Genomic DNA, 144,179 nt, shown 5'->3' with positions numbered 1-144,179 from the left:
TGCCCACATTACGATTTTCTGTCCCACATTACGATATTCTGGTGAACGCTGCCCACATTACGATTGTCTGGTGAATGCTGCCCACGTTACAATTTTCTGGTGACTGCTGCTCACGTTACTATTTTCTGGTGACTGGTGCCCACATTACGATTTTCTGGTGACTGCTGCCCACATTACAATTTTCTGGTGACTGCTGCTCAGGTTACAATTTTCTGGTAACTGCTGTCCACATTACGATTTTCTGGTGAACTCTGCCCACATTATGATTTTCTAAAGGCCCCCATTACGATTTTCTGGTGAACTCTGCCCACATTACGATTTTCTGGCCCACATTACGATTGTCTGGTAAAATGCTGCCCACTTTACAATTAATTTACAGTGAAACGCTGCCCCATTACGATTATTTGGCACCTATGGGGGGGGCCCCATCCAAATATTCGCAGGGGGGCCCAGTGATTTCTAGTTACGCCCCTGCACAACGCAATCAAGGTACCACTGGCAGTAACCCTCCTCCTCCCAAGTCTACGCAGGCAAGGACAGGACGCTCCAGCGATCTCAGGGTGATGTCGGACATGTGGATGTTCTTTAGTCCAACTCCTCGCCATAGTCCTTCCGGATCCACCCTCCACCAATGCCTGGACCGGCAGGTAGCCGACTACCTGGCCTTGAGTGTGGATGTAGACTCCGCGAAAAACGACGATGAACCCTTGGACTACTGGTTGCGCAGGCTTGACCTGTGGCCAGAGCTGTCCCAATTTGCCATACAACTTCTCTCTTGCCCTGCCGCAAGCGTCCTGTCAGAAAGGACCTTCAGTGCAGCTGGAGGCATAGTTACTGAGAAGAGAAGTCGCCTAAGTCACGACAGTGTTCAGTACCTGACCTTTATCAAAATGAATGAGAAATGGATCACGGAGGGCTACTGCACGACCGAAGACTAAGTCAGTCCCCACACACAGCATCTCTGCCTGCAGGCCGCTTGACTGCCTTCTCCGCCACCACCAACAGGGTCCAGGACTCTAGGCGGATTCCTGAATTTTTAAGGCCGCTGCTAGCAGCGGCTGCTACACAAATTTTTCTGGTGCGTGTACATGCCTTCCTAATTTTTCTGGCTGCACTGCGGGCGGCTGAAACAAAAAAACAAAAGGCATGTACATGTGCCCATCCCCCTTCGTGATCATTACCTTGCCGCGGTGAAGGGGCTTGCGCATCACAATGAAGCAATGACCGCCAGCTATTTGAGTGTGTCGGGTGGGGGTGGCACACAAAAGATAATAAGGTCGTTGCTTCATTGTGGTCAGATCAAATTTGATCAGCTGGACAGTCACTGTTGTTCTATCATTGAGCTACCACAGCCCGGCGACCATATGGGCTTGAAAACGTCACGGCCTACACTCTGGCCACGGTGCGAACCAGTCCAGCACGGCCGTCACTACGCAAACAGCTGTTTGCGGTGCGTTACACAGTAAGTTTGGTGTGTCAGTGTGCAGGGCCGGGCCGAGGCATAGGCTGGAGAGGCTCCAGCCTCAGGGCGCTGTGTATGAGGGGGCGCAAAATTCATTCAGCTGTCATTCCTAATTGTGTTTGAAGCAGAAAGAAATAAGAAAAGGGGATACATAGCAGTGCCTGCAAGCCAGATAACTAGAGATGAAGGTGTTTGGGAGGTTGTGGGCCCTGTGGCACCTCTTAGTCTAATAGCAATCCGTGTGTGACGGCTGGGGTGGGAGGGATGGAGGGGCGCACTTTGGTGTCTCAGCCTTGGGTGCTGGAGGACCTTGTCCCGGCTCTGTCAGTGTGAAGCAGAATTCTAATTACACTCCCTAATTGATGTATACCCATGCAAGATGTTTGAAAGCACTTTAGGCCTGCAATTTAGCATTCAATGTGATTTCTGCCCTTAAAACGCTGCTTTGCGTCAAATCCAGATTTTTCCCCGGGACTTTGGGCATGTATCCCACTCCGCTATGCCCCCCTCCAGGTGTTAGACCCCTTGAAACATCTTTTCCATCACTTTTGTGGCCAGCATAATTTTTTCTATTTTTCAAACTTCGCCTTCCCATTGAAGTCTATTGCGGTTTGCGAACTTTTACGCGAACCAAACATTCCGCGGAAGTTCGCGAACCCGGTTTAGAACTAATTTAGACCCAATACTGAATCAACAGGTAGCTCCCATTTATTATTATATGCCACTTGATCCCATTAAGGAACACATTAATTTACATGCATTTATTCACCTGATCAAATGTACCTCTATTTATAACTGTTGCATGAAAAGCAAAAGGAATACAGTGGCCAGTAGAGCTAATAGGCTAAATCCCGAGTTTTCTACATGAAAATGTTCTGCACAAAATCACTTTGCATAGAATTGCATGATTTAAGAGTGTTGCATAATAATTACCTCTGAATATGTTTTGATGTTCATATAGTTATGTTTTGACATTGAATTGTTTGTGAACATGACTGATACTCACAAAACCTGCCTTACACTATGTCCTCTGACACTTTGTTTTCAGCTGTATGCTCCTTTTTGATTGGCCTGATGAAGCGGTATTGAGTCCGTGAAACGCGTTGCCTATTTTTTACTGTGGAGTATAAATAAATTGTTGTTTGACTGTTGATGCCACAGTCCTTCCTTTGTTTGCTTTGTCTGCATGGATGGGATAGGCCCACCACTGCCCCATCGGTTTTAAGCTCGTTTAAGTGACTTTTATTCTATTGGCGCCTCTGGAAAGCTTCTACAGATTTTAATTGCTCTTTTTCAGATGAGCAGTGGAGGAAAATAATAGAGTTATCATATAGAACTTCAATCTCAGCAAGGATACAGGAGTCTGGTTATAAGGTACTCTCTAGATGGTGTATGACGCCGGGTAAATTAAATAAAATATATGTGGATGTGGATGGGACCTGTTGGAGATGTGGGGAGGAGGAGGGTACCTTCTTCCATATCTTTTGGGACTGTTCAAGGATAAGAGGCTTCTGGACGGCCGTTAAAGAGTATATAATTAAGAGAACAGATACAATAATAATAGACCAACCAGCCACTTTTTTAATACATTATAATGATTGCAGTGTGAATAAATATAGGAAAACTCTAAGCTGCCATATGATTAATGCGGCGAGAATATTGATTCGTAGAAACTGGAAGTCACATCTAGCTCCCTCTTTAATTGAATGGTTCAGAGAGAGTCTCCATATACAACGCATGGAAGGATTGACATATGCGTTGAAAGGCAAAGAACAACAGTTTAAAGATATATGGGGAAAATGGGAAGAATTTACTAAACTAAATGAATATAAATGGATAATGGGATCCTTGTGACCACAGACGAGAAGGAGGGATAAAAACGTAGAAATATAACAGCATGTCTCGAGAAGGGGAATGGGAACCGGGTCGTGAAATGTGAGGGAATACATGATAATGGAGATGAAAATGATGTTCGTATGATTGGGTATGTGTGTTAGTTCGTTTTTTCTGGTCCATGCCAGCCCATCATCCCTTTCCCTTTATCTTTGTATGAGATGGGGAAATAGATGTACTGTATGAACTAAAATGTTAACGTAGGGGAGGAATGCTAAGTGAGGAGTAATTGTTAATTAGAGAGCTTATACTTATAAAACAGATTCTTCCTGCTTTATTGGAATTTAGATATTATTGGAATTTAGATATGAGATTTGATATGTCTTATAAGCAAATGTATAATGAATGAATATGGTTTGGAAGATTTATTATGTTTGTCGACTTAATTTAGAGATGATGGATGGATTTATTATTCACTATGGAGTTGTATGGACATTTTTTGTATATGAACTTTTTTCTATATATGAATAAATAAAGAATTTGGAAAAAAAGTTTCAAGATTCTATGCCTGGCCTATAAATCTGCCCACAAAACCTGCCCTACCTAAATCTCGGAGCTTCTTCACAAATATACACCAGGCTGCCTCTTGCATTTCCCACTCCCAAGCACGCCTGCAGGATTTCTCAAGAGCCTCCCCCACCCTCTGGAACTCCCTTCCACTGCCCATCAGACTTGTACCCTCCTTCAACCCATTCAAGCAAGCCCTTAAAAATCACCTCTTCTAGATGGCCTACCCACTCCCTACCACACAGTAAGGGCTGGTGCACACCGAGCGGCTTTTTCAGTGTTTCTGCAGCCGCTTGCGGCTGCGGATACGCTTGGTCAATGTATCTCAATGGGGTGGTTCACACCAGAGCGGGAGGCGTTTTGCAGAAACGCATACTCCCGGGGTGAGGCATTTTTTTGGATTGCGGATGCGTTTCTGCCTCAATGTTAAGTATAGGAAAAACGCAAACCGCTCTGAAAAACGCCTGTTCAGAGCGGTTTTGCCGGCGTTTTTGTTACAGAAGCTGTTCAGTAACAGCTTTACTGTAACAATATATGAAATCTACTACACCAAAACTGCTACACAAAACCGCAAAACGCTAGCTGAAACGCTACAGAAAAATAAGAAAAAGCGTTTCAAAATCTGCTAGCATTTTGCGGATCTGCTAGCGGGTTTTGGTGTGCACCAGGCCTTACTGTCTACTCATAGCTCCCAACCCTTCCTCTTTTGGAGGGACACTCACTCTTTGGAAACTTCATTTGTCCCACTTTCAGGACTCATAAACAGATCTGTGTAACTATATGTATTTTATTTACTGAAAAATGTGTTTAATTGAATCTCAACTTTATTTCCTTCTTTTAAATTGATATATTTCTTATTTTCAAATGTTAATACGAAGACCAGTATAGAAAGGACCAGTGTGGTTTAAATTATAAAACAACATTTTTTCTTATGAAATCTTTATGGTATGCGTGACTAGGATGTCTGTTGGGGGTGTGATTACGGGGTGTGGGTAAGCATGGTTTAAAGGGAACCAGAGGCCCCAGAAAAAAGATTTTATACATACCTGAGGCTTCCTCCAGCCCCATACGCACAGATCACTCCCACACCGCCGTCCTCCGCTTCGTGGATCCGGCGGTACCGAGTCCCGTAGTTTCGGCCAGTCGGCAGCAGCACGCGGCCAATTGTCCGCATCACAGGGGCTCCCGACATACCCTTACGCGTGCGGCTGCATACTGCGCAGCCGCACACGTAAGGGTATGGAGGGAGCCCCTGCTCATGCGGACAATTGGACACGTCCGCCGGAAGTGACGGGACCCGGTACCGGCGGATCCTGGAAGCGGAGGATGGCGGTGTGGGAGCAATGCAGGCTTATGGGGCTGGAAGAAGCCCCAGGTATGTATAAAATCTTTTTTCTTTTTATTAGTATGGCGTCTCTGGTTCCCTTTAAGTGCCTGTCTTTCTTATCCCAAAATATACTGCACTTCCTGGTGCTGGTGGTCAATCGCGTGCAAGTTTTACCATCGCACACGCGTGATTCTGGCGACCACCCACTTCGTCTGGGGGACTGAGGCATCCCATGTCTTTTTAGGGGGATCGCAGCCCCACTATACACTTGACAGTAAGTATATAATCAAGTTTTACAGGCAGCTAGAAATTGCCTAGATTAGCCCCTATAACTTATAATCAAAAGCATAGAATTCTAGTTGAACTCGATGGATGGATGTCTTTTTTCAACCCCAAAAACTATGTAACTAGGTAATGTATTTTTTATACTATCCACTTTTTTCTTCTCTAACAATTATATTTGATCCCATGCTGGGCATGAGCGCCCTTGTGAGCACTAAGCTGACTGATTCTTCTCCATCTTGTATCTTTCCTTGGTCAATTAAGATCTCCGTGCCGCCCCGCCTCCTGTCCAACCTCCTTTGGCCAGCGTCTCTGCTGTGTCAGGAAGAGACTGAGGGCTGCGTAGCATCAAATTGGTCCATGGGAGCTTTGAGAGATTAGTGTATGTGTGATGATGTGTGAGCTTAGCCATGCCCTCTGAAGTTGTACCGGTGAAACAGGTTGGGCTCTTTAGTCGTGCTTGCCGGACCTGTGGCTCTTGGCTCACACACCAGATCTCCTCCACTCTGATCCATTGTCAGCTGCCTCCCACATTGTGGCTTGTCTCATTTGACCAGCTTGGACTGCGGTATACACCCATGCTACGTGCAGTTACTGGCCTTGGACCTGCGTATGGAGGACATTCTAAGTTCTGAACATTGTCCCTTCACCACAAGATCCTCTTACTATCGGGATTACAGCAAGACACAGGCATCACACCTTAGGCCAGGGTCACATTTAGTAAATCACATGAGATTTCCAAAATGTTCTATGGGGAAAACGCATGCGATTTTGCTAAGTGTGACCCTGGCCTTACCGGTTCGACTGATTGAGTACAGTATGCCAGCATCACAATTGCCACTGTGATATTGCCTGCACCGTTCATGTGCTTTAGCTATGTGAGCTGTGACCTGCATGTCGCTGCTTTCCGTTCACAGTTTCTGCAATACACTAAGGCAGGGGACACGCTTGATTGTTTTTATGCGTTTTCTGCACAGAAAAACTGAGAACTCATGTTAATGAATGGGCTAGTTCACACTCAATGGGCTCGATTTACAAAACGGTGCTAACTTTAGCACTGGCCCTTAGCACGTCTAAACTCAGTTGAAATGTGAGATCTGATTGAGAAAACCGGTGCTAACCTACTTAGCACCCTGGTTAGCACGCCTAAAGACTTTAGACGTGCTAAGTAGGTTAGCACCGCTTAGTAAATCAAGCCCAATGTGTTTTTCGCACACAGGAAAAAAAAACTAGCATTCTGCATCATTATTTTGCACATTTATCAGTTTTCTGTATCAATTACATTAGCTGGTGTGAAAAAAATGTGCGCTGCATAGAAATACACATGGTGTGCCGAAAACGTATGCAGAAAACGCCTGCAGAAAACTGATTGACAAGTGTGTTCGCTGCCTGTTCAGTAACTGTTGACTGCGTTTCTTCTGGCTTTATAACTGCCCGTTTGCTACACCAGCATGTGATGTTTGCTTTGTATTTCAGTACGGAGCCATATTGAGGCACACCATCAATACGGTGCAGTTTGGACATCATACAGGCCTGGGTTTGATTATATGGTGATCACCATTACATCTGCATGACTTCTGCATGTCTGCGCTGTAGGAGTGGTTGGTCAGGTATGGGGGAGACGGTCAACCTGGAGGTCTTTCTTATAAAGTTTGTTTATTCAATAAAATTATATTTTATATTTAACTCTGACTCTATGCTTTTGATGGATGTGCACCCCTCTTCTATTATACCCTAGTTTGGTCTTATCTCAAAGAGTTGGGAGGTAGGTCTACTGAATACTTATTCTACAGCCCTACCTAGTGTGCCCATCTCCCCTTCCCTTAGATTGTAAGCCTTTAGCAGGGTCCTCCCTTCCCTAGTGTATCCCTCTGCTCCTTTCCTATGACTGCCTCGTACTTGTATTACTCGGCCTACCTAACTAACTAACCCAGAATCGCATGATCATGTATTTGGTACCAGGTTTGCCTTGTATAACTTTGTCCAATGTTATATAACCTTGTTATGTCTGTTATCCTTTGTACCATAGTATATATTTATTGTCCAGCGATGTGTAATATGTTGTCACTTTATAAATATAATAAATAATAATGGTAAATTATGGTGGGCACTTAAATATTGACACTTTGGGCATCATTTTTCCCTTAGGAATGGACTCACTTTTGCTGCCAGCGGTTCAGACACAAGAGTGTTGAGTTATTGATGGAACAGCATGTTATACAAGCTGTACAAGTGTAGTCATTTTTGTGAGATGCTATATTTTAAACTACACTGAACCATGTGCTGTATCCATATCCACATGTTGTACACAAAAGTTCAGTGAACTCATGCAGCGTTCACTTAGGGCCTGAGAACACGTCTGCATTATAACAAAAGTTCTCAAAAATGGATCATAAAAAGCGTGTATATTGAAGTGTGTTAATGAGCATTGCCATGTGTCTTTAAAATGCTTTCTATGTCCTTGCATATTGCACACTGACCCTGGAGACATCAGCAATGCACAAGTGTGCTCAGGCGTTACCTACACTTTGTACACACATGCGCTGCATACGTACTGAAGCTTTGTGTACACATGCACAGTACACTTAGGGCTCGTTTCCATATAGCGCGCTTTGTTGTGCTTATGGAAACGCAATCGCAGGGACATTAGAGAGGGACTGCACTCTCTGATGTTTCCATACATGTGCTGTGAGTCACAGCTGAACCGCAGCACATGGTTGCCTGCATTTTGGGGGAATTGCGCCCGCTATCCCATTCAGTATAATGCACAGGATCACAAGCACTGCCCGCCGGGGAGTCACGTGCTGTACACACACCTAGATTTATCAGCACACTGTACACATGTACTGAAGTTTTACCCATAATGTGCTGTAAACAGTTACACTGTTCTTCCACACACTGTAAAACAATATGCCACTTACACTTAAAGGATACCAGAGCCCAACACACTAGCAGAAATGGGGGGAGCAGGAATGTAGGGGGAGCAGTCCGGATGCCCACCGCTCCCCCATTTTCCTCTGCCCCCCTCCTTTCATACTTGAAGCCCCTTATGCAGCGTTTTTGGGGTCGCATCACTGCACCTGCGCTGACCTGGCTGCACGTCCTACAGTGTGCGACCGCAGCCGGGAGTGCTCTGCACATGATGTCACTATTTACGTCATGCGCAGAGCGGTCCCGGCCACGGTTGTACGCTTACCCAACTACTGTATTCTGACATACAGTGCACTCAACCACATGCTGTACACATCAGCTGTACACTTACTTGTGCACTGTAGGCAGATACGCTGTATACTTACTTACACCCTGTATACAAAGGCAGTGTACACTTACCCACATGCTATACACATAGGCACTGTACACTTACCCACACCCTGTATACAAAGGCAGTGTACACTTACCCACATGCTATACACATAGGCACTGTACACTTACCCACACCCTGTTTACAAAGGCAGTGTACACTTACCCACATGCTATACACATAGGCACTGTGCACTTACCCACACCCTGTATACAAAGGCAGTGTACACTTACCCACATGCTGTACACATAGCCTGTACACTTAACCACACACTGCACACATAGGTGCTGTACATTTACACACACACTATACACTGTACAAACAGGCTCCACGGCCACACTGAGTTTTCAAATAAAAAAAAAAAAACACCAGTTACAATCTTATTTTATTTTACCTATTTTATTGAGAATTTAAACTATCTACAAAAGGGATTGGCTTGGAAGACAGATGAAAGGCTTCGCTGGTCACTGGACTTGTTATGATGTCATCAAGGAGCCGGTGTCAGCAAGAAGGTGAGCATGAAGGATCAGCATGCAGCAGGCAGATGTAAAGTGGTAAGGTGAACAGGTGAAAGATCAGGGCAGTGCAGGGGAACTGCCACCAGGTCAGGTTTATTTTTTGGGAAAATTTCTGCCGGATCATGTTTATTATGTGGGGAAACTGCTGCCAGATCATATCTAATTTGTGGGGGGACTGCTGCCAGATCATGTTTATTTGTGGGGAAACTGCTGCCAGATCATGCTTATTTTTTTTTTTTTTTGGGGGGGGGGGGGGGGAGGGAGAAACTGCTGCCAGATTATGTTTATCATGTGGGGAAACTGCTGCCAGATCGTATCTATTTTGTGTGGAAACTGCTGCCAGATCATGTTTATTATGTGGGGAAACTGCTGCCAGATCATGTTTATTTTTATTTGGGGGGGGGGGGGGGACTGGTGCCAGAACATGTTTGTTATTTGGGGGGGAACTGCTGCCAGATATTTTTTTTTTGGGGGGGGGGGGGGACACTGCTGCCAGATATGTTCATGTATGTTTTTTTTTTGGGGGGGGGCTGCAGCCAGATCATGTTTATTTTTTTTGGGGGGGGGGGCTGCTGCTAGATCATGTTTATTATGTGGTGGAACTGTTGCCAGATCATGTTTATTTTTTTTGAGGGGGGGGGGGGGGCTGCCACCAGATCATGTTTATTTTGGGGGGGAACTGCTGCCAGATCATGTTTATGTTGGTATTTTGCAGATCATGTTTATTTATTTATTTTTTTGGGGGGGTACTGCTGCCAGATCATATTTATTTTTTTGGGGGGGGGAAACTGCTGCTAGATCATGTTTATTTTTTTTTTAATTGATTTTTTTTTTGGGGGGGGGGGAGGGAGGGGAGAACTGCTGCCAGATCTTTTTTTTTGGGGGGGGGGGGACTGCTGCCAGATCATATTTATTTTTTTGGGGGGGAGGGGGAAACTGCTGCCAGATCATGTTTATTTGGGGGGGGGGGGAACTGCTGCCAGATCATGTCTATTTTTTTTTGGGGGGGGGGGCAGACTACTGCCAGATCACGTTTATTTAGATTACATTTTTTTGGGGAACTGCTGCTAGATCATGTTTTTTTTTTGGGGGGGGGGGCTGCCACCAGATCACGTTTATTTTTGGGTGGGAACTGCTGCCAGATCATGTTTATTATTTGTATTTTGGGGGGGGCTGCCGCCAGATCATGTTTATTAGGTGGGAAACTGCTGCCAGATCATGTTTATTTTGGGGGAGAGCTGCTGCCAGATCATGTTTATTATGTGGGGGAACTGCTGCCAGATCATGTTTTTTTTTTGGGGGGGGGGGGGGGGGGCTGCCACCAGATCATGTTTATTTGAGGGGAAGACTGCTCCCAGATCATGTTTATATTTTTTTTGGGGGGGGGGGGCTGCAGTCGGATGCTTATTTTTCATTTGGGGAGGGAACTGCTGCCAGATCATGTCTTTTTAGGGGGGGGGGGGGCTGCCACCAGATCATGTTTCTTTGAGGGGGAGACTGCTGCCAGATCATGTTTATTATGTGGGGAACTGCTGCCAGATCATGTTTATTTTTGGGGGAGGGGGAAACTGCTGCCAGATCATGTTTATTTTGGGGAGGGGACTGCTGCCAGATCATGTTTATTATGTGAGGGAACTGTTGCCAGATCATGTTTATTTTTTTGGGAGGCAATAGCTGCCACCAGATCATGTTTAGTTTGGTGGGAACTGCTGCCAGATCGTGTTTATTTTTTTTTTGGGGGGGGGGGGGGGACTGCTGCCAGATGTTTATTTTGGGGTGGAACTGCTGCTAGATCATGTTTATTATGTGGGGAACTGCTGCCAGATCATGTTTATTTTTGGGGGAGGGGGAAACTGCTGCCAGATCATGTTTATTTTGGGGGGGAACTGCTGCCAGATCATGTCTATTTAAGGCGGATCTACTGCCAGATCACGTTTATGCTGTAAGATCATGTTTATTGGGGGGGGGGGGGAGAGACTGCTGCCAGATCATGTGTATTTCTTTTGGGGGGGGGCTGCCGCCAGATCATGTTTATTTTGTGGGAAACTGCTGCCAGATCATATCTATTTTGTGGGAAAACTGCCGTCAGATCATGTTTATTTTTTTTGGGGGGGAGGGGGGACTGCTGCCAGATAATGTTTATTTTTTTCGGGGGGGGGGGGGGGAGGGGGACTGCTGCCAGATCATGTTTATTTGGGGGGGAGCTGCTGCCAGACAATGTTTATTTTGGGGCGGAACTGCTGCTAGATCATGTTTATTATGTGGGGAACTGCTGCCAGATCATGTTTATTTTTATTTTTTTTTTTTTTTGGGGGGGGGGGACTGCTGCCAGATCATTATTATTTTTGGGGGGAGGGGGAAACTGCTGCCAGATCATGTTTATTATGTGGGGGACTGCTGAGAGATCATGTTTATTTTTTGGGGGGAGGGGGAAACTGCTGCCAAACCATATTTTTTTTTTTGGGGGGGGGGAGGGGAAACTACTGCCAGATCATATCTATTTTGTGGGAAAACTGCTGCCAGATCATGTTTATTTTGGGAGAGGGGACTGCTGCCAGATCATGTTTATTTTTTTATTTTTTTTTTGGGGGGGGGGGGGGGGACTGCTGCCAGATCATGTTTATTTTGGGGAGGTGAACTGCTGCCAGATCATGCTTATTTATTTTTTTGGGGGGTGGGGCTGCCGCCTGATCATATTTATTTTGGGGGGAGAATGCTGCCAGATCATCTACTTTGGGGGAACTACTGCCAGATCATGTTTTGTTTGTTTATTTTTTTTTGGGGGGGCGGTTGGTGTAAGATCATGTTTATTCTGTGGGGAAACTTCTAGCAGATTGTTTATTTTGTGGGAACTGATCCAGGGGAAGGCGAAAAACCTTTCAAGGCGTGGGCCAATAAGCCTTAAAAGGGAAAAATTCCTTCCCGACTCCAAATGGCAGTCAGACGAATCCCTGGATCAGCTCTCCTGTGAATTGCCTAGTAATTCTGATCCTCCACCCCTTCCTATAGCCATATATTATAGTATTTGTTCTCTTGTGGATGTTGTTTTACTTCTTTCCCTTTTGTAGAAACAAACAAAAACACACACACACACACGTCCACACACACACACACACACGTACGTACACACACACACAGGCACACACACACACGTCCACACACACACACACACGTACGTACACACACACACGCACACACACGTACGTACGCACACACGCACACACACACACACGCACACACACACACACACGCACGCACGCACGCACACACACACCCCAACTTAACAATAGTGATTTTTTTTTTGTATTTTTGTTTTTAAACTGCCTGTTTATTTTGTGGGCACTGATCCAGGGGAAGGCGAAAAACCTTTCAAGGCATGGGCCAATTAGCCTTAAAAGGGGAAAATTCCTTCCCGACTCCAGATGGCAAATGGCAATCAGACAAATCCCTGGATCAGCTCGCCCGGAAATTGCCTAGTAATTCTGAACCTCCCTCCCCCCCCACCCCCCAAAACACACACACACACACACACACACACACACACACACACACACACACAGACACAGACACACACACACACACACACACACACACACACACACACACACACACACACACACACACACACACACACACACACGGAACACACACACTTAATAATAGTAATTTTTTTGTGTTTTTCTTTTTTGTATTTTTTTTGTATTTTTGGTTTTAAACTAACCCCAACCTCCCCACCCCCCATTTTCCCCTAACTATAAAAGTATATGTTTTTTTTTTCTTCATTGGAGCAGGACGCCTTAATGATGGTCTGTCTGTAAATGAAAAAGAGGACAATAAAGTTAGTAAGAGTCCATGGATATTGTATATAATCAGAAGATGACTTACTTAGGCGGTCCTGGTGGCACTGCAGGTGAAGAAGCGTCTCACCCGTCTCCAAGCCCTGGCGCATCTGAAAAAGAAAGAATAAAGGTTGCGTCACATGAGGGAATAAGGACACATGGCAGGGATATGCCCCAGATACAAAGCTAACAACACCAATGACTTTCTGAAGCCTATAAAACGTGCATCAGTCCCCTCAGTGGGTACAGAGCGCAGGATGATGTGTGTACCTGAAGTCTCTGCTTTCTTTCTATTCTGCAGGCTGAGGCACTCCTCCATTATTCCCCTGCTGAGCCCTGTGAGGATGAGGAGGGGAACGCACAGAGCCACAGACTAATGGAGGAGAGGCAGCCCTGTGAGGATGAGGAGGGGAACACACAGAGCCGCAGTCTAATGGGGGAGAGGCAGCCCTGTGAGGATGAGGAGGGGAACACACAGAGACACAGACTAATGGAGGAGAGGCAGCCCTGTGAGGATGAGGAGGGGAACACACAGAGCCGCAGACTAATGGAGGAGAGGCAGCCCTGTGAGGATGAGGAGGGGAACACACAGAGCCGCAGTCTAATGGGGGAGAGGCAGCCCTGTGAGGATGAGGAGGGGAACACACAGAGACACAGACTAATGGAGGAGAGGCAGCCCTGTGAGGATGAGGAGGGGAACACACAGAGCCGCAGACTAATGGGGGGAGTGTGTCAGCCAGGACAGCCGAGTTGCTACACTGCCAATAACTCTGCAGGGGCCCCGGGACCACAATGCAGTTGGGTAATAAACATAAATATGGTGGCCTCCATATACCTCTCGCTTCCGATTCCCTTTAAAGGAGAATTTACCCGCATGGGAATTAAATAGGAAGAACTTTTTTTGTGGTTCAGGAATGATCAGCAACAATACCCCTCTAGTCATAATTCAGGCTAATACCTGCTAGAGAGCTCATTAGAGTGACAGATACCGTGACAGAGTTGCAGGGCTAATACAATCAGCCAGAGGAACAATAGACTCTGCCTGTGAGAACTTACAAGTAATATAAAGGTTCGTACACACGTCGAACTGTAACAAGCTACCAGTCATCAGACCCGTCCCGTTCTAATGAGAGTTTGCCGGTGTGTACAGTGTCATCAGGCTGATAAGGATAGCATATTGCAGCACATTTATATATTACACACACTTGTACACATTCCGGGAACAACGCCAGGGGTTTCCTCGCTTGTCCTGATATCGCTGCCGGTTACCACTGGGACCCGATAAAGCAAGTCGGCCCTACATCTTGCAGCATGTCCGATCGACTCATGTGACCAATTTCAACAAGAAATTGGTCGCATTGTCGGTTGAGCATGCAATTGGCGGCACCAATTTTCATCTGATTTCGATTATAATAATCAAATCGGATGGTTAATCGTCCGCCAAGTTGTCTGATGTATGGCCACCTTTAGACAGGATGCGCTTTGAGTCCTATGGGAGAAAAGCGCTTTACAAATGTTATTGTATTATTGTATTATAGCTTTTCAGGGACACAAAAAGCAGATTTCAGTGATCTTTGGAAGCAATTTAAATGCTAAGCAAAAAATATTTGAAAATTAACCACAGTAACTAAAGTTGAGGAACACTTTTATTGAATTCTTCACATAGTAGTTCTTTAAATTAGGATGAAAAACAAAACATATCTATTAAATGTGACTGGTCACCCTTCTGACAGGTTTCATGTAGACAGCTAAAAAACACCCCAGGGGAAGTATGTCCAGATCTGCCCTAATAGGAGGAATAACTACCCCACCACACAATCAGGGCCGGTTTCCACTACAAAGTGATGCGAATGCGGCTACCTCCCGATGCGGAAGTGTATTGGAGGAGATGGGAAGCGGCTGCGGACGTGCGAGAAGCATGCTGCAGATTCTCCGATCGCTCCGCACATCATGCACACAGCGGAAACTCTTCCATTGCTGTGCATGTGTTTCAGGACACCTGCGGTGCGATGTGGCTATGTAGCCGCATCGCACCACTCCTAGTGGAAACGGGCCCTCAGAGTCTTCCTGTACTGTCCCTGATCATTCCAGTCGGGAATAGCATGCAGGAGGAGGAGCTTATCACAACCCATTTGCATAGTGTTAGAGCCTTCAGCAGAGGTCACCCACTGTGGACCGACTCTCCACACTGATCAGTAGTGGTCAGTGTTGCTCTTTGACATGCACATTGCTATAGGAGCCCCACTGTGTACTGTACAGAATCAGACTGGGAAGGTAGAACTGAGGTGGGGGTGATATGATGGCTGGGCAGTCATAAGCCATAGATTTAATCCTGATCTATCAGGAAGTGACATCACAAGGAGGGAGCCTATAGGAAGCACTACAGATGGCCACACCTATAGACAGGTTACAGGACAACTTACCTTGCTCTCAGAGTCCTCCGCGGAGCTGGTGTTGGCTCTGCCGGTGGGGCCTCCGGTGGTGATCCCTCCGCTGGTCCTGGAGTGGGTGGCCTGGAAATGGAAAACAGAGGTAAGTGTAAGAAGGCTGTGGAAATCTTCAATGGATATAATACAATTCTTATCCTGTATAACCGGCTGGTGGGCAGATCCCATACATGGACACCAAATGGTCAATTAGATGCTAATTATTCTTGCATGCAAATTTAATATAAATTGTATGTAGCTTGGAATTGGGCCAATCAAAAATGACAGGAAGAACATTTGTTTTACCCAGTTTCAAGTTGCATGAAATTTGCATGCAAGCCGGAATTGTATGCATTTCACTAATATCTTGTGATTGGCTCCCATTGTTATCCTACACCTGCATCCATTTTATAAGCTAACCATCAAAGTCCATAATCATTAGTAGCAAGTATTGGAGAATTACTTACTGGTCCTCTGCAGCTGGTGGCTGGTTGTCCTCTGCAGCTGGTGGCAGGATGTCCTCTGCAGCTGGTGGCGGTGGCTCGATGTCCTCTGCAGCTGGTGGCGGTGGCTCGATGTCCTCTGCAGCTGGTGGCTCGATGTCCTCTGCAGCTGGTGGCGGTGGTGGCTGGACGCAACTGCAGAAAAAGTGAAAGAGAACTATCAGTCACACAGTAAATACTTTGTAGGGCTAAGGAAGGAAGAAATAGCTTGTAATCTGTTTATTCTCAAGAGACAGCAAGGAGATACATATATGTAAAGTACTTACGGTTCAGCGCTTCCATTCACTTGTTTGGCTAATAAAGTACTTACATTGGATCCTCGATGTAGTCGTCTCGGATCCTGCAAAAAATGATAAGAAATAGCAGGATTTAATATTTTTATTATTTATTGGATTTATATAGCGCCAACATATAACGCTGTGCTGATGCTAAATCACCTCCTTCCTCTAGTGCAAGGAGCTATAGACCCTCCGGACCACCCCCACCAGTCCTTTCCCCGATCCCCCATGTCCCCCTCCAGCACTCAGGAAATAATGAGCTGCTGGGGGGGGACAGGGATGATTGGGGGAAAGTATTGGAAAGGCTTAACAGAGGCACTTTTTTCTAATGCATTTCTGCAGTAAGGTAAAGACTGAATTTCTGTACTGTGAATACTAATGTTCACCACTAGAGGGGCCTGGGGAGACTGCGTTCAGTCATGGAAGACCCCAATATAACACCTAGGCAAGGGCGTAGGAATAGTCATAGCAGCTGCTATGGGGCCCTGGAGCAGAGGGGGCCCAGGTGGTACTTGATGTATTCAAGTGACCATGTACTATATGCATTTTAGATCACATGAGAATGCAAATCTCCCAGTTACCTCATATCCATAGGGGAGGGGTAGGTGGTCATATCCATAGGGGAGGGGTAGGTGGTCATATCCATAGGGGAGGGGTAGGTGGTCATATCCATAGGGGAGAGGTAGGTGGTCATATCCATTGGGGAGAGGTAGGTGGTCATATCCATAGGGGAGAGGTAGGTGGTCATATCCATAGGGGAGAGGTAGGTGGTCATATCCATAGGGGAGAGGTAGGTGGTCATATCCATAGGGTAGAGGTAGGTGGTCATATCCATAGGGGAGAGGTAGGTGGTCATATCCATAGGGGAGAGGTAGGTGGTCATATCCATAGGGGAGAGGTAGGTGGTCATATCCATAGGGGAGAGGTAGGTGGCCATACCCATAGGGGAGAGGTAGGTGGTCATATCCATAGGGGAGAGGTAGGTGGTCATATCCATAGGGGAGAGGTAGGTGGTCATATCCATAGGGGAGAGGTAAGTGGTCATATCCATAGGGGAGAGGTAGGTGGTCATATCCATAGGGGAGAGGTAGGTGGTCATATCCATAGGGGAGAGGTAGGTGGTCATATCCATAGGGGAGAGGTAGGTGGCCATACCCATAGGGTAGAGGTAGGTGGTCATATCCATAGGGGAGAGGTAGGTGGCATTTCCCAAGTATGCCTCCAATTCATGGTCCCATGAAAGTTTTGCTATGGGGCCCCATAATGTCTAGCTACACCACTGCACCTGGGCATTCCCTACCTAAATACCTCCTTGTATCACTGAGGGCCCAAACGAAAGAGGTGTGTCTGCCATCCCCAGTGCTAATGGGGGAAATAGTGGAGCTGCTTGTGTATTGCTGTGTATTGTGTATATGGTAATACTCACCTCTTCACCACTTTCCTCCAGGCATCTTCCTCGTCGTCTCTATAAAAGGAAACAAATATAAAATGAGGTTACAATCCTTGTACAGCAATCTATTGCAGGTCAGACTATAAGATTCAGGTAATACTTACGTGAGGGGGGGCACCGGGTGCATCTCCATGGCAAATATGAGGTCAGCAGCCACGGCGGTGATGATCCTAGGAAATAAGACAGAGGGCGAGGCGTAACTTTTTATGTTATTGATGAATAAACTCAAAGGTAATACTTACACAGCAACTCAAGAATGGAAAGGAGTCCGGATAAGCGGCTGGAGGCTGGAATGTAATACATGTAATGAAGACACGTGATCACAGGGCCAGCTTATAGCATGGCAGATGTTATAGAGCATTAGTAGTGGGTCTCTTTCACACCATCCCTGTATATCTCCATGGCTATACAATGTCATGTAGAACAGGTAGGTGATTGGACACGCTGTTGTCTATAAAATGTCCCAGAGAGCTGATTGGTCAGTGGTAATACTTACCCCCACAGGTTCTCGGGTGTTGGGGTCTGCATGTCTTCGTAAGATCTGCAGGGAATAAAGCAGACATAATCTCAGCATACAAGTAAAAGACAACCAACTGCATCTTACAAGTATTGCCTGTGTGTGTCCTGCCCATCTGACTGCACACGTATCTGACAACTAACTGCAACTTACAAGGATTGCCTGTGTGTGTCCCACCCATCTGACTGCACACGTATCTGACAACCAACTGCATCTTACAAGTATTGCCTGTGTGTGTCCCGCCCATCTAAATGCACACGTATCTGACAACTAACTGCATCTTACAAGTATTGCCTGTGTGTCCCCCGCCCATCTGACTGCACACGTATCTGACAACTAACTGCATCCCAGTCTACACAGACTATCATGGAATCTTGATGCAGCCCCCTCCTATCATGTCACCACCCCCTCCCATTAGATTGTAAGCCTTTGGCAGGGCCCTCCCTCCTTGTGTATCCTATCTGATTGTGCGTTCTGCTCATCGATTAACATGAACTTGCATTACTCAGACTACTACTCTAGTGCATGATCTGGCATTGTGTGTCTTATTGCTTATTCCCTGTATTGTGTTGTCTGTAACCCCTATTATCAATGTCTGCAACCTAATTTATTGTACAGCGCTGCGTAATGTTGGTGCTATATAAAAACAATAAATAACAATAATTAAATACTTACGGCATCGGTCCATGGTTTCTGGTCAGGCGGTTCTGCACGATGGCCAGGCCAATCCTAAGCAATACAGGAGACAGAATGATTACATGAGCCATCATATTATCATAGCACATCTGTATATAGTCAGGTCTGAGCAGTATTAGTGACCTCGGCCTCATCCTGTAATGAAGTGATGTGTGATGATTTCATATGTTCACCTTCCCACAATAACATTACACATACAGTAAAAACATTTTAGAAACAAAAAGTGAATAGTAGATGAGATACTCACTCGACACTTGGTTCGTCCAGGATGTCCCTGATGAAGAGGGCGGAAGCCAAACGAGTAGCAAGGTAGCTGAGGGATGAAAGAGAGAATAATGAGCTATCTTTGCTTGAAATGGGACTCTGACATGTTTTGAACATGTACAACAGCAATCTTTCCATCTTCTGAACAATACGGGAACGCAAGTCAGTGAAGGTGAGAAAACTGCTATCACTAGTCTATGATAATGGCCTCAATTCACTACGATCATACTGGAGCTAATAAGGCAAGAGAAAACTTGCTACAAACAGTGAGAGAGTTAGCTTATCTCTTCATTCCTTAAGTTACCTCCTCTGTAGTTAAAGAGGCACTATGGCGAAAAATTGTAAAATTTAAAATATGTGCAAACACAGACAAATTAGAAGTACGTTTTTTCCAGAGTAAAATGAGCCATAAATTACTTTTCTCCTATGTTGCTGTCACTTACAGTAGGCAGTAGAAATCTGACAGAAGTGACAGGTTTTGGACTAGTCCATCTCTCTCTCTCTCTCTCTATCGATATATATCCATCCCATGTTTTTACCCTCTAAACTCTAAAGGTGCGTCTTATATTCTGAAAAATATGGTATATCACACATAGAACGCATGTATATCACACATCTGTTTATACTATAAGTGAAAATAAACAGGTAAAACTAAAAAATTTTGAATATCGTGCAAAAATCCATTCATTTTAGTCATTCAAATTAAAAGGTGAAACGGATACATGAAATAAGAACCCATTGCAGGTGTTTCGGATTAATTAGCTGATTAGAGTCTGACACTTTGAGCCTAGAATATGGAACATTTTCACACTATTCTAATGGTCTGAGATTTTGATTTTGGGGTTTTCATAAACTGTAAGCCATAATCATCAAAATGATAACAAATTAAGGCTTGAAATATCTTGCTTTGCATATAATGGGTCTATTTCATATATTAGTTTAACTTTTTAAGTTGAATTACTGACATAAATTAACTTTTGAGCGATATTCTAATTTTTCGAGTTGCACCTGTAGGCTTTGTAGACAAAGAAAAATGACTTACAGCTCGTCTCTTTCAAGGCCTGAAAATAAAAGAGAGAACATGAGTGAGATTATTCAGAAATATCAGGCACAGAATAGAGTATTGTAGGCTTTGTGGGATAAGCTGGTCCTCCCCTATAGTAACAATAGTGTCCTGCACTGACTACACGATTGTCGTGCCCAGGGCCAGGACAAGGTCCCCCCATTCAATTGTGCTCACCCCAGTATAGGTAAGAAATGCACCTGCAGTAATAAAAAGCAACTACACCTTTCCCCCAGTATAGGTAGCCAGATGTGCCTCCAATATTATGTAGCCCCCCACCCAGCAAAGGTAGCCAGATGTGCCACCAGTAATACATAGCCTAACCCAGGCATGGGCAAACTCGGCCCTCCAGCTGTTACAGAACTACAAGTCCCACAATGCATTTGCCTTTATGAGTCATGACTGTGGCTGTCAGACTCCTGCAATGCATTGTGGGACTTGTAGTTCCTTAACAGCTGGAGGGCCGAATTTGTCCATGCCTGGCCTAACTCCACCCAGAATAGGTAGCCAAACTGCCTTCACACACCCAGTATAAGTTGTCAGATGTGTTTCCAGTATTAGATAATCACCCCACCCAGTGTAGTTAGCCAGGTGTGTCTACAGTATTAGGTACCCTTTCTCCTCAGTATAGATAGCAGATGTTCCCCCAGTATTAAGTAGCCTCCCTCCTCAGTATAGATAGCAGATGTGCCCCCAGTATTAAGTAGCCTCCCTCCTCAGTATAGATAGCAGATGTGCCCCCAGTATTCGGTAGTCCCCTTCCTTACTAAAGATATCAGATGTGCCCCCAGTATTAGGTAGCCCCCTCCTCAGTATAGATAGCAGATGTGCCCCCAGTATTAGGTAGCCCCCTCCTCAGTATAGATATCAGATGTGCCCCCAGTATTAGGTAGCCCCCTCCTCACTATAGATAGCAGATGTGCCCCCAGTATTAGAAAGTCTCCCTCCTCAGTATAGATAGCAGATGTGCCCCCAGTATTAGGTAGCCTCCCTTCTCAGTATAGATAGCAGATGTGCCCCCAGTATTAGGTAGCCCCCTCCTCACTATAGATAGCAGATGTGCCCCCAGTATTAGAAAGTCTCCCTCCTCAGTATAGATAGCAGATGTGCCCCCAGTATTAGGTAGCCTCCCTTCTCAGTATAGATAGCAGATGTGCCCCCAGTATTAGGTAGCCCCCTCCTCAGTATAGATAGCAGATGTGCCCCCAGTATTAGGTAGCCCCCTCCTCAGTATAGATAGCAGATGTGCCCCCAGTATTAGGTAGCCCCCTCCTCAGTATAAATAGCAGATGTGCCCCCAGTATTAGGTAGCCCCCTCCTCAGTATAGATAGCAGATGTGCCCCCAGTATTAGGTAGCTCCCTCCTCAGTATAGATATCAGATGTGCCCCCAGTATTAGGTAGCCCCCTCCTCAGTATAGATAGCAGATGTGCCCCCAGTATTAGGTAGCCCACCCTCCTCAGTATAGATAGCAGATGTGCCCCCAGTATTAGGCAGCCCCCTCCTCAGTATAGATAGCAGCTGTGCCCTCAGTATTAGGTAGCCCCCTCCTCGGTATAGATATCAGATGTGCCCCCAGTATTAGGTAGCCCCCTCCTCAGTATAGATAGCAGACGTGCCCCCAGTATTAGGTAGCCCCCTCCTCAGTATAGATAGCAGATGTTCCCCCAGTATTAGGTAACCTCCTCAGTATAGATAGCAGATGTGCCCCCAGTATTAGGTAGTCCCCTCCTTAGTATAGATAGCAGATGTGCCCCCAGTATTAGGTAGCCCCTCCTCAGTATAGATATCAGATGTGCCCCCAGTATTAGGTAGCCCCCTCCTCAGTATAGATAGCAGATGCGCCCCCAGTATTAGGTAACCTCCTCAGTATAGATAGCAGATGTGCCCCCAGTATTAGGTAACCTCCTCAGTATAGATATCAGATGTGCCCCCAGTATTAGGTAGCCCCCTCCTCAGTATAGATATCAGATGTGCCCCCAGTATTAGGTAGCCCCCTCCTTAGTATAGATAGCAGATGTGCCCCAGTATTAGGTAGCCCCCTTCTCAGTATAGATAGCAAATGTGCCCCCAGTATTAGGTAGCCCCTTCCTCAGTATAGATATCAGATGTGCCCCCAGTATTAGGTAGCCCCTCCTCAGTATAGATAGCAGATGTGCCCCCAGTATTAGGTAGCCCCCTCCTCAGTATAGATGGTAGATGTGAGTAAACTCTCGATCATACTCCAATTGTAGCTCTGCCATTACCGTTGCTGGTCCTGTGTGTGTACAAGACTCTCATACTTACAGTCCAGATATCCGCCATTTTCAAAATCAGACTGAAAAGAGAAAAGTGGAAAGACACAAGTTAGTATTTCATGTTTTTACATTATATTCAACAACAACAACAACAACAACTTTCATCCATTCCTCACATGCCATGTCGGGTGTACTTACTGAGTCACTGTCTGAAACCTCACGGTCTTCACTGTAATGAGAGAAACAAAAACTGTGTCAGATACAGGAAGAGTAAAGTAACACAAATAGCAATACTAGGGAGCCTCTGGGGCAATCCATCACCCCCCTCCCCAGACAGTATTAGGTAGGTTCTGTGGTCTCTTGTTACATCCCTCCTCCCAGGTAGCAGCATTAGGTAGCCTTTGTGGCCCCCTCCATCACCCCCACCCCATACAGTAGTATTAGGTAGCACTTGTGCCCCCTTATCATTCCCAAATTATAGTATTAGGAAGCTTTTGGGTCTGCCCACCCCGATAGTAGTAGTAAGTCATTTTTGGCCCACTCTTAATGCCCAGATAGTTGTATTAGGTAACCTTTTAAGCCCCCCTCCATAGTAGTATTCAGTAGCCTTTGTACATCCCCCTCCATACTAGTAATAGGTAGCCTTTCTGCTCCCCCATGGAAATATTATGTACACTTTGTACACCCTCAATAGTAGTATTAGGTACCCTTTGTACACTTCTTATAATAGTCTTAGGTGGTCTTTGTGCACCCCCATAGTAGTATTAGACAGACTTCATGCACCTCTCATAGTAGTATTAGGTAGCCTTCATGTACCCCCCATAGTAGTATTAGGTAGCCTTCGTGTACCCGCCATAGTAGTGTTAGGTAGTCTTTGCGCACCCCCATAGTAGTATTAGGCAGCCTTCATGCACCCCCCCCCCCATAGTAGTATTAGGTAGTCTTTGTGCACCCCCATAGTAGTATTAGGTAGCCTTCATGCCCCCCCCCCCCCCCCATAGTAGTATTAGGTAGCCTTTGTGCACCACCCATAGTAGTATTAGGTAGCCTTCATCCACCCCCCATAGTAGTATAAGGTAGTCTTTGTGCACTCCCCATAGTAGTATTAGGTAGTCTTTGTGCACCCCCATAGTAGTATTAGGTAGCCTTCATGCATCCCGCATAGTAGTATTAAGTAGCCTTTCTGCACCCCCATAGTAGTATTATGTAGTCTTCATGCACCCCCCATAGTAGTATTAAGTAGCATTTGTGCACCGCCCATAGTAGTATTAGGTAGTCTTTGTGCACCCTCCATAGTAGTATTGGGTAGTCTTTGTGCACCCCCCATAGTATTAGGTAGTCTTCATGCACCTCCCCATAGTAGTATTAGGCAGTCTTTGTGCACCGCCCATGGTTATACTCACATGTCTATATCAAGGTCTATAAGAGAGAAAAAAAACAGGAAAGTAAATTCACCGGCTACTGCCGCTCTATATGGACATCAATCTATTACCTCTATATAAAGACACTTGGTGAGATGCTGCACATGTATTGATATACTTACACAATTTGCAGGCTAGTGTCCGAATGATCCACTGTTCGGATTGGAAACTCCCTATATAAGAAAGAAAGCAAGATATTATTAGCTATTGCTAATGTTACAGGAGGGTTACTAAACAGCATATGGATATACTCACAACATGGATGGAGGGCTCAAAGTTTTCGGGTCCTCAAGGTCAGACATAATTCTGTAGAGAAAAGAACAAAAGAAACATTAAGATCACATGGTCTGTATGACGTCACATCAGCCATAGTGATGTAATAACATTTTCCAATGCACAATATTACATTATAAATTGAGAACCCCGAACTACACTCTGAGCCGCAGCCCGGAAGGATATATGCAAAGAGGGCATCAGGATCCGGCCACATGTAGCCCGTCTTCTTATACTGGGGGACCTCTCTGGCTACTTATAGTGGGGGGCCTCTCAGGCAAGCTATACTGGAAGGTCTCTCTGGCTAACTATACTGGGGAGAGCACTCTCTGGCTACCTATACTGGGGGGAGATTTCTCTGGCTACCTATACTGGGGGGAGATTTCTCTGGCTACCTATACTGGGGGGGAGCACTTTCTGTCTACCTATAGTAGGGGGCTCTCTGGCTACTTATAGTGGGGGCCTCTCAGGCTAGCTATACTGGGGAAGCACTCTCTGGCTACCTATAGTAGGGGGCTCTCTGGCTACTTATACTGGGCAAGCACTCTCTGGCTTCCTATAGTGGGGGGCCTCTCAGGCTAGCTATACTGGGCAAGCACTCTATGGCTACCTATAGTGGGGACCTATCTGGCTATCTAAAGTGTGGGGGAGGGGGGGTCTCTGGCTACCTATAGTGGGGACCTCTCTGGCTACTTATACTGGGGGAAAAACTCTCTGGCTACTGGCTACCTATAGTGTGGGGGAGGGGGGCTCTCTGGCTACCTATAGTGTGTGTGTGTGGGGGGGGGGGGGTGTCTCTGGCTACTTATACTGGGAGAAACACTCTCTGGCTACCTATAGTGGGGGGTGGGGCTCTCTGGCTACCTATAGTGGGGACCTCTCTGGCTACTTATACTGGGGGAAACACTCTCTGGCTACCTATAGTGTGGGGGGGGGGGCTCTCTGGCTACCTATAGTGGGGACCTCTCTGGCTACTTATACTGGGGGAAAAACACTCTCTGGCTACCTATAGTTGGGGGGGCTCTCTGGCTACCTATAGTGGGGAGCTCTCTGGCTACTTATACTGGGGGAAACACTCTCTGGCTACATATTGTGTGTGGGGGGGCCTCTCTGGCTACCTACACGAGGCCAGCAGGGTAGTGGCTCACCCTACTGCTGCTGAAATTGTGGGCAGCTTTAAATACTTTTCCCCCTTTGAGTCGGAGGAACCCGGAGAGACACATAATTCGGGGTTCCAAATTCCAATGAAAATCCCACTGCACCGCTATAGTGTAATAACATTACATCTACGGTGGAACTCAAATCAGGCACTATGCAATTGCGAGCATGCGATGAAACCATCTGGGCAGTGTGAGATCTCGGTTATTGGAGAACCTCGTTCCACCCTGCCAGGGGAGCATACAGGGATGCCACTAGACTTTCAGGGAAAACTTTTTAAGGGAGGGGGGACCACAGGTCGAATGGGAAAATGTTATAGAGTAAAACTACATAATGGGGATGCAGTGAGAACTATTACAATATACTGTTTAACCACGCCCACTTTTAGGATGACACTTTCTACATAATACAATTGTTAATTAACCTCCCCCTCTAAACTTTCTCCCTAATTTTTATCATTAAAAATACTCTGAATATTTTCTCATTTTAAAGTGAAAAGTATACACTGTAGCAAAAAACATCTTTATTTCAGAGTCAAATATCATCATCATAAACTGTGACAGGAAAATAATTTGTTTTATAGTAAATAGGAGAAAAAGCCCCCTCCCCCAATTGATAAAGTTATTACTAATTAAATAGGGACATAGCTGAAAAGTCAAAACTGCTCTGGTCCATAAGGGAAAACGAGGTCTGGATGCAAAGTGGTTAAAGCCCTGCCCACTTTTAACCTGTTGCCGACTGCTACACGCCAATTGGTGTGAGCAGTGCGGCAGCCCCAGGACCGCTCTATTGGCGTGAGCGGCTGTCTATGGGGCTAGCAGGAGATCACGTGCATGCTGCGCCCGCATCTCCTGCTCGGGGGGGCGGAGCTCCGTCCCGCCTTCAGTCTCCGAGCGGCTATTGCCGTCTAATTACTTTGTACAGCGCTGCGATCTATAGCAGCGCTGTACTGGGGACAGCCGTGTGACACAGCTGTCCCCCTAGGACACAGGGAAGCGATCCGCTGTGATAAGCCGATCACGCTGACAGGCTGGCGGGGGAAGGGAGGGTTATACAGTTGATATAAAAAAAAGCAAAATGTTATTGAAAAAATAACATAAATAAATATTTATAAAAAAAACAAAAACACTGGGGGGGGCGATCAGACCACACCAACAGAGCTCTGTTGGTGGGGAGAAAAGGGCGGGGATCACTTGTGTGCTGTGTTGTTTTTGCCTTAAAGATGCAGTGGCCTATTTAATTAAAAATGGCCTGGTCACTGGGGGGTGGGGGGGATGGGGGGGGGTTAACACTGCCGTCCTCAAGTGGTTAAACCATAACTAATAATACTTTCTAGGCACCTTTTATTTCCCTTGTTTACTTGTGGACGTGTTTTTACAATCATTGCAGTTCTACGGAAAAAGAAAATAAATAATGCACAAAAATATACCTTCATTACAAAATTGCCTTCCATCACCATACAGTGTAGCAGTAAGGTCTGGTTCACATTAGAGTTAAAAAACGGTCTGTTCCTGGATCGGAAGGGAACGGATCATAACGGATGGGATCAGATCCAATGTTAACCCGTTTACATCCGTCCGTTCAAACGGATCCGTTTCCGCATGATCCGCTGAAAGGACCGCACGTTTCCTGCTGCACCAATTTTTCAGGACCGCTGAGCCCAGCGGAACAGAAACGGAAGCTGAAGCACTGCAGTGGGGCAATGAGAAAACGGAAAGTTTCTTCACACTAGTGAAAAAACTGACCGTTCTAAACAGAAAAATACACTTTAGGGTTGGGGGTCTGGGGGGGGGGGGGGGGGATAATGGAACATAAGCAGCGGAAAGATAATGGAGTAGCAACGTAGTGAAAACAGATCCAATTGGCCGGTGATAAGATCTATTTTCACTGATCCGTTTGCCACTTCAATGCAAGTGTGAACCAGGCCTTACACAATTTAAGTTTTACAATAAATGGGATAACAGCCAGAGAGTTTATTATCTACTGTAGCACTTCTACAATAATAATGGGTGAAAACTGAGAAACTGTATTTTTTCATGTTTTTCTTCTTTCTCTCTTTTATATGCATATGAAATAAAAACTCCTGAGGGGAAAAAAACTCAAAGGATGTCTAGTTTGTACTGAAAAAAAATGCTTTATAGATCACTAAAGGTGCCCATACATCAACTGTATGGGCAGATCCACCAAGAGACAGATCTCTCTCTGATTGAATGTGATCGGAGAGAGATCTGTTGCCTGCCCATACACCACAGGCCAATTCCTGATCGATTTCACCATGAAATCTCTCGGGAATCAGTCTTGTGACACCACATCCTGGGTGCGTGTGATGTCACACATGCCTACGTTGGGCCGGCAATCACGTGGGGCAGGTAAAGTATACTGCAACAGGCATCAGGGGGGACATTTTACATTGGGGAGTGCCAGAGCTTCCGTTGCATTTGTCTCTCGTCCCGAAATCGCACGCCACTGCCGACGCGAACCCAATTGAGCAAATCGGCCTTACATCTACAGCCTGTCCTATTTATACATTCGACCCAAATTGGTTGCATCATAAATCAAACCTATTATAACGATTAAAACCGATGGTCAATCGGCCGCCCCGACACCTAATGTATGGCCACCTTCAGGTGTCATAAGTAGTGATAAAGTTACAGCTTATTAAATAAGGGCATAGCTAAAATGTCAACTGTCCATACAGGGGAAGCAGGAGTGTGAAGTGGTTAATATCACTGCAATACTCACAGCAGTCGCTGGTCACAAAGTAGTCTTCCGCAGGTCAAAGGATTAGTAGATACGTCTGTAAATGGAAAGGAGACAGTTAAAGGACAGTCCTCAGCAAGTCTATACGGACACACATATGACTACAGGCATGACATCAGTGTTTGTAGTGCCATAAAGCAGCTGCTGTGCCTGCTACTAATGCTACATCTCTATGTATCAGATAAAAATATCAGCACAAGACGCCCTCAGTATAAGCCCAGCAAATTCCAACTTCATATCTACAGGGTGAGCCATTTACAGTGGCTTGCAAAAGTATTCGACCCCCTTGAAGTTTTCCACATTTTGTCACATTACTGCCACAAACATGAATCAATTTGATTGGAATTCCACATGAAAGACCAATACAAAGTGATGTACACGTGAGAAGTGGAACGAAAATCATACATGATTCCAAACATTTTTTACAAATAAATAACTGCAAAGTGGGGTGTGCGTAATTATCTGGAGTCTGCCATGATCGAACCTGTTGGAATCGTTTGACCAACGGTCTGTTACTGTTGTATGTGTGTACATATAATTAACCGACGTACAATGATCATTTTTATTAAAGCACATGCGTGAAAGTATCGCCTGCGTAGTAGTGCGACCAAAGAACACAGGCGCGGGTTTTCCGCACATTTGTACTAAGAGCGGTCGTTCCTTAACCTCCTTGCCGGTTATCCCGAGCTCAGCTCGGGGTAACCTGCGCAGGAGGATTTCTCGGGCCCAGCTGGGCCGATTTCTATCAAATAAAAAGCAGCACACGCAGCCGGCACTTTGCCAGCCGCGTGTGCTACCTGAGTGCCGCCGCAGCGCGGCGATCCGCCGCGTGCAGCGGCGAAAGAGGGTCCCCCCAGCCGCCCGAGCCCAGCGCAGCCGGAACAAACAGTTCCGGCCAGCGCTAAGGGCTGGATCGGAGGCGGCAGACGTCGGCTGACGTCCATGACGTCACTCCGCTCGTCGCCATGGCGACGAGGAAAGCGAAACAAGGAAGGCCGCTCATTGCGGCCTTCCTTGTTACTTTTGATCGCCGGAGGTGATCGAAAGTGCGCATCCGGAGCACCCTCTAGTGGGCTTTCATGCAGCCAACTTTCAGTTGGCTGCATGAAATAGTTTTTTTTTAATTTAAAAAAAACCCTCCCGCAGCCTCCCTGGCGATTTTAATAGAACGCCAGGGAGGTTAATGTTACATTTTAAAAAGGTTTATATACGTTTAGAATACCTCTCATGCTATTGCACGGTGTTCCCTGTCTGCCCACCGGCCAAGCAGGAAGTGACACGCACTTGCCGTCACTTCCTGCTTCGGGTTTGCGGAAGTGTATGGTTAAAATATGCTTCCACGCATGTGCGCCGCAACGTCATGTTGCTGAATTTTTACAAATCCAGGCGTCGCCGGAGACTAACATGACTTCCAGGCCGATGCAGATCGCAGCAACTCGACACATCGCCACAGCGCTAACGTGGTTTTTGACCTGCGTCAGGGATTCGTCACTTCTGCCGCGTCGCGCCATAACGTCGCAGTATTAAAGTCTCCATAGCCTTTCATAGCACGGCGGTGGGATGCAGTAAGATTACCACACTACCTCGGTGTGAAAGGGCCCTGAGGGATAATAAAGCAGCCCATGTATTGGCCTTTAGTATTTCCACTGCACATTTATTACGTTTCTTCAGTCATTTTAGGGCATTTTTTAACATCACTACTTTAACATTAAAGGGGTTCTGTGGAGTTTTAAAAGAGCACAAACAGACACTTACCCGGGACTTCTATCGGTCCCCTGTGGCTGTCATGTCCTGGGCCATCCTCCTCCGATCACTCGTTCCCCGTCATCGGTCAATTATTCGTCTAACAAGACGAATAGTGCGTGCTTCCGCTGGCGTCTCAGGGACCTTACTGCGCAGGCACAGTACGCTCCAAGAGACGCGAGCAGGAAAGAGCTTATAGGCCCAGAAGACCTGACACAGACTCCGCCCCCCACTAACTGCCACTCTCCAGGCTACATGTGCATCATGCTGATAAACACATAAACACAAATTGCTGAAACCAATCAACTTCAGGAAATAATCCTAAAGGGGCCCATACACTTACACGATTTTTTCCCGCTGATATACAGCAGATTCGATCACTGTGAAATCATTGCGCAAACGCTGACCGAACGATCGATTTCCATCCAAAATCGATTGTTCCCGTCGATCTGTCCACGTGGAAGATTTCGCTCGATCGCCGGCGAGTCGGAAGTGTGTCAATAGCGGCGTTCGAATGTCCGACGACCGACGCTAGTGGCAATACATTACCTGTTCCGCCGGCGCGTGTCCCTTCTCCGCGCTGGGCTTCGGCTGGCTTCACTTCTTCCTGTGTCGACAGGAAGTTTAAACTGTAGAGCGCCCTCTACTGTTTAAACTTCCCTCGACAGGAAGTAAAGTGAAGCTGGAGCCCAGAGCGTAAAAGAGACAGCGTAGAACGGGGGACTTGCGCCGGCCGGATCAGGTAATGTATGCGGGGGCGGAAGCAGCGGCAGCTCCACAGACTGTGAATCGGTTTCATAGTGAAATTGATTCAAAATCTGTATGCAGTGTAGGCAGCCAATAGATCCCTCCTTGATCAGATTCGATCACAGAGGGATATATCTGCTGGTCGATCTGGTGGCAATCGACCAGTGTGTGGCAGCCTTAACCTGCAGAAGCCATTACAGAGGCCTCATATGACATGTGTAGCCATAGTGTAACCCTTCAAATTATTTTTTACTGACAAACTTCTCAAAATTTACTGGCAAATATATATATATTTTTTACTGACACCCATTCCTGCAGCATGGAAAGGGTTCAGCGCTGAAAAAATGGGCATAGCCATGCAACATAATGTGGGCGTAGATACCCACAATGCAATGTTCTGACAGATTTACTGTCAGATTGATTATTTCTAACATGTCCGATCTGATTTCTGATCGATTTTTTGTTCATTTTGTTCGGAAATCAGATTGAGAATGTTGGGATTAATCAATCTGACTGTAAATCTGTCAGAGAATTGCGCAGTAAAGTTGGGGATGACAGTGTTGTTGGACTGCAATAACAGCATATGTGACAACACACAGTGCCCAGCGACACACACACTGAGCTCCCATAGAAAAGTGACATGGCAGGCTTCCACTAACCTCTCAACTGGGCATAGCAACAGCTGCAGTTTAGGGCTCGTTCACACTAGGAAATCGCAAAACGCAAGTGATTACCGCTAGTGTTTTTGCAGGAGTGATTTTTCCCGCTATAAACGCAGAAAAATCACTGGGCGAAGTAGTTTTGGGAGCGATCGCGATTAGTGGTTCTATAGATGCTAATCGCGATTGCTCCAGAAACGCTGGCAAAACACTGCAGGTAATGCGTTTGCGATAATCGCAAAAACGCCCGCGGTCCAGGCAGTGAGAACATTGCCATAGGGTAGAATAGGAGTAGCCTTTTGTAAAAACGCTAGCAGTTTGCGCGAATCACACGATTCCCGCTTAGATGTGAACGAGGACTTACAGAAGACTGAGAAGAAACTGGCAAGCAAAACTGTGGTGTGGTTTGCCCCCCTTCATTGCTCCTCAGGTATGGTAATGCTGAGCCCAGTCCATAGCATGCCAGTGATGCAATCCTCACAATTATAAAATAAATCTAGCAATGAGCAGAATAAACAGCATAAAAAGCAGAAATTAATTTCTATTCAGGTCTAATGTATTATACTGCAACCCTATGTTGGAACCGAATATGTAGCAAAGCAGACACAGCACTGGTCCAGCTAATGTAAAACACACATTGATCATCACTGTGTCACTGGCTGCAGTAGTGTCTCTGCTGCCCAGAGCTGTCTCACTAACCCACATGACATGCTGCTCAGTGCCAATCACCGCCCAATATCTCAGCAGTTATTCCACCTGTACACCCCAAAGTTTGAGGGTAGGGAGGGGGCCCCCCGATTTGGCCATGCGCAGAATATCAGCCCCCCAGCCCTGCTGGTTCACAATATAGGTTCTTATACTCTTATCTCGGGAACCAGCAGGGCTCCTGGGCTGTCATTTGGCACAGATGTATATCGGGCTGTCCCCTCCTTACCCTCAACATTTGGGATGTGTGGGGGGGAATACCTGCAGAGATATCGCCCCCAGCATAACACAGAAGGGAAATCCACACTCATCAGGCTGGCTGCTCGGTAATCCCGACTCCTCATTCGCTGCAGTGCTAGACGGAGGGGCGGGAGCTACGGAGGAAGGCAAAGGCTGGGCTGCAGTAGGCTGGCTGAGCCATGGGGCGGGACTGATTCCTGTCTCTACTGATTCCTGTGTCTCTGTAAACACTCCCTCCAGCGGCCCCGCCTCCCCTAGAAAGATCCGAGCTGTACTACAAACCAAATGTGTTACCGACCGAGAGAGAGGGAGGGAGACTCGGAGAGGGAAAGAGAGAGAAACGCTCGAGCAGGCAAAACACAGCGGCGGGGAAGGGGGGGACACACGGAGCTAATTATGTAATCGAGGGGTAAATACACATATTTATCATTAAAAAGAAACATTCAGGTCCACTTTGAACCATAAATACCATCAATTTGCAGCCATAACCTCAGAGACCCCAAATCATCATCTACTCACCTCCAAGGCACAGCTAGAAGTGATCAGAGCATGCCACCTAACTGCCAGAGCATGCGACCTAACTGCCAGAGCATGCGACCTGGCATTATGACATACCAGAGCATGCGACCTGGCATGTGCAACAGGCGGCACATGCCAGGTGGCATGCTCTGGTATGTCATATTGCCAGGTCGCATGTCCTGGCAGTTAGGTCGCATGTCCTGGCAGTTAACCACTTCACAACTGAGGGGTTTTACCCCTGAAGCATCCGAGCAATTTTCTCCTTTCAGCTCTCCTTACATTCATTCGCCTATAACTTTATCATTACTTATCACAATGAAATGAACTATATCTTGTTTTTTTCGCCACCAATTAGGCTTTCTTTAGGTGGGACATTATGCTAAGAATTATTTTATTCTAAATGTGTTTTAATGGGAAAATAGGAAAACATTTGGAAAAAAAATCATTATTTTTCAGTTTTCGGCCATTATAGTTTTTAAATAATGCATGCTACTGTAATTAAAATCCATGTAACTTATTTGCCTGTTTGTCCTGGTTATTACACCGTTTAAATTATGTCCCTATCACAATGTTTGGCGCCAATATTTTATTTGCAAATAAAGGTGCATTTTTTTCAGTTTTGCGTCCATCCCTAATTACAAGCCCATAATTTATAAAGTAACAGTCTGATACCCTCTTGATATAAATATTTAAAGAGTTCAGTCCCTAAGGTAACTATGTTTTTTTTTATTATAATTTAAAAAAAAAAAATGTTATTACAAAAAAAAAAATTGGTAACAGTTGGGGAGTGTGGGAGTTAATGAGTTAATTTATTTTGTAAAAGAATGTATTTGTATATGAAAATTGTTTTTGGGTGTATTTTTACTTTTTGGCCACAGTAATGTCTTGTGAATGCATCCTGTAAGCGTAGGAAGTACGCTTACCGGAAGTTCAGGGGAGCTGGGAAACTTTTTTTTTTTCACAATGATCGCGCTGCTTCTCATAGAAGCAGCCGATCATTGCTGGGAGCTTAGATCAACGAACAGGAACGGGCGGCGGCGGCATGCACGAGTGCGGGAGTGCACGCACGTGTGAGCGGGAGGGCAGACAGCGGCGGTAGCGGCGGGGGTGCGTATATCTATGCTCCGGGTGGGGAAATGAAGTTCAAAGGAGCGTAGATATACTGTACCCGGGCGGCGAAGTGGTTAATCTCTGGCAGGCAGTACACTCACAAGCAGTACACACATGGCAGTACAACACACGCACACACAGGAGAGAGGGCAGGCAGTACACACACAGGAGAGAGGGCAGGCAGTACACTCATAAGCAGTACACACATGGCAGTACAACACACGCACACACAGGAGGGAGAGCAGGCAGTACACACATGGCAGTACAACACACGCACACACAGGAGAGAGGGCAGGCAGTACACACACAGGAGAGAGGGCAGGCAGTACACTCATAAGCAGCACACACAGGAGAGAGGGCAGGCAGTACACACACAGGAGAGAGAGCAGGCAGTACACACACAGGAGAGAGGGCAGGCAGTACACTCACAAGCAGTACACACAAGCAGTACAATACACGCACACACAGGAGAGAGGGCAATACACACACCAACTCGTTTGCTGCTGTGGGGCTGCTGCTCATGTACTGGCTGTGGCTGTCGGTGGGGTCACCCCGAGTTTGCTCAGACAGGTGCACTGGTGTCCCACAGAGGATTTGGGTGGGGAAAGCTGCAGGAGGGGCAGCTGTCCGGGCCGTGAGTGTAGCAGGCTGGAGAGGTAGGTGGATAGCGGCTCGTGCAGGACGGCCTCTTTCAGGCCTAGGGAGGGCACACACTACATGGCGGGCCCAGGCTTCCAGCAGCACATTGCAGCTGCCTTCATGTGGGACAGCTCAATACAGCCAGCGGGGTAAGACCTAACAGCAGCAGCAGAGCCGCACTTTGTGACACACTATACAGCTTCCCGCAGCATTAACCAGTGCAGTTCCGTGGCCTTCCAAGCAGACAACTGACATGTACTGCTGTGGCCATGGAGACTGGCTCTGGAAGGTGCCGGTGAGCCTGTCATCTAGGCTGAGTTTACACATGGGCGCTTTTTGCCCGCGATTCGCTCTTTGCTGACAGCTGGGGATCAGCAAAGCGCTGCTGCACCAGCAGGGCCGGCCTTAGGTTTCACAGCGCCCTGAGCGTAACCAGATTTTGGTGCCCCCCCCCCATTCATCCTCTTTGCGCGCGCACACACACACCCATGTGCAAGATTCACTTTAGTGTATCTAGGCAGATCCCCCCCCTTTAGTGTATATATTAGGCAGATCCCCCCTTAGTGTATATATAATATATACACTAAGGGCGGGATCTGCCTATATATACACTAAAGGGGGATCTGACTACTACATATACAAGACTAGTAACCTATATACACTAAGGGGGAAATCTGTATGTATATATATATATATATATATATATATATATATATATATATATATATATATATATATATATATATATATATATATATTAAAGGGGGGATCTGCCTACAAGACTAGTAGCCTATCCCCCACCTTGGTGTTTATTGTAGGCTACTAGTCTTGTAGGCAGATCCCCCCTTTAGTGCCTTTAGTGTGTTTGTGTGTGTATATATGTATATATATATATATGTATATATATATGTATATATATATATATATATATATATATATATATATATATATATATATATATATAAAAAAAAAAATATATATATATATATATATATATATATATATATATAAGCAAAGGGATGAGCAGCACAAACCGATTTTTATGCAATACTATGCAAAGCATGCACGCAGCACTGGAGAACCCCAATCTCCATAAGAAATATATAAATACAGAGGGTGCTGCAGCACACAACAGGAAAATAGTGACAGGGGCTCTTGGTTACGCTTTAACGCGTTTAAGCTCACCAACTGCGCCAAAGTGTCCCCGATCTGGTGAGTCCTACTCTAACCAGGCAAAAATGCTCGTTTTTATCAGCGTTCTAGTGGGAACCATGCCAAAAGCCCAGGGGTCAGCTAAATGGGAGAAATGAAATTAAAAACACCTCACCTTCTACTAGCTACTAACTGAACTATGAGCACCGCTCATTTATATGCTTAACTGTGCTAGAGATGGGTGTGGTTATGCACGCTCACAGGGGAAAATAATATAAGCAAAGGGATGAGCAGCACAAACCGATTTTTATGCAATACTATGCAAAGCATGCACGCAGCACTGGAGAACCCCAATCTCCATAAGAAATATATAAATACAGAGGGTGCTGCAGCACACAACAGGAAAATAGTGACAGGGGCTCTTGGTTACGCTTTAACGCGTTTAAGCTCACCAACTGCGCCAAAGTGTCCCCGATCTGGTGAGTCCTACTCTAACCAGGCAAAAATGCTCGTTTTTATCAGCGTTCTAGTGGGAACCATGCCAAAAGCCCAGGGGTCAGCTAAATGGGAGAAATGAAATTAAAAACACCTCACCTTCTACTAGCTACTAACTGAACTATGAGCACCGCTCATTTATATGCTTAACTGTGCTAGAGATGGGTGTGGTTATGCACGCTCACAGGGGAAAATAATATAAGCAAAGGGATGAGCAGCACAAACCGATTTTTATGCAATACTATGCAAAGCATGCACGCAGCACTGGAGAACCCCAATCTCCATAAGAAATATATAAATACAGAGGGTGCTGCAGCACACAACAGGAAAATAGTGACAGGGGCTCTTGGTTACGCTTTAACGCGTTTAAGCTCACCAACTGCGCCAAAGTGTCCCCGATCTGGTGAGTCCTACTCTAACCAGGCAAAAATGCTCGTTTTTATCAGCGTTCTAGTGGGAACCATGCCAAAAGCCCAGGGGTCAGCTAAATGGGAGAAATGAAATTAAAAACACCTCACCTTCTACTAGCTACTAACTGAACTATGAGCACCGCTCATTTATATGCTTAACTGTGCTAGAGATGGGTGTGGTTATGCACGCTCACAGGGGAAAATAATATAAGCAAAGGGATGAGCAGCACAAACCGATTTTTATGCAATACTATGCAAAGCATGCACGCAGCACTGGAGAACCCCAATCTCCATAAGAAATATATAAATACAGAGGGTGCTGCAGCACACAACAGGAAAATAGTGACAGGGGCTCTTGGTTACGCTTTAACGCGTTTAAGCTCACCAACTGCGCCAAAGTGTCCCCGATCTGGTGAGTCCTACTCTAACCAGGCAAAAATGCTCGTTTTTATCAGCGTTCTAGTGGGAACCATGCCAAAAGCCCAGGGGTCAGCTAAATGGGAGAAATGAAATTAAAAACACCTCACCTTCTACTAGCTACTAACTGAACTATGAGCACCGCTCATTTATATGCTTAACTGTGCTAGAGATCAGATCGGGGACACTTTGGCGCAGTTGGTGAGCTTAAACGCGTTAAAGCGTAACCAAGAGCCCCTGTCACTATTTTCCTGTTGTGTGCTGCAGCACCCTCTGTATTTATATATTTCTTATGGAGATTGGGGTTCTCCAGTGCTGCGTGCATGCTTTGCATAGTATTGCATAAAAATCGGTTTGTGCTGCTCATCCCTTTGCTTATATTATTTTCCCCTGTGAGCGTGCATAACCACACCCATCTCTAGCACAGTTAAGCATATAAATGAGCGGTGCTCATAGTTCAGTTAGTAGCTAGTAGAAGGTGAGGTGTTTTTAATTTCATTTCTCCCATTTAGCTGACCCCTGGGCTTTTGGCATGGTTCCCACTAGAACGCTGATAAAAACGAGCATTTTTGCCTGGTTAGAGTAGGACTCACCAGATCGGGGACACTTTGGCGCAGTTGGTGAGCTTAAACGCGTTAAAGCGTAACCAAGAGCCCCTGTCACTATTTTCCTGTTGTGTGCTGCAGCACCCTCTGTATTTATATATTTCTTATGGAGATTGGGGTTCTCCAGTGCTGCGTGCATGCTTTGCATAGTATTGCATAAAAATCGGTTTGTGCTGCTCATCCCTTTGCTTATATTATTTTCCCCTGTGAGCGTGCATAACCACACCCATCTCTAGCACAGTTAAGCATATAAATGAGCGGTGCTCATAGTTCAGTTAGTAGCTAGTAGAAGGTGAGGTGTTTTTAATTTCATTTCTCCCATTTAGCTGACCCCTGGGCTTTTGGCATGGTTCCCACTAGAACGCTGATAAAAACGAGCATTTTTGCCTGGTTAGAGTAGGACTCACCAGATCGGGGACACTTTGGCGCAGTTGGTGAGCTTAAACGCGTTAAAGCGTAACCAAGAGCCCCTGTCACTATTTTCCTGTTGTGTGCTGCAGCACCCTCTGTATTTATATATTTCTTATGGAGATTGGGGTTCTCCAGTGCTGCGTGCATGCTTTGCATAGTATTGCATAAAAATCGGTTTGTGCTGCTCATCCCTTTGCTTATATTATTTTCCCCTGTGAGCGTGCATAACCACACCCATCTCTAGCACAGTTAAGCATATAAATGAGCGGTGCTCATAGTTCAGTTAGTAGCTAGTAGAAGGTGAGGTGTTTTTAATTTCATTTCTCCCATTTAGCTGACCCCTGGGCTTTTGGCATGGTTCCCACTAGAACGCTGATAAAAACGAGCATTTTTGCCTGGTTAGAGTAGGACTCACCAGATCGGGGACACTTTGGCGCAGTTGGTGAGCTTAAACGCGTTAAAGCGTAACCAAGAGCCCCTGTCACTATTTTCCTGTTGTGTGCTGCAGCACCCTCTGTATTTATATATTTCTTATGGAGATTGGGGTTCTCCAGTGCTGCGTGCATGCTTTGCATAGTATTGCATAAAAATCGGTTTGTGCTGCTCATCCCTTTGCTTATATTATTTTCCCCTGTGAGCGTGCATAACCACACCCATCTCTAGCACAGTTAAGCATATAAATGAGCGGTGCTCATAGTTCAGTTAGTAGCTAGTAGAAGGTGAGGTGTTTTTAATTTCATTTCTCCCATTTAGCTGACCCCTGGGCTTTTGGCATGGTTCCCACTAGAACGCTGATAAAAACGAGCATTTTTGCCTGGTTAGAGTAGGACTCACCAGATCGGGGACACTTTGGCGCAGTTGGTGAGCTTAAACGCGTTAAAGCGTAACCAAGAGCCCCTGTCACTATTTTCCTGTTGTGTGCTGCAGCACCCTCTGTATTTATATATTTCTTATGGAGATTGGGGTTCTCCAGTGCTGCGTGCATGCTTTGCATAGTATTGCATAAAAATCGGTTTGTGCTGCTCATCCCTTTGCTTATATTATTTTCCCCTGTGAGCGTGCATAACCACACCCATCTCTAGCACAGTTAAGCATATAAATGAGCGGTGCTCATAGTTCAGTTAGTAGCTAGTAGAAGGTGAGGTGTTTTTAATTTCATTTCTCCCATTTAGCTGACCCCTGGGCTTTTGGCATGGTTCCCACTAGAACGCTGATAAAAACGAGCATTTTTGCCTGGTTAGAGTAGGACTCACCAGATCGGGGACACTTTGGCGCAGTTGGTGAGCTTAAACGCGTTAAAGCGTAACCAAGAGCCCCTGTCACTATTTTCCTGTTGTGTGCTGCAGCACCCTCTGTATTTATATATTTCTTATGGAGATTGGGGTTCTCCAGTGCTGCGTGCATGCTTTGCATAGTATTGCATAAAAATCGGTTTGTGCTGCTCATCCCTTTGCTTATATTATTTTCCCCTGTGAGCGTGCATAACCACACCCATCTCTAGCACAGTTAAGCATATAAATGAGCGGTGCTCATAGTTCAGTTAGTAGCTAGTAGAAGGTGAGGTGTTTTTAATTTCATTTCTCCCATTTAGCTGACCCCTGGGCTTTTGGCATGGTTCCCACTAGAACGCTGATAAAAACGAGCATTTTTGCCTGGTTAGAGTAGGACTCACCAGATCGGGGACACTTTGGCGCAGTTGGTGAGCTTAAACGCGTTAAAGCGTAACCAAGAGCCCCTGTCACTATTTTCCTGTTGTGTGCTGCAGCACCCTCTGTATTTATATATTTCTTATGGAGATTGGGGTTCTCCAGTGCTGCGTGCATGCTTTGCATAGTATTGCATAAAAATCGGTTTGTGCTGCTCATCCCTTTGCTTATATTATTTTCCCCTGTGAGCGTGCATAACCACACCCATCTCTAGCACAGTTAAGCATATAAATGAGCGGTGCTCATAGTTCAGTTAGTAGCTAGTAGAAGGTGAGGTGTTTTTAATTTCATTTCTCCCATTTAGCTGACCCCTGGGCTTTTGGCATGGTTCCCACTAGAACGCTGATAAAAACGAGCATTTTTGCCTGGTTAGAGTAGGACTCACCAGATCGGGGACACTTTGGCGCAGTTGGTGAGCTTAAACGCGTTAAAGCGTAACCAAGAGCCCCTGTCACTATTTTCCTGTTGTGTGCTGCAGCACCCTCTGTATTTATATATATATATATATATATATATATATGTATATATATACACAGATCCCTCCATAGTGTGTATATATAAGCTTAGGCTACTACTAGTTCCCCTCTTAGTTAGGCAGCAAATTCCCCCTTACCAAACCCCCCACCCCACCTTCTCCTTATACTAGTACAGTGTAGGTAGCCGGGTTAGGGATGGGATCAAGGAGAGCCTTACTTGGTGAGTGCACGAGAGAGTGCATGCTGAGAGGAGAAGATGGCCAGGTGGTCTCTCACAGAGGAGAGGACACAGTCACACGGCAGGGCAGGGCGGCTGGCATACATTCTGCTGCGCGCTTCAGCTCCCCTGGCTCCATCCATTCTATCACGGGGCCGGGAGCTGGGTGGAGTCTCACACTGACTCCAAGAGGCAGCGCCGCATGGTCTTCGCCCCCATCAACCCCAGCGCGGCACCAGGGGGCGGAGCCAGAGGGGAACATAATCGAAGAAGCCGGAGCCCGCAGCCGCCGCAGCACAAAACAAAAATATGCGGCAGGAGCGCGGCGCCCCCCTGGAAGCCAGCGGCCCGGCGCCCTGTGCGATCGCTCCGGTCGCACAGGCCAAAGGCCGGCCGTGTGCACCAGTAGTCGTATGGCTACATATAGCATTTTCCCAGCCATTGCGTCACGATTCTCATTCATTGGAATCAATATTACTAAACGCTATCGCCAAAGAAATGTGAAACACTGCAATGCAAAATCAGAAGGCGATTGCGTTGCTGAGTGTGAACGGTGTGCTCAGTCTGAAGGGATGGAGAGGAGACTGAGTCCAGCCCTGCATCTGCGGGCCGGATGAAAAAGAGAAACAGGCCGTAGTTTGCCCACCCCTGGTATAGTATAATACTACACTCACCTAAAGGATTATTAGGAACACCTGTTCAATTTCTCAATAATGCAATTATCTAATCAACCAATCACATGGCAGTTGCTTCAATGCATTTAGGGGTTTGGTCCTGGTCAAGACAAAATCCTGGACTCCAAACTGAATGTCAGAATGGGAAAGAAAGGTGATTTAAAGTGAACCTTAAGTGAGAAAAAAAAATTGAGTTTTACTCACCTGGGGCTTACCTCAGCCCCCTGCAGCTGATCGGTGCCCACGACGAGTCGCTCTGATGCTCCGGGTCCCGCTGGCGGCCACTTCCGGTTTCGCCGTCAGGACCCGTCAGGCTGGGGAACGCGGCTGATACTACGCGTTCCCAGCCTAAATAGCACCCCTATGCGGCCATATGTCCGCATACGGGTGCCTATGCGGACATGTGGCCGCATAGGGGTGCTATTTTGGCTGGGAACGCATAGTATCAGCCGCGTTCCCCAGCCTGACGGGTCCTGACGGCGAAACCGGAAGTGGCCGCCAGCGGGACCCGGAGCATCAGAGCGACTCGTCGTGGGCACCGATCAGCTGCAGGGGGCTGAGGTAAGCCCCAGGTGAGTAAAACTCAATTTTTTTTTCTCACTTAAGTGCCTCTTTAAGCAATTTTGAGTGTGGCATGGTTGTTGGTGCCAGACGGGCCGGTCTGAGTATTTCACAATCTGCTCAGTTACTGGGATTTTCACGCACAACCATTTCTAGGGTTTACAAAGAATGGTGTGAAAAGGGAACAACATCCAGTATGCGGCAGTCCTGTGGCCGAAAATGCCTTGTTGATGCTAGAGGTCAGAGGAAAATGGGCCGGCTGATTAAAGCTGATAGAAGAGCAACATTGACTGAAATAACCACTCGTTACAACCGAGGTATGCAGCAAAGCATTTGTGAAGCCACAACACGCACAACCTTGAGGCGGATGACTCCACTGGGTACCATTAATCTCCACTATAAATAGAAAAAAAGAGGCTACAATTTGCATGAGCTCACCAAAATTGGACAGTTAAATACTGGAAAAATGTTGCCTGGTCTGATGAGTCTCGATAGAGTCAGAATTTGGCGTAAACAGAATGAGAACATGGATCCATCATGCCTTGTTGGTGGTGGTGTAATGGAGTGGGGGATGTTTTCTTGGCACACTTTAGGCCCCTTATTGCCAATTGGGCATCGTTTAAATGCCACGGGCTACCTGAGCATTGTTTCTGACCATGTCCATCCCTTCATAACCACCATGTACCCATCCTCTGACGGCTACTTCCAGTAGGATAATGCACCATGTCATAAAGCTTGAATCATTTCAAATTGGTTTCTTGAACATGACAATTCAGTTCACTGTACTAAAATGGCCCCCACAGTCACCAGATCTCAACCCAATAGACTATCTTTGGGATGTGATGGAACGGGAGCTTTGTGCCCTGGATGTGTATCCCACAAATCTCCATGAACTGCAAGATGCTATCCTATCAATATGGGCCAATATTTCTAAAGAATGCTTTCAGCACCTTGTTGAATCAATGCCACGTAGAATTAAGGCAGTTCTGAAGGCGAAAGGGGGTCAAACATCGTATTAGTACGGTGTTCCTAATAATCCTTTAGTTGAGTGTATATTGGTTAGGCCTCTTTATAACATGAACTTGTTGTTAGTGCTAGATAACTGAGACTCTAGGCCTTGTGACACAGATGTCCCCCAAATGCTTTTTGTCCCCCCATCCCTGGTGCCTGTACAGTTATACTTTACCTGCCACTGTCTGTGCGTGTCCTCGTACTTCCGCATTTATGCTCCCACCTGGTTGCCGGTGTTATGGCATGTGGAGCATGTGTATGTTGTCACACATGCGTCCCACACGCTATGTGCCAGTAGTCACATTGGGCCTGAATGTGGAAATAGGGCACAGACACTCAGCGTGACAGATAAAGCATAACTGCACAGGCACCCAGGGGACATAAAACATTAGATGGAGACAACGGCCGTATGCTGTTACTGCCAGGCACCCAATCGAGCATGACAACCCGAGATTTTCCAAGGTGTTCGATCAATACATTCGTCCAATTTACACCCGAAATTGGTTGAATTGTCAATCGGGAATGCTTTTGGCGGTACTGATTTTCATCAGATTCCATAATTATCAAATTTGTTGGCCAAAAGTCTATAGATGTATACAGCGAGGCGAAAGATGTCGGCCCTTTATAAACACTAATACAGTAAGTCCCCTGTTATCCGGAAGTTTTAAGCAACCAGAAAAAAAATTGTTGTAATAATGACAGCTCTAGGAACTAGAGCAGTGATGGCTAACCTTGGCACTCCGGATTTGACAACACTACAAATCCCATCATGCCTCTACCTCCCCGAGTTATGCCTAGAGCTGTCAGAGTATTGCAATGCCTCATGGGACTTGTAGTTCCACCACAGCTGGAGTGCCAAGGTTAGCCATCACTGAACTAGAGCATCTGGAGCTCAGGCTGCATTGCCCCCTCTAGCCAGTAGGGGTCTCCTGTACCGCCCCTCTCCAGGAAGCAGATGTGTGAGTGGTAGAGGCATTGGGTTGGGAGTGAGAGCAGCCAAGTCATAACCGGGGAGAGGCAGAGAACAGGAGCCGGCCCGGCTGTGTACACCCGCCCAGGTGGCATCATGCCAGGTCACATGGTCCGGCACAAATCTCTGCAGTAACATGGCTGAGGCAGGGTCTGATTTCTAATTTTTCACACACAAAAGCCTTAAAAAATCTGGACATCCAACATTTTGGACGGACAGAGTCAGATGCACACTTTAAGTTGTGTTGCAGGTGAAGCTTTATTGTGGGTGTGGTCACACATTTTAAGGCTACATTAATGGATTCAACAGGGTATTTCACACCCCTCTATTAACAGATACCCACATTGACAAATGCAGCCACTGTGTGCCCACCAATAGACAAATGCAGCTATCGTATGCCCCCAATAGACAAATGCCAGCTGCTTTCTGTCCCTAATCGACAAATGTAGCCATCGTGTGCACCAATCAACAAATGCAGCAACCATTTGCCCCAAACTGACAAATGCAGCAACTGTTTGTTCTTAATCAGCAAATGCAAAATGGAAACATGCTTTTTAGCATAGCCGGCCTTTGACCTGAGCGACCCGAGCGGTTGCTCAGGGCGCCGGCTTCCAAGGGGGCAACTAGAGCTGGCTAACGGAGGGAGGGCACCTACTCCTGGCTACCTATACTGAGGGCACTAACACCTGGCGACCTATACTGGAGTCACTGAGGCCTGGCTACCTATGGGGGGAAACCTACACCTGACTTCATATACTGGGGGCACCTATGCTTGGCTACCTATATTGAGGGCACCTACACATGAGATCCTATACTGGGGGCACCTATACCTGGCTAGGCTACCTACCTATACTGAGTCTGAGGGCATTTTTTTGGGGGGGGACAACACGCACTGTGGTTATAACGTGTGGTGAAAATTGTCGGTGATGTGCTATCATTCCCAATTGGGAGGGGGGGGGGGGGGCGCCTAACTGTCCCACACCCCTAGCCACACCCCCAACACACCCCCTAGCCACACACCCTAAACACCCCCAAGTCACGCCTACCATAAAGTTTTTTTTTTTTAATATTGATGCCCTTATATTTTTTTAATAAATATATCCCTCATATACCCTGCCCATGGGTGGGGCTAACTGTAATGTAGTTATACCACCTAATGTAGTTACATAAATAAAATATGAAGTAAATGCACATGACAGACAGCGTTTCCCCAGTAAATGCATGAAATGAGAGACAGCGTTTTCCCACTAAATGCACATAAAAGACAGCGTTTCACCAGTAAATGCACGTAATGAGAGACAGCGTTTCCCCAGTAAATGCACATAATAAGAGACAGCTTTTCACCAGTAAATGCACATAATAAGAGACTGCTTTTCACCAGTAAATGCACATAATAAGAGACCGCTTTTCACCAGTAAATGCACATAATAAGAGACCGCTTTTCACCAGTAAATGCACATAATAGGAGACAGCTTTTCACCAGTAAATGCACATAATGAGAGACAGCTTTTCACCAGTAATTGCACATAATAAGAGACAGCTTTTCACCAGTAAATGCACATAAGAGACAGCTTTTCACCAGTAAATGCACATAATAAGAGACAGCTTTTCACCAGTAAATGCACATAATGACAAACAGCCAGTTGTCACCAGTATATGTAGCCAGGGTTATATGTGCCCAGTATATGTAGCCAGAGGTATACGTCCCCAGTATATGTAGGCAGGGGTATATGTGCCCAGTATATGTAGCCAGAGGTATATGTGCCCAGTATATGTAGGCAGGGGTATATGTGCCCAGTATATGTAGACAGGGGTATATGTGCCCAGTATATGTAGCCAGGGGTATATGTGCCCAGTATATGTAGCCAGAGGTATATGTCCCCAGTATATGTAGCCAGGTGTATATATGCCCCAGTATATTGTAGCCAGGTGTATATGTGCCCCAGTATATTGTAGCCAGGTGTATATGTGCCCCAGTATATTGTAGCCAGGTGTATATGTGCCCCAGTATATTGTAGCCAGGTGTATATGTGCCCCAGTATATTGTAGCCAGGTGTATATGTGCCCCAGTATATTGTAGCCAGGTGTATATGTGCCCCAGTATAGCCAGCAGTATATGTGCCCAGAATAGGTAGCCAGGTGTTGTCCCGTCCCCCCCAGGAGGAGAGAGCGAGGGAAGGAGAGCGGTGGAGAATGGGGGCCATCTCCCCCCCTTCCCTCACCTTAGGGTGCTCTCGCTGTCCCCTCCGGAATGAAGTGTGGTGGCTGGCAGAGGGGCGGAACTTACCGTCCGTGTCCTCCGTCTGGTCTCGTCGCCGGCGCCGGATGATTTGCCACTACTCTGGTCTGATCCAGACCAGAGCAGCGGCTGCGGCACCAGAACTTCCGGCCGGCGCATGGAGCGACACGGAAGGTAAGTCCCGCCTGCTGCCAAACGCTGCCGCACACACAGATCGGAGGAGAGAGCGAGGGAGGGAGAGCACCCTAAGGTGAGAGAAGGGGGGGAGATGGCCCCCTTCTCCGCCGCTGCCCACCACTTTCCCTCCACTGCGCTGCTCTCCTCCTGCTAAGGGCGGCTGTCAATACTGACAGCCGGGGACTTGGGGGGCTCTTACCGGGATAGCGGGAGAGCCCCCCAAATCGAGAGAATCCTGACGAAAACGGGACGGTTGGGGACTATGCATATGGATGGGCCTGTGTGTGTGTGAAATCAGGTTTCACTCGGCGCTGTGAAACCTAGGGCCGGCCCTGTTTATTAGTTCCTAAAGAAAAACAAATTGTACTACCTATTTCCACAAGATGCAAGACAAACCATTTCACAATACCAGCAAAAACCCTCACCGATTGCTATACATACAGTACATATTAGTCAATCATGTACATAGCACAGCGCTCAGTCTTTGAACCTTAAGGGATCTTTCACACCAAGACGTTAAGGTCGCATAACGTGCCCCTAACGCAACGCATGTTAGTTTTGAAGTTGGACGTTATATAGAGCCGCGTTATGCGTCTCTTGATGCGTTCGTGATGTGTACTTTTTGACGCATATATCGAACGAAAACGGCGCATGCAGCAAATTAAAAAAGAAAAAAAAACAGTACTGAGCATGTGCAAACATCCGAACGCAGCCAAATAGGAGTATAACGCACAGCAGGCTGCACTTTCATTGAACGTGCAGCGTTATACTCCAACGCAACGTGGGCACTGTGAACAGCACATTGATTTTTCATTGCTGTGAGTTGGGCTACATTACAGGCTGCTCTAACGTGCGCCTGTAACGCCCCACTGTGTAAGCAGCCTAAATGAATGTTCCTCTAACCCAAGTCACATCACATCAGTGAATGCTTTTTCACTTTTGTCCACACTAATATTTTACTAATCAGTTTTGGCTGTGTGAATCTATAAATTTTCTCATAAACTCTCAACTATAGTGTAGTATTTCAGTATTCTGAATGGCAGCTGTCACCCACACAACACCTGCTAGTTGAGTGGATAGTGTGTACCCAGGTTACCCCTTCTCCATTGAAACCACTGCAGCCATACTGTGCACAGGGATCACTCGGGTACTATCGCAAAAGACTCCACAAACAGCAAACACAATAATAACGTGATCAAGTGAAAAAGGCAGCCATCTCCAAACACACAAGCACTCTGCTCGATCACCAGATGGCCATGCTGTCCCATCACAGATCAGCCAAATAATATTGTAATAGCTCTGCCAGCTTCTCTTCATTGACGTACACCAGCGTCAGATTCACCAGTCTCCCCAGTTGTATAAACTCAAGGTGATGCTAATAGTGTAAAACCCCATTCTTATCTGCCTACCCCTCTCTGGCAGTTCAAGTCCACCTCCCAGACTCCACAGAGATGGAAGTGGCGATCTTTGGCTTTCTTTCTTTTTTTGAAAAAGAACATTTTATCTACTCACATGTGGGAGCATTACCTATTTATCATCAGGGATGGTTCTCTCATGAAGCAAGGTGAAACATTTGCATCAGGCGCAGAGATTTCAGGGGCAGCATTTTTGTACTGCGTGTACCTTCCTCAGGAGGAATGGAGCGGCTGAGGGTGAGCAGTTTGTATGTCACAGACTCACAGCCAGCCAGCGTGCTATTGTGTTGAGCTGCAGCATGTCATGTAAGAACATTAAATGAAGCAGAGTAAATTGTTGGGTGTTGTGTGATCATTCCAAATCGGGGGGGAGGGGGCGCATCCTCATTAGTTTGCCTCAGGCACCAAAAAGTCTAGAACCGGCCCTGTTTATTGGCCCAATAGGCTGCCTGTCAAGTTTACTGTCAAGTGACAGGCAGCCTATTGGGCCAATCAAAGTGCTGGGATAATGTCCTTTAAAGTGATTGGACCCGCAGGGGCTCAGGGCAGGCCGAGTGGAGCACTCGTCATTGCCAATTAGCTGTTATCAATGATGATAAGGCGTGTAGAGTTGGGCCGAACCTCCGATTTTCGGTTCGCGAACCGGGTTCGCGAACTTTCGCGAAAGGTTCGGTTCGCGTTAAAGTTCGCGAACCGCAATAGACTTCAATGGGGATGCGAACTTTGAAAAAAAAAATAATTATGCTGGCCACAAAAGTGATGGAAAAGATGTTTCAAGGGGTCTAACACCTGGAGGGGGGCATGGCGGAGTGGGATACATGCCAAAAGTCCCCGGGAAAAATCTGGATTTGACGCAAAGCAGCGTTTTAAGGGCAGAAATCACATTGAATGCTAAATGACAGGCCTAAAGTGCTTTCAAACATCTTGCATGTGTATACATCAATCAGGTAGTGTAATTAAGGTACTGCTTCACACTGACACACCAAACTCATCGTGTAACGCACCGCAAACAGCTGTTTGTGTAGTGACGGCCGTGCTTTACTGGTGCGCACCATGGCGAGAGTGCAGGTTTTGGTGGCTTTACAGCCCATATGGTCACCTGGCTGATGTAGCTGAATGACAGAACAGTGACTGTCCAGCTGATCAAATTTGGTCTGACCACAATGAGGCAACGACCTTATTATCGTGGGTGTGCCCCCCGAGACACTCATCTAGGCGCCGGTCATTGCTCCATTGTGATACGCAAGCCCCTTCACCACGGCAAGGTAATGATCACGAAGGGGAATGGGCGCATGTACATGCCTTTTCTTTTGTTGTTGCAGCTGCCCGCAGTGCAACCAGAAAAATTAGGCAGTCATGTACACGCACCCGAAAAATTATTACAGCGGCCGCTGCTAGCAGCGGCCTAAAAAATTCAGCAATCCGCCTGGAGTCCCGGACCCTGTTGGTGGTGGCGGAGAAGGTAGTCAAGCGGCCTGCAGGCAGACATGCTGTGTGGAGGGACTGGGAGCGACTTAGTCTTCTTGGGGCAGGCCAGGCAGCCAGTCACACGGCGTGCAGGCAGAGATGCTGTATGTGCGGGGACTGACTTAGTCTTGGGGCGGGCAGCAGCCCTCCGGGATCCATGCCTCATTCATTTTGATAAAGGTGAGGTACTTAACACTTTTGTGACTTAGGCGACTTCTCTTCTCTGTGACAATGCCTCCAGCTGCGCTGAAGGTCCTTTCTGAGAGGACGCTTGCGGCAGGGCAGGAGAGAAGTTGGATGGCAAATTGGGACAGCTCTGGCCACAGGTCAAGCCTGCGCACCCAGTAGTTCAAGGGTTCCTCATCGCTGTTCACAGCAGTGTCTACATCCACACTTAAGGCCAGGTAGTCGGCTACCTGCCGTTCCAGGCGTTGGTGGAGGGTGGATCCGGAAGGGCTACGGCGAGGCGTTGGACTAAAAAACGTCCGCATGTCCGACATCACCATGAGATCGCTGGAGCGTCCTGTCTTTGACTGCGTGGACACGGGAGGAGGATTAGTGGCAGTGGTACCTTGCTGGCGTTGTGCCGTCACATCACCCTTAAAGGCATTGTAAAGCATAGTTGACAGCTGGTTCTGCATGTGCTGCATCCTTTCCACCTTCCGGTGAGTTGGTAACAGGTCCGCCACTTTGTGCCTGTACCGAGGGTCTAGTAGTGTGGCCACCCAGTACAGCTCATTCCCCTTGAGGTTTTTTATACGGGGGTCCCTCAACAGGCAGGACAGCATAAAAGACGACATCTGCACAAAGTCGGATCCAGTACCCTCCATCTCCTCTTGCTCTTCCTCAGTGATGTCAGGTAAGTCAACCTCCTCCCCCCAGCCGCGAACAATACCACGGGAAGGTTGAGCAGCACAAGCCCCTTGCGATGCCTGCTGAGGTTGTTCTCCTGCCGCTGTCCCCTCCTCCTCCTCCTCCTCCCCCAAAGAAACACCTTGCTCATCATCCTCTGAGTCTGATTCGTCTTCTGCACACGACTTCTCTTCTTCCTCCTCCTCCCCCCTCTGTGCTGCCGCAGGTGTTGAGGAAACAGCTGGGTCTGATGAAAATTGGTCCCATGCCTGTTCCTGCCGTAACGGTTCCTGGTCACGCTCATTCGCAGCTTCATCCGCCACTCTACGCACAGCACGCTCCAAGAAGTAAGCGTAGGGAATTAATTCGCTGATGGTGCCCTCACTGCGGCTCACCAGGTTGGTCACCTCCTCAAACGGCTGCATGAGCCTGCATGCATTCTCCATCAGTGTCCAGTTGTCGGGCCAGAACATCCCCATCTTCCCAGACTGTTTCATTCTACTCCAGTTGTAGAGGTAGTGGGTCACGGCTTTCTTCTGTTCTAGCAGGCGGGAGAACATGAGCAGGGTCGAGTTCCAGCGAGTCGGGCTATCGCAAATGAGGCGTCTCACCGGCATGTTGTTTTTGCGCTGAATTTCCGCAAAGCGTGCCATGGCTGTGTAAGACCGCCTCAAATGCCCACAGAACTTCCTGGCCTGCTTCAGGACATTCGCTAAGCCAGGGTACTTTGCCACAAATCTTTGAACCACTAGATTCATGACATGTGCCATGCAGGGTATGTGTGTCAGCTTCCCCATATGCAAAGCGGCAAGCAGATTGCTGCCGTTGTCGCACACCACGTTGCCTATCTCCAGGTGGTGCGGGGTCAGCCACTCATCCACCTGTTTCTTAAGAGCAGCCAGGAGAGCTGCTCCAGTGTGACTCTCCGCTTTGAGACAAGCCATGTCTAAGATGGCGTGACACCGTCGTACCTGGCATGCAGCATAGGCCCTGCGGAGCTGGGGCTGTGTAGCTGGAGAGGAGAACTGCCACTCAGCCAAGGAGGAGGAGGACAGCGAAGAGCATGTAGCAGGAGGAGAGGAGGTGGCAGGAGGCCTGCCTGCAAGCCGTGGAGGTGTCACAATTTGGTCCGCTGCGCCCTGCTTGCCATCGTTCACCACCAGGTTCACCCAATGGGCTGTGTAGGTAATGTAGCGGCCCTGCCCGTGCTTGGCAGACCAGGCATCCGTGGTCAGGTGTACCCTTGACCCAACGCTCTTCGCAAGAGATGACACCACTTGCCTCTCAACTTCACGGTGCAGTTGGGGTATGGCCTTTCTCGAAAAATAAGTGCGGCCTGGCATCTTCCACTGCGGTGTTCCGATGGCCACAAATTTACGGAAGGCCTCAGAGTCCACCAGCCGGTATGGTAACAGCTGCCGAGCTAACAGTTCCGCCACGCCAGCTGTCAGACGCCGGGCAAGGGGGTGACTGGCCGAAATTGGCTTCTTCCGCTCAAACATTTCCTTCACGGACACCTGACTGCTGCTGTGGGCAGAGGAGCAGGAACCGCTCAAGGGCAGAGGCGGAGTGGAGGAGGGTGCCTGTGAAGGTGGAAGGGAGAAAGCGGCAGAAGCAGATAATGCACCTGATGGAGGAGGAAGAGGAGAAGGAGGGTGGCTTTGCTTTTGTGTGCTGCTGCTGCTTTTGCTCAGGTGGCCATCCCATTGCTGTTTGTGCCTTTTCTCCAGGTGCCTTCGTAAGGCACTTGTCCCTACGTGAGTGTTGGCCTTTCCACGGCTCAATTTTTGTTGGCAGAGCGAGCAGATGGCTTTGGTCCGATCTGAGGCACACACATTAAAAAATTTCCACACCGCTGAGCCACCCTGGGATGTGGGCACTATGGGGACCTCAGCAGCTGATGCTGAAGGGCAAGTTGGCTGGCTGTACATAGGTGGCAATACATGGTGCCGGACACTGCCACCAGCTGTTTCTGACGAAGAGCTGCCCCAGCTTCTTTCAGCAACTTCTCTCCTCCTCCTACTCTCTGACTCCCCCTCTGAACTGTCCCCCTCTTCATCTCCTCTATTGGGTACATACAGAGGATCCCTATCATCGTCATCATCGTAATCATCCTGCCCAGCTTCGCTTGCCTCAGACAAATCCAAACATGCACCAACATCAGTAGGTCCTTCATCCTCCTTACACGTTACATCCATAATGTTGCCGCGTAACTCAGACATATGAGCTGGTGAAAATTCATCTGGCTGTAACAACAATGGCTGTGCATCAGTGATTTCACCACTAAATAATTCTTGCGAAGTGTCAAATGCAGCGGAAGTGGTGCTAGTAGTAGCACTGGTGGCTGAGCAAGATGAGGTGTTCTGTGTCGCTAAATACTCAACCACGTCCTGACAATCTTGGGAGGTGATGGGACGTGCCTTCTTCCGAGCACTGTACTGTGGGCCAGGTCCACACGAAATTACATTTACACGACCTCGCGCAGACCTGCCGGGTGGCTTTCCTCTGGCTCTGCCACTACCTCTTCCTCTACCTGTTTTGTCCATATCGGGTATGCACGGAGTGGTATATCACACTGCGTGCACTCACGTAGGTAGGTGGGTTCACTTAACTGCACAGGTATGCGCACTGATGCGGTGGGTTCACTGAACAGAACAGGTATGCAGTGGCGGGTTCACTAAACAGAACAGGTATACAGTGGCGGTTCACTAAACAGAACAGGTATGCAGTGGCGGGTCCACTGAACAGAACAGGTATGCAGTGGCGGGTTCACTTAACTGCACAGGTATGCGCACTGATGCGGTGGGTTCACTGAACAGAACAGGTATGCAGTGGCGGGTTCACTAAACAGAACAGGTATACAGTGGCGGTTCACTAAACAGAACAGGTATGCAGTGGCGGGTCCACTGAACAGAACAGGTATGCAGTGGCGGGTTCACTTAACTGCACAGGTATGCGCACTGATGCGGTGGGTTCACTGAACAGAACAGGTATGCAGTGGCGGGTTCACAAAACAGAACAACTGCACAGGTATGCGCACTGATGCGGTGGGTTCACTGAACAGAACAGGTATGCAGTGGCGGGTTCACTTAACTGCACAGGTATGCGCACTGATGCGGTGGGTTCACTGAACAGAACAGGTATGCAGTGGCGGGTTCACTAAACAGAACAGGTATACAGTGGCGGGTCCACTGAACAGAACAGGTATGCAGTGGCGGGTTCACTAAACAGAACAGGTATGCAGTGGCGGGTCCACTGAACAGAACAGGTATGCAGTGGCAGGTTCACTAAACAGAACAGGTATACAGTGGCGGTTCACTAAACAGAACAGGTATACAGTGGCGGTTCACTAAACAGAACAGGTATGCAGTGGCGGGTCCACTGAACAGAACAGGTATGCAGTGGCGGGTTCACTTAACTGCACAGGTATGCGCACTGATGCGGTGGGTTCACTGAACAGAACAGGTATGCAGTGGCGGGTCCACTGAACAGAACAGGTATGCAGTGGCGGGTTCACTAAACAGAACAGGTATACAGTGGCGGTTCACTGAACAGAACAGGTATGCAGTGGCGGGTTCACTTAACTGCACAGGTATGCGCACTGATGCGGTGGGTTCACTGAACAGAACAGGTATGCAGTGGCGGGTTCACTAAACAGAACAGGTATACAGTGGCGGTTCACTAAACAGAACAGGTATGCAGTGGCGGGTCCACTGAACAGAACAGGTATGCAGTGGTGGGTTCACAGCACAGGTATGCAGTGGTGGGTTCACAGCACAGGTATGCAGTGGTGGGTTCACAGCACAGGTATGCAGTGGTGGGTTCAATGAACAGGTATACAGTGGCGGGTCCACTGAACAGAACAGGTATGCAGTGGTGGGTTCACAGCACAGGTATGCAGTGGTGGGTTCACAGAACAGGTATGCAGCCAGACAGGAACAAGCTAAGCCTAACTAATCTTTCCCTGAGAGACAGTCTGCAGCAGCTCGCCCTACTCTGACTAATGCAGGCACACGAGTGGCCGTAATGGCCGCCGCTGCCTGCCTTATATAAGGGGGGGTGGGGCTCCAGGGGCTAGTGTAGCCTAATTGGCTACACTGGGCCTGCTGACTGTGATGTAGAGGGTCAAAGTTGACCCTCCATGTGCATTATGGGGCGAACCGAACTTCCGCAAAGGTTCGCCTGCGGGACGCGAACGCGAACCACTGAAGTTCGCATGGAACCGTTCACAGGCGAACCGTTCGGCCCAACTCTAGTGTTAACTCTGATAATGCATGTTAACTCTGATAAGGCATGCTATTTGTCTTAGTCAATCAAGCCCAGTGTATTTATTCATGAAAGCGCTGGGGAAATTGCTACATAATGCGTTTTTCAAGCGCTTTGCAATTTCCCCATAACTTCCATTGAGGCAAATCGCCCCAAAAATGGTACAGGCAGCGCTTTGGTGAGCGGATCAGAATCTGACCGCTCAGATGTGAACACTCTCATAGGGAATTATTGCACAATCGTTTTTAGAGCGATTTTGTAAATCGCTGGCGCTTAAAAAGAAACGCAAAATGCCCTCGGTGTGAACAAGTTGAGTTTATAGAACTGGAGAGACTCGAACACTGCTGTTGGAGTGCTAAAGTGTTTGGAGACAGCTGCCTTTTTCCCCTGACCACGCTATTCCTGTGTTTGCTGGATGCTGCAAGGGTGCAGGAGTATAACCTGTGTATACATTATCCACTCAGCTAGCAGGTGCTGTGTGGGTGACAGCTAAAGTTCAGAATACTGAAATTCTACATTACACTTGATCAATCTCTTTATCTTTGAGGATCATTTGACATTGGAAGTGGGTATGAGAGGAATTACAGATTTGTACCGTGGCTTACCGAACTTAAAAGACTTACGAGGTGACATTTGTAAAAAAAAAGTCCAGTACCTGTCTTTATTCTGTATGCACGGAGGACGCCATCCACGCCCTCCGCTTACTTCCGCCGGGATCCCCGCTCATTGCCAGACCCCTGGTCGGCTCCCAGGTCGGGCTCTCATGCCACAGGTGAAATGGCCGCTGGACCTTGCCGCGGCTTTGCAGTCCACATAGACGCGAGTGCTGCTGCGTAGATTTAGGGCTCCTCCTGCCGCGTCCTCGCTACAGGCTGTCTCCTGTGCATGGATCGGCAGGAGGCCCTATGGATCCATTCACATGCTTCAGTTGGTACGGATAGATTTCATACGTTCCGGTCGCCGGATCTAAAAATTGCTGCAGGCCCAAATTTTCCGGACTGTTCTGCCCAGCGGAACGGATCCGGACAAAAAATGCTGCAGCATTGGGGCAATGGAAAACAGAACGTTTCTTCACACTAGAATAGCAAACCGCAATAGCTCATAGCAAACCGCTAGCGGTTTTTACAAAACCGCTACACATTGTAGCAAATGGCAGTGTTCTCACTGCCACGTTAGCGGTTAGCGATAAGCGCAAACGCGTTGCATGCAGCGGTTTGCCGGCGATTTGCGTTTCGCGATTAGCGATTGTGATTAGCTTGCAAAGCACGAACGCTCCAAAACCACCGCAGTGTCCAGTGATTATTCCACGTCAATCGTGGGGAAATTCACTCTTCTAGGTGTGAACGGGCCCTTGCAGTTCTGTGCTGATTACTTTCAAGTCCTAGCAGCTCTAGCGGGTTCAGGGACACTTTGAAATGTAAATACCATCAATTTCCAGCCATAACCCCCATCAGAGACCCCAAATGAGCAGCTACTCACCTCCAAGGCACAGCAAGAAGTAAACAGGAAGCTATGGTAGCCATAGCAACAGCTGCACCAATCAGGGAGTCCCAGGTTGCATTATGCCAGGTCGCATTCTCTGGCAGTTAATCTCTGCACTTAGGGCCTGTTCAGACTATCTGCATATGAAGAATGTGTTTAAAATCAAAGAAACGCAAGTTGAAAAACGCATGCGTTTTTCTTACGTTCTAATGCGTATTCTATTGCGTTTTGCACACACACGTGACCCAGGGGGAAAAAAGAATTATGGGAACCGCAGAGGAAAACGGACGCTAAAAACGCAATAGTACGCGTTTTTGATACGCGTCCATAGACTTTCATTGCGTCCGTTTCTATGCGTGACGCACAGAACTGCGTGCAGCAATGCGGATGAGAAACGTATGCGTCTCATACGCATACATGTGAACTAGCCCATTCAAAAGCATTAGGAGCCGTTTCTATGCGTTTTTGGTACCCAGACACGTTCCCTGAAAACGTCTAGGAACGCGCATAGTCTGAACAGGCCCTAATGGTGCCTATACATGGAACAATTTTTTCATTATTTTTTTCGATTAGATAATTTTGTTCCATTATTCCGTTAGATTGAATATAAAGATTTTTCCAACATGTCCATTTGGATTATTATTGGAAAAACTGGACAATCGTTCGTTTTTCTTGATCAAAAGAAGAGATTATTTTTTAACTTTAATCCAAATTGATCATTTTGCTTGAATAAATGGTAAAATTTGAATGTTTTTATTGTACCATGTATAGGCACCATAACATGACCGGGCAGATTTATTTATTATTTAGGCAAGAAATATTGTTATTATGTTGTGCAGAATAAAGCCAATATATTATCTGTTTTCAGCTCATTGTTATTCCGCCCTGTTTTTCTATCCGCTTCCCCTCCTACAGTTTTTGGAGTAAAGCTACGTACACACATTGGATAAAAATTGGTCATTAGCCTAATAAAACGACTGATTAACGAGGTTTCAACCGATTTATGGGCAGAAGCCAACAACGACTGACCATCAACGACCCAATGAAATGACCGATATCAGGAGTCTGCCATGATCGAACCTGTTGGAGTTGTTCCACCAACGGTCTGTTACTGTTGTGTACTGTATATGTGCACAAATAATTAACCGAGGTGCAACTATCATTTTCATTAAAGCACATGCGTGAAAGTATCGCCTGCATAGTAGTGCGACCAAAGAACACAGGCGCAGGTTTTTCCACACATTTGTACTAAGAGCGGTCGTTCCTTAATGTCACATTTCAAAAGGATTTATTATTAAACGTTTAGCATACCAATCTCACACTATTGCGCAGTGTTCCCAATCTGGCCAAGCAGGAAGTGATGCGCGCTTGCTGTCACTTCCTGCTTCGGGTATGTGGAAATGTATTGTTAAAATACGCATGTGCGCCGCAATGTCATGTCTGAGAATTTTTACAAATCCTCGTGTCACCATAGATTAATATGACTTCCGGGCCGACGCAGATCGTCACGGCTCGATACATCGCCGTAGCATTAACATAGTTTTTGACCTGCGTGAATTCGTCACTTCCATTGTGCCGTAACGTTGCAGTATGGCAGTCTCCATAGACTTTCATTGGACGCCAGCGGTGGGGTGCAGTAAAAATACCGCACCACCTCATTGTGAAAGGGCTCTGAGGGTCAAGGGTCATGTATTGGCCTTTATTATTTCCACCAACACATTTATTAAGTTTTTTCAGTTACCTTGGGGCATTTTTCAACATCACTTCCTGACAGTCGGTTGTAGTCGAAGACATTTGTATGCTGATCGATCGTTTAACCAATTTGTGTCATATCCGCCTTCTATCATATTTTCATCTTTCTTGTGTCATTCATATGTGTATAACTACGGTGACCAGACGTCCCGCTTTACCCGGGACGCGTCCCGCCTTCGGGGTCCGCTGTACCAGGATGCCTTGCGTCCCGGGAAACATCACACTTTAAGCAGCGGGACGTCCCGGCCTCGGGACTCTGGCCACCGTAATTGCAACTGCAGCGGCGTCTAATAGATGCCGCACCAGATCGCAGCCCGAAGGGCTATGGGAAGATGGCGTCCGCAGCCCTGTACTGGAGACAATTTGTGTCTCCAGTACATGGCTTCGGGCGCCATCTTCCCGTATTCCATCAGCGCGGGAGACTGCAGGAGAAAGATCTCGGAGGAGCTGCGCGCCAGAGGCCGGCCGCGTAAGGGGACTTCTGTCAGGTGAGTAAATTATTTTTTTGCAGGTGTTATGCTGTACACATTACATTTATTTGCTGCTAAAATGTTGCCCACATTGCATTTACTGCTAAAATGTTGCCCATATTGCATTATTTACTGCTGAAATGTTGCCCACATTGCGTTTATTTACTGCTAAAATGTTGCACGCATTGCATTTATTTTCTGGTGAAATGTTGCCCACATTGCGTTTATTTTCTGGTGAAATGTGGCCCACATTGCGTTTATTTTCTGGTGAAATGTTGCACACATTGAGCTCGATTCACAAAGCTGTGCTAACCCAGTTATCACACCTAAAAGACTTTAGGCGTGATAACCATTGCACCACGCTGGTGAAAAGCCAGTTTAGGCGTGATAAGTTTAGGTGTGATAAGTTTAGATAAGTTTTGATCGCGCGCAAAGTCCCGCACGCAAGCAGTGCCATTAAACTCTATGCGAAGTGCACCAGACTTTGCTAGCGCAAAACTTTTGATCAGCTGTGCACTGCGGTGCTAACCCAGTTGGTGCTAGAGTTATCACGCCTAAACTTATCACACCTAAATTTAGCACGCCTAAACTGAGTTTAGGTGTGATAAAGGGCTTTTCACCAGCGTGCTAACTGTTAGCACCGCTTTGTGAATCAAGCCCATTGCGTTTATTTTCTGGTGAAATGTTGCCTACATTGCGTTTTCTTTTCTGGTGAAATGTTGACCACATTGTGTTATTTCCTGCTGACATGTTGCCCACATTGCGTTTATTTTCTGGTGAAATGTTGACCACATTGCGTTATTTCCTGCTGACATGTTGCCCACATTGCGTTATTTTCTGCTGAAATGCTGCTCACGTTGCGTTTATTTTCTGGTGAAATGTTGACCACATTGCGTTTATTTTGTGCTGACATGTTGCCCACATTGCGTTATTTTCTGCTGAAATGGGAAAACTGTTGCTGCATTTATTATTTAACGGTCATAGTTGGCTATATTTGCTGCTTTGGGGTTACGGTATACTAATTAATAGCATCACACAGTTTCTGCACACCCATGATGCGAATCCTCGTTTCACCACATCATGGCGGAAACATTGCTTTCTTATGCCTCGCTGTTACATCATTACGTTAGCTCCACTCACACAATGTCATCGCCACGCCCATTTTTGGCGCCCCGCAAAACGCCCCCCAGCCTTTTTTTGGCACGGCGCCTATACTTTAACATTGAGGCAGAAACGCCTCAGAAATCTAAAAAATGTTGCAGCCCCTGAGTTTGCATTTCTGGAAAAAACTACCCGCTCTGGTGTGCACCATCCCATTCACTTTCATTAGCCAAGCGGTTTACCCCCTGCAAGCGTTTTAAAAAACACTCCAGAACCGCTCTGGTGTGCACCAGCCCTAACAGAGTGGTTTCCATACATGTCAGAGTTTTCTGCTGTGGTGCTGAGTGGCCTGCTGCTATTGCACAAGATAGTTGGATGCGAACAGACAATATCATTATTAAAGGGAACCTAAACGGAAAGGGATATGGATGTTTCCTTTTAACCACCCTGGCGTTCTATTAAGATCGCCAGGGCGGCTGCATGAGGGTTTTTTGTAAATAAAAAAAAAAGTATTTCATGCAGCCAACTGAAAGTTGGCTGCATGAAAGTCCACTAGATGGCGCTCCGGAGGTGTTCTTCTGATCGCCTCCGGCGGCCAAAATTAACACGGAAGGCCGCAATGAGCAGCCTTCCGTGTTTGGCTTCTCCTGTCGCCATGGCGACGAGCGGAGTGACGTCATGGACGTCAGCCGACGTCCTGACGTCAGCCGCCTCCGATCCAGCCCTTAGCGCTGGCCGGAACTATTTGTTCCGGCTGCGCAGGGCTCAGGCAGCTGGGGGGACCCTCTTTCGCCGCTGCTCGCGGCGGATCGCCGCAGTGCGGCGACGATCGGGCAGCACACGCGGCTGGCAAAGTGCCGGCTGCGTGTGCTGCTCTTTATTTCATCGAAATCGGCCCAGCAGGGCCTGAGCGGCAGCCATCGGCGGTGATGGACGAGCTGAGCTCGTCCATACCGCTAAGATGGTTAAATAATACCAGTTGCGGGGCAGTCCTGCTGAGCTCTTTAGCCACAGCAGTGGCTGAATCACACACCTGAAACAAGCATGCAGCTAATCCAGTCTGACTTCAGTCAGAGCACCTGATCTGCATGCTTGTTGAGGGGCTGTGGCTAAAAGTATTAGAGGCACATGATCAGCAGGAGAGTCAGGCAACTGCTATTATTTTAAAAGGAAAAATGCATATCCTTTTCAGTTTAGGTTCCCTTTAACCTCCCTGGCGGTATGATATGTGCGGCTGCGCAGCCGCTGGAGTTTTTTTTTCAACTTTTTTTTATTTTTTTTTAGCATGTAGCTAGCCTAGCGCTAGCTACATGCTTCCCCCCGTACTCACCTATCACCGCCGGCGTCGCTTGCCCATAAGGAAATCCCGTTCTAAACAGGATTTCCTTGAGGGCTTCCCCCGTCACCATGGCGATGAACGGAGTGACGTCATCGACGTCGCCGATGTTGTGACATAACAAGGAATCCCGATCCACCCCATAGCGCAGCCTGGCGGCGATTGGCCAGGCTGCACAAGGGGTGTGCGGGGGGGGGGGGGGGGGTCTGTATCGTGGCGGGTAGCGGCGGCGATCAGACCAAACACGCAGCTAGTGAAGTGCTAGCTGCGTGTTTGAAAAAAAAATTATGTAGCGGCACCCTCCGGCGGCTTACCCAGTGTCACACACGGGGTTACCGCCAAAGAGGTTAAGGTGTAACCACTGCCAAACATGACACTATGCTATCATTATTGGCAGTTTAGTATTATTACAGTGGTGTGTGTGTGTGTAACCATTTTTAGCTGAAAGTGATTTTCCTGGCAGTTGCCCAAAACCAAATAAACTTTAGCCTGGCCAACCTATATACCATCCTGCCTGCATCTGCAGTGAATTGGGTTACTTTTCATACATATACAGTATATTAAATTCTGCGCTTCCCCTTTAATTAAAGCGGAATAATAATAATTCTAATGAATGTTAGAAAACCAGAGAAAGGCCACAGCTCTGAGCTCACTACTGGGCATCAATATTTTTGCACTCCATGTATTTGAAGGGCCATTTCCACTATGGGTGTTGCTCAGTGTATATAGTTTAAGGCATGCGTTATTATATATTTTATTGCAAGCTGGTATGCATTTGTGTCTGCACTATTCGTAGATACAGTGCTGCCCATAACATTTTGGAGTGGCCCATCCAGAGTCCTGACTTTATTCCAATTGAAAATCTGTGGATGGAACTAAAGATCAGGGTGATTTCTGGAAAGTGTCTGCAATACCTCAACCAAATAACTGTGTGTGCTAGGGCTCAAAACAAGAGCAATTATATGGTAGAGGAAGAAAGCCCTTAAAAAAATAGCACCTCCCACAGCAACATTTGAAAAAGTATAACAAAAATCTTTATTCAACATTAGGTATAATAATAATCACAATATTGATAATGCAATAAAAAATAAAACCATTTAAAAAACAAGCAAACATTCCAACATGATCCCTGCTGCATATGAAACGATCACTCTAAATGCAATATATTGTATAATGACACAAAGCTGCTGTCAGATATAAAACCCCATAATAGGCTCAATATTGAGCCCAACAGGGGGAGAACCCAAGTTCAGTATGCAACCTAGTGTGATGCAAGACCAATAACACCTGTGCAATGAAATCTAAAAAATAAACACATGAATAAATATCACATACCGTATTTTTCGGACTATAAGACGCTCCGGACTATAAGACGCACCAGGTTTAGAGGACAAAAACCAAGAAAAAAAATATAGTAAACCTGGGTGCATCCATGGTGCAGGGGTGTCTAGTAGGCCTTTTTCCCCCCAAGCTGTCTGCACCAGCTACACAATAACTAAGCTTCAGTGCCCAGCTACACTAGCCCCTGCTGCCCCCACCAGCTAGACTAAGTACCCTACACTTAAGCCTGATGCCCCACCAATAACCTTGCACTACACTACATTACATTACATTACACTAGTCCCTGATTCCCCCACCAGTTACTACACCACACTAACCCACCCCTGCTGCCCCACCAGTAACACTACACCCTACATTAAACTAACCCCTGCCTCCCCACCAGTTACAATAACTAAACACTTCAACATAGATGATCTCACCTATCTAGTTGTCCCTGAGTTGTCCTGTCCTTTGATGTCAGCTGTGATGGTTGACGTGGCAGAGGAGTGTTGTCACAAGTCAGGCATCCTTTAAGGGGCAATCTCAGCAGGAGCTGCAGCGGCTGTCCTCTTCCATGTATTGTGGCGGTGGGGGGCTCTGGGGTGCAGAAGAGCAGCGATTCAGGGCTAATTGCAGCGGCTGTAATCTTCTAAGTTCCTGCATGGCGGGGGGGGGGGAGGGGGGGGCCAAATGAGGAGCGATCCAAGGCTAATTGAAGGCAGCGGCTGTAATCCTGTATCTAGCACGGCGGCGGCAGCGTGGCATTAGGCGGGAGATCGTAGCGGTAGTTATGACTACCGATGCCTCAGTACTTCCTTGTTTACGCACCCTCATGACGTAGGACGCTCATGCGTGTCCTACGTCATGAGGGGGCGTAAACAAGGAAGTACTGAGGCATCGGTAGTCATAACTACCGCTACGATCTCCGGTCTAATGCCACGCTGCTGCCGCCGTGCTGCATACAGGACAACAGCCGCTGCCTTCAGTTAGCCTGGGATCGCGCCTCTTCTGCCCGCCGCCATGCAGCAACTTAGAAGATTACAGCCACTGCAATTAGCCCTGAATCGCTGCCCCCGCCGCAGCCGCTGCAGCTTCCGTGCAAGCACATGGCATGGAAGCCTGAAGAGCTGGCCAGAGGCGGATCATTGCGGGCATCAAGGCGGATGATTGGCGGCTGCATAGAGGGGAATGGAGGCGGATGATTGGCTGCATGGAGAGCGGGCAATGAGGCAGACTGGCGGCATGAAGCAAACCACACACCCAGAGCATCACAGACGGAAATAGTGAGAAACGGTTTTTGTTTTTTTGCAATATTTGTACTTCTTTTTTTGCTACCTTCGGACTATAAGACGCAGGGACTTTTTCTCCCCGCTTTTGGGGAAGAAAAAGTGCGTCTTATAGTCCGAAAAATACGGTATATAAAATTATAAAATAAAGTGCACAGTTGCTATCCAGATATACAGTATTAATAGTGACAAGATGCCTAGTAGAAAATTGAGGCAAAGGAGCAGCCCATAGGAAAAAAGAGCATAAAGTGGAGTAGTGCAAAAATTAGGAGATACTTAGCTCAGAAATGGTGAAGTCAATCTCAGCAGCACAGCAGGGAACAAGGAATCCCCTCAGAGGACAAGATCCCACCAGTTCCGCGAGCTTGATAAAGCGAGGTGACGCTCGAGGAACTACTACTTGTAGTCCTTGTAGTTCAGAAGTTCTTACACACTTTTGATGGGTTGAAGGATGCTGTGGCCTCAGCAAGAAAGGTGTCAGCCCACATCCGGTGCTCCGCAACTGCCACCGGGCCTTGAAACTGCTGCAGCGCCGCCATAGCACAGGCTTATTTCTGATTGTCCGACGCGGTGCAACTCCACCCTCCACATGCTGGAGAGGTTGTGGGAGCAGCAAATGGCAGTCAGGCTATACCTGTCTCAGACATCTTCCTCCAGAACAGGGCCACTGGACTACATTGTGCATATATTAGAAAGGTAAAGCGGCGCTCAACATCCCCTCTTCAACAGATTGTCCACAGTATAATAATCAATCTTCCCAGAATTCCATATAGTCCACTGGATCCTCATATGCAAAACAAAAACGCTCACCAGATTTTATGGCCGATCAATTACAATCAGCAAATCACGTTTGTGGCCCAGCCAGTAACTCCCAGGTCTTTCAATATCCTTCAGCTTCTTACACATGTAAAATAAAAAGTAAGGTGCAAGCACATAGCGTAATACTGTTTGGTCTTTAAATGCAGTTATATACACCAGTGCACTTCCAACTACTGCTCCAATGTCACCCGGTGTATCCTCCACCAAAACAGTAATACAAGCCTCTCACCAGATATCATGCGCTGACCGGCAAGGACCAGCATCAACAGCGTGTGGCATCAGCCAATTTCTTTCTCCACAGTTTGGATCAATACAGCCTAAGACTCAGAGAGATCTTAACATAGCGTAATACTGTCTTTATTTTAAAATTTTAAAAGTAGTGCACTTACAAACATCAAAGATCAATGCGCATTAAGAACAGCATGTAGCGTCTTCCGTGCTCCGCAGGCCACGCCCTACTAGTTTCGTCAATTGACTCATCAGGGGCTTGGCCTATCGGAGCTGAAGACGCTTTTTAAAGTTTTTCCTATGTGTAATACAGCATGATGCGCTGCTTCCATTTGCCGTCCATTGTCATCTGACCACAAAGCTTGATCTAATTGGTCCGCAATGGGAGCTTACATACTACACTCCCCATAATTCTCTCAAATAATGCTCCTCCCCTCCCTTGGTCACTGGATATTTAATCGTATTCATAATAAGCCTGATTGGTGCGTGGAGCACACCGGGAACTACAAGCCCCATAATCCTCTCAGGTTAACCACGCACCAACCACGTAATCATAGTGTGTTTCTAATAGCGCTGGACATACTCTCAAACTACATATCCCAGAATTCAATATGAATCAGTTAGTCATAGGTTCCCTGCGCTATAGCTACTGAAAAAATTGCAGTGTTCTGTAAAATTAAAAAATGAATTAATTGATACGTTTCCAACTTGCTATATGCAAAAATTATACTATAAATACTGATGAAAAATTTATACTAATAAAAATAATACTAATAAAAATAGGATAAAAAGGATTCTCTTGGTGCTCTATTAAATTCGCTAGTCCCTGCAGCTGGAGGAGTTCATAACAGGCATATGATATGCACAGTCATCTCATGTTTTATGCTCAAAAACATTCTATACCGGACAATCGATCATACTTGGCCGGCATATGAAGGCTGCATACAGCTGTATTATAACCTCATATCCCAACACTCAGAATTTGATCCACATCATCAATAATTACATAGATAATCTAAATAAAAACACTTTTTTTAATACCCCACACTATGCATCACCCACTCAATAATCCCCTACTCTCCCCTCATAATTACCCACACAGCTCAGATATCCAGAACTGACATGTTTTAGCAGGCATCAATCATCTGCAATGAAACAATTGATGTCCACCTCAACATTCAGCCCATTAGGGGTCAATGATTTCAGGTCATGTATCCACTTGGTTTCCATTTTCGATATCTCCCTGATTTTATGACACCCCCTCCATTTGGTGGTGAGTTTCTGTATTCCACTGAACCCCATCAAACTAGCATCACACCCATGTCTGTCCGCAAAATGTTTGGACACACTGTGTCCCCTGTATCCACTGCTAATATTATTGATGTGTTCACCAATTCTCTGCTTCAACTGTCTTTTGGTTCGACCCACATACTGCAGTCCACACGGGCACCATAAAAGGTAAACCACTTGTGGACTGCAGCAATGGATGAACTCTCTAATCCTAAACCTTTTTCCAGTAATGGATGAAACCACCTCCTTTGTCCTCTTTCCTTGGGCTCTCTCACATACACTGCACTGACGACAGGGGTAAAAACCCACATTCCCCCACATGTCTGTTTTATTATTGACCTTGGGTCCCTCCACATAAGTTTTCACCAAACACTGTTGCAGATTTCTTGCTTTTCTATAAATAAACTTTGGTCGCTTTGGTAATGCTTTCCCCAAAACGGGGTCATTACACAATAATTTCCAATGTCGCCTAAAAATGTTTTCAACTTGCCTATACTGTGAATTGAATCCCAACATTATCGCATATTCAAAAGCACTGGCTCCGTTTTGTTCCTTACTTCTCCTCCTATCCCTGAGAAATTCTTCCCTCTCTTGATACATTATTATTTCTGACAGTTCCTCCAAATGTTGTCTATTATACCCCTTCTCCACAAATCTATCAATCAAAACCTCCGCTTGCATCATGTAATCAGTAATGGTGGAACAGTTCCTCCGTATCCTGCTCAACTGCCCTTTTGGAATGTTCCCCATCCAATTTGGGTGGTGACAGGACTGCATTGGGATATATGAGTTTCTGTCAGTTTTTTTTAAAAAACGTTTTTGTGCCCAAGAAACCATCCCTTTTCATGACTACTATGTCCAAAAAATCTATTTCCTCTGTGCTATGCTTCATTGTTAACTCAATCCCAAGTGAATTGGCATTAAGCCATTGTACATACTGCTGTAAATCTTCTTCATTACCCTCCCATATCCAAAATAGATCATCAATAAATCGTCTCCAATTTTTTACCTGTCCACTATTGGGCATCCTCATAGTCTGCCTCTCCCACTGATCCATAAAGATGTTGGCTACGCTAGGGGCAAATTTCGCCCCCATAGCGCAGCCAACCTCCTGCACATAAAAATTGCCCTCGTACCAAAAGTAATTGTGTGATAAACAAAAACCCAAAATTTCCAAAATAAACGAAACTTGTTCCTCCTGCAATAAATTCTGCTCACCTAGTGCTATTCTAACGGCCTCCAGTGCTTTGTTATGCGGGATGATGGTATATAGCGCCGTAACATCCGCCGTTACCATAATACTCTGTTCATTGACCTGTAATCCGTTAATCGTCTGCAAGAAATGTTTGGTGTCCCTCAACAAATATGGCAAGGTTCCTACTATCGACTGCAGAAACTTGTCTACATATTCCCCCAGCCTTTGATTTAAAGACCCAATGCCGCTAACAATGGGGCGTCCAGGGGGGTTGGTTTGATTCTTGTGTATCTTGGGATTGATGTAGATAACTGGGATTCGAGGGGCATCTATCATCAGGTACCGAAATTCGGCATCATTCAAAATACCCTTGTCTAGGCCTCCCCTCAGAATTTCTCTCATTATCTCTTTATACTCACCTGTTGGATCACTTCTTAATTTCTTATATGTTAAATTATCAGCCAAGATTTTTGCCACTTCCTGTTTATACTGATCCTTATGCATAACAACAACCCCACCCCCCTTATCAGCTGGACGGACAAGGATTTCTTTCCTATCACTCAATTCTCTGATTTTCCTAGATTCTATTGTATCCCCAAATGACTGCAGCTCCTCTAAATCCTTAAGCACCATATTTTTAAAACTCACGATGGTACTATCCTTGGAAAAGTCAGGTGGAGCAGTAGTTGGAAGTGCACTGGTGTATATAACTGCATTTAAAGACCAAACAGTATTACGCTATGTGCTTGCACCTTACTTTTTATTTTACATGTGTAAGAAGCTGAAGGATATTGAAAGACCTGGGAGTTACTGGCTGGGCCACAAACGTGATTTGCTGATTGTAATTGATCGGCCATAAAATCTGGTGAGCGTTTTTGTTTTGCATATGAGGATCCAGTGGACTATATGGAATTCTGGGAAGATTGATTATTATACTGTGGACAATCTGTTGAAGAGGGGATGTTGAGCGCCGCTTTACCTTTCTAATATATGCATAACGAACTGTGAAACACACACAGATTATAAGAGAAGGCGATCCATCTGATGTTATATTATTTAAGATTATTGTATTGAGTCGTTTTTGTGAATTTAAGTGAGGAGCGCACAGCTAGGATTAACCATCCCTGATTGTCACTGGACTACATTACTGGGGATCAGTGGCAGCTGATTGGACAGGTGTGTAAAGTCGTGGAGCCGTTTGAGCAGGTCACAAAATTGGTCGGTGAGGAGCACTGCAGCATATCAGAAGTGCTCCCTATTGTCTTCACGCTGGACAAGGCTCTTGACAAAGTGCTCGAAACAGGGGAAGGAAGCCCTACTGAACAGTAGTCAGTCAAGTGGGGGAGTGAGTGAGCATGCTCAAGTCCTAGATGAGGAGGCAGAGCTTGTGGAAGCGGAAGAGCCCATTGTCCGGGGGTGAGAAGAAGATTCTGATGTGGAGCTGGAGCATGACGACAGTTCTGACACCCAGGAAGAGGTGATTCATGGCTGACATCTCTTCCCTATGGCTGCGCATATGCTCCAGTGCCTCCGCAAGGACCCTCAGATTAAAACTTTAAAATCAAGGCTCGACATGTGGGTGGCCACCATCTTAGATCCGCGGTGCAAGGGAAAAATGCGGCAGTTCATACCCCCCTCCCAAGCAGACGCCATGATGAGCCACATCCGGGATGCCTTTCTTCGTTGGGTAGAAGATGCGTTTCCTGAACCTGTATCCAGGGCCCAAGCTATCAAGCCTCAGCATACTCAGCAAAGGTCTGGTGGTTCCACTCCCAGCAGCAGCACCAATAGCCAATCTGTGAACCTGCTGAGTATGTTGAAGGAATTGTATCAGCCAATGCCAGATACTCTTTGTAGCAGCAGCGTGGCAAAGTAGTCACCGCCAGCGGCTGGCCCGTATGGTGAATGATGACTTGGGGTTGGCCAGTGCTCCAGACAATATGGAGAGTAATGATGACCCCATAGAGTATTGGGCAAAACAACTGGATACCTGACCTGAACTCGCTCAGGATGCACTGGAGGTTCTTGCATGCCCTGCCGCCGGCGTTCTTTCTGAGCGAGAATTTAGTGCTGCATGTGGGGTGGTTACCGACCAACGGACCGTCTGTCCACAGACAATGTGGACATACTAATGTTTATTAAAATGAACGAGTCATGGATCAGTGATAATTACAAGGCTCCTCTCACCGATTCATGATGAAGATTTAGACAGACTAAATTAAAATTTTGCTGTTTTTCAAGCCTCGAATGGTCTCCCTCTCAAACTCTGCTGCCTATCACTATCATTGCATATTTTTGCTTTTTAAGATCATAAAAATTCAGCTTTTGCAGCTGTCCGACATTATATTCTATCCTAACCCCATGCTTTTGGCCTACAACTTCTCCTGCTGCTCCAAAAAAAAAAAATATATATAATGACTGCTGTGAAACCACCTCTAGGTCCCATGGCCTACGACAACTCCTGCTGCTCCCCCAAAAAATTATATTGACTGCCGTGGAACCACCTCTAGGTCCCATGGCCTACGAAAACTCCTGCTGCTCCAAACAAAAATTGTAATGACTGCCGTGGAACCACCTCTAGGTCCCATGGCCTACGACAACTCCTGCTGCTCCAAACAAAAATTGTTATTACTGCCGTGGAACCACCTCTAGGTCCCATGGCCTACAACAACTCCTGCTGCTCCAAAAAAAAAAAAAATTGTAATTAGGATTGTGATTCAGCCACCACTAAAGCCAAAGTTATCAGCAGGACTGTCAGGGAACTGGTATTTGTTTAAAAGGAAACATCCATTAGGTTCCCTTTTCAGATTGTGGAAATTGTTCCGCCGGAATGTGGAATTCCGCGGGAATCTGCCAGAATGTAGCGGTAGCGGAATTTCGTTATATCGGTTACTGCGATATCGGAAATCACCTCTTCCGATCATCCCTAGTGGCCACAAAGAAGTGGGTCCTAGCGAGCAGAAGTGGGCTCAAGAAGGATCGAAAAAGCTTCTGTAGCATCCAGGCTTCCCTCTACTGAGGTAAGTATCTAACTTTTGCCTTTTTCAAAATCCTACCTTTTTAACCACTTAATGAGCCGTAGGCTTACACCCCCTAGTGACAAGGCTATTTTTCACAATTTAGGCCACTGCAGCTTTAAAGGGAACCTAAACTGAGAAGGATATGGATTTTTCCTTTTAAAATAATACCAGTTGCCTGGCTCTCCTGCTGATCCTGTGTCTAATACTTTTAGCCACAGCCCCTCAACAAGCATGCAGATCAGGTGCTCTGACTAAAGTCAGACTGAATTAGCTGCATGCTTGTTTCAAGTGTGTGATTCAGCCACTACTACGACCAAAGAGATCAGCAGGACTGCCACGCAACTGGTATTGTTTAAAAGGAAACATCCATATTAACCATTAGTTAAGGTTCCCTTTCATGCTGGGCATACACGGACAGGAGGGAGGCTTATCAATCGAGCTTGATGGCTCGATTGATAAGATCCAACCTGTCTGATACCCCTCCGGATCGATACTGCGCTCGATACTGGCGGGGAGAAAAATGGGAGAAACGAGCGGCTGATTAGCAGCCGCCTGCGGGGATGAGCGGGGATCGATTCGCGGGGATGAGCGGGGATCGATTCGCGGGGACGAGCGGGGATGCGCCGGAATCGAGCCAGCGGCTCGATCCGGCGCATAATCCATGCTGTGTATGCCCGGCATAAGGCCTCGCTGCAGGGCCGTACAATTCAGCACACAAGGGATTCCTCCCCTTTTCTGCCCACCAACAGAATTTTCTGTTGGTGGGCTGTGATCGTTGCTGAGATTTTTTTTTTTTTTATGAATATTTGTTTTATTTTTAATAAATATAGCTTTTTTTCTATTTTTATTTCCCTCCCTCCCCCCACAAGCCAATCACAGCGATCGGTTGCCTTAGGCATTAGCCTATGAGAGCCAATCGCTCTCGTGCCTCCCAGGCGGACAGCCATATCACAGGACTGTCCCCAGTACAGCACTGTACAATGTAAATAGACGTCGTCGTCTAACAGTCTCCTATTGGCGATCGCAGCTGAGAGACTGACATTCAAGCGGGGATGCACTCATCAGCGCACAATCCCCTGCGATCTCTGTCCCCAGGACTTCACGCCAATTGGCGTTGAGTGGTCCTGGGGCTGCTGTCGCGTCCACGTCAATTGCCGTGGAGCAGTCGTTAAGTAGTTAAAATGATCCCAAGCCGTAGCTGGGGATCAAAACCAGATAAATACCTTAAAAGAGGGAAGCCTCAGGATCTTATCGTTGCTGTAAAGCCCCCCCCCCCTCCGTTGCAGAGCACAGCCCCCCTCCACATCTGGTCCACGCAATAGCCGTGCAAGCTCATGGCTACCGGCTTACTGTGCATGCACAGGCGGTCTGGGATGGCTATTGTGTGACCACGCTGGAGCAGGAAGAGCTGTGCGGCCCAGTTAGGATTAGTGACAATGCATTGAGGCTAACCTTCTGGGGGGCTGCACTCAGTAACGGGGGACAACACAGCAGGGAGGGAACTTCAATAGGATACTGAGGCTTCCCTCTTTTTAGGTAAGCATTTCATTCGGTGTACCAGAGATTCAGCTCAGGTACTCTTTAAAGTTTTTTTACATGTAAAAAAACTTCTCCAAGCTTTTTCTAACCCCTTGTCTCCTATGTTCCCATGCAGGCTGGTATTGCCCAGCAAGGCTAAGCCAGCACAATGTGTGGCTCCACTGCCTTTACAATACCAGACAACTTGCTTTTTAACATCAGAAAATATGTTGTGAGAAGGGGTCAAAAAATAAATAAAACTCCACCCTTGCAAAGCACCCCTGTCCAAAGTTAAAGATGAGAGGCTGATCCCCATCTCCAGTGAGTCGAAGAAGGTGGGAGTAGGTCCTGATGTATGGTGGAATTTGTAAACCCCTTTAAAGGGGCAACCAGATAACTACTCAGGCCCCCTCTCCTCAGCAGGAATAGGTATAGGGTTACATTAGTACCTTCCTCACATTTCCATTAAAAGTAAAAAAAAAAAAAAAAAAATACTTCAAACCGACAAAATACAAAGAGGAAAAAAATGCACTGTAACCCAAGTCCTAAGATGTCACAATCATGGAACTCCCCAGACTCTTCTGTTCTGGCTTGAAGACTCCTTTCATCTGCACTTCATTCACTGCTGCTGCACTTGTGAAGAGGGAACCTCAGCAAAAGCATCTTTGAATTGAGGATAAAGGGGAAAGAGGCGCCCAGAGAATATAAAATGCGGTAAAAACAAAATGAAAAAAAAAAAGTGAGATGGCTTGACTCAACGAAGACAAATTCATGTATTAATAGAATTTCATTGCACTGGCAACACGTTTAGTGGGTGCATACCCACTTCCTCAGGCCAAATAGCAGTGCCTAATAGTGCTTGTAGCCACAAAAGTGCCTTATTTGCACCCACAAAATGCGTTGCCAGTGCAATCAAATTTTATTAATAAGTGAATTTGTCTTCATTGAGGTAAGCCACCTCACTTTTTTAATTTAATATCTTTTTAACGCATTTTATCTTCTCTGGGCGCCCTTATTCCCCTTTATCCTTTGCCTTCACCCTCCTTTCGGAGGGGGTCATCCCTCTTTGATCAATTTAGGTCATTTGAGGTTTGATTTTTATCATGAGTGCGACCATTACCAGCTCTGTCTGGTCACCCGAGTGGAGTCGGGGTTATACATCTCCACCTGCTTCTAGTGGCCGGTTGCCCTTCTGCACCCACCTTTGTGAGTATAATCCATCTGCATATTTTACATACTTCTGGTACTGTGACATACTGCACCATTTGGGCTCCTGTTGTCTCTGTATTTTCTTCTTGCAGGGTGCAATTTTTTATTATCCCCACTTATTGTCCATCTTTGAATTGAGGCCTTTTATCCATAAATGTCTCCTCTGTGTGGCTGTAAATGTTTCAAACACTTACCTGCCGTCTTTATTACGGAGTTGGAGGATTTGTTTACAGTTAGTAAGAAGCACTCGCAAGCTTTCTGATGTGCCTGTCAACAATTGTGTCATGTCACGTCTAGGTTAGGATTATACTACTGCTTTTGCAGACAAACTTAGAACGGTTTATTCCATTAATTCCTTTAAATCACTAACTGTACATGGTTTATTGCAAGCTTTCGAAATGTTAATTTTCTTCTTCAGGCATTATACAGAACTGGATCAGAACCGTGCAAAACTGACCTAGTTCTGTATGATGCCTGAAGAAGAAACTTAACATTTGGAAAGCTTGCAATAAACCATGTACAGTTGGTAATTAGAGGGATTACCAGAATCAATGTTTGTTGGTTTGATGTCTGCATTTCTGCCCCATGAATAACACTGGACCACACCTCACTTGCAACTGCTTCCAAATGCTGATGTATAAGGCCTCCTGCATCTGCTGGGCGCATGCTATAGCTGATGTATAAGGCCTCCTGCACATGCTGGGCGCATGCTATAGCTGATGTATAAGGCCTCCTGCACCTGCTGGGCGCATGCTATAGCTGATGTATAAGGCCTCCTGCACCTGCTGGGCGCATGCTATAGCTGATGTATAAGGCCTCCTGCATCTGCTGGGCGCATGCTATAGCTGATGTATAAGGCCTCCTGCACCTGCTGGGCGCATGCTATAGCTGATGTATAAGGCCTCCTGCACCTGCTGGGCGCATGCTATAGCTGATGTATAAGGCCTCCTGCACCTGCTGGGCGCATGCTATAGCTGATGTATAAGGCCTCCTGCACCTGCTGGGCGCATGCTATAGCTGGTGTATAAGGCCTCCTGCATTGGCTAGGCGCATGCTATAGCTGATGTATAAGGCCTCCTGCACCTGCTGGGCGCATGCTATAGCTGATGTATAAGGCCTCCTGCACCTGCTGGGCGCATGCTATAGCTGATGTATAAGGCCTCCTGCACCTGCTGGCGCATGCTATAGCTGATGTATAAGGCCTCCTGCACCTGCTGGGCGCATGCTATAGCTGATGTATAAGGCCTCCTGCACCTGCTGGGCGCATGCTATAGCTGATGTATAAGGCCTCCTGCACCTGCTGGGCGCATGCTATAGCTGGTGTATAAGGCCTCCTGCATCGGCTAGGCGCATGCTATCACTAGGGAACCGGTCAGGGGGCACTCCCATGGAGTCACATCTGCGTGCAGCCACAGCCGTGCTCAGCCACATGTCGCAGACCTCTGTCGCCGTGTAACATCACCACGTGTCGGCGCTTGACACGTATTGTGTTGCAACTGCTGCAATTTGGCTGCATTTAAATTGCACCCGAATTGCACAGTAGCACAGACCCAATTGGGCTTGGCTTTTTTTCGCAGGAGCCTTAGAAGGTCCATGCTAGTGCACATGCACAAGCTGTCGACAAGCTGCTTTTTGGGGGTCTTTATGCTAGTGGAGGAGTTTGAGGGAAGCCTCTCCAGGACCCAGAGGCTTCCCCTTCCCAAGGCGAGTACCTCATAGGGGCATTTTTTTCCCCTACAGGTATACTTTAAGTCACCCCAGAACCTACCCCCACTGCATCCTGGGCACTGTATAAGGTTGCTTTGCAGAATGGAGTATTCCTGCCTCCTCTTGCAAGGTACCCCCAGATATAAAAAAGCATGAGGGCTGGTATTGTTCAGGCAGAGCAGTGCAGCATGCTTATTAGCTCACATATCCTGAGAATTACCAGCCAGCATAGGGTGACATAGGTGTTAGTTTAGGTGAGTTATGGGGAGCAGATAGGAGAACAGGGGGAGCAGTGGGCATAAGGACAGGCAGCAGTATATGCTTGCTCCCCCCGTCCTCCAAAGTTTTTGGGCTCCGGTATCCTTCAAATAGTTCTGAAGGCTTTTCCTACAGGTATGTTTTATGTCATGGCTGAGTGACCGCACACCGCTACATTACCACTACTTCTTATATCACAATAAGGATACTGAAAGCACAGAACACCAGGGCACATTATCAAAGACTTTATTTTATATTCTAATGATTTAAAAAACAAGAACCAAAATAATAAAACCTTCCAACATGATTATCATGTGATTTCACAGAGAATGCAATTGTGTTCCATCCCTTACATGAAAACGCTTCACAGACAGAGGGATTAAGACAGATTATACACAAGAACAAGAAAGCTACCAAACCCACCCAAAATTGCCGTTTAAAGGGGAACTCAACCATCAAGCACATTATTTTGTTCATACAGTAATAGATCCTCTTGCAGGTTACCACTGAATCCAAATGAGGAGACCTGACTTAAAGTGGACCTGAACTCTTGCACAGGACAAAAAGGAAAACAGAGAAATGTTCCCTGTATGTACTTACAGACTTCAGCCTGTCTAATCCCCCCTCATCTCTGCCTAAGCACAAGTTGTAATTTGATCCCTCAGCTGTGCCAGCTGACTGCCATGGCAGAGAGCTTATAGGTAGACACAGGATGTTAACAATATGTCTGCTTCCATGAAAGCAGGAAGTAGTGAAACTGCAGTTTTATTGCAGGATTTGTATCAGCTGTAAGAAAAATATTTTTATTTAAAGGTTGTTATGCTGTTGCTTCTCTTTTAGAGCAGAGAGGAAGTTCTGAATTCAGGTCCGCTTTAATCATAAAGTGATTGAGGAAAAAAAAGCCACTTACAATTTAACATCGTATTAAAAGGCGAGTTCCCCTTTAACTTTCCAATGCAAGTCCCAACCTGCCCCAGAATACAGTATATTTGATGCATCGGAGGTGGGATATTCATAACGTTTTCTTACAAGAGATCAGAATAAAGGCTTATGGACTTCAAATGGGGAAAAAAAACCTGCTTCCACATTCCTTACAGTTAAGAAGCCATAACCAATAACATCTGTTCTGCTTATGGCACAACGTTACATGATTAAACACTGCGTGTGATTTCCTGAAAGGTGCTGGAGGATTACAGAGTACAGACAGTCGTCTTAGAAGAATCGCTGGCTAGATTTATCAAAGTATCTGAAAACTGCCATTTCTGCCCAGACCAACCAGGGCTTAATAACAGCGTGGATAAAAGCGGAAGAATGTGACTGGAGGCAATGGGCGACAGTTCTATCCTTCAGATGCTTCCATAAACTCAGCCATGTGTGAACTAGTACAAAATCAAAAGTTATGTTTAGGCACAATATATGTACAGAAAACGACAGCAGCCAATTATCAGCTCTCACTTAGCTAGCACTAGAGAATGAAAGCAAATAGGTGAGTAAATGTTTGACTGGTCGCTATGGAAACACAGGTTTCTGCCTGTCAAGGCTATTATTTACCTTAATGTGAACTCTAGTATAACATTATCTTCATTGCTAAAGAAATAGTTCAGGTTGGCAAACAGAGGGAATGGTTGCAACAAAATGGAAGTTCTGCTTAGGCAGGTTCTCTTTACACTACATGCTTATTGGATGTACTTTGTTACTGGATGGATATACGAAAACTGCCTAGCTTGCTGCCAATTTACGACCGATTGCTGGTTACAACAGTTTTGCTAGTAAACAGCCAATTTAACCCTAGTTCACATGGACAGCTGAACCAGGGTCCACAGCCACTTAGCTATTGTATAATGCAACCAAATGGTAGCTTTCATGGGTGTGGCGGTGTGGGCTGCATACCCATTGTAACCCTATCCCACCCCCCTCCATGTCCCACCTTTTCCTCTTGCTTTGGCAATGCCTGTATGAATCTTGGTCATGCCAATAAAGCTTTTTTTGATCAGAGTGACTCAGGATGCAGTTGTGCGTTTGATGAATGTTGCATGTGAGATCTGGCTACTCACTCAGATATACATACCGGCTATGAACAACTGGCAAATCCATGGAAGAGGTTGATAGGCAGTGAATCCACTGCTGTCCACTGTCTTTACCAACTAGGCCTAATTGCTAGGATTTCTCGAAATGCAACTTTGCATCTATTGTACTCAGTTGGGTGTTCAGAGGTCCAAAACAAATCTTATCATAGCAGAGAGAGCTGCAGAATTATTTGCACACACACATGCAGTGAGAAATGTTAAATGTACATTTCCCAGGATATAGTTCTTGCTGTAGGGGCATGTCTGCAATGGCACAAACAAGAAGTCATGAATCTCTCAGCAATGCTCCTCCTATCAGTCTCTCCCCGTTCAGTGGAGTGTGTGAGTGTGAGTGAGTGTGTCAGAGCGTGTGAGTGTGTGTGTGTGTTTGTCAGAGTGTGTATGTGTGAGAGTGAGTGTGTATGTGTGAGAGTGTGTATGTGTGAGAGTGTATGCGTGAGAGTGTATGTGTGTGTGTGAGAGAGTGTGTGTGTGAGAAAGAGTGTTCTGCCTTTCTTGAGAACCAAGCATCCTTTGTATTGCATACTTGTTTCCTCCTATACTGTATATATAGAAGGGGGTGGGGCAGCCCTTGGTGACAAAATGGGGAGATGGGTGTAGGCACAATAAACAATCTGCTACCTTGGCCATTGAAGGTCCACAAGGAAAGTCTAGAAGCTGTTCATGATTAGCGGACTTCAGAATTATTAACATCACCGTCCTAATTAAACAGAAGATGTTGGCTCTATACAAATAAAATAATCTACAGGGATCCTAAACTGAGTCGCGTGTCTCTACCTGCCAAAAAGACCATGAAAACCAAATTTTTTAAGATGAATGTTCGGCTACCACAAGAAAGGTGACCAATTACTTCCTGACAGAACTCAGATATTCTAGTGTCTTTTCAGATTAGTCCTTGAGTCGGGCAGATAAGTTAAGGGACATATTGCTTGGTTAACAGCTCCACTGAAATAGAACTGACATTTGAGGAATGCTAAAAACTTTGCAGATAATCTTTGAAGGACAAAAAGTAATGTCCAACGACACTTCATGAAGTAGTTCCTTAAAGGTAGGGTACCTGTTCTGACAATTATTCTGGGAACAGAACCAATACCTGCAAGTAGTGCTGATGGGAAGGAATGACTAAGTTGTGGAACGGAATGGCATTAAAAGTGAGTGCAATAAGAATCAGGAGGAATGATCAAAGGTTACAGGTTTCACTTTCAGAGGAAATTACAAATCTGTTTAGGAAGCATGTTGGTGAAAATGTCAGGTGACGCTATAATGTGCTGCGGTTATACAGCAGTGGGCGTCAGTAGCCAGCACAATATGTGGAAAGGCAAATGAGAGGCTACAATTCTTCTTCGCTACCTTGATTTGGGCCATATCAGCTCATAGTGAGTGTTTGAAAGGTACGGTTCTGGTATTGCAGCTTCATGCAGCATCCACAGCACAAGTTGTGGGCTAGGACAGCCAGTTTGCTTATGTACTGATATATCACCCACTATGTCAGCATGTGACCCAGGCAAAGGCAGCAATCTTACCACCTGAGACAAACTTTTTTTAAAGATCTAGTCCAAGTTTGCTGCATCACTTTTGATAACCTGGCTGGGTATCCCCTAAGATCAATGAAGGAACTTTAATAAGTCTTGTTTAGAGTCTTACAGTCATCAAGACAGGAAATTACAGGGAAATCTTTCCAATAAGGATGCAGAAGGCAATAAAGATACATAGCCTGCCCCAGTCTCTAAGGTTTTAGCTGATTTCAGTTCTACATTAAATGGAAATTCAAGATTTCTGACAAATCTGAAATTGTACGTCAGATCAACAAGATCAGAAATACAGTGTTTATTATCAGGCTTGTGTCAGTATGTCCATAGAAATATCTGGAATGCCCAGTGGAAAACATTAAAATGTTGCTCCTTAATTACCACAAGGTCTACCTGTGGCCATATATAGGCACCAATGGAATGTTCATATACAGAGAGGGCATCCAACAGGTCTATGGCCCCCACTTTGCATCAAGGGCAGTCTAAACACTTGCCTGTGGTCCCAATAATCTGATTTGTTAAGCCATTGTGGAGTAAAGATCAATGACGTGAGCCTGTGTTAACTTCAAACACACAACCATGGGAAGCACAACATTTTCTACTTATAAGTAGATTTAACAATAAGCATCACTGATCTTCATTTCATATCTCCTATAGCAAATTACATTCATAACAGAATACATTCTGTCCAGTCATGGAGTTCTGCCTACAATGTCAGTCTTGTCAGAGATCTGATGAATCTTTCATCTGTGGCTCAAAGAACGCAAATATAGCATCAGGTGCTGCCCCCTAGAGGTCACTTAACGTAAGGACAGAAGGAAATTGCCATAATGAACACAGAAATGATGGGTACTCTACTTTTGTCATGATCCTTGGTCCATTTTAGATTGGGGAAAAAAAAAAAAAAAAAAGATAATGGCTTGTAGAAAGAAGGCTGCGTGTGAAGAATAGTGGAATCAGCCGACTGTCTGCCTCACAGTTAAACACATAGCATTACATTAAGTACATTAGGTGTTTGTGGTCAGAACCCATGATAATATAACTGTTTCAGTGCAATAGGAGCCGCTCTCATTGCAAAGATCGCTCCGTCAACCTGCAGGCTTCTCCTGACATCTCTCATTCTATCAGTTCCACATAGTTGGCGGGAAACATGCCGTAGTGCCCACTGGGACCATAGCCACGCCACCATCCCTCATCGATCATCTCGATGTTTGTAATGAGGTCATCTGGGTCAAAGGAAATCTCTGTATCGTCAGCTGTAACAAGAGGACAGAAAAACAAAAAAAAAGTGTACGGTTAGCAATCATAGTTTCCTATAAAGAGGTACTGTAGTGACAAATAGTCGAATGCCATCAATTATTCAGGATACCCACTTTTACAAGTTTTCCTGGTTTTAGCATCAGAAACACTTCCTACGGTATATCTATATATTGCTGTATATTGTATGAAACCCCGACCTCCCAGTGATGTTTAGCCTCGGCTGATTATCTATGCAGAATTCTCACCCCAGAGCACTCTGGGAGACCAGGTATATTTTGTACTTGCTTCTTATAGGATACATCCAGAAAAAAAAATAAAAATAAAAATCCACTTACCTGGGGCTTCCTCCAGTCCCTGGCAGCCGTCCTATGCCCTCGCCGCAGTTCCGGTGGATCCCGGTCTCCTCCGCTGCAGAAGCCGACCTCGCCAGACCGCTCGGGTCCTGTGGTCTGGCCAATGTAATCAAGACTGTACAGCGCTTGCGCAGTACAATCCCGGTGACGTCAGCCAGCCCACGTGACCCGAGCGGTGGAGGGCACTAAAAGCCGACCCGGAAGCCGACCTGGCGAGGTCGGCTTCTGCAGTGGAGGACACCGGGAGCCACTGGAGCTGTGGCGAGGGCACAGGAGGGCTGCCAGGGGCTGGAGGAAGCTCCAGGTAAGTGGATTTTGATTTCTTCAATCTGTCTGGACGTATCCTTTAAAGGACAACTGAAGCTAGAGAGATATGGAGATCGTCACCATGGTTGTTTTCTGTAGGGATCAGTATTGCACCCAGTGGGGACAGCCATGCTCTGGATCTTAGCTGTGCTTTGGGACTTAAAGACAGGGCAATGGAGTTGGAGTAATTTTTGGTACCTGGAGTAGGGGTCACAGTCGGTGGTTCCATAAACTGAGGAGTCAGATGATTTTTGTGCCCATTCCATAGCCCTGCAAGGGCTGTGGACTCTGAGTTGGACTCGAGGCGTAATTTTGGGTACCTGGAATCAGTGGTTTCATAAATTGAGGAGTCGGATGATTTTTGGACCAACTTCACAGTCCTGATTAAAGATTTGTTTTTTTATCAAATGACCTCAAGGACACGCAGCTCTTATCCCCTCCCCAGCATCTACTCCCTGTTCTGCATGGAGGGCCCAGGCAAAGAAGCAGATTGAAGAGGCCAGTCAGTGTTTCTTATTCACAATAAGGAAGACATTTTTACCAAAATTCAGAATTTGGTAACAGGCATTTCCAATTATGTAATTTTTAAGTGCAAGCCTACTTAAAAATGGAGCTCTGTCCAAACGTGGAGTAATAGTCAGACCTAAGCCATGAATTGTGCCTGTGCCATCCTCTATCACTAAGCTACTCTCACTGGCCAACTGTCACCATAACGAGTTATCATGCGATATTGGTGGCACGGTATAGGGGTGCCAGTCATCACTTAAAGCCTAGTACAGCAATGCCAGTGAGGGAGAGCAGCTTGTATCCCAGAGCTTCATGAGAGGAGAGTGGTTAGGGCCCATCCCCACTGCTGTGAATCCCTGTTTCCCCAGCGTGCAATTAGGATAGGAAAACACAGCCTATTGAAATCAATAGACTGCTCACATGTGGAACAAAAAAGGATGGCATGCTGCATTTTCCCTCTAGCCGTGCTTTAGAACTCGCATTACAACTGGGCCGACATCGCATATTGCAAGACGCATGCAAGGCCCTTATAGCGGTTGCACAAAGCAACCAGCTTCGTAAGCAAATCACCAGTATAAACAATGACAGCTGGAAGCAGTCGGATAATCCACAAGGCAATTCTAGGCAGCCGTCTAGGGCCTGGAGAGTCTTGGAGGGTGGATGCTAGCCCCTCCAAATCCTAATAAAAAGGCCAGGTGACCATCAGCGCTGGGCAGAAAGTGCTATCTTGCCTAGGGCTCCATTTCATCTTAATCCTTTTCTGACAAACTATTTCATGGGGCCATACAGTCCCCGCCCCAAAACACGAACAGACATTTCCTTGACAGATCAGAGATTTAGAAAACAGGAATTACAAATTGTGCGGACCACAAGAAAGAGCAGACAACACCGAAATATCACTGCTAATATCTGTACTTACATTTCACTTATGCAGCACATTTGTTACACAGCTCTGGTTGAAGAACTGTTTATGCAGTAAAGTACATAATGTTCCGTAATTCCATTCTAGGCTGAATGTCATACAAAACCACACAGCAGTTTGAGGTCGGTTTGGTTCGGGATCTCGCTCTGCTGCTTGTACTGGAGAATGATAATCCAGGCATTGGGTTTGGCCCAATCATTAAATTCCTGGGGGTCTTTACCACGAGTCTCATCAGTGTAATCCCGGAGCTATTCAGCCCTCAACAGATCCTGCTACTGTTTATGGATTTCTCTGACACTGGAACTCACACGCATGAAAAGGTTCCTAGACACGGACACTAAAATACCACAATTTATAATGGCTATTAAAGTATAAGCACTTCCCCAATGGGTGCCACCAAACAAAAGCAGCAGCCAAAATGCTCTATTCCAGACATATCTCTTGAAAACAGCACAAGCAGAGCAGCAGACAAACTTCACTGTGGGATGTACAACCGCCTTCAGCAAGCAGAATCCTGCAGCCCCCAGTGCTCACAAAGACAGGGTGACCATCACCAGGGATAACAGCACTGATGAGGATGCAGGTAAGTACTCCACAAACCTTTAAGGCGACCATACATCAAGTGACTCGGCGGCCAGTCAACTATCGGATTCGATTATTATAATCAGATGACAATCAGTGCCGCCAAGAGCATACGAGCATGAATCAGTCGGACATGCGGCAAGATGTAGGGCATGACTTGCTTAATCGAGTGTGTGGTTGTAACGGCAAGTGATATCGGGATGAATGCAAGGAGACCCCCGACGCTGCCCCCCGTAGTGTGCAGCCCAGTGTACTCTACACTTTGCCTGACTGGGGCAAATGGAAGGGAGGGGTGGGTGGGTTGGGCAGCAAACACAACACCACCACCCGCCCCATTTGCCCCAGTATAGGGAGTATAGTTGCCCCAGTATAGATAGCATATTTAAACCAGTATAGGTAGTATAGTTACCCCAGTATACCTAGTATAGTTGCCCTTTGTGCCCACTTCCCCCTCCCTACCCAAGCGGCCACCACTCATGCTTCCTCTTTTATACTCCCCGGTCAGCCCCTCTCCTCAAAGCTCCATCATCTTCTTTTACAGCAGCTGGTCTCACAGCAGCGCGGGCAAGTCTTGCAGCTGCTGTAGAGTCAGGAAGCAGGGCAGCTGTTCCCATGGTAATGGCGATATACATTGCCGCTACAGGAAGCGGCTCTCCTGCTTCCTGCCTCTGTACAGCAGTCGCGAGCTGCTGTGAGACAAGCTGCTGGAAGTTGCTAGACCCGCGGCCCGGCGCAAAATGTCCCGCGGCCTGGTATTGGCCCGAGGATTGGGGACCCCTGCTATAGAGCCTTCCCATTTCTTTCATGGTCCCCTCATTCCACAGCAGGCTCCTCCATTGAAATATCCCACCATGGGAGGCTTCAGGAGCCCGGGCGGTTTCATACTGCACATGCGTGAGGGTGTGCTCGCGCATGCGCAGTAAAGAGGGGACAGTCTTCGGAAGCTCTCGGGTTCCCAGAGACTTCCGAAATGGCAGAGAGCAGTCTTCAACCCTTTGGTCAGAGACTGCTAATGGGGGAACCAGCAGTGGAATGCGGGGACCGTAGGAGGAATGGGAAACCTCTACAGGGCCCAGAGCCTTCCCTCTATTAGGTATCTATTATTATCTCTTGCTGTAGACCACCCACAATTATAGTGCTTTCCTATAACAGTGCCACTTATTATGGTGCTGCTCATTATACTGACTCCCAATTCCATTGCTTTTTATTTATGTGCTCCTTGTTATTCTGTCCTCCAATTTAGAGCTTCTTTATACCCTACCCCCTATTACAGTGCGCTCTTATACTCTACCACCACCACATTTGGGGTGAGCATACAATGACTGAGAGGAAAATGCCAGGGAACCCCTGTAAAGACCAGTTCCAGGTAACACTGGTTGAGAAAGCCTGATGTAAGCTGACAAAAGGTAGAGCACAGTCTAACTCGCAGGGCCAAATTGTTAAGATACATTTATTGAACATTCTCATATTAAATGGAGTAGCTACAGCGACCGTGGGGAGGGGGCTCTGGGCCCGCTCCTCCCCTTCAGGAGGGGATCGTAGTGAAGAAGTGTAAGATTTACCAGCTCCACTGCTGATTTGGGTCTCCTCTGTTTACTCTTCCTGACAGCCACTCGCTCTATGCTGCATACCTCTGGATCCAATACATGTCATGTGATTGGGAGCTGTTGGTATGCAAGCATAGAGTGTCCAGCTGCCAGGAAGAACAGAAGAGATCTGACATAGCGCTGGAGCAGTAAATTCAATGCTGCAATGCTGTGCTACGCTGCAATGTGGGAAGAGGGTGCTGGGAAAAGGGGTGAAAGAGGTGTGTCTGTGTGTGTTTTTACCAGCTACATGGGGGCCCAGTGAGTTGTTGCTGCTGTGCCCCTTCTCAAACTGACATTTTTCTGTCACCAGTGTGCTCCTTTATCGCTGTGTTTCTGCTTACAACTGTGCACATTTGAAGCTCTTGGTGGGCCACATAAAATGGCGAGGTGGGCCGCATTAGGCCTGCAAGCCTCGAGTTGACACCTGTGATTTAGATGAAACCGTGTACTGCTCAAACCCAGAGATCATCACACCTTCTTGTGGCTCAATTTACATTGATGTTCTTAAAAAGACATCAAACAGACAATTGATTCCAAACATCTGACCATGAATTTTAAAGTATATTATAGATGAAAGGACACTGGGTGTATTTGCACATTTGGAAGCATTTCCTCCCCCCCTCCCCCCATACACAGTCCCTGGACAGTGCATGCCGCCTTTACTTGGGCATTATTAAATCTAAGCACCTCTTCTGTAAAATGGAAGGAATAGAGCTGCCCAAAGTAAAAAAAAAAAATTTAAAATGTGACAGAAAAAAAGGCCTCATACCAAGGCACACTCAACAACGTGTTTTGTGGGTGTTAAATCCCACTTCCTCAGGTCTTTTGGTGCCAAAAATAAGCACCCATTTAGAGTAAAAGTGCCTCTCAAGTTTCAATTTTACTATTGTTTTCTATTATACATTGAGCACTTATTTTTCTCTACTCTGGTACCCCACAGCGTATCTCACTGAAAGGGTTTATTTACCCATAACATAATTTCCTTGTACTATACGTGCGACTGGCTGACAGAAGGGTTAGATATACCTGCTGCCTATACAGTGCATGTAGCTCAACCTCCTTGGCGGTAACCCCGAGTCAGGCTCGGGACGGAAATTTGTAACTCAGAGTGGTTGGTAATCCTGAGTTGGATCCATGGAAGGTGTGTAATGTGCAGGGCTGTCACAGATCTATCTAGCAGTATGATTTTTAGGGTCAAAAAGCTTGTGAAAAAATTGCACCGCTTTTAAATAATAAAATCTGGAAAAAATCATACCGCCAGGGAGGTTAAAGGAGTTATCAGGCATTTAGTACTAAAATAAGTGCTACTTACCCGGGGCTTCGTCCAGCCTCAAGCTCTCAGCATGTCCCTCGCCGCAGCTCTGCCCGCAGCCGTTCACCGCCTCTGCCTCCCAGCGTGCGGTGATCACGTCAGACCGACCTGGAGGTCGGCCTGTACTGCGCCTGCGCAGTATGCTCTGGTCCACGTGGCGGTGATTGACAGCGCCGTTCGCGCAGGCGCAGTACAGTCCGACCTCCGGGTCGGTCTGACGTCATCACTGCGGACTTGGAGGCGGTGAACGGCTGCGGCCAGAGCTGCGGCGAGGGACGTGCTGGGAGCTTGGGGCTGGACGAAGCCCCGGGTAAGTAGCACTAAATGCCTGATAACTCCTTTAAGAAAAAAATTAAATGATTGAATTTTAGTGAAAGTGAATTTAGTGTATGATGAATCCTAATGGTCTCTATACTGAGACATTTAATGGTTTTATCCTACAGGGGAGTGACAGAGGCCCCTTTTATATTTGCGTGCTGCGTCGCCCCGCGTTAAGTTTCTCCGCCGCATTCCTGCCACAAGGGCCATGCAAGTCTATGGAGATGTGCACACTTCACGCAATGTGACACGAAGTGCCGGAAGCATCCAAATCATAGCATTCCCGAGATTGCAACGTGTTGCCACGTGATCCGGGCAATGATGTGAATTTAGTCACTTTTTTGAGAAAGTTCACTTTAACGCAGCATTAATGTGAAATTATGCTTGAGAATTAGGTAAAACCATTTCCTATGTGTAATCTAGAGATTGGTTCCTCAAACCTTATTTCCTCTATTCCATGAGCTCTGCAGCCCTAACACCACTGTTTCGTTGCTCTTTGCTTCTAATTTAGTCTCCAGAATGCAAAGGGAAAGAGACTTGGGAAGCCAATTAAAGACATAATCACAGCAGACACAGGCACTGCCACAAGAAGGCTCAAAAGCCTCCAAAGACATCAGCTGTATTTTAGGGGAAATTTTGACAATGCCAATGACAGCAACAAAAGATCACAAAACTTACAGAATATGATATATAGATCGATGGATGGATGGATAGATAGAGGCTTCGTAGTTTAGCTCAATAGAGAGGGTCATAGCATAGGTGGGTAAAAATGCCAAATCAGTTTTTGGGGTTAAAACAAAGTAACACAACTTTATTTTTGAGCCAACTTCTCTACCAAACTGCACCCTGGGTTATCCTCAGGGTAATTGGCATACAATTTCTGTGTCCTATTCACCAGCTTAAATGGCTCATGAGTCTACAGTAGAAAGTGGGATATGGGGGATGAGTGAAGAAACAAGGGGTGGGGGGGGGGGCACAGTCAGGATGTCATTCAATACAAATGGCCAGCTGGTTGAGGAATATTCTCACCTGGATCTGTGAATGAATGTCCCATACGGGGTGGCCAGCAGAAAGGCTTTGTCCCACTCGGGCCGGGGACCAAGTCTTTGCAGAAGTCCTCCTCCACAAGGTGTGCAGACAATAGCCTCCTTCAGAGCTGTATTGGCAGGCTGCTGCTCTTGTATATTGTCCACCTAGCCCGAGTGCTGTGATGCCGCTATAGGCGGCTGCAATGTCATGCAATCGTGGGCGGGAAGAGTGTGTATAATGGCTGAAGCTGCTGTTGGCTCCACACTGCTCTGCCTAGGTGAGATAATCAGATCGCAGGAGGTTGGAGCAAGAGGTAAGATGCTCCTCCCCCCACCCCTTGTTTTTTCACCCACCCCCTGCATCCCACTGTCTACTGCAGATTACCTACCACCTAGAGTGGCACCCAAGAGAGCAGCACCATCTGACGACAACTACACAGATTTACAGTATTGTCAAGATCGCACCCTCTGTCCACCACAGTGTAGAGGCTCCTTTCCTCTACATTGGCTCATCAGTGACACCCTGCCAGGGGCCTAATGGAACTCTTCTGCCACTCACTTATCCAGGCCACTCCTGAATCCCCAGTAATGGAGTCCAATTCACTCCAGCTCCTCAGCAGCTTCTCTGCTACATCGCACAGCCTCACTGCTGCACTGCCCCCCACCTTCTGAGAAATGCAGCATTTTATGCAATTGCTTCAGGTGAGCTTCTTCCTTAAAATAAACCTTTACAGACATGGGAAGAACATACAAAATCCATGCAGATAATGCTCTGGCTGGGATTCGAACCTGGGAGCCAGTACTGCAAGGCAAGAGTGCTAACCACTACACCACCGTGCTGAAACACACACCTACGTACATGTATGTATTACACATATACACTCACCAGCTTGGTAGTCGTAGAGCGCTCGGGCACAGAGCCCACGGTCTTCATCACCTGCTTCATACACTGCCTCCTCCGGCTGACCCAGATTTAAAAAAAAAAAAGAAAAAAAAAAAAAAAGAAAGAAAGATAGAAATGTAGTCATGCAAAATAAATGTAGCAACTGACTAATGGCCTTATGCAGAATGCAGCCAGCCATTATGGAGCATTCCGTTTCTGGAGGACTCGGCCAATAATCAGTAATCTGACAGGTACCGTACTTCAGGGTAACAGAAACGTGAATAGAAAGAATCCCACATTGTGATAAATTTATTTCCAGCAGTCAAGTCACCAAACTCCTGCTGAGTTCCCTAATGGACATTATGCCACATCATAGGAGAGATCTTTCTGATTGGGTGTGTGGATTTACAGCAAAATTTCACTTTTGTTAAGAAACTACTGCACACATATGTTTGTGCTTTAGAAGACTTTTTGCAAATTAATGTTATTAAAAATGCTTCAGATATTTTGGCTGCATCTCTGGCCAAATATGCTACCATTATGAATTGTTGTATATTGTTGTGTACATATATGGGTTCGTTGCACTGTATAACTGCACTCACACCTTTGCACCTTATCTATCTCCTGACGAAGCTGCAATTATTGAGGCGTAACATGTTACATTTCTTTTACGGTTACTGTTAAGTGGGATGAAGCATTTATATAGCTAATCCCCTCAGATTATGACCTATATGGTCCCTACACCATGCTAGTGGTAGCAAACATTTTCCATGTTGGTAGCCTTCAGCTTGTTAAAGAAAACATTAGGAGTTATGTAGTTATGTTTTAGATTGTATTCCACCAGTAGGGATACATTTGTGCGCTAATACATTTGTATTCAGGTCCTTTGTGTTGTTTTGCTGATGGGGGAAGCCCAGGTATTATGCCTTGGTGGCTACTAGGCAGCCAAGTAGTCCATTGCCATCTTGGGCTGGTGGACAGTCATTGCTTACAGGCCAGGTGCTGTATCCATTTGGACTCAACACTCTGAGAGAGCGCACACCTACTGCCAATGCAGGAATCAGGCTACCTAAAAAAAACCCAAATCCAAATCGCTGCGTCAAATATTCTCCTGGTGGTGAGTCTCCATTACATCTGCAGTTGCCTTGGATGGGGAACTAAACCGACCACAGCGCACCTCTCGTACCTTTGGGGGAATCACAGCACTTGGGCTTAGGAAGACCTCTACAACCAGCTACCACCATAACAGACTGTCACTCAGAACCAGACAATCCATTTAGTGATTTTTAAAACAAGTTGGTAAATCATTTTCTGTTATTTGCAATGAAGCAAACCCCTAAATGGCTGTCAGGAAGAACCTCATACAGGCATTTCCCCCTTTATCAACACCCATATAGACAACAGGATACTAACTACGGTATACCTGTAACTGTACCTGAAGATAGATCTGACAATTATAGAATTCCCAAAAATCCTAATGCTCAGTGTCATATGCCTTCTTTAAACAGAAGGTATTTGCGTTAATTCAGCTTTAAGTGAGCAACTGTGGTTTCCCACAATGCTACTGAATATGCAAACTCACTCTTTATGCCCCTGAAGCCAGGTTTATATCTAGAACTGCTGACGTACAGCTGTATTATTGTAAATACCTTCTGTTTTAAGTCATTGCAGGTGCAACACGTACAAAGATACATGTTGACACCTGCATTAGCATCCTGTACCTTCAGGAACTCGTGCAATGATACCCGTGGCGGCCCGCTGACTCAGAGACGGCAAAAAAGAAACTAGCTGGCGGCGGGGGAACAGAGGATCTGGGAGTGACTTCGAGGGCACAGGATGGCTGCAGGGGGCTGGTAGAAGCCCAAGGTAAGTAAAACTCTTTTCTGTTACTTGAGTTAAGGTTCCCTTTAACATAGGAATCGCGAAAAAGTATTTTCCACTATTGCAATATGATTTTTGCTAAATTGCAATCGCTTGCTAGTGGAAAAGGGCCCTTAATATGGGTTTCAAAAATGTAAAATGCCAGATTAAAATGCAATGTAAATTGCTTTTCTCCTATGTACCTGTCACTACATAGGAAAAAAAAAAAAATCAGGCAGGCTTTGGACTACTCCATCTCTTCATGGGGGATTTTCAGGGCTTTCTTTATTTTCAAAAGCACTTACTGATAGGCAGTTGCTCAGCCCAACTGCCAAAATAGCTTGCAAATGAGTAGGCAGACTTCTTTGTATAGATCCGTTCCAGGGAATGCTTTTGTAAAGAATAAAGTAGATACTGAGAATTCCCCATGAGCAGATGGACTAGTCCAAAACCTGTCAGATCTATCATTTTTTTTACTGCTTACTGTAAGTGACAGGAACATAGGAGAAATGAGGTACTTATCCGTTAGCCGGGCACATCCGGCAGGTGGCGCTAATTACTATTCCCCCTCCAGGCCGACATGGATAGTAGGGAAAGCTGTAACTCTGGTGGAGTTTTGTCGCCACCTAGAGGATGCGCCCGGCTAACGGATAAGTACCGAAAATGATTTCATAGTGCACTTTAATCTGGGAGCAAAACATGTATACATTTTAAATTTAACAACATTTTGCAATAGTGGTCTTTAAAAAGCTTTAATATCAAGCTGGTGGTGGAAGGAAAATAGTTAATGTAACTTCAATGTCTTCACCGTATTAGTGAATTGACAGTGATGTAATAAAGCTGGTCTGTGAAGGTCATTTACCTGAGGTGTTACTTCATAGATATTTTCGTCTTGTGGAGGCTCCTGGTACAGATCCTCCTCCTCCTCATGCTGGTGGGCGGGGACTTGTTCTGCAGGGAAACACAGACTCATTATCAGGCCCAGCCACTGCAAGCCATGTTGTATGTAATGTCTCTGCTGATAAATTCTGTACCTTTCACAGTGACAGGAGCTGCTGGAGGTGGATGACACACGGGGGGAACAGGAGACTCTGGGGGAGTCTGAGGGGCATGATACACAGGGGATGCAGGGGGCTCCTGAGCCCGAGACACAGGCAATGCAGGGGGCTCCTGAGCCCGAGACACAGGCAATGCAGGGGGCTCCTGAGCCCGAGACACAGGCAATGCAGGGGGCTCCTGAGCCCGAGACACAGGCAATGCAGGGGGCTCCTGAGCCCGAGACACAGGAAATGCTGGGGGCTCCTGAGCCCGTTTTACAGGGGAAGATGGAGGAGACTCAGACTGGCTGGTTGACTTCTGTAGGAAGGGACTGCGCAACCTCCCTGGAGACAGACGGCATGAAACAGAAAAAGACACACCATGTGATGTAACAGGAAACAGTCAGCATGGAGCAGGAAAGAGGACATTACGACATACCGCCTGTGGTACTCACCAGGCTGTGCACTGGTTGGAGCAGCGTTAGGCAAAGAGCGTTCCTTCTGCATAAAAACCTCCCGAGCATTAACAGGTTGCTGGGAAGCTTCCTGGAAAGGGTAAGAAATGTTGAAATATCTTAATTTTAATAAACTTACATTTAAAATTAGAAGGCACATATGAATTTGTTAAAAGTAGTTATGCGGTACATTCAACATTTATTACGTTACTTCACACTGGATGATAATACAGTGGAAACTTGGTTTGTGAGCATAATTTGTTCCGGAAACATGCTTGTAATCCCAAGCACTCTTATATCAAAGCGAATTTCCCCATAAGGATTAATGTAAACCCAGGTGATTCGTTCCACAACCCAAAAATAGTTATAGTAAAATAGTATAAAATAAAAAAATGTAAACAAAACTTTCACTATAACTAACAGAATCATTGCCATCTGTTGGCTCGGCTTTAAAGAGAACCCGAGGTGGGAATTACTTTTACTATTGGGGCACAGAGGCTGGTTGTGCGCACTAAGACCAGCCTCTGTTGCCCCATCGTGTGCCTCCATGTCCCCCCTGCTCGCCGCTATACCCCCCGCATTGCTGGCTGTGTCGCCAGCTCAATGTTTACCTTGCGCTGTCAGTCAGCGCCGCTCCCCCGCCTCCTCCGCATCGGCGCCACCCGCCGCGTCACTTCCCTCCTATCAGCGGGAGGGAAGGGACACGGGCGGGTGCGCCGATGCGGAGGAGGCAGGGGAGCAGCGCTGACTGACAGCGCAAGGTAAACATTGAGCTGGCGACACGCTGCGTGTCGCCAGCAATGCGGGGGGTATAGCGGCGAGCAGGGGGGACATGGAGGCACACGATGGGGCAACAGAGGCTGGTCTTAGTGCGCACAACCAGCCTCTGTGCCCCAATAGTAAAAGTAATTCCCACCTCGGGTTCTCTTTAAAGGGAATGTCCGAGGTACTAATGAAAAAAAAAAAAAAAAACACGACTACTTACCTGGGGCTTCTTCCAGCCCCTGGAAGCCGTCCTGTGCCCCCGCCGCAGCTTCGCTTCCAGCCGATAGCCTGCGGTCCCCTCCGATGCAGATGCACAGGTCGGCATCTACCGCACCTGCGCGAGTCGCTCGCGGTCGCACTGAAATCTGGCGTGTTCTGCTCGGACGCAGAACTACTGCACCTGTGCAGTACTCTCCAGATGATGTCAGCACGACCGAGAGCGGCTCTCGTGCAGGTCCTGTAGATGCCGCCCTGGCGAGGACGGTATCTGCACCAGAGGGGCCCCCGGCCACTGTCTGGGAACGGAGCTGCGGTGAGGGCACAGGACTGCTGCCAGGGGCTGGAGGAAGCCCCAGGTAAGTAGATTTTTTTTTTTTAAGTACCTCGGGTGTTCCCTTTAACAAGGTACTGTCCAGTGACAGTTACTTTTGAGGATTTCATGAAAATGTGACTTTCCACAGCCTCTACACTCAGATTAAGTACAGACTTGCAGCGCCAAAGGGAGAAGAACTATCGGCTCAGTTGTGATGACGTGACGCATGTATACTTTTTTTTGCTTGTATATTAAGACGTTGCTTGTATATCAAGTCATAACTCCACAAACATTTTTGCTTGTATATCAAAGTGCTCTTAAACCAAGTTACTCTCAATCCAAGGTTTTACTGTAATGGGCAAGTCCATTGGTTTCTCCACTTTAATGCCTCAAGCTCTTGTCTCACTTGGGCTACCGTACCCCCAAAATTATTCTAAATAGGCTGACAGTATCCTGGTGAATGTTCTCCTATTCCTATGATTGCAAAAGTGGAAACTATCTGCAGCTCTGGAGGACCATGCCTAATTTTGGCTGCTTCACCTACTCACTTTCAGAAAACTTGAATTTTGATTGGTTTAAAGGGCATCTGAAGCGAGGGGGATATGGAGGCTGCCATATTTCTTTCCTTTTGAACAATACCAGTTACCTGGCATCCTGCTGATCTTTCTGGCCTGCAGTAGTATTTGAATCACACACTTGAAACAAGAATCAGGCTAATCCAGTCAGACGTAAGGCCCTTACACATGCCTGACTTACTAACTGTTGCCTGGCTGTCCTGCTGATCTTTCAGGCCTCAGTAGTGTCTGAATCACATACCAGAGACAAGCATACAGCTAATACAGACATCAGTCAGTAACATATGGCTAAAAAGTATAAGAAGCAGAGGATCAGCAGGACAGCCAGGCAATATGTATTGTTTAAAAGGAAATATATATGATATCCTCCATATCCCTCACACCTCAGGTCTGCTTTAAAAGGGATACTGTAGGGGGGGGTCGAGGGAAAATGAGCTGAAGTTACTTGGGGCTTCTAATGGTCCCCCGCAGACATCCTGTGCCCACGCAGCCACTCCCCAATGCTCTGGCCCAGCCTCTGGTTCACTTCTGGAATTTCAGACTTTAAAGTCTGAAAACCACTGCGCCTGCGTTGCCGTGTCCTCACTCCCGCTGATGTCACCAGGAGCATACTGTGCAGGCCCAGTATGGTCTGGGCCTGCGCCGTGCGGTCCTGGTGACATCAGGGGAAGCGAGGACACGGCAACGCAGGCGCAGTGGTTTTCAGACTTTAAAGTCTGAAATTCCAGAAGTGAACCAGAGGCTGGGCCAGAGCATTCGGGAGTGGCTGCGTGGGCACAGGATGCCTGCGGGGGACCATTAGAAGCCCCGGGTAACTTCAGCTCATTTTCCCTCGACCCCCCCTACAGTATCCCTTTAAGTAAAAGCCAGTTCAGATGGAAGCAAGTACAACTTTGCCTTTCTAAAACAGAAGATATCCGCCAGTATCCACCATAATTTTGCAGAGCAATGGATGAATAATATGTATGTTATATATTGTGCGTAAAATTTGTAAAATTAATTTTGTGTGTGCCAAAACAAAACACAGTTTTAAATGCACTCCAGCTTTTCAAGGATTTATAGCCGTTAAATCAATTACCACCATGCAACTATGGAGCAAAACTAAACCTCTTTCTACAGTCTACTGCAATAGATGGTGCTCATAAAGAGGTTATTATATGGTTAGTGATTATTAACTACGTAATGTGATCAAAGAAAAATATATACAACATTAAAGCCATATATCACATTCTACATGTTGTTAGAGTTTGAAGTTTTATTGCAGTTGATAATATACCATAATACTGTAGGGAAGTAGAGAAGAAGTCATGATTCATTCTCTGTTACACACTTATGTAATGACAGCTGAAGACACATAATAACCCTGTAATGACAGGACGGTTTCTCTAAGACAGTAATGAGGTTATGATACATGCCTAATTGATGCAAATGGTGCTTTGTAGAGGCATCTCAATCACTGAGAAGCAACTCACACAAATGTCCTAAAATAGCTCTGATGGTGCTACACTGTCACATGTACAGGTGAAACGCGTGCAAAAGTCCTGTTATTTCAGTAATTCAACTTTGGCCACCCCTGGCTTTGGAGAACGTGTTCCTGACTTCTCATTACATAAAAGAAAGGCTGCATACTGGAATACTGCTAGAAAGCTACACCACTGAATGTGCTTCATATAGTAACTGTGGCCACTGATTTTGTGTATCCTAAAGCTCAAAACACACCATACAATCTTGGTTGTACAATCTTACCACTTTCATGTAGTATAAGAGTTTATCCAATCAATCATTCTAGGTATTTTCAATCTGTTGGCCCTTATACTACATAGATTTGGTAAATCTGTACAACCAAGATTGTATGGTGTGTGTTGAGCTTAAGGCTAGCGATGGGTCAATGGAAGCCAGGTCTGGGTATCAATCAATCAATCAATCAATCAATCACTAACGGATTGGGCAGGGAGTAGCATTAAGCCCAATCTACACGATACGATTCTTTGTGCGATTCGATTACGATTCTATTTACGATCCGATTTAATCCGACATGTCCGATCGGGATTCGATTCAATTCGATTTGATTTGCCATTGCAAAACAATGGCAAATCGAATTGAATCGAATCCCGATCGGACATGTCAGATTTAATCGGATCGTAAATAGAATCGTAATCGAATCGCACAAAGAATCGTACTGTGTAGATTGGGCTTTAGATCTAGCACCATTCAATCTCTATCAGGTTTTAGCAGAAACCTGATGGAGAATTGATTAAAGTGTAACTGTCAGGCATAAAATCAAAAACCAATTCTTAATTATTATCTGGTAAGTAATAAGGATGCCAACCAGGCAATCCAAAAGTTAAAAATCACTATTACTTTTCTTGTTGATAAATGATCATTCCCCAGTTTACCCGAGTCGTATTTGGTACACACAAAATTTGGTACGCACAAAGGAAGTTGCAGGGCATGCTGGGTTGTCCTTTGTTGTCCTTCCCCTCCGACTTAACTAATGCAACCTGATTGGCTTAAGCCTTATTCCCTCCTGTTCTCCCCTCCCACACCTCTGTTCCTCTCTGATTGGCCAAGATTTATCATGCTGAAACAATGCACTTTCTATAGTGGAGGGCGGGCAATGCATACACAATCAGGCAGATGAGAGTAAGGGAGGAAATGACATCAGGATTGGCTTCAAAATAGCCACAGTTAAAATGGGAAATCCTAAGAAGGATTTTCCCTCTTTTTTTTTTTTACCGTAGAAAGATCACTAAAATCAAAATGTGGACAGTGCAATACATATATTTTGTAAGTAGAGCAAGTATTTATCTACTTATATATTTGTTTTTTTCTGTGATAGTATGGCTGACAGCTCCTCTTTAAAATTGTGAAACCAATATATGAAATAGGAACCCTGCAGGTGTTTTGGATTAATTAGCTGATTAGAGTCTGACACTTTGAGCCTCGAATATTGAACAATATCACAATATTCACAGTCAAAGATTTCAGGGTTCTCATAAGCTGTAAGCCATAATTATGAAAATTATAAAACAAAGGCTTGAATTATCTTGCTTTGCATGCAATGAGTCTATTTCATATATTACTCTCACCTTTTAAGTTGAATTACTGAAATAAATGGACTTCTGCATGATATTCTAATTTTGTTTTAGTTTCCCTGTATGCTAACTTATGCCAGCTTCCCCCTCCACAAACAACTTGACAATCATAAGTACACTTTCCTATATCAAAGCTGTCATTATGGGCCTGTTCACTCTGCAGCCCCTTCAGTATCGCTTCGCCATTCACACCCTGCAGTGCGATGTGTTGCCATGAGGAAACTATGTCCAAGTGTAAAGAAACAGGCAGCCACAATCACTCCTACAGAATGGGCCAGCACAACTTCATACCCCACTATGCCCAACAGTGGTGCTAAGCTATGCCCACCGCCGTCTGTATAAACAAGCCCTAATGCCTGGTGCACACCATGCAATTTCCCGTCAGATAGACGGGTCAAATCGATAATTTCTGACATGTCCGATCTGATTTCCGATCATTTTTGAATTGATTGGAAAACTGATCAGAAAAATTATCGGAAATCAGATCTTACCTGTTGGAATTTATCAATTCAACCAATCTGACGGGAAACTGCGTAGTGTGTACCAGGCATTAGAGTGTGTTTTTCTGTGTGGTTTAATTGTATACTCTGTATACATTCTACAGTCCCTGTACTTTTATGCCAACTTGCTAGATCTTCTAATCTGTCTGCAATCTCCACACACAGATATCATTAGGCCTGTACAAATATCTACAGTGTCCTTAAATGGCCAATTTTCAGTTACTGCCATTTAAAGTGGGTCCGAGATAAACTTTTACTCATTGCATAATTGTGTTCCTTTCATGTAGTTTATAGGGCATTCCTCAAGCCAAATACTTTTTTTGTTTTGTAGTAATACTCTAATTCCCTATAAACTAAACAAGCCTCGTCCACAGCTCCTTTTGTGCCTTGGCACTACAGTGTAGCAAGGGCTTATGGGAGCTCAGTCTGGGCAGGAGGGGGAGGTGTTACTAGCCATGGATTTCAGAGGCAGAGGGGCTCCTCTCTACCCTGGAGGAGGAGAGGGGACTGAATTTACACACAGGCAAGCTGATCACCAGCCCTCAGCCTGTGACAATGTGACAAACAGAACATGGCTGCCCTCATTGTATCACAGGAATAAATAATCATAAACTGTTGAAGCTGTTTGCAGCTAGATTTGCTGTGTAAACTATCCAAACTTTAGATAAGATATATAGACAAGTCACTTGTTATAGTTAGTTTTTCATATTGGATCAGCATTAAAGGGACCCTGAAGGGGGGGGGGGGGGGGAAGACCTCAATTTCGGTACTTACCTTAGGAAAGGGAAGCCCCATTACCCTCTTCCTCGCTGACCCGTCAACAAGGGCTTGTCAACAAAGCTCACCCGCACTGCACAGGCAGCTTGCGCCTGCGCACTAACACAGAGCCGAATGAGCTCTTGCTTTTTCCACCGAGCCCGAGTGGTGGCTCCATGCTACTGCACAGGTGGGAAGGCGCAGTGCAGTGCGGGCCAGTGGAACATTGGGGATCCCAGCACCAGAAGGGAGGGACGGAGAAGCCTCTGTAGGGTCCAGAGGCTACCCTATTAAAATTTATCAATTATTATTTTTATTCAATGAACAAGCTCTCAGATTTGCTGTAAAGTGTACAGATAGTTTCCAGTTGTATTCATATCTGTCTCCCTGCACAAGTAAAGTGTCCCACTTTTGCAGAAATAAATAATTCACAACTACTTTTTTCGGACTCCAAAAATGAGGACCATGTGGCCAAATGCCAGTTTGCAAAACTAAAAGTGTCCTGGAATACCACCCTCAACCTTGTGGGCTGTTATTTTATTCCATCTATACTCCAGGGTGGCAGACGCTCAGGTTTATTACAGTGCAGGAGGGGTGGATGTACAGTGGAGGAAATAATTATTTGACCCCCTCACTGATTTTGTAAGTTTTTCCAATGACAAAGAAATGAAAAGTCTCAGAACAGTATCATTTCAATGGTAGGTTTATTTTAACAGTGGCAGATAGCACATCAAACGGAAAATCGAAAAAATAACCTTAAATAAAAGATAGCAACTGATTTGCATTTCATTGAGTGAAATAAGTTTTTGAACCCCTACCAACCATTAAGAGTTCTGGCTCCCACAGAGTGGTTGGACACTTCTACTCAATTAGTCACCCTCATTAAGGACACCTGTCTTATCTAGTCACCTGTATAAAAGACACCTGTCCACAGAATCAATCAATCAAGCAGACTCCAAACTCTCCAACATGGGAAAGACCAAAGAGCTGTCCAAGGATGTCAGAGACAAAATTGCAGACCTGCTCAAGGCTGGAATGGGCTACAAAACCATTAGCAAGAAGCTGGGAGAGAAGGTGACAACTGTTGGTGCGATTGTTCGAAAATGGAAGGAGCACAAAATGACCATCAATCGACCTCGCTCTGGGGCTCCACGCAAGATCTCACCTCGTGGGGTGTCAATGGTTCTGAGAAAGGTGAAAAAGCATCCTAGAACTACACGGGAGGAGTTAGTGAATGACCTCAAATTAGCAGGGACCACAGTCACCAAGAAAACCATTGGAAACACATTATACCGCAATGGATTAAAATCCTGCAGGGCTCGCAAGGTCCCCCTGCTCAAGAAGGCACATGTGCAGGCCCGTCTGAAGTTTGCCAATGAACACCTGAATGATTCTGTGAGTGACTGGGAGAAGGTGCTGTGGTCTGATGAGACCAAAATAGAGCTCTTTGGCATTAACTCAACTCGCTGTGTTTGGAGGAAGAAAAATGCTGCCTATGACCCCCAAAACACCGTCCCCACCGTCAAGCATGGGGGTGGAAACATTTTGCTTTGGGGGTGTTTTTCTGCTAAGGGCACAGGACAATTTAATCGCATTAACAGGAAAATAGACGGAGCCATGTATCGTGAAATCCTGAACGACAACCTCCTTCCCTCTGCCAGGAAACTGAAAATGGGTCGTGGATGGGTGTTCCAGCACGACAATGACCCAAAACATATAGCAAAGGCAACAAAGGAGTGGCTTAAGAAGAAGCACATTAAGGTCATGGAGTGGCCTAGTCAGTCTCCGGACCTTAATCCAATGGAAAACCTATGGAGGGAACAAAAGCTCAGAGTTGCACAGAGACAGCCTTGAAACCTTAGGGATTTAGAGATGATCTGCAAAGAGGAGTGGACCAACATTCCTCCTAAAATGTGTGCAAACTTGGTCATCAATTACAAGAAACGTTTGACCTCTGTGCTTGCAAACAAGGGTTTTTCCACTAAGTATTAAGTCTTTTATTGTTAGAAGGTTCAAAAACTTATTTCACTCAATGAAATGTAAATCAGTTGCTATCTTTTATTTAGGGTTATTTTTTTGATTTTCCGTTTGATGTGCTATCTGCCACTGTTAAAATAAACCTACCATTGAAATGATACTGTTTGGGACTTTTCATTTCTTTGTCATTGGACAAACTTACAAAATCAGTGAGGGGTCAAATAATTATTTCCTCCACTGTATGTAGCATATCCAGAGAAAGCAAGGAGTTCCTTATCTGCTCTGGACTTATGGGCTGCTGCATTTCCAGCTTGGCCATACTGCTAGCTTTACAGTCTCAGTTACGTGACAGATAAAACCTTAATTCTATAATGCCCTCTGTGGCGACATGATCATTTTGGGAAAATTGATAAGGTGACACACTGCTGCCACAAAACCAACCTGGTAACCTCCTCCTTCCAATACTTTGCCCCCCTGATTGTGGTCCATGTTGTCTTTCTGAAAATCAGATTTAATTCACAGCAATTTGAAATCTGGCTTGATGAAGCCTCTTTTCCACTAGCAGCTAAATCATTGCCTGCCAGCTGCTTCCGTTCTCAGGCCGGGCGCTTGCTAGCGCTCAGCACGGGCAACTGACAGGTGTCTCTCCCCCCCCCCCCCCCCCCCAAATGCAGCATTTGAGTGGCATAGTGGATAGCACTCTAGCCTGGCAGTGCTGGGTCCCCGGTTCGAATCCCAGCTAGGACATTATCTGCACTGTGCTAGTATGTTCTCCCCGTGTCTGCGTGGGTTTCCTCTGGGCACTCTGTTTCCTCCCACATCTCAGTAACATACAGATAAGTTAGTTAACTAGCTTCCCCTAAATTGGTTCTAGACTAGGATACAGGCGCTACACAATATATACATAGACATATGACTATGTTAGGGATTAGATTGTGAGCCCCTCTAAAGGAAAAGTTAAGTGACAAGACAATTTACTCTGTACAGCGCAGAAGATGTTGGCGCTATATAAATACTAAATAATAATCAGCTGAGCATGGTGGTTGCCATTCTCAGATGCAACAAGATGTTTTTTCACCACCATTCAGCTGCATGTAATTGCACCTAAACGATGCTTGTGGCTGAGCTGCTGGACAAACGAGTGGAAAAGAGGCCTATGTGAGACCAACTGTTCTCTATAGAAGGTATCCAGATGATGCTAATGTTGTGAATGGACAAGTCATATCTTTTTTGTATAAAGGACAACTGAAGTGAGAAGAGTATGAAGGCTGCCATATTTATTTCCTTTTAAACAACACCAGTTCCCTGGCAGCCCTGCTGGTCTATTTGGCTGCCATAGTGTCTGAATCACCACAGAAACTAGCATGCAGCTAATCCTGTCAGATCTGACTGTCAGAAGCACCTTATCTGCATATGCTTATTCAGGGACTATGGATAAAAGTATTAGAGGCAGAGAATCAGCATAGCAGCCAGGCAAATATGGCAGCCTTCCTATTCTTCTCACAACAGTTGTCCTTTAAGGATCCTTTAATCATGCTCGTTGATATTCAAAAATAATGGAAAAAGAAGGAGTCAGCACTAGTTGTGAGGACAATGATACATGCATTTCACAGTCTATCTGTCCCCAAATAGCCTCTGTTCTACTCACCCGTTCCTGCTTCTCCGTGTCCTGCTGCACCTTCCTGTACAAGAACAGAGGTGGGTTATCAGAGAATCTCAGAAACACGCACCTTTACAATCACTGAAGTGTTGGATCTTTACCACCCACTGACCTCTGAGCATCAATTTCCCCGGCTCTCGCCTTAAACCGCCTCTCTCTCTCCTCTGCCTCTCTCTGCTCCCTCTCTTTACGCTCTCTTTCTAGACGCTCTCTTTCCAGGGCTGACCGCTTCAGCTCTTCCTGTCTGCGCTCCTCTTCATCTTTCTGTAAGTAAATAAAGCTTAATGTACTATGCAATGGTTACAATGCAATAACTGCTGCATGCTGAAAATAAAAAAAATAAAAAAAAGATCACATATCTGCCCCTACATTTGGTCACCCCTCTGTGCCTTCATTGTCAAAAGCAGCTCAATGTACATGAAAAAAAGTCATATACTGTATGTGTGCATGGGTTTCACTAATATTATAAATGCTAAAGTTTGGATGTTTGTTAATCACGCAACAAAGGCTGAACGGATTTGAATGAAATTTGGCACACACACAGCACATTACCTGGAATAACATATAGGATACTAATAATAATTTTAGCTTTAATTTGCTTGAATACAGCTGATCAGTCATCTAGCACAGCTGCTGGCCTACGATTAGCCTGCCTGAATATAGCTGATCAGTAATCTTAGCACAGCTGCTACACAATGAATCTGCCTAAATACAGCTGATCAGTTATCTAGCACAGAGTTCCCCAGCCCTGTCCTCAAGGCCCACCAATAGTACATGTTTTACAGAAAACCACAAACCTGCACAGGTGAGGTAATTAGTGTCTCAGCTGAGCTGATTAACTACCTCTTTGGATTCCCACAAAACATGCAATGTTGGTGGCCCTTGAGGTCAGGGTTGGGGAACACTGATCTAGCACAGCTGCTGCCCTGCGATTAGTCTGTCTGAATACAGCTGATCAGTCATCTAGCACAGCGGATGCCCTGTGAATAGCCTGCCTTAACCACTTGCCGATCGCACACTCATACCGTGCGGCTGCAAAGTGGTAGCTGGAGGACCAGCGACGCAGATTTGCGTCGCCAGGTGCCTCCCTAATTAATCTGGAAAGGCCGCTCACGCGAGCGGCCGTTTCCTGTTAGATCACGGAGCGGGTCTCCGTGATTAGCCTGCGAGCCGCTGATCGCGGCTCGCAGACTAAATGTAAACGCAGGAGACGTATGTATCCTTTGTTTACATTGAACGGCGCTGCTGCGCAGCAGCGCCGTAAGGCAGATCAGCGATCCCCGGCCAATCAGCGGCCGGGGATCGCCGCCATGTGACAGAGGACATCCTGTCACAGGCTGCACAGGACGGATAGCGTCCTGTGCAGCCCCGATCACCAGGGGGGACAGGTAGGAGAGGGAGGGGGGAATTTCGCCGCGGAGGGGGGCTTTAAGGTGCCCCCCCCGCAACATGCCTGCCGACCGGAGCGATCAGACCCCCCCCTGCACATCATCCCCATAGGGGGGAAAAAGGGGGCGATCTGATCGCTCAGCATGCCACCTGATCTGTGCTGGGGGCTGCAGAGCCCACCCAGCACAGATCATAAAAAACAGCGCTGGTCCTTACGGGGGGGGGTAAAGGCTGGGTCCTCAAGTGGTTAATACAGCTGATCAGTCATCTGGCACAGCTGCTGCCCTGTGAATAGTCTGCCTGAATACAGCCGATCAATCATCTGGCACAGCTGCTGCCCTGTGAATAGTCTGCCTGAATACAGCTGATCAGTCATCTGGCACAGCTGCTGCCCTGTGAATAGTCTGCCTGAATACAGCTGATCAGTCATCTAGCACAGCTGCTGCCCTGTGAATAGTCTGCCTGAATACAGCTGATCAGTCATCTAGCACAGCTGCTGCCCTGTGAATAGTCTGCCTGAATACAGCTGATCAGTCATCTAGCACAGCTGCTGCCCTGTGAATAGTCTGCCTGAATACAGCTGATCAGTTATCTAGCACAGCTGCTGCCCTGTGAATAGTTTGCCTGAATACAGCTGATCAGTCATCTAGCACAGCTGCTGCCCTGTGAATAGTATGCCTGAATACAGCCGATCAGTCATCTAGCACAGCTGCTGCACTGTGAATAGCCTGCTCGAATACAGCTTAGAGGCCCGGATTTTCCTCAGAGAAGCCTATAGGCACAGATGTCCTGGCACCTTAGACTTTGCCCTCTAGGAATCTACAAACCCCTGCCGAACAGCACCACAAGTGAGTTGGCTGTCCCAGCTGTCACTTCTCCCTTACTTCCCTTGTCCATCCTAGGTAGTCAATACTAGGTGGCCCCTAGTATTAGGTAGCGAGGCGTACGTACGAAAAGGGCGTCGGGAAAAAAGGGCGCGTGGTATAAACGATAAATGGAAATATCGTTTATAGAAATATTGTGTAGAATTTCGTTTATAGTGTTTTAAGAATTTATAAATCACTAAATAATGTGTATGAGATCGGCAATTCTTAAAACGTTAATCTTCCCTGTTTGTAAAGTGAAACTTATATTTACGTTTATTAAAAACCCTCCCTGTACCTATCCCTAACCCCTAGACCCCCCTGTTGGTGCCTAAACCTAAGACCCCCCAGTTGGTGCCTAAACCTAAGACCCCCCAGTTGGTGCCTAAACCTAAGACCCCCCAGTTGGTGCCTAAACCTAAGACCCCCCAGTTGGTGCCTAAACCTAAGACCCCCCAGTTGGTGCCTAAACCTAAGACCCCCCAGTTGGTGCCTAAACCTAAGACCCCCCTGTTGGTGCCTAAACCTAAGACCCCCCTGTTGGTGCCTAAACCTAAAACCCCCTATGGATAATAATGTTTTACAGACATTAATAAATAAAAAATGTAAAGAAAAAAATGTAAATTATTTTTTTGGGTGGATAATAATGTTTTAGAAATGTTTTAGAAATAGTGATTTAGTATCTTCATAAACGTTATTCGTCACGGGCTCATTTTGTAAACTTAAATCATCACAAACATAGTTATAAATCCTTAAAAATCTCCGGGCGCCGTTATAAATCCTTAAAAATCTCCGGGCGCCGTTTGTTAAAACGTTAATAATCTCTGGCGCCTTTTTTTCCCTGTTCAGCGCCCATTAAACGATATTTATAATGGAAGTGAATGGGGCGCCCTTTTTGTCCACTTGTCTCATGCGCCCAAATCTACTGCTTCCAGCCAGACGTACCCTCAACATTAAGTAGCTAGAGTTGCCCCCAAGTATTAAAGGGGAACTGAAGAGAGGTATATGGAGGCTGTCCTGTTTATTTCCTTTTAATCAATACCAGTTGCCTGGCAGCCCTGCTGGTCTATTTCTCTGCAGTAGTATCTGATTAAAACCAGAAACAAGCATGCAGCTAGTCTTGTCAGATCAGACTTATAAGTCTGAACCACTGAAACACCTGATCTGCTGCATGCTTGTTCAGGGGCTATGGCTAATAGTATTAGAGGCAGAGGATCAGCAGGGCTGCCAGGCAACTGGTATTGTCTAAAAGGAAATAAACATGACAGCCTCCATATACCTCTCTCTTCAGTTCCCCTTTAAGTAGCTAAAGGAACCTCAATATTAAGTAGCTCGAGTTGTCCCCAAGTATTAGGTAGCTAGAGGTGCCTCTGACTGAAGGGAGAGCTCGTCAGTTGAATGCCGAGAGCAGGTTGAGGAATCTCTTATTTATTATCTCATTGGGACTCTGCATAGGGAAGGAGGGAGGGGAGGCACTTGGGGAGGGGAGTGGGCCGCCTTTGCATCATCAGGCGCCTATAGGCACATGCCTACAGTGCCTTATGGTAAACCCGGCCCTGACAGCTGATCAGTTATTTAGCACAACTGCTGCCCTGTGAATAGTCTTTTGAGGATCAACTCCAATGCTGTTCTCAAGGAAAAAAGAAGAAGGAATACATAGGTCCATCATGAGCACATTTACACAGTGGTAATAATGATTAAATATTCAGATTCATACACAGCTCCGTTATGACTGATTCTCCTCCATCAGTAACCTCACCTCAGCTTTAGCCCAGAAGTTCTCTTTTCCTACACGTTTAATTTCAGATACCGCGTTTGTCTTCTGGTAAACAGAGCCCTGTGGGAAAAAGAGAAAAACCTCAGATATTAGTCTCTAGAACTCGCATCACTTTCTCACTTCCAGACTCTGCTGCCTTTCAGCTCAGTCTGATGTAGAAAGTACAGGCTACTCTGCTCACTGGTGATACTACAGGATCATCAGGTCACCACTGACAGGACTGACACATACACACAACATGGAGGTGGGCGATGAAAACTGCTCTTGACTGAAACACACAACAATCAAAGGCAATGTGTGTTATATTTATGCAGGTAATTCCTACGTTACATTACCCTATTTTACCACAAGGGTCCGCAAAAGCAATACAAGTCTATGGAGACTTTCACACTTGCTGCGGTCCGTTGGAAGTATCTGAGCTGATGGAGGGGCAGCAGCGCTTTACTGCATGCACTGTGCTTAAAGCAGTAGGATTACCCATACTATGCCAGGGATAAAAACACATATATAAGTAGATAAATACTTGATCCACTTATGGTACATAACACATGTATTGTACTGTCCACATTTTGATTTCAGTGAATTTTATATAGTAAATGAAGAGAATTCTGTTCCTGGTGGGAACCATTTCTTTTGCCCACAGTTTAGGCTAAATCCTGATGTCATTTCTGCCCTTTACTTTTTTTTTCTTTTCTCCTCCAAATCGCTGAGTCACCTCAGCCTTGCATGTAAACATAAGTGAGCATGGGGATCGTGTTTCAGATAAGCAGCTAGGCAGGGAAATAAAGGAAAGAGGAGGAATATATAATAGATAAAAAGAACCTGCAACTATTTGGCACTGACTACTAAAGGGCCAGTGCTCCTTAACTTCTTGCCGACCGCGTCACGCCGATGGGCGTGGCGGCAGCCCCAGGACTGCCTAACGCCGATTGGCGTAAAGTCCTGGGGCTCTGTTTTGCAGGAGATCGCGCACATCTCCTGCTTGGAGGGCGGAGCTCCGCCCCGCCTTCAGTCTCCGAGCGGCTATTGCCGCTCGGGAGACTGTTAGACGGCGTGATCGCCGTCTAATGGTGCAGCTCTGCGATCAGCAGCAGTGCTGCACTGGGGACAAGAGAGCGATCAGCTCTCATAGGCAGAAGCCTATGACAGCGATCGCCATAATTGGCTGGCTGTGGGGAGGGAAGATATTTAAAGAAACAGGGTTTTTTTTAGGTAATAAAAATAGAAACAACAATATTTATTAAAATAAAATAAACATGGGGGAGCGATCAGACCCCACCAACAGAGATCTCTGTTGGTGGTGAGAAAGGGGGGGGAATCACTTGTGTGCTGTGTTGTGCGGCCTTGCAGCTTAACCTTAAAGCTGCAGTGGCCTATTTTACTAAAAATTGCCTGGCCACTAGGAGGGTTTAGCACTGCGGTCCTCAAGAGGTTAAAGGGTCACTTAAGGCTAACTAAAAAAAAATGAGTTTTACTCACCTGGGGCTTCCACCAGCCCCCTGCAGCTGTCTGTTGCCCACGCAGTCTCGCTCCGATCCTCCTGTCCCCGCTGGCGGCTACTTTTTTGGCGACAGGCGCCGACAGGCTGGGCACACAAGTGATTCTTTGCGTTCCTGGCCGCAATAGCGCCCTCTATACTGCTATTGCGGCCAGAAACGCAAAGAATCACCCGCGTTCCCAGCCTGTCGCCGAAACAGTAAGTAGCCGCCAGCGGATACAGGAGGATCTGGGCGCGACTGCGTGGGCACCGGACAGCTGCAGGGGGCTGGTGGAAGCCCCAGGTTTTTAGTCCCTTTAAGTATGTGATAATTCCAAATCACAACAGCAGAAAAAGTTTTGAGTGCAGGATTAGCATCGTTATCACTTAATACACTCAGACCAGTTGCTTTTGAAATTTCATTTTTATGGTGACACTCCCGCTTTAATGCACAGAACTTGGGTTAATGCAAGTCTATGGGCGACGCACGTACTGTAAACGGCGGAGTTCGGAGCGTCGCAACAGTTCTAGAGACGATAGATGGTTGGGCTCTGGTAAAATTTACTCTTCAGTTACTACTAACTTACCATTCGTCGGTGCCTGCTCCTTAGTTAAAAGTTTGGCGGCTGTTGACAATGCTGGCTATCTTATTATATTTTATCGCTACATGTATTATATATTCACCTGTGCCAATGTCTTTGGTCACTTACTGTGTTCTTCTATACATCTCAGAGCCCATCCACAATGCAGCAAACTACCCATCCCTCCGCCTCTTCCTCACCAGTCTACTTGATTCTCTATTTATTTATCTGTCTCTAAATTAATCTTTAAACCATCCATCTCTCAATTTCCCACAATGCCTCTCTTAAGATGGCCATACACAGTTCAATTTCCTGGTGCGTCAGTGTAATCAAATCTGTGGACGCCAAAATATCTGACCAATGAGCTTCCAATCAACTCTGGACTGTTAATTTATCTAAAGTCTAATTGACCACTACAGTGGCAGGGGGAGAAATCACACTGAACTGAACAGCACGTTATTAGACAGTGATTTAAAGAGGAGCGGTCAGCCATACTATCTCAGAAAAAAAACCCACATATATTAGTCGATGAATACTTTCTCTACTTGCATAACATATGTATTGCACTGTCCACATTTTGATTTTAGTGATCCTTCTTAGCATTTCCCATTTTAACTGTGGCTATTTTGAAGCCAATCCAGATGTCATTTCCTCCCTTACTCTCCTCTGCCTGATTGTGTATGCATTGCCCACCCACTCTGGAAAGTGCATTGTCTCAGCATGAGAAATATTGGCCAATCACAGAGGAACAGAGGTGTGGGAGGGGAAAACCGTAGGGAAAGAGGCTTCAGCCAATCAGGCTGCATTAGTTAAGTCTGGGGGGAATTAGAGAAGCAAAAAAGGACAACCCAGCATGCCCTGCAACTTCCTTTTTGTGTACTGAATTTTGTGTGTCCCAAATAAGAGTCAGGTAAACCGGGGAATGATCATTTATCTTACAAGTAATAGTGATTTTAACATTTGGATTGCCTGGTTAGCATCCGTATTACTTGTTTACCAGATAAAAATAAAGAATTGATTTTTTATTTTATGCCCGACAGTTACACTTTAATCAATTCTCCATCAGGTTTCTGCTAAAACCCGATAGAGATCGAATGGTGCTAGATCTAATGCTACTCCCTGCCCAATCCGTTAGTGATTGATTGCCAGACCCGGCTTCCATTGACCCATCGCTAGCCTTTGGACAGACAAAATCAATGGCCACAGTTAATATATGAAGCACATTCAGTGGTGTAGCGCTCTAGCAGTATTCCAGTATGCAGCATTTCTTTTATTTAATGAGAAGTCAGGAACGCGTTCTCCAAAGCCAGGGGTGGCCAAAGTCCAGCCAGAGGGTCAAATGCGGCCCGCCAAGCCTTTTCCAGGGGCCCCCAAAGCTCCTGTGAGAATTTCATTGCATGCAGCCCGCAGGCCGTTGCTGTGGCGCCACATGCATCAATGTTTAAGAATAACCTGTGTCTCCACTCTGTCCTCCCCTCTGCTCTCTTACAGTGCCATTGTAATTAGCATAGGACTACACAGAAATGGCTGCCGGAGTGTAGATCAGTATACACTGGATAATGTCAGCCATTTTATGTAGCCTTATAGTGATTACTAAAGGACAATGGAAAATAGGAGAAAAAACACATACGTGGGCCTGGACTTCAATGAAGGGTCGCCACATATGCCAGCAGCACCCATTCATTAGCAGCCGCCACTATGTCAGCAGCTGCAGCCACTCCTTAGTAGCCACCACTGCACACTGAAGAGGATATGTTGACAGCACACATGGAATATGGTTTATTTCCCATATAAATGTTTTATTTATTTACTGTATTTATAAAGCGGCAACAAATTATGCAGCTTATTTGACAAAACTATAATAGGCATACTGTACCTAGGGGCAATCAGGAAAAAATGGTCTTTAATGTTGCTAGCTCGGCCTTCTAGCAATTGCAAGACTGGTGATATGGCCTTTGGTCCAAAATGTTTGGCCACCCTGTTCTAAGCACAAGCAATTCTGACAGGAAGACTCACCACAGGGCCCTGCGGAGCGTCTGCACCTCTGCTGCTCTCTTTGTGGAAGTTGTAGTTGGCTCCAGAAGCTTTAGCCACCTTCTCCATTATAGAGTCTGGTTCTACATCCTCATCAGCACGGGCATTGACCGTAACATGGGCTCCCTGAGGAGACAGAACCAACACATAGTACAGGAAATGAAGACACAAGGCTCAAGGTTTTATTTATATCAAATACATTTTTTTGTATTAAATCTATATTTATATTTTAAGCTTGGAGTTACTTATCTCCTAAACTCTTACTTAATTTGTTGCGGTTTTACTGATAAAAAAAAAAAAGGTAACAATGCAAAAAGTACATAAAAAAAGCAACAGTCAGGTAACCATTGCTGGAATTGCGTGGTTTCTGATTCTCGGTTCTAACTGTGATGGAGGGATGATCAATGAGATACAAATAATTCTGAGTTCATGCAGGATTATGTAAATTTGTGTGCAAATGTTTGCAGCTTGAACATGAACCAGTCAAGTCCCACCAAGGTTTAGGCTCCCTGCACACAATTCCGATTTTTTAATCATTTTCTTTTACATGCGATCCCGATTCCGGTTTTTAATAGTTACTGCATACTGCGTTATTTTCTGCGTTTTTCTGTTGATAGCATTCAGGGAAAATCAGAATTGCAAATCGGAATCAAAGTCAGAAACACACATCGGATTTGCAGTGTGCAGGGAGCCTTACACTGACTGGTCCATTTTCAAGCTGCATAAATTTACATAATCCTGCATGAACTCAGAAATATTTGCATCTCATTGATCATCTCTAGCCTGATGTAACGTTATTAATTTTTAAAACACTGCATCGCATAAAACAAGTGTAAAACCGGTCTGAAAAGAGAAATAAAGATGGAAGCCTCCATCGCTCTTTCACTACAGGGTCATTTTAAGTGGCTTGTGAACATTATACACAGATAAAGGCTAAGGAAGCTTGTGTACCATGCTGACCATTGTTTACTATAAAAGACCCTACCCTCTCCTCATTTTATAGGCTGCACCCAACCATTCTATCTGTACAGGTGTCCCAGGATGTAACAAGTTAAAGGATACCCGAGGTGACATGTGACATGATGAAATAGACAGTGCCTGGCACACAAATAACAATGATGTGTTCCTTTTTTTTTTCTTTCTCTGTCTGAAAGAGTTAAATATCAGGTATGTAAGTGACTGACTCATTCCTGACTCAGACAGGAAGTGTGACCCCTCACTGATAAGAAATTCCAACTATAAAACACTTTCCTAGCAGAAAATTGCTTCAGAGAGCAAGAAAGAGATAAAAAGGGGAATTTCTTTAGTGACGGTCACACTGTAGTCACTTCCTGTCTGAGTCAGCCGCTTGCAGACCTGATATTTAACTCTTTCAGGCAGAGAAAGGAAAAAAAGGAACACAGCATAGTTATTTGTGTGCTAGGCACTGTACATACATGTCTATCTCATCATTGGCCATATGCAATTCACTTTTTCTCTTGAGTTTTCTCCTGGGAGATAAGGTTTCATCTTCAATTTAGAATAACTTTTCAGCACTTTGCAATGGAAAAATTACCAAAAAGTAGGTGAAATGGTACTATTAAAATTATTGAGTATTTTTTTGATTGCTGGTGAGTTAAAATACATTTTATTGACAAGTTTGAAAATATCACCTAGGAGAAAACTCAGAAGAAAAAGTTAATTGCATATGGTCACATGTCACTTCGGGTATCCTTTAACCACCTGAGCGGTATGGACGAGCTCAGCTCGTCCATACCGCCGCAGGGGATGGCATGGCCCCGGGTGTTTTTTTTTTGTTTTTGTTTTAGTAAAAATTGTTTTATATCATGTAGCTAGCACTTGGCTAGCTACACGTGTCCCCCGATCGCCGCCGGCACCCTCTGATCCCCCCGATCACTGCCTTTATGCATACCTCCCCCCGGGAACTCACAATGGCGCAGCCTCTCCAATAGCCTCCAGGAGTCGCTATGGGGAGGATCGGGACTGCGCATGACATCATACGTCATGTCTGATTGTCACCATAGCGACAACAGAAGCTGTTCGGGGAAGTTGCGGTTCTCGCGGGATCGCGGCTAGGTAAATATAGCCAGCGGGGAATCAGAGTGGTGCCGGGGGACTTCGGACACATGTGTAGCTAGCCTAGTGCTAGCTACACTATTTAAAACTAATTTAAATCAAAAATTTCCCTCCCGCGGACGCGTGGCCACAACAATTGAACGCCAGGGAGGTTAAGTGGCCCTTGCACAGGTATGAATACAGATAGGAGGAACAAGACTATGGCGCTAGAGGTGGTTGTAGACAGGCTCGGAGCAGTAGCTGCGCACCATCTAAAATGCCTACGCCTACTGCAGCCTGAGCAGATGCTGCTAGCAAGATTCCCGGACCCCTATCAGGCAGTGCTGTATACTGGTGTATAAGCACTGCATGCACAGTAGCTGAATGAATATACACTGGAACTCTGGATTGTGAGTAACTTGGTGTGCAAGTGATTTGCAAAACAAGCAAAACATTTTTTTTATAAATTATGAATGAGATTTCACTGAGAGGAACACATACGTGTGCCACGCCATCATGTCACAATATACGGCTGAGGCGTCGCTAAACAAGTACACGTTGCATCATCAGAACCGAGACGCTGCAGCGATTGTGTGTAGCAGTGTCTGATGAAGTGGAAGCCCACAGGCACTTGGATTACACAGAGTGGAGGACATGCAAGTCAAGTCTAGAACCCCCTATGGGCAATTTGCAGCAATTGCAAACCGCCTGCGATTTGCTGAATCGCGAAGGTGCTGTGTTTTCCCCGTGATGCCGAAGTGATCGCGATTTGGCTACTGAAGCCACTGATGCGATTGCTCCGGGATCACTCCCAAAATGCTGCAAGTAGAGTTTTGTGATCGCTGCTAGTGGGAGCACCCCCATAGGGATCCACTGGTGTAGTGCTCCTGGTGAGTCCCAGGCCCAATACCTGGTACACACCATGCAATTTACAGTTAGGTCAAAACGATCATTTCTGACAGGTCCTATTGATCTTGTTCAGAAGTGATTGAAAAATTCGATCAGAAAGACCATTGGAAACCTGATTGGAAGGGTTGGAATTTATAGATTCGACCCATCGATCTGACAGGAAATTGTAAAGCCCAATCTACACGATACGATTCTTTGTACGATTCGATTACGATTCCATTTCCGATCTGATTAAATCCGGCATGTCTCATAAGGATTCGATTCAATTCGATTTGACATTGCAAAACAATGGCAAATCGAACTGAATCGAATCTAATCCCGCTGGGGCATGTCGGATTTAATCGGATCGTAAATAGAATCGTAATCGAATCACACAAAGAATCGTATCGTGTAGATTGGGCTTAAGAGTTTGTCATCCTCTTACTCCCTGTGGTTCTGTATTTACTGTACTGTATTTTTACATTTGTTTTAAGCTGGCCATACACTGGCCCGATTTGCGGCCGTTTCGACAGCAGATTCGATCACTGGGATCGAATCTGCTGCCAATCGTTCGCGCTAAACGCACCCGCCGATCCGATTTCCTCCCGAAACCGGATCGGTCCGTCGATCGCGCCGTGCGGAAAAATACCGTCGATCGCCCGCGGGTAGGGAGCGCTGCGCTAGCGGCGGCCGATCCGGTATACATTACCTGGCGCTGGCTCCCGGGCATATTCTCCGCGCTGCATGGCTCTGTTCCTGCTTCCATCCCAGCGTACATTAACTTCCTGTGTCACTGCAGTGACCAGGAAGTTCAAATAGAGGGCGCTCTATTTGAACTTTCTGGTCACGGAGTGACACAGTGTACGCTGGGATGCGGTGCAGGGTGCAGCGCGGAGAAGAGGACCCGGAGCCAGCTTTAGGTAATGTATACGGAGGGGGGGGAGACAGGCGGCAGGAGCAGCTCAACAGATTGTGATCGTTTTCAGGCTGAAACCAATTCACAATCTGTTTGCAGTAAAGGCAGCCATACGATCCCTCTCTGATCAGATTCGATCAGATAGGGATCTGTCAGCTGGTCGATCTAATGGCAAATCGACCAGTGTATGGCTACCTTTACTGTTTGTACAGTAATTTTACTTTCTACAGTCCATTATGCTGTCAAACACTTTTCTAGAAATGTCAGGCCCAGATTTACCTTACAGGAGCCTATAGGCACAGATGTCCTGGCACCCTAGACTTCCCCCTCCATGAACCTACAAACCCCCGATCACTCCACAAGTATGTTTGGGTGTCCCAGCTGTCACTTCCCCCTTACTTCCCTTGCCAGTCATAGGTAGCTACAGATACACCTTAGCATTAGGTAGCTAGAAGTACCCTCAATATTAAGTAGCTAGAGGTGTCCCCTGACTGAAGGGAGATCTTGTCAGTGGAATGTCAAGAGCAAGGTGATTAAGCTCTCATTTACATTCTCATCATGACTCTGCATAGGGAAGGCAGGAGGGAAGTGCTTGAGGAGGGGAGTGAGTCACCCTTCCATCATCAGCTGCCTGTAAGCACATGCCTACAGTGCCTTATGGTAAAACCGTCCCTAAGAAAGGTTATTGAATTGTGGAACGTATTGTCCGAGTTTCCATTGTTTCTTATGGAGAAAACAAGCATGCTTCTAGAATGAATTATGACAAGGTAAACCAAGGTTCTTCTGTACTCTATTCAGCCACTCCATACAGCAGACAGAAACACCAGTGGTCGCTGCTAGAGCACTGATCAATAAGCTTTCATGGCTTCTTGCAGCAGCTGCAGCTCAGGATAGGCTAAATTCTGCATTAGTTAGATGGCGCCTCGCAGATGTTCTAGTGTCTGAAAAAAAAGTGTCACTGAGCTTTCTTCAAACTGACATAGCAAGAATATGACACTGACTTTTTCACAATTAGCTCCTTTTTGGTCTCTGAATACTAAAGGAGTATTTTTAGAATTCCATGTAACCATCTGCCTGTAGAATTAGTCATTCTTCACAATGTCTCATAATGCTCAGATTTCCTTCTTCACATATGTGCTTCCTGAGATCTCATCTCTTCTTCTTGCTGAGCTTACAGTCGTCCTCTAAGATTCAGCATTCCTTTCCACATTAGCCTGAGATGTTCCTAGCAGGCCCCAGTCTGTGCAGACTACAGCTCCTCCTTTATGAGGCACACAGGTAGAGGATGTTTCTGTGGCATTCTCTCTTTTATCCCCAGTTCCCCTTCTTTCTCATCTTCAATCCCCACTATACAGAGTCATCCAGGGCCTCCTAATCCTCCCAATTCCACAACTAGGCATTGATTTCCCCACTATTTAAAGCTTTTGTGTATTTTACTTGCAGTGGCCAGGGGGGCCCACAGGAGAGAAGCAAGGACACAGAGGAATGTGATGGAATCACTAACATGCCGCTGTGTCCAAAACATTAAAACACATTCTTCCTAGGGTACAGTGTACTGAAAATTATTAAAGCATTTATACTTACCTGGGGCTTCCTGCAGCCCTCGGTTTAAGCTGTTGGCTCTCTCGCCGTCCTCCAGGGTGGCTCAGATTGTCCGATGGGCAGCCCCATCTGTTCTTCCAGTGAGCTCAGTCATGCTGTACTGACGACCCCGCCATGCTACAATTTGCGCTCCTGTTGCCACGAGCGAGCCTGTCTGCGCTGAATGCTCCCGGTGATGGGAGTACGATGAGTGCGCGTACGGCCAGCCACGCATGCACAGTATAGCGGGACTCACAGCAACTGGAAGGAGAGACCGAGATGGCCAGCAGACAATCGGAGCAGCCCTGGAGGATGGCGAAGGAGCCAACAGCCTAAAGGGGGCTGAAGGAAGCCCCAGGTAAGTACCCTACTGTTGCACGGTGAGACTTCTATCCACCATACCCTCTAGTCTCCCAGAAACTGATTGGAGGATCATTCCAGTACTTCTAAGCAAAACTATCAAAAAGAAGGCTCAATGTGTGCTCAATCTAGCAGCACCCCACTTACAATGGCTGTAAATTTAGCCTCTCATCTCATTAAGGGCACAGCTTGTGGAAATTTGCATTCACTTGCCGGAATATGCAGGGTCTTGAACTAACTACACTGCTAAGCTCTGAGGGGGTTAGTCCATGCAAAAGTATTTGCATCATTACGGGGGCACACGAGTAAACCCCCCATGACACCCTGAAAGGGGAGCAGCATGAGCAGCGCCCCAAGCGCTCTAACTGGCCAGAAGCACCGCAGCTGCATGCCGGGGAAGGGGGGGGGGGGGGGGGGGGAGATTCTGGCAAGCAAATTCGCACAAGCTGTGCCCTTAATGAGTCGAGAGGCTACATTTGCAGCCAGTATTAGTCAGGCGCACACATTAAAGAAAACCTGAGGCGGTGCGGGAGTGGGGTGGGGGGTGGTTGCGGGGGGGGCTGGGGGTGTCGGGCGATGTAACACAGAGGCATGTTCTCTGCCTCACAACATGCCTCTGTGTCCCCCACCGCCGCGCTATAAACCTTTGAAATTAGCAACAATAATTGTTGCTATTTTGCAGGGTAATGGGAAGAAAGGCGTTCCTGCAAGCTTTCTCCACCTGCCATTGGGCAGCTCTCTCTCCCTGGTCCTGCCCCCTGACGCTCACCCGCCTCCCTGCACGCTGGGAGAGCATTTTTCTCTCCTTCCAGCGTTGTGAGCCAGAGGTCACAAAAGTGTAAATGAGCCCTAGCAGGTCAACGAAGCGGTGGAGATGGAGGCTTCCTGATCCACCCCGCCCCCCGGATCAGGTAGCCTAGGTTTTTTTTTTTTTTTTTAATTGTATAATCCCACCTTGGGCTCTCCTTTAAGCCTTTCTTTTGTTAGTTTGGAGTACTTCTAATGGTGCCCATAAACATTGATTTTCTCATTCAATTCATCTGCTAGGAATCGATTCCCGAAAAATGTCAGATCGATTGATTTTTGATCCATTTTGACTAAAAATCAATCGAAAGTATCGATCGGACAGGATGGAAAACATTGTCATTGGCAAATCGATGGACCATAGCTTTTGCACTGCATTGAACAGTGCACCTCTGCAGATCAATCAATTTTCAATAAATTCCCAGCGGGCATCCACTGGAAATTGATGTGCAGTGTCTTTTCAGAAAGGAATTTCTCGTTTGGAATATTGGGTGAAAAAATATACGTGTTGGCCAGATTGAGTAACACAGGCTGTTTGTGTTCTGAAATTATGCCTGGTAAAATCCTAATGTTTTACATAAAGGTTTGCTGTTAAAAAAAAAAAAAAAAACACTTTGCCAAACCATTTACAAAATGGGCGTGGCTGATCCGGAACGATAAGCATCTAATTACAGTTTGCCAAGTAATCCAGAAAAGGTATGCAAGAATCAACATGCAGTACACACTATGGAGGAGTTGTTTTTTTCACAGCATAACTTATAAAAAGCTAAGTAAAAGCAAAGCTATAAATGGCTCACAATCTGCAGAACTCCATGAAATGTAGACTGACAATGTGATGACTCATCAGTTCTGCAGCAGTGACTATTGTAAAGGGTGCCTGGAATGATTTAAATCAGCTGCCCTGCTCTGTACAACCACTAATACGATTCTTATGTGTATGAGTCAACTTTTCCTGTCTGGACCACGCTGCTAAGGTAAAACATATAGGATCTCTGTATGTGCGCTTGGCAGGGAATCAAGAACAGTCTGCTCTGTTTGGAGTTATATGACCTGGAATCCTGCTGACGGAGTCTCAATCTATTAAAGGGCCAGCATAGTACACAATTACATATTATATAGAGCAGAACTGTCCAAAATGGCGGCCCGCAAGCCACATACGGCCCTTGAGAGCGCTTGTTGCGGTCAGTGCGCTTGCCATGTCACTCCACTTCCTCTCACTACTTCTGCCACGCCCACATTTATCTCCACCCAAAGCCTGGACGTTGCCCCCCCCCCCCTCCCCCCCCGACCAAGACTCACAGGAGCATGTCCACAAAGCTGACCAGCACTGATATAGTGTATATACTACACACCAGTCCATGCTGGCAGAGTAGCCAGTTCATAATATAACTACACTGAAGTCATAAGTACATACATCCTCTAGTGACATCATCATCATCATCATCATCAGCAGCAGCAGCCAATGCAAAGCCCCAGTACAGCCTAATTTATGTATAGATTTCTTTCTGCAGGATGTATTAAAGAAAAGTACATTTACAAGTACACTGTAGCCTCCTCACGTTTCCTCCCCTGCTTTACAAGACACAAACTGCATTTCAGGTGAAAAAGTGAAACAGCAACTGCAACTCTCATTGCCGGGGTTGGTTTTAGGCATAAGCAAACCAGGCAGTTGCCTGGGGTGATACTTGGAAAAGAGGGCAACACACAGCGATTGTGAGTGTTCATGATGGCTAAAGGAACACGCACACGTCAGATTTTTCCGAACGACCGGTCGTTTGAACGTCCGGTCGTTTGGACGTCAAATTGGACATGTGTACGGTCAGTTGTTCAGCTGATAAGACTGTATTTGACCGATCCGCCAAAACCGTCTTATCAGCTGAACGACCGATCGTACACACGCCCGATTTGACGCCCAAATGACTGGTTGTTCAAACGACTGGTCGTTTGGGAAAATCCGACATGTGTACAATCCTTTATACACTACTGCTGGTTCCATTAAGAAAGGAATGGATGGTATTTGTAACACCTAAATGGGCTCTGCTGATTAGAGAACAATGATTTGGCAGGTAATATTTACGTCCTAATTAAGTTGTAATTTTTTTAGATTTGGTTTGTATAGTTTTTTTTGCATCTCTGTGGGACTTTCAGGACAATATTCCAACCTGTAAAGACCCAGGCTGTACATAAACAGTTTTTTTATAAAACAGATACACACCCATTATAATTTTAGGAATGCTGTGTTATGTGCGTTCAGCGAGTTTGGGCCGCTGAGGTATATCTGGCCTGCTAATAATTTAAATAGCCTTTTATATATTTAGAGAAGCATTTCTCTATATATGAAAAGGGGGGGTTGCGCATCCCTAAAAACATGCTGCAATTGACTGGTTAATCGCTCAGGCATGCACCACCTCTATTAGGCTAAAAATGCATGCCCTGTGTCCAAAACAAATGCTACATTTGCATCTGAATTGAATGTGAAGTGTGCAGATAGCTTATTAGAGGTGCTGCACATGTGAGCTGTTGGTCATTTCAGATGCAGCCTTTGTGGTATGCGCTGGCCCTCTCCTCGCATTTCTTTATATAACCTATAAATTTGTTATTGGAGTCCATAAAACTAATTAATTTAGGCTATGATCTTCCTAATGACAAGATTCCAAGGGGTTGGGCAATAAGCTGGCTCACATGTAAAGTACAGTATATGACTGAGGCTCCCTGCACACTGCAAATCCGTTTTGCAATTCCGATTTTCCCTGAATGCAATCAACAGAAAAACAGAGGAAAAATCGCAGCATGCAGTAACGATTAAAAATCGGAATCGGCACCGTTATGAAATGCACACTGAAAAACACACTGCAGCACGTTATGACATGCACATCAACGCATGAGTTTTTATTATGTGCTTAAAGTTTCTCAACTTACTCAATGTGAACGAAGCCTTACACTGATGTGCAACTGCTTTAGTGGGCTCAGACCCTAGTGTTATTGCTTTATGTCAGACCACGCTCTAGCAGCTAAAGATCCCCTTGTGAAAATCTGCTCAGGTAACATGAAGCAGCATAATGAAGGGGTTAACAGGCGTTTATGGACAAGGGTGCTGTTGCTTGGCATTATTATGGTCTCCAGGCTAGAAAGAAGGTGGAGGAGAGCTTTAGGAGAAGCATGCAGCCTATAGTGCTGGAATTCTGTGCTGCAGGAAATGGCTGGTGTAGGGGCCCTTGACCAAGTGTATTTAACGCATTTGGACATCAGCTAATGACGATGGTCATACACAGATAAAAGCTCTGCCAGTTAGTGTCTGCACAAAACTAAAGGTGGCAATATACATCCCTTGATATTGTGGCCCAATCGACCCGATTCAATAATTTATGTACAATTGGAAGAGCATTGGTGCTGCCCTCTGATCGATCATTCCATCAATCAGTCGAATGGATCGATGAGGAATGCTTGAAAATCTAGGTCGGAAGGGAGCGGCAGTAACTGTGTTGATATTGCGTCAATTGATGGACCCAATTGACCCCCTGCTGGTGCCCATCCAGGTGAAAAGTTTGTGCCCCCACTCCTCGGGTGCAGCATTTTAAAGACTTACCTATCCACCGGTATGACTCCTGGCCTTCTCCGGTGTCCACCATACCACATGCACCGGGTACCTGGTGACACTGGCACATGTGTGGCGTCACAGGTGAAAGTGTAACACTGCACACAGGCACTGCATGAACACTTCACACTTTGATGAGTGGACGGGTGCATCAGTCAACAGGACGATTTGCAATAGATTTCAGGCTGCAATCTACTACAAATCATTGGGCAATGTGTGTTCAGGTAATAGATTCCGCTCAACCGAAAAGATTTATTCTGACCATATATCGAATGTATGGCCAGCTAAAGAAAACATCTGCGCCTGCAGTTGGGCTTTAAAGGATAAACATTCTTATTTTGATTATGGCATCTACTTAGAATTTTATCGAGAAAACATGAGCTTGTACCTTTAAGAAGTTAGCCATGGTGCTGACGTGATTGGCACACGCTCCTTTCCTGGAGTCATTTACACCTTCCCCTGTCTATAGAGAAAGGAGAGAGTGAGAGAAGAGAAAAAAACTAGTTCATGGATGAAGCAGTATCATGACATTTCTGATCACATGACAGGGTCTCTTCACTCACCCAATTAATAAGGACATATTTGGGGAGACCAGAGTTGGGATCCTGCACTCTGCAGAAGGCATACATGATTTTCCCACTGCTCAGGTCATCCACCAGTTCTTCCAGACCACCATCTGTAAAAGCCAGGAGGGTAGGAAATGCGGGGATAGGGAGGGAAGAGAGCAGAGGAGGACATGGAAGACAGTTAGGTCACAGTATGCGGAGTATAACAAGACACAGAACATTTATATACTGCTCTTCTCCTATAGGCAGTAGCAGTGTTAGGGAGTCTTGCCTAAGGTCTCCTACTGAATAGGTGCTGCCTTACTGAACAGGAAGTGCTGAGATTGGAACCCTGGACTCCTGAGTCAATCACAGAACCCTTAAAGTGGATCCGAGATGAAAAACTAACTATAACAAGTAACTTGTCTATATATCTTATCTAAAGTTTAGATGGTTTACACAGCAAATCTAGCTGCAAACAGTTTTAATAGAATATTATTATTTATTCCTGTGATACAATGACAGCAGCCATGTTGTTTCTAAACATTACACAGAGGCAGGCTTATCTGTATCTTGAGCCATCAGCCTAATCCCCTCTCCTCCTCCCTCCTCCCCTCTGCCTATGAAATCAATGGCCAGTAACACCTCCCCTTCCTCCTGCACAGACTGAGCTCCCATGAGCCCTTCCTACTACCAAGGCTCTCTGAAACCCTGTGGGTGTGGCTTTTTTAGTTTATAGGGAATTAGAGCATTAACACAAAAACAAAAAAGTATTTGGCTTGAGGAATGCCCTATAAACAATAGGAAAGGAACACAATTATGCAATGTGTAAAAGTTCACCTCGGATCCACTTTAAAGCGGACCTGACCTCAGAACGTCCTCTCTGCTCTAAAAAATACACAACAGCATAATAACCTTTAAACAAAGAACATTTCTTTGTTACAGCTCATACAATACTCTAAAATAAATCTACACTGGTTCTACTTCCTGATTCATGGAAGCAGACATATTGTTTACAGCCTGTGCTTTCTAATGGGCTTATCTGCCATAGGCAGTCATGTAACACAGGCGAGGAATCAAATTACAACTAGTGATTAGACACAAATGAGGGACAATTAAAGTGGATCTGAGATTAACTTTTACTCATTCCATAATTGGGCCCCTTACATATAGTTTATATGGCATACCTCAAGCCAAATACTTTTTTTGTTTTTTTGTTTGTTTTAATACAATATAAGCCTCGGCCACAGCTCCTATAGCGCCTAGGCATTCTGAGTCCCATGTAGCAAATGCTCATGGGAGCTCAGTCTGGGGAGGAGGCGGCTTTTCCCGGAGCAGGCATTACCAGCCAGAGATTTCAGAGGCAGAGGGGTGGAGTTTTCACAGGCTGAGAGGTAAAGATGTAGAGCAGCTTGCCTGTGTGATGACAAGCAGAATATGGCTGCTCATTTAAACACAGGAAGAAATAATCATATACTGTTGAAGCGGTTTGCAGCTAGATTTGCTGTGTAAACTATCTCACTTTAGATAAGATATATAGACAAGTTAATTGATAGTTAGTTTTCATCTCCACTTTAAAGGGACACTGTGGGGGGGGGGGTCGGGGGAAAATGAGTTGAACTTACCCGGGGCCTCTAATGGCCCCCCCGCAGACATCCTGTGCCCGTGTAGCCACTCACCAATGCTCCGGCTCCGCCTCCGGTTCACTTCTGGAATTTCAGACTTTAAAGTCTGAAAACCACTGCACCTGCATTGCCGTGTCCTCGAACCGGCGGATGTCCCCAGGAGCATACTGCGCAGGCCCAGTATGGTCTGTGTCTGCACAGTACGCTCCTGGTGACATCAGCGGGATTGAGGACATGGCAACAATCTAAACTCTCTAAATACATACAGGGTGCAGCTCTCTGTTTTCCTTTTGTCCTGTGCAAGAGTTCAGGTCCACTTTAACCAGTACACTATGCAGCCACTGAGACTAGAGCTATAAGAGCTAACAAAGCTACAAGAGCACTAGCTGATAGCAGGTAACATGCAGATGAAAGGACGTGGTTAGATATCTAACTAGAGCAACATATCTATTCAGTTACTGCAATATACAAACCACACACCTCCAGTTCCCGCCAGTCTGATGTCATTGCTGTTTCCTTCATAGGTGTACAGAGCCCTGAAATGAGACATTTCAGAAGATAAATATTAGTCAAGGTTCTGTAAAGAAGTGCACAGCTTACTAGGATCTATGGGCACTTTCTCTTTACAATAATTGAATCCCACAGAGACATAACCTGCACAAAGAAGTAATAAGTAGAAATGGTAAGTGAGATGGTAAGGATTCAGAGCAAAGCAAGTCTGTGAAGCTTGCAAATGAACCAATAGAAACACAGCAGATGTTGCATCTGACTAGTTCATTTCCAAGCAGGGCCAGACCAAGGCAGAGGTGCCGCCAGGATCAGCCTTCTGCACCCGTCACACCGTCCCCCCATCTCCTCTCTATGATGTCCTCTAGTGGTGCCTCTTATTACTGCGCCACTGGAGTAATCAAGAGAGGAGGCAGAGGGACAGTGCAACAGGGTGAAGAAGACTGATCCCGGCAGCCTCAAGATAATGAATGGTGGAGAGACTGCCCAATACGGGGGGGGGGGGGGGGGACTGACTATAATGGGGTGGGGGGAGGGAAGGGGGACGCTGTCTACTACAGGGGCAAATCTGGCTATACTGGGGGGGAAGCTGCCTAATGCAGGGGGCACGCCTGGCTATACTGGGGAGGGGGGTGTCTAATAAAGGGGGCTCAGCTGGCTATAATGCGGAGGGGGGGCTACCTAGTACAGGTGGCACATCTGGCTGTATGGGGGGGGGAGGGAGGCAGGAATGGTGGAGAGACTGCCCAATACAGGTGGTAAATCTGGCTATAATGGGTGGAGGAGGCTGTCTACTATAGGGGGCAAATCTGCCTATACTGGGGCAGAGGCAGCCTAATGCAGGTGGCACACCTATACTGGGGAGGGATGTACCTAATAGAGGGCAGAGCTGGCTAAACTGGGCAGGATGCCCTCCTAATACTTTTAGCACATTTACTACCCATACTGGGGCGGCCGGACACAAATGTGTTTTTTGTTTTTGTTGGAGGGGGGGTGCACTTTGATGCCTCCACCTCTAATGTTAGAGACGTTTGCCCCACCACAGCTGCATACATTTGGATCAACTGAACGTGATTAGCATCTCATTGATTCTCTCATTCTCCCCCTGCCCTTATGCTGGGCATACATGGATAGATTCTCCCTTATCAATCGAGCCGCTGATAGCTCGATTGATAATATCCGACAGGTCCGATGACCCACCGGATAGATTCCCCACTCGATCCCCGCGGGCGGACAATAGCGGGGAATAGAGCAGCTGATAAGGAGCGCCAGCGGGGACCGATACGCGCGCACAAGACGGCATTGAGCCGCTGGCTCGATACTGGTGCATAATCGCGCCGTGTATGAACAGCATTACACACTAAAATCCCCCTGTTGTACTTGTCTAGTCCAAACATCACCAGCAAGAGGGCAGCTCATGCAGGCAAAGGAAACAAACAATGAAGCTGCGAACATCAGCTGTGGGAAAGATATAACCAGGGCTGTGGAGTCGGAGCAATTTTGGCTACCTGGAGTCGGAGGCTTCATAAACTGAGGAATCGGAAGATTATTGTACCGCCTCCACAGCCCTGGATATAACAGTGGAAATATACTTGGCATTGCAACATTTATACTGTATAAGCATTCTAATGCATTTATACAACACTGACATTTTCTTCAGAGCTTTACAGAGAACATTGAAAAAAACAAACAAACAAAAAAAAAAAGACAATTATTTATAATCTGCTCTAAGTTGTGCTGATGAAACCTTCTGTGTGAAAGGATTTCTGTGCGGTGTTGGGCCTTGCATGGTGCACTTTGAAGCATGGTGGAGGGTAAGAGTTTTTAGTCACCTGTTCCCCACCCAAGACTCCTCTTCACTTACCACCGCGCAGGGTACAATATACATGTTCATATGATTAGGGAGCTGGTTACACAGATCCAGAAATTCAAGTCCGAGTCAGTCCATGGGAAAGGTGCCAAAGGATACACTAGGGGAGAAGACCCTGCCAAAGGCTTGCAATCTAAGGGAAGAGTGGAGGACACACTAGGTAGGGCTGCAGAATAGGTGCTCTGCAGAGAAAGGTTACAGTTATTTTGGTTGAAAAAAGACATACGTCCATCGAGTTCAACCAGTATAAAGTACAACACCAGCCTGCTCCCTCACATATTCCTGTTGATCCAGAGGAAGGCGAAAAAACCCTTACAAGGCATGGTCCAATTAGCCCCTAAAGGGAAAAATTCCTTCCCGACTCCAGATGGCAATCAGATAAAATCCCTGGATCAACATCATTAGGTAAGGCATGATAGAGGGTGGGTAGGCCATCTTGAAAGGTGGGTATTGAGGGATTGTTTAAAAGTGTTGAAGGAGAGGATGAGTCTGATGGGCGGTGGAAGGGAGTTCCATAGGGTGGGGGCAGCTCTTGAAAAGTCTGCAGGCACGCACGGGAGTGAGAAATGTGCGGGGCGGTCGGGTTTAATATACTCCACACAATAGACAAAACAAAAAAAACAGCCTGAGCTAGGGCTTTACTTAACCTCTTCAGAGTATAAAAATAATTGAAATCTAAACCCTGTTTACTACCTCTTATACCTGCCAGAGCATAATTTCAATTGCTCTCGCCGTGCAGTTTCATCTCTCTGGTGCCACTGCAACCCTAAGGACAACTGAGTTCCGTGCACCAACCAGAAACCGATTTAATTGGCTCCTGACCCCGTGAGCTAAGCACACAACAAATTCTGAGAAAAAAAGGATCTGATCCTTAAGGGGCCAGAGCCTATCAGTACGGAAGTGGTTACAAAACACAACCGGTGGTCATTGCTGTGCACTTCTCAATCAGGAATTCCTGTTCCTTTGAACCCAAGGTGCACGTTGTACACCTGAACACCTCAGGAAGCTTTGTCACAACACGTTATTCCTAGGGCTGCCACATAATCAGTGTATTTTCAATGCGGTCTCTGTCACTAGCAATTATCCACTAAAGAACCGAGCGAGTGAAATCTGTCAGGCTTTTGTGCCGGAGACATTCTTTTACTTCCTATTAGTTTCTATTATTAGCTACAAATAGCTGCCTGGAAGCCATTTATATCTCTGCAGAACATATCGAGAGATTTATAGAAGCTCTGCAAGATCACTTGGGGGACATGGTCATTAGAAAGTGCAGAAAGGTTCTCAATTAGAGCTGCTAATTCCAAATATTCTCCCCATCAGCATGTGTCCCCTCAAGGAAATTCAGCCACCCCAATCTAATCCCTACCATAGTCCTACGTCTATCATAGTCTAAGGCCAATTTAGGGGAAGTCAAGTAACCTCTCGGTTTGTTTTTGGGATGTTGGAGGAACTCTGAGTGCCCAGAGGAAACCCACGCAGACACGGGGAGAATAGTGCTCTGGCTGGGATTCGAACCAGGGGCGCAGCAAGGCGAGAGTGCTATTCATTAAATAATACTAAAAGTCAAATACATCAGTCCAGCATACAACAAAGTCACAGTAGTGACAATGCTGAAAACTCTGCGGGTTACAATTAAACAGTTTCAACTATATAAGGTTGCCTTTTGAAGGCTGGAGAACAAACAAAAACAGTGGCATTGAAAGCGGAGTTCCTCTCTGCTGTAAAAGATGCGCAACGGCATAATAACTTTTACAGAAAAACATATGTTGCAGTGGGTACAAATCCTACAGTAAATATGCAGCATGTCTACTTCCTGCTTTCATGGAAGCAGATATATTGTTAACATTCTGTGCTTTCAAATGAACTGATCTGCCGTGGCAGTCAGCTGACACAAGGGATCAAATTACAGTTGTGATTAATGACAGATGAGGGGGAATTAGACAAGCTGATCTCTCTAAATACATACAGGGCGCATTTCTATATGTTTCCCTTCTGTTCTGTGCAAGAGTTCAGGTCCACTTTAACATGTAACGCTTGAGAGCTGCAGCCACTAGTGGCATGCTCAGTAGGCCACCTTGCAGTGTTAGTGTTGCCCAAGCACTCCTTAATTAATAGGCTGTGGTGTTATATATGGTTTTGTACACTTTAATTCTTCGAAGAGCCACAGATTGCTCAAGGTAACGTAATATGTGTGTGACAGAAGGAAGGACGTTCCTAGAGCTCTGAAGGAATTACACAAGTTATGATGTGGTCACAGTTCTACTGACATTGAAGAGTTTAGCGTTTGGGAAAGCGCATTGTGCCACTGTCACCCTAAAGGTGGCCACACACCGTACAATTTTTTAAATATCTGTTCAATTTAAGAATTGCAGTCAATTTTTCTGACTGATTTTAACATTTCAAAAATATGACCAATGTACCACACACGTGTTAAATTTTTCCCCAATAATGATAAAACTGATTGGAAACTCTGAGAAAATTGCTAGGGGGTGTATATTCATAAATTGACAATCTAACACACACCGTACAATCTTTAGAAAATTTAAAGGGGAACTGAAGAGAGAGGTATATGGAGGCTGCCATGTTTACTTCATTTTAAGCAATATCAGTTGCCTGGCAGCCCTGCTGATCCTCTGCCTCTAATACTATTAGCCATAGCCCCTGAACAAGCATGCAGCAGATCAGGTGTTTCAGACTTTAAAGTCAGATCTGACAAGACTAGCTGCATGCTTGTTTCTGGTGTTATTCAGATACTACTGCAGAGAAATAGACCAGCAGGGCTGCCAGGCAACTGGTATTGAGTAAAAGGAAATAAATATGGCAGCCTCCGTATACCTCTTACTTCAGTTCCCCTTTAAAGAAAAAATTCCAGCATTCCGGATTGATAAAAAAAAAAAAAAAAAAAAACAAGAAATCCGAAAGCTTTTTTTTCATTAGACTGAAAAATCCGATCAATTTTTCAGGAGATCCGATCATATTTATCGAATTGCCGTGAAATCGGATCATTTTATTGTATCGTGTGTGGCCACCTTTGGACAATGCTACAGAGCAGCACCACCCTGCAGCCAGCTTCAGTGTTGAATACAATAGGTTAACACACGCCTCCCACGCACTCTATATTTGTTATTTCCTAGTAAAAATAAGAAAGAATCGACTTCCGCAAACAGGCAGGAGTAATCACAGGGGTTTCATTGCTGCAGATCACAGGCTGTCAGCAAGACTGACTGTCAGATAAAGCACAAGAAACAATAGGGGAAAACAATCAGCTGTAAAGTTCTGCAAATTAACCTTTCCCTACATGACTGCTATTCTTTTCTCAGCATGGTCAGACCACCAGACTGGTGTTCTCATTGTGGTCACATCATGAAAAGCAGAGGACATGCATGACAGGTCAGGAAATTGGCATTTTTGCTTTAGAATAATTATGGTAGCTTCCACATGCATCTGAGCGTAGGTTTATTTTGGGGCTGTTAAAACTATGAAGGAAACATTTCTGACCAGCTATTTATATGAATGTCAAACTATGAAGGAAATAAAATATCGGTATACCCCTTTCAGACTCCTAGAAACGGTTTGAATCTGCTTACGGTGTAATTAAAGTCTGGAATAACATACAATATAAACTACGGTAGTTAATTCCTCATGGGGTTATCCTATTTGCATTCGTCCCATGATGTCATCTGTGTAAAGGTCATAAATCCCTTAGCTCAGAGTGCAGCATTGCTAGAAGCTGTAATTCTATGGCTATGGTATAACTTCATGTTCATTCCAGTTTAATTGCTTATCTAATATTGGTGTTTAGAGCATTATCTGTGAAGCTTTAATGGCAATACTTTTCTGTGGCATGTAATCCATAAGGTTCCCAGCAATATCCTTACAGTAACGTTATGAGATACCATAAATGTCCTTAAAGATTTTTTTATTTTTTTTAATGCGGCTAATCTTTCAGTACCACACATTGAATAAGAACATAGTTGCATAAACATGTACAAATACTGGTACCCACAAGGATCAAGACTTGATTCCTCGTGCAACAGCTCGGCGGTAGAGTTCTATACTGATGTATCTTTAGCCTAGAGCAGGCATGGGAAAACTTGGCCCTCCAGCTGTTAAGGAACTACAAGTCCCACAATGCATTGCAGGAGTCTGACAGCCACAGTAATGACTCAAAGCCAAATGCATTGTGGGACTTGTAGTTCTGTAACAGCTGGAGGGCCAAGTTTGCCCATGCCTGGCCTAGAGGCTTGTTAAAGCGGATCCGAGATAAAAAATTAACTATAACAAGTAACTTGTCTATCTATCTTATCTAAAGTTTAGATAGTTTACACAGCAAATCTAGCTGCAAACAGCTTCAACAGTTTATGATTATGTATTCTATGATACAATGACAGAAGCCATGTTTTGTTTGTTACATTACACACAGGCAAGCTGATATGCATCTCCAGCCCTCAGCCTGTGACAAATTCAGTCCCCTCTCCTCCTCCCTCCTCCCCTTTGCCTCTGAAATCTCTGGCTAGTAACCTCCACCTCCTGCCCAGACTGAGCTCCCATAAGCCCTTGCTACTAAGGCTCAGAGTGCCAAGGCACTATGGAAAAGCTGTGGGCGGGGCTTGTTTAGTTTATAGGGAATTAGAGTACTAAAACAAAACAAAGCAAGTATTTGGCTTGAGGAATGCCCTATAAACTATATAAAGGGACATATTTATGCAATGAGTAAAAGTTTATCTCAGATCCACTTTAAGCGTGCTGTTGCCATAGGCATAGAGGAAAGTAAAAGAACAACGGAGAAGCATGGAGAAGGTGGATTGAGTATGATAGATTGCCAGTCTAGAAGGTCAGAAGCTGCCATACACACTAGATTCTTGGCTGAAGCTTACCTGGCCAGCCACCTCATCTAAAAGCTGGGCATACACTATTCAATTATCAACTGATTTTTTGTTTTTGAGCAATATTACGATTCAAATTAGATCAATATAACAATCGCTATTATGATCGATCCTTTTATAACAGATTAAAAATCAACATTGTGGATCTTTTGATTGACTTTAGCCTATCAATCAAAAACAAAAAAATTATAGAATTTATTTTAGTATTCATATAGCGCCGACATATTACGCAGTGCTGTACAGTATATTGTCTTGTCACTAACTGGCCCTCAGAGGGGCTCACAATCTAGTCCCCACCATAGTTATATATGTCTATGTAGGTTTCATGTAGTGCATGTATCGTATCTAGTGCAAATTTAGGAGGAAGCCAATTAACTTATCTGTATGTTTTTGGGATGTGGGAGGAAACCGGAGTGCCAAGAGGAAACCCACACAGACATGGGGAGAACATACAAACTCCTTGCAGATGCTGACCTGGTTGGGATTCGAATCGTGGACCCAGCACTGCAAGGCGAGAGAGCACTAACCACGATGCCACAGTGCTGCCCACTACTATACAGGGATCTTATAAACCATCTAGTGTTTGCACAGGGCCTTAGACTATGAAGAGGATATAACACTATGAGAATAGCAGGGATTAGATTGTAAGCTCCTCAGACAGTTAGTGGCGTACTCATATATTCTGTAAACTGCTGCTGATGGCGTCAGCACAATATAAACACACAACAATAATAACATCAATATCTTTATAAATGGTTCCAACTTAAAAGGAGAAAGAGTTTAAAGGCTTTTCGACTGACTGGTTTTTTTTTCCTTCCTCGACTTCAGTTCTTGTTAAATTGTACCTGTACCCAATTTAAAACAGAGTCCACAGAGTAGGTGGATTAACTTGCAGAGATTGAAGCTTACATAGACAACAAGCACTGCGCTCACAATGCAGGAAAGCAGCAGATGCTCGTAAGCCAATAGCCTCCTACACACAAGTGCATCCAACACTAATGTGGCTCCAAGCTGTGTGTCCCCAGCCTTTCCAACTCTCTCCTGGCAGAGAGAAGCCATGGAAGCAAAGGGCCTGCAGAGTCAGGTGCAAGCCACACTGAATAATAAAACACCTGCATAGTGCTCAGAGCACTTTCCTGTAGTGGGCTCAGTACAAAGTGGATGGATGGTGTCCTGGTTAAGGGCTCTGCCTCTGACACAGGAGACCAGGATATGCATCTCGGCTCTTCCTGTTCAGTAAGCCAGCACCTATTCAGTAAGGAGATCTTGGGCAAGACTCCCTAACACTGCTACTGCCTATAGAGCACGCCCTAGTGGCTGCAGCTCTGGCGCTTTGAGTCTGCCAGGAGAAAAGCGCGATATAAATGTTCTCTGTTCAAGCTGGCTGAAGACATTGCATTGGCTCTGAGGGTGTCAGGAAATCCAATAACTGGGCACTATAAAATCTGTCACAACAATCTGTGACCCACCTCACAGTATTTCATGTCAGAGCTAATCTAGCTGAGGTGACACAGTGAGGGGACACAGTGGAAAAACTCATAGACAAACTCCACTTCCTGTAATTAATTGAGGCAAACTCACCGCTGCTAAAATCAAAGTGTCCCACAACTACATAGACATATTTGGTTGGTGGTGTGGATGGTCTTTGAAATATGGGCAGCACAGTGGCGTAGTGGTTAGCGCTCTCGCCTTGCAGCGCTGGGTCCCCGGTTCGAATCCCAGCCAGGTCAGCATCTGCACGAAGTTTGCATGTTCTCCCCGTGTCTACATGGGTTTCCTCCAGGCACTCTGGTTCCCTCCCACATCCCAAAAACATACAGATAAGTTAATTGGCTTCCCCCTAAATTGGCCCTAGACTATGATACAAGCACTACACGATTTAGACATATGACTATGGTAGGGATTAGATTGTAACCCCTCTGAGGAACAGTCGGCACTATATTAATACTTAAATAAATAAAATAAATAAGTAATTACATAGTTCAAAGAACAAATGAGTGGTATATATATATATATATATATATGTTACGGCCAAAACCAGAAATCGGCCAATTCTAGAATTGGCCGATTTGACGTCGGCCAAAGTCCAAAATACTGGGAATTTCTGACATTGGCCGGCCAGTTCTAGAAACGGCCAAAGTCAGTCGGCCAAAGTCCAAAAGGCAGAAATCCCAGAACATCCTGGGTCCTGTCCAGCACCATGAATGGCACTCGGAACGTCCTCTCTGCTCCAAAATACACACAACAGCATAATAATCTTTTTAAAGAAAATCATTTCTTAGTTACAGCTGATGCAAATCCTGCAATAAATCTGCAGTGTGTCTACATCCTGCTTTCTTGGGAGCAGACATATTGTTAACATCCTGTGCTTTTAAATTAGCTGCTCTGCTGTGGCAGTCAGGTGACAGGGGGAGAGATCAAATTACAGTGGCAAGTAGTCACAGATGAGGGGGGGATGCATGGCTGGGGGCGCTTTGCATGGTGGGGGGGGGGGGTCTTTTCTGGGGGGCTGTGCATGGCTGTGGCTGCTTTGGTGTGCACTTTCCATGGTCGGGGGGGGGGGGGGGGGTGGCTTTGCATGGCTGGGGTGCTTTGCATGGTCGGGGGGCTTTGTTGCTGTGCACTTTGCATGGTGGGTGGGGGGGCGGCTTTGCATGGCTGGGGGTGGGCTTTGCTGGGTGCCTTTTAGGCTGGGGGTGCTTTGCTGGGCTGAGGGGGGGCTTTCCTGGAGGCTGCCAGTGCCAGCACTAGTACTCAGACCTCCGATCAGGGCAATCAGAGAGGTGGAGAGAGGCAGAGCAGCGCACGCGAGCTACCTGTCCGGACCCATACACTTCAATGCGGAAGTGTTCAATGATGTCACTTCTGCATTGAAGTGTATGCGTCCTGCGGGTCGCGTGAGCTGCTCTGTCTCTCTCTGCTTCCCCGGTCCGGTCGCCCTGATCTGAGGTCTAGAACGGCAGCGGGGGAGGAGCGGGGCTTCCTGGCTGGCGGTGGGGAGGGGAAAGCAGATGGCGGGGGAGCGGTGCAGGGAACGTCGGGACTTGGCCGGCCAAGGTAAGTCACAACGCGTTCTGGCCGGCCAAAGTCCGAAATTCCCAGGCATTTTGTATATTGGCCGGATCAGCCGGCCACTTCGCGTTGTGACCGGCCAGAACCCGAAGTGGCCAGACTTCGGGTTCTGGCCGTAACATATATATATTTCTCATGTTATGAAAACTCAGCCTTTGTAAGCTTTCCCCTAAATTCTGCAGCCCACTTTGCTGTGATTTGTTCACGTAGATGCGCAAGGACACACTACAGAAGGAAAGATATTCGCGAGCCAAGCTAGGTCACATACCTCTCACTTAAGCTGTGTACCCACCAGGGCTGTGGAGTCGGTAAAAAAAAAAAAAAAATCATCCAACTCAGACTCCTCAGTTTATGAAACCATCAACTCCGACTCCAGGCACCCAAAGTGGCTCAGACTCCTTAGTCTAATCCACTGAGCTGTGGATTTGGTACAAAAATCATCCGACTCCTCAGTTTATGAAACCATCGACTCAGACTCCAGGTACCCAAAATTGCTCCGACTCCAACGCCCTGGTACCCACGGCCAGATGAATCAGGAATTTCCACCAACGAACGATTGTCTCCTGATCCATTTGGCCAAATTGGGGGATGATCGTTCATCGGCGGAGATCCCGATCCATCTGGCCAAGGGTACATAGATACATGCATCAAATTTCAGCAATCAAACATGCTGGAAAAGCTCGGGTCAATGTGCTTGATCAGGTGCGCGGCGGTAATGTCGTGCAATAATCGCGAAAGACAAACGTGACAGAAACCCCCAGCTGCTGTCCCCCTAATGTTTTATGTCCAGCCTGGTGCTCAGGCAGTTAAACTTATCCGCCACTCGCACTAAGTGCTTGTGCCCTATTTTCACATTCACACCCCACGTGACTAAATCGCTAGATGTATGGCCACCTTAAAAGGCAAATATCCAGACTGCCAGGATTTCCTAGTCATTCAGTGTTTATCTTCATGTGAAATCAGGCTGCGACTTGTATGCAGAAGTATCTTTTGGACTGAATTAAAGTACAACTGTGACGAGACGAATATGGAGGCTGACATATTTATTTTCTTTTAAACAATACCAGTTCCTGGGCTATCCTGCTGGTCCTCTGTCTCTAATACTTTTAGCCATAGCCCCTGAACAAGCATACAGCAGATCAGGTGTTTCTGACGTTATTGTTAAAGCTCACAGGATTAGCTGCACGCTTGTTTCTGATGTTATTTAGACACTACTGCAGCCAAAAAGATCAGCAGGGCTGCCAGACAACTGGTATTGTTTGAAAGAAAATAAATATGTCCGCCTCCATATTATTCTCACTTCAGTTGTCCTTAAAATGTGCCTATGTGCAGTCACTAAAGCCTCATACACACAGGGATTTCTATCACCCAGCAGCACTCAGTACAGGATCCCTTGGGCGGCAGTGCTGTGATAACACTGTACAGACCACTAGCCTGCAGGCTAGTGCTGCGTCTATTGCTATGGAGGCAAGCAGAGGAAGAACAAGTAGCACGTGATGTAGCAAATTCCCACTGGTGGGGGAGATCAATGCGATTAGGCAATGCGTGGGCATCTGGGATCGCTAAATATCTGGCATGCCGGATCCTTACCAAATGTCAGGCAGTGAACTGGGGCCACTCGCGATTCTCAGCCGAGGTGGCATTTATTGTCCACCACAGCTTAGTTCTAACCAGAGTGTGTACGCAGCATTACAAGCATAATATCAGTCAGCATCAGTTTCTGAACACAGACTTCCCCTTTCCCCAGTGAGAAGTATGTTTTTGTGAACAGTGTATTTGCAATTTTTAGATGAAGTAAACCAGCTACTTCCTTCATGGAAATAAAGAAAGCTTCTACCACACAGAGTATTCTACATGCCATATTGGCTCAGTATTTAGCACACACCTTGCAGCTCATATATACAGTAGAATCCCTTTAAAGTAAAATCCAAGGGACCAGGAGAAGTAGTTTACTATATCAGAGGTTTACTATATTAGAATTGGTCATACATTGTATATTTATACAGACGCATTCCCTGGGACCTGAGGACTAGTGTAGTAAACGGCTCCTCCATTAGCAGATCACAACCAAAAGGGTCGTGGCTGCTTTCTTCCAGGTTGGGGAGACTTTGGCAGCCTTCAGAAGCACTCGGGCTTCCGCAGACAGGCCGATCCATACTGCGCACGTGCGAGCACCCTCTCTGGCGCCCTTGTGTATGCACAGTACAGAGCCGCCGGTCTTCAGAAGACTGAGTGCTTCCCAAGGCTGCAGAAGTCTCCCCCAGTGGGGAGATTCAAATGGGGGAGCCTGCTGAAGACCGAGGACACCTGGAGGAGAGCGGGACGGATGAATAGAGCCCAGAGCCTTCCCTCTCCTTAGGTAAGTATCTGTTTTTTATTTTAATTGAGACCCCACATTCACTAAACAAAATACAGCTGATACAAATCCTAAAATAAATCTGCAGAGTTTCTACTTCCTGCTTTCATGTAAGCAGACATATTGTTAACAGCCTGTGCTTTCAAATGAGCATGGCAGTCATGTGACACAGAGGAGAGATCAAATTATAACTTATGATTAGACACAAATGAGGGGGAATTAGACAGGCTAAACTCTCTAAATACACACAGGGTGCATTTCTCTACGTTTTCCTTCTGTCCTGTACAAGAGCTCAGGACAGTCCAGGTCCACTTTAACAACCCCTTAGGGTGTGGTTCGTTTAAGATGCTTTTCTAAAATTGCGCACAGTTCCCTTTAACAGTGCTAACCAGTAGAGTGTTGTACTGTGTCAGCCATCAGAACAGTACTAACCATAAAGACATCTGAAAATAAAACACCACACACACAACCCCAAGTGGTGACCTCACACACAGAGATATTCACAGTGTGTAATTATATGGGTGGGACTCCGCTTGGGGTTACAGAGCAGGTCCTCCCTGTATGTTTACACAGCCTTATCTGTCCCAGACTGTGCACAATACCTCCCTGCCTCACTCACATCTCCTTCCCCAGCCACATGGAGCTCTTTTGTTGTTCCTCTTCTACTCATGTTGTCATACTTTATTCATCCAATTATTTCAATTACAACACATTATAAAGCCTAATTTCAGAGGCGGCAGTGCCAGCTACATTAAGCTACATTACGGAGACTGAATCAGCATTCCAGCCATGCCCCAGGACTGATTCAGTATCTCATCTTACTACAAAGGAGTCACAGTACTTCCACTGCAAGACTACTTTACACAGCAGTTCACACAGGTGTGCACAGTAAGGTTGTGTTCCCACGTGCGGCCAGCAGACAATGCAGTGTCCGCTGTGGTCCGGCTGGAGCCTGGGGCAGATGTGTTACCCCCATATGCTATATAGTGAACACATCCGCCTGCCCAGGTTTACCGCGGACTGCACGAAAGTACGACCCGCTTTTCCTGCAACAGATCCCACAGATCCATTGCAGCATGACAAGTGTGAACGGCTTCCATTTATAAAATAGGAGACTTCACTGGCAGTTTAGCAATGAGTGGAGAACAATCAAAAAATGTCCGTTATGCGCTCAAGTGGGAACACAGCCTTAGGGCCTGGTCTACTGGGGAGCCTTTCCGGGCGATTTCTGCAGCGCTGTGAATTGCTGGCGACCGCTAGCACTTTGAAAAGTGATACTGTAATGCAGGCTTTCTCAACCAGGGTTCCTTGAGGACTCTGCAGGGGTTCCTTGGCATTTTCCCCCATCGTGGGGGAAGTATAATAGAGCACATTATAATAGGTGGTACTGAAACAAGAAGCACTAAATTGGGGATCAGGAGACAGTATAATGAGTGGCAGTGTAATGGGGGGAGTGAAATAAACAGCCACATATACTTTTAAAGACCACGCCTCCTGCATAATAAATGCAGGGGTTCCTCCAGATCAAAAAATTGTTTGCAGGGGTTCCTTGAGATCCAAAAGTTATTTGCAGGGTTCCTCCAGGGTAGAAAGGTTGAGAAAGGCTGCTGTAATGTATAGTATATGGCAGTGATTTGCTGGAATTGGAAATGCAGTGCATGTTTTGCTTTTCCTCGATTTTAAAGTAAACATGGTTCAAATGTTAAAAAATTGTGAAATGCAATAACCCAAAAATCACATAGATGTTCAGTGAGAAAAAAAAAAAAAAAAAATTAAAAAAAAAAAATCACTCTGCAAAACGCTAGTGATTTTGCAAGCGTTTTGCAATCCCCAGTTTGCAAGCGTTTTGCAATCCCCAGTGTGAATGGGGACACTTGACAGGGCAGTTTCTAGGCTAAATTGCACCCAGGGCGAGGGTGTAAAAATTGCTAGTTATAGGTGCAGACAGTATAGGTTAGCTAGGTATAGTTGCCCCCGTATAGGTCATGGAGGGGGTAGCGGCGGCCACACTGGGACTCTACCGTGGGGAGGGGGGAGTCGGCTTTAAACTTCATCCACTTCAGAGTAAGCATAGCGGGAAGCCTATTAGAAGAAGCACCTCCTTCCTGGCTCCAAGAGCAGATCACTTTAGCCGGTGTAATGTCTGATTGCGCTGCCCGGAAGCTCCCTTCCACACTGAGTAGCACGCATGCTCAGTGTGAAGTTAATGATGCTGCTGATGGTAAAATAATAAATATCTCCGCTTCCACACAGCCTACACTACTCAAATTTTCAGGGTAGGGAGAGGATCCCCCAAACGACCTATATGCGGCCCCCGAGCCCCGCTGGTTGAGGAGATTGATTAGAAAAACCTATCTCGGGAACCAGTGGGGCTCGGGGGCTGCAATTTGGCATAGAGGTAGTTCGGGGGGTCCCCTCCCTACCCTGAAAATTTGGGGAGTGTAGGATGTGAGGAAGCAGAGATATTTAGTATTTTACCACCAGCAGCATAATTAAATAGGAACTGTGGCCGCATAGTCTCCTACTGCGCATGCGGGGCAGCGCAAATTAACAGGCAGCGTAATCAGACACAACACTGGCTCCTGTCTGCAGCGCTGGTTACTCTCTCTACTTCCTGCTAATCAGGAAGCAGAGAGAGTAAGCCAAGCGGCGCTGCAGACAGGATTGGCGCTTGGAGCAAGAAAGGAGTTGCTTCTTCTAAGAGGCCTCCCGCTGTGCTTACTCTGCAGCTATGGGGGAGGAGCATGGGGTGGGGGTTAGAGAGAGGGAAAAGTCACCCCCTGCAGTCCCAGTGTGGCTGCGGCTCCCCCTCCCTCACTGCGCTCCGGGCATATACCTGCCTCGTCCGCCCCTGGAAACGGGGCTGCCACTTGAGCTCAGAAAGGACATATTTTGTCCGTTCTCCACTCATTGCAAGACAGAGTGAACGGCTCCTATTTTATGCATGAAGCCCAATCTACACAGTACGATTTTTTGTGCGATTCGATTACGATTCTATTTTCCCTGACGTTCAATAATTTCCAGGATGTCCGATTTCCTTCCAATCGAAATTTTTTTATCAATTTTGAGATCAGTACTGCACAAAATCAATCCCTTTCTCAATTGGACAAGCTGAAAATGATCAAACAATGGGAAATTGGTGGGAAAATTGCATGGTGTGTACCAGGCATTACCCACAGAATAGAGAATCCAATCATCTCCCATGTACTGTATGTATAAGCTTGTGATATCAATTCATTTTAATTTAACAACCTGGGTGATGTCGGCTCTTAAACCTTCAATGCACCGTCCGTGATGTTGTTGAAAGTGTTCATCAAATGGCAACACAGGTTTACCACTAGATACGTTGGCAAGGTGCTCACCAATCTTTGACTTAAAAGCAGGGCTGTGGAGTCGGTAAGAAAATCATCCAACTCCGACTCCTCAGTTTATGAAACCATCAACTCCAGATACCCAAAATTGCTCCGACTCTGACTCTTCGACTCCAACTCCACAGCCCTGCTTAAAAGGACGATGTGCCAATATACATTTTCCCACAGAGACAAATAATTTGGAATACAAGTGCTTGGGAATTACAGTTAGTACACAATTGAATGTAAAATCGCTTTTTCCCCATCTTGTGAGAAAGATATTGGTCCTGTCCACATGTGGGAACACCGGGCACCCGGGTTGCAATGGCCACATCTAAACATCCCCTTTTTTTGGGGGGGGTTCTCCTTTGTAGCCAATTGCCATTCACAGTTGGGGTGAGCACCTTGTGGACAAGCTCATCTCCCAGATTTTTGGCTCTCCTTGCTGTTAATGGTGGTTTTGGACCCACTATTTCTCTTATAGCTGGGTCCAGACATAGCACTTACTAATGATTGGTCAAGATGGTTTCTCAATATTCCAACCTTGTGTTAGTAAGTGCACTCTTCTCTGTCTCCTCACTTTGTGTAGCAAGGGGGACCAACAGGGGCATCCATTCTCGCGCAACCGTGCTTTTCATACGGTCTCGACGCATCCAATGTTAGTAACCGTGTCTCCTGAATTGATTGTACATCTGCTGTGACTTGTCACAAAAGTGTACATCTTCTGAACAATTCCGTTGGACCCACAGGAATTGTCTGGTCGGGGTGCCCTAGACCACGGCCCCAGCATTGGGCCAATCAATGCTACCGAGCGAGTGCAGTGAATAGCCCAATGACGGAGCCGTGGTTCCCTCTCATGGGACCATCAGCCTTAGTTAGAAGAGAAGGTGGTGGTTGGCTGATTTTGTTGCAGTATTGTCCCGATGCGGGACAAAGGAGACACAGGAGGACACACAGGGGGGCAGAGAAGGGCATGGGAGGGACAGAGAATGACACAAGAAGCACAAGGGGGATGCTGCATTTGGCTGCCCTGGAGAGTACACTGTTAAAAAACAAGTCAACCATTTAAGCTACTATGCTGCTGTTGTAAGGTCTACTTCACAGGGAAGCTGAAGTGACAGGGTTACCAAGGCTGCTATTGCCCTTCAAAATTAAGAAAATTGCTTGATGTGACTTCACACACTTCTGACATGAAAGAAGCATGAGGCTTGTGGCTAGGAAAGCACAGAGGAGGAGTCTGTCACACAAGAGTAATTCATGCGCAGTTACACCAGAATTATACACGGTGCAGGGTATAGTTCAGCAATGTTATATCAGTGAGGCTGGAGTATGGTTCCTGTCGCTCCCAGCAGATGGCACACTTATGCAGAGAGGATGCAGCTGTGGACTCTGCAGTGCTCATCTGATGGGCACACAAGTGGGAAGGATACACTTCTGGATGTATTAAATAAAAGTTCATTCATGAAATAATACACTGGGTGCTGCTGGAAATCCTATATGTGGATTGGCAGGCAGTGTATCAATGACAATAACAGTTATAGAAAATGCAGAAGGGGGTGGAGGGGTGATGACAAAGAGGTGGCATTTCTTTGTATGTGACAATGAGAATTGCATATATGAGTATTCTCACTTTTGAAAACTTAAAGAGAACCCGAGGTGGATCTTCGGGGGCAGATGGGACACAGAGGCATGTTCTCTGCTTAATGACATGGCTCTGTGTCCCCCCCACCGCCGCTATATGCCCCCTCCCCCCACGCTATAGCCCACAGAGTTTAGCGACAAGTTTTGTCGCCAATTCGGAGGTAAACACAGGAGAGAGGAATTCCCTGTTCAAAACACCAGCCAGGGGTGTTCCTGCAGGGTTTCTTGAGCTGCCATTGGGCAGCTCTCTCTCCCTGGCCACGCCTCCTGCTGCTCCCCCACCTCCCTGCATGCTATGAGAGACACACAGTCTCAGTACAGTGTTGTAACCTAGAGGTTACGAAGGTGAAGGTGAAAGTGGGCCATTGCGGCCCAACGGGAGCAGCGTTTTTTGTGGCTACCTGATGCAGGTAGCCTACCTTTTTTTTTTTCCTTCATTTTTTGAGCCCAAAAAAAAAAAAAAAAGAATCAAAAAAAACATTTTGCAATATGGGACTATTTTTTGTGAAAATCGATTTTTAAAAATTCAAAGAAAAAACGGTTTTTAAACTTGTATAAGCAGGCACAGAGGGGGACACTATAGACTTGGGGGGACAGAGGTGACACAGAGGGGGACACTGGAAGCACATGGGGGCACAGAGGAGGTACAGGGGACAGAGATAACACACTGTTCCGACTTACAGGAATACTGTAGAGCAGGGGTCTCAAACTCAATTTACCTGGGGGCAAAGTCAGGATGAGGCTGGGCCGCATAAGGAATTTCACAATCGCGGCGCATCGCCGCCTCTGCCCGCCCCTCTCACTCTTCCTTCACAGAGAGGGGCGGGGAGAGGCGGCGATTGACATCAGGAGGGGCAGAGCTGAAGCTGAAAGCTCTGCCCCTTCCAGGAAATGCCGGCGGATTGCCCCCCGGGCGATTTGGGGGCCCTGCAGACCTTATTTAGCGGGGGATTACTTGGGAGCACTCAAGCGAACTATAAGGAAGCTTTTGCCGGCGAGGGCCACAAAATATTGTATCGAGGGCCGCAAATGGCCCGCAGGCCGCGAGTTTGAGACCCCTGCTGTAGAGGGTCGGGGGAAAATGAGTTGAACTTACCCGGGGCTTCTAATGGTCTCGCACAGACATCCTCCCGCAGCCACTCACCGATGCTTTGGTCCCGCCTCCAGTTCACTCCTGGAATTTCAGACTTTAAAGTCTGAAAACTACTGCGCCTGCGTTGCCGTGTCCTCGCTCCCGCTGATGTCACCAGGAGTGTGCTGAGCAGGCACAGACCATACTGGGCTTGTGCTATACACTTCTGGTGACGTCAGTGGAAGAGAGGACACGGCAACGCAGGCGCAGTGGTTTTCAGACTTTAAAGTCTGAAATTTCAGAAGTGAACCGGAGGCGGGGCCGGAGCATCGGTGAGTGGCTGTGCCAACACATGATGTCTGCGGGGGACCATTAGAAACCCCGAGTAACTTAAACTCATTTTCCCCCGACCCCTTACAGTATTCCTTTAAGAACAGATTCAGGTTAAGAAAGAACCTACAGTCCCTATCTCATTCGTTAACCGGGGACTACCTGTACACAATGAAACTTTAAATAATAAAAAAAATTACACAATAGCACTGACTATACTTGTACTGTACTATGCTGGGTACACATGATGCAGTTTCCCATCAAACCGATGGGTAATCTACAGGAAGTTGCATCATGTGTACATGTCCAAACTGCTTCTGATCGATTGCAAGATCGAATTTCTGATAATAACTTCCCAAAATCAATCTCGTCGGTAGCCAATCGGACATGCTGGAAATAATCGGATCAATGCCATCGATTGGACAGGAAGTTGTCTAGTGTGTAGCCAGCAGAAGAAATACCCATCTACTCTCCAGGAAGGAACATGATAGTACAAAAAGCATCCTTTTTATTTTTTTTCAAGGGGGGGGGGATCACAGCAAAGACACTTTTGCACACAAATGCATAGAGAAAACTCTGAAACTGGGTGGTAAGAGTACTATTCTATCTGCATTTGCAAGTATACACATTTTTCCAATTACAAGGATGCTCTTGTTATGAAGTAAGCCGTGGTACATTACGCTGTTCCCACTAGCGCAATCTGATTTGCACTAATGCAGAAGCGCACTAGAAGCTGCTTTTCAGTGCAACTGCAAAGCCATATTCAATTAAAAAAAAAAAATTAACAATTTTACAAGGGCACCAAAATCACTAAGTAAACACACAAAAGGTGTGTACTTTGCTAGTGCAATTTGTGATTTTTGCTGGAAACCCAGCATATTATATTCCAGAAGGATGTGCAGCCAGCTGGTTTTTAACCACTTGCCGACCGCACGCTTATACCGTGCGTCGGCAAAGTGGCAGCTGCAGGACCAGCGACGCAGTACTGCATCGCCAGCTGCAGGCTGATTAATCAGAAAGCAGCCGCTCGCGCAAGCGGCTGCTTCCTGTCCATTCACGGCGGGGGGCTCCATGAATAGCCTGCGGGCCGCCGATGGCGGCTCGCAGGCTAAATGTAAACACAAGCGGAAATAATCCGCAACATGTCTGCAGGCAGGAGCGATCAGACCCCCCCAGCACATCATCCCCCTAGTGGGGAAAAAAGGGGGGCGATCTGATCGCTCTGCGTGCCCGCTGATCTGTGCTGGGGGCTGCAGAGCCCACCCAGCACAGATCCCAACAAACAGCGCTGGTCCTTAAGGGGGGGTAAAGGGTGGGTCCTCAAGTGGTTAAAACACAATTATTGAAAATGAACCTCTAATCTTGAAGTAATGTGTGCCCATGGAACAGAGGAAGACGATGTCACTCAGGAGACTGACTATTACCTTCATACACATATCATGTGTTTCCAATGAGACAGATTTGTGCTGTTTAGCCTTTATCTGCAGCAGCAATTACGGGAATGGCTGCTTTCTTGGCACAGGGAAGTCTATTCATATAAATGGGACCCGCCCCTCTTCATTTATCAATCTGCACTCCACAATCCATACAGGAAGGAACATGTCTCTGCACACTGCAATACGTGCAAAACTCACTGCATCACTTTATTCTGTATAACTTTATTCTGCTACCAGAAGATTTTCAGTTTCAAATATTGCTTCACAATTCAAAATAGAGCTACAGGTCCCAGCACTGCAAGGTAAAAGTCAAAAGGTCCCAGGCACAGCCCGCGGGCCCCGGCACTGCAAGGTACAGCACTGCAAGGCACCGGCCAGAGGTCCCAGCACTGCAAGGCACCGGCCACAGGTCCCAGCACTGCAAGGCACCGGCCACAGGTCCCAGCACTGCAAGGCACCGGCCACAGGTCCCAGCACTGCAAGGCACCGGCCACAGGTCCCAGCACTGCAAGGCACCGGCCACAGGTCCCAGCACTGCAAGGCACCGGCCACAGGTCCCAGCACTGCAAGGCACCGGCCACAGGTCCCAGCACTGCAAGGCACCGGCCACAGGTCCCAGCACTGCAAGGCACCGGCCACAGGTCCCAGCACTGCAAGGCACCGGCCACAGGTCCCAGCACTGCAAGGCACCGGCCACAGGTCCCAGCACTGCAAGGCACCGGCCACAGGTCCCAGCACTGCAAGGCACCGGCCACAGGTCCCAGCACTGCAAGGCACCGGCCACAGGTCCCAGCACTGCAAGGCACCGGCCACAGGTCCCAGCACTGCAAGGCACCGGCCACAGGTCCCAGCACTGCAAGGCACCGGCCACAGGTCCCAGCACTGCAAGGCACCGGCCACAGGTCCCAGCACTGCAAGGCACCGGCCACAGGTCCCAGCACTGCAAGGCACCGGCCACAGGTCCCAGCACTGCAAGGCACCGGCCACAGGTCCCAGCACTGCAAGGCACCGGCCACAGGTCCCAGCACTGCAAGGCACCGGCCACAGGTCCCAGCACTGCAAGGCACCGGCCACAGGTCCCAGCACTGCAAGGCACCGGCCACAGGTCCCAGCACTGCAAGGCACCGGCTACAGTTCCCAGCACTGCAAGGCACCGGCTACAGTTCCCAGCACTGCAAGGCACCGGCTACAGTTCCCAGCACTGCAAGGCACCGGCTACAGTTCCCAGCACTGCAAGGCACCGGCTACAGTTCCCAGCACTGCAAGGCACCGGCTACAGTTCCCAGCACTGCAAGGCACCGGCTACAGGTCCCAGCACTGCAAGGCACCGGCTACAGTTCCCAGCACTGCAAGGCACAGCCTGCAGGTCCCCCAGCACTGCAAGGCACTGACTACAGCTCCCAGCACTGCAAAGTACAGCCTGCAGGTCCCCCAGCACTGCAAGGTACACCCTGCAGCCTACAGGTCCCAGCACTGCAAGGTACACCCTGCAGCCTACAGGTCCCAGCACTGCAAGGTACACCCCGCAGCCTACAGGTCCCAGCACTGCAAGTAACACCTTTAGGTCCCAGCTCTGCAAGGTATAGCCCACAGGTCCCAGCACAAGGGCAATAGTATTAACTAGATTGGCAATTGCTTCAGATATGCAGCAATGCCCTACGCCTGTATGTAGGCTCCAGTCCTGCAGTGAGAAGGGCACAGGCTCCCTGGCTGGACAATACACACCCCTGCCTGCCAGTATGGACACTCCTTAGCAGCACTCACCAGTTAGTCTTGGTCTTCCCGTCCACCACATCCCTGTAGGCGGCTTGCAGGGCTGCACCGTTTTTACTGAGGTTGACAGCCATGGTGTGTGTCCGTGTCTCCGGGCGCCCTGTACTACTGTCACCGCACCTCCTGCCCTTCCACTTCCTCCTGTGCTGGTCACACAGCAGCTCTGCACCGCACCTCTATGCTTCCTCCTTCCGCTATCCTCCTCCGCCAGCGCCCTCTGCTGCCCGCACAGAAGCAATGCATAGCTGTCTCCTGAGATATAGAATGCTTCTACTCTTCCTAACTTCTTCTAAAGCTGGCCACTAATGATCCAATTGTTTTCATCCAATATTACCAACTCAATGCAGGGTACATTGAGTGAATATATTGAATGGATATTTAGGCAGTCCCTTATATTACATAGAAAAAGCATGGATGAAAAAGATTTGATCATTAGTGGCCACCTTAAAGGGGAACTGAAGAGAGAGGTATATGGAGGCTGCCATGTTTATTTCCCTTTAAGCAATACCAGTTGCCTGGCAGCCCTGCTGATCCTCTGCCTCTAATAGTATTAGCCAAAACCCCTGAACAAGCATGCAGCAGATCAGGTGTTTCAGACTAAAGTCAGATCTGACAAGACTAGCTGCATGCTGGTTTCTGGTGTTATTCAGATACTACTACAGAGAAATAGACCAGCAGGGCTGCCAGGCAACTGGTATTGATTAAAAGGAAATTAATATGGCAGCCTCCGTATACCTCTTACTTCAGTTCCCCTTTAATGCTGGGTACACACGATTCAGTTTCTCGTCCGATCGACAGGTAATGAATCGTGTGTACGTGTCCAAACTTCTCCCAATCGATAACGGGATCAATTTACCCATGATAACTTCAGAAAATCATTCCTGTTTTTGATCGGGAGGCGATCGGACAAGTAGGAAATAATCGTCCGATTCCTGCCAGTCAGATGGGAAATTGTCCATGCAATTTCCCCTCAGATAGATGGGTCGAAATGATTATTTCTGACAGGTCTGATCTGATTTTACAATTGATTTTCTGATTTTATATAGAAGTGATGGGAAAATCGATCAGAAAAACTATCGGAAAGCAGATTGGACCTGTTGGAAATGATCGATTTAACCTGTCTATCTGATGGGAAATTGCATGGTGTGTATAGACTCTATTGCTGCATGCATGATGCAATTTCTCATAATCTGACAGGAAGTTGCATCATGTTTACATTTCCAAACTGCTGCTGATCAATAACGGGGTCGATTTTCCCATGATGATAACTTTTGAAAATCAAGTCAGCTCTTCTGCACATGCGTGGAGGGGCCATGCATGCGCAGAAGAGCCGACTGGAGATACTGAGCCAGATTACAGGGAGTGATTGCAGCTGAACTGAGGCACTCGGGAGGACGGCGAGGGACGCATCGGTGCTCATTTGTGCTCATGGGGCTGGAAGAAGCCCCGGGTAAGTATC

The 144,179-nt window shown here is 46.3% G+C and overlaps 2 protein-coding genes across 6 annotated transcripts; both read right to left on the bottom strand.

Moving 5' to 3' along the window:
- Positions 1-12,830: 12,830 nt before the first annotated feature.
- On the bottom strand, positions 12,831-32,818 carry LOC137561099 (tropomyosin-1, isoforms 33/34-like). Of its 5 annotated transcripts, none has more exons than XM_068272352.1 (16): positions 32,789-32,818; positions 28,158-28,212; positions 24,240-24,290; positions 24,107-24,157; positions 22,762-22,792; positions 22,613-22,643; positions 20,306-20,324; positions 19,247-19,312; positions 18,979-19,032; positions 18,283-18,327; positions 17,891-17,956; positions 17,763-17,801; positions 16,369-16,398; positions 16,023-16,193; positions 15,553-15,642; positions 12,831-13,239 (listed from the first exon to the last, which is right to left on the bottom strand). In XM_068272352.1, exons 3-16 carry the CDS (start codon positions 24,284-24,286, stop codon positions 13,176-13,178), a joined length of 804 nt encoding a protein of 267 aa, XP_068128453.1. In that variant the 5' UTR covers positions 24,287-24,290; positions 28,158-28,212; positions 32,789-32,818; the 3' UTR covers positions 12,831-13,175. The 5 variants fall into 5 exon arrangements, with proteins under 5 accessions (XP_068128453.1, XP_068128449.1, XP_068128451.1 ...); XM_068272348.1 differs by lacking the exon at positions 32,789-32,818 and adding an exon at positions 32,337-32,510; XM_068272350.1 differs by lacking the exon at positions 32,789-32,818 and adding an exon at positions 32,291-32,372.
- Positions 32,819-74,279: 41,461 nt separating this feature from the next.
- DBNL (drebrin like) lies at positions 74,280-142,868 on the bottom strand. Its single transcript, XM_068274753.1, has 13 exons — positions 142,712-142,868; positions 120,908-120,963; positions 118,821-118,933; positions 118,646-118,720; positions 108,041-108,184; positions 103,949-104,026; positions 100,050-100,201; positions 99,926-99,959; positions 90,078-90,168; positions 89,620-89,967; positions 89,448-89,536; positions 86,729-86,804; positions 74,280-78,921 (listed from the first exon to the last, which is right to left on the bottom strand). Exons 1-13 carry the CDS (start codon positions 142,792-142,794, stop codon positions 78,782-78,784), a joined length of 1,479 nt encoding a protein of 492 aa, XP_068130854.1. The 5' UTR covers positions 142,795-142,868; the 3' UTR covers positions 74,280-78,781.
- Positions 142,869-144,179: the final 1,311 nt, after the last annotated feature.

The sequence above is a fragment of the Hyperolius riggenbachi genome, chromosome 3, assembly GCF_040937935.1.
Source record: "Hyperolius riggenbachi isolate aHypRig1 chromosome 3, aHypRig1.pri, whole genome shotgun sequence".
Classification (NCBI taxonomy): domain Eukaryota; kingdom Metazoa; phylum Chordata; class Amphibia; order Anura; family Hyperoliidae; genus Hyperolius; species Hyperolius riggenbachi.
The sequence above is the reverse complement of the archived record's forward strand: the minus strand, read 5'-3'. Positions and strand labels throughout refer to the sequence as shown.

What these genes read in the sequence shown, in the direction of transcription:
- LOC137561099 (XM_068272348.1), bottom strand. Translation starts at nt 32,373, where the DNA reads ATGAGGAGTCGGGATTACCGAGCAGCCAGCCTGATGA. An exon ending in TTGAGCCCTCCATCCATGTT is followed by an intron (nt 24,158 to 24,239) that starts GTGAGTATATCC and finishes TTTCTTATATAG; the next exon opens with GGAGTTTCCAATCCGAACAG. An exon ending in AGAAACCATGGACCGATGCC is followed by an intron (nt 18,328 to 18,978) that starts GTAAGTATTTAA and finishes TATTCCCTGCAG; the next exon opens with ATCTTACGAAGACATGCAGA.
- DBNL (XM_068274753.1), bottom strand. Translation starts at nt 142,794, where the DNA reads ATGGCTGTCAACCTCAGTAAAAACGGTGCAGCCCTGCAAGCCGCCTAC. An exon ending in GGGAAGACCAAGACTAACTG is followed by an intron (nt 120,964 to 142,711) that starts GTGAGTGCTGCT and finishes GTCTCATTTCAG; the next exon opens with GGCTCTGTACACCTATGAAG. An exon ending in ACACGGAGAAGCAGGAACGG is followed by an intron (nt 90,169 to 99,925) that starts GTGAGTAGAACA and finishes TACCCTTTCCAG; the next exon opens with GAAGCTTCCCAGCAACCTGT.